Consider the following 144,179-nt stretch of genomic DNA (forward strand, 5'->3'; position numbering starts at 1 on the left):
GTATGTGTTACCCCCAACACCACTTTCCATCAATTTGTATAGCAGACCCTCATGCCAAATTGAGTCAAAGGCTTTTTTGAAATCAACAAAGCATGAGAAGACTTTGCCTTTGTTTTGTTTTGTTTGGTTGTCAATTAGGGTGTGCAGGGTGAATATATGGTCTGTTGTACGGTAATTTGGTAAAAAATACAATTTGACATTTGCTCAGTACATTGTTTTCATTGGGGAAATGTACGAGTCTGCTGTTAATGATAATGCAGAGGATTTTCTCAAGGTTGCTGTTGATGCATATCCCACGGTAGTTATTGGGGTCAAATTTGTCTCCACTTTTGAGGATTGGGGTATTCAGTCCTTGGTTCCAAATATTGGGGAAGATGCCAGAGCTAAGGATGATGTTAAAGAGTTTTAGTATAGCCAATTGGAATTTGTTGTCTGTATATTTGATCATTTCATTAAGGATATCAACAACACCACATTCCTTTTTGGGTTGCAGGGATTTTATTTTGTCCTGTAGCTCATTCAAGGTAATTGGAGAATCCAGTGGGTTCTGGTAGTCTTTAATAGTTGATTCTAAGATTTGTATTTGATCCTGTATATGTTTTTGCTCTTTATTCTTTGTTATAGCGGCAACAATATTGGAGAAGTGGTTTACCCATACATCTCCATTTTGGATAGATAATTCTTCATGTTGTTGTTTGTTTAGTGTTTTCCAATTTTCCCAGAAGTGGTTAGAGTCTATGGATTCTTCAATTAGATTGAGCTGATTTCTGACGTGCTGTTCCTTCTTTTTCCGTAGTGTATTTCTGTATTGTTTTAGTGATTCACCATAGTGAAGGCGTCGACTCAGGTTTTCCGGGTCTCTATGTTTTTGGTTGGACAGGTTTCTCAATTTATTTCTTAGATTTTTGCATTCTTCATTAAACCATTTGTCATTGTTGTTAATTTTCTTCGGTTTTCTATTTGAGATTTATAGATTTGATAGGGAAGCTGAGAGGTCAAATATACTGTTAAGATTTTCTACTGCCAAGTGTACACCTTCACTATTACAGTGGAATGAAATTGTCTAAAAGGGATTGAATTTGTTGTTGCCTAATTCTCTCTCTCTCTCTCTCTCTCTCTCTCTCTCACTCACTCACTCACTCACTCACACTCACTCACTCACTCACTCACTCACTCACTCACTCACTCACTCACTCAATTCAATTCAATTCGCTTTATTGGCATGACGTAACTATGTACATATTGCCAAAGCTTATTTTGGATATTTACTATATATATATATATATTAAAAAAAAGAGAATCAAAATGGTCAACGGGACAACCGGACAACCCTAAACCCCCTAGAAATAGCATTTGACCTTGTGTGGACCAACAAAATGTCCCCAGTTGGTCAATATTTTGTTTGTTTACTATTCTTGTAGGGACTTCTGGTCCCCACAAGAATAGTTAAACATGTCCACACACACACACACACACACACACACACACACACACACACACACACACACACACACACACACACACACACACACACACACACACACACACACACACACACACATGCAAAAAAACACACTGAGACACACACACAAACAGTAACAACAATAACCAAGGGTCAAAATAACCATACATTCACCAATAACAATAAGTATACAGTAGAGTACATGTGCAGGTTGATTGGTCTGTCAGACACTGTCCCTCATCTTATGGCAGGCAGCAATATAGTGCGCTGCCAACCCACAGCTCTCTGCGTCCTCCCCCAACAGGACGGGTAGCCTATCCTCATAAAAGAGGTCTTTGAAACCTTGAATAAGGGTTTCAAATTTGGGAAAATGACACTCTCTAATTGTTTTATATTTTTTACATTTTGTCAGGAAATGCAGCTCTGGCTCAGGTTCTGCTGTTGTGCAGTGGTTGCACAGCCTTTCCTCTACAAGGAGCCAGGTTTTCCTGTGCATACCCTTCTCAATGGCAACGCTGTGCTCACTGAGCCTGTACTTTGTCAAGGTTTTTCTAAGGTTTTGATCAGTAACCATGGTAAAATATTTAGCCACCGTGTACTGTCGATTTAGGGCCAGATAGCACTGCATTTTGCTTTGTGCTTGTGTTTGTGTTTCCCAAAAAAGCAATATAATTTTGTTTTGACTGTGTTGTAATTTGGTTGATCTTGATTGATTGGATGTTCTGGTCCTGAGGCTTCAGTGTGTTAGTAGAACAGGTTTGTGAACTCAGGACCAGCTGGATGAGGGGACTCTTTTCTTTGCTCAGCTCTTGGCATTGCAGGGCTTGGTAATGATATGGGAGGGGGGTCACTGTATTTTAGATGTTTCCAAAACCTAATTGCTCTTTTTTTAGTTTTTATTATTAGTGGATATTGGCCTAATTCTGCCCTGCATGCATTGTTTGTAGTTTTCCCCTGGACATGTAGGAGAATCGTACAGAACTCTGCATGCAGGATTTCAATGGGGTGTTTGTCCCATTTGATGAAATCTTGTTTTGCAAGCGGACCCCACACCTCGCTGCCATAAAGTGCAATTGGTTCAATGACATATTCAATTCGTTTTTAGCCAAATTTTAATAGGTATTTCAATTTGAATTAGCTTTTTAATGGCGTAGAATGCCCTGCGTGCTTTCTCTCTCAGCTCATTCACTGCCTCATTAAGGTGTCCAGTTGAGCTTATTTTTAAACCTACGTAATTGTAGTGTGTAATTGTAGTTTGTCTCTCTCTCTCTCACACACATACACACACACACACACACAATTCAGTCCCATTCAAAATCCTATTTTCCCTATCCCTAAGCCTAACCCCAACCTGTACTCTTGACCTAACCCTAACCTTAACCCAAAAACTTAACCCTAACCCTGGCTCCTAACCCTAACCCTTAAACTAACACTAGCTCCTAAACCTAATTCTACAACTAATCCTAACCTTAACCCTAAACCCCCTAGAAATAGCATTTGACCTTGTGTGGACCAACAAAATGTCCCCAGTTGGTCAATATTTTGTTGGTTTACTATTCTTGTAGGGACTTCTGGTCCCCACAAGAATAGTTAAACATGTCCACACACACGCGCACGCACGCACGCACACACGCACACACGCACACACACACACACACACACACACACACACACATATGCAAAAAAACACACTGAGACACACACACAAACACTCACAAACACAGCAAGCGCCGCTTCAGGCTGGACCCCTCTGGTCAGGGCGAGTGCCAAGCCTCAGCCTGAACACTGGAACACTGGGAGGCTTGTGCCTGCTTTTGAAGCCACTGGCTTTCTCTCGACCTTGTTTCAAAATACACTGCGGTTTCAAGGAACAGCACTCTCAGCAGTTGGGAGGCCAGCCATGGAAAATGTAGACACAACAAGAAGAAAGATGAGGAAAAAAGGGGCGGGGTAATTTATGTGCTCATTCACATTTGTGGCAGTGGGCATTTTCCTGATGCTTTTAACACACTTTAGGGAAGAGTTGTTAGGGGTTTGAAATCTAAAAGTGAAATTTCAACAACGTTGAAATGTCAGACAATGCAACTCTGTAACATGTTGCAAAACTCTGTCACATGTTGCCAGTGATTACTGTAAGAATGTCAAAATACCCACATCTTCAGCATAGGGATTCTCTGGAAGTAACTATCAGCTCAGGATTGTTGGCATTAAGTGCTACATTAACAGAATAAATACATCTTGTAATGAGAAAGTATCATAAAAAGTCATATTTGGAATAATTGACAGTCTAATATCAAATGCCATTGTCAATTCCCATGAGAACTCAGCCAAAGAACACAAGGCTAACCCTCTGTGGTGAGAGTGCTGAGCATGCAAAGCCTGGAGTGACACAGACAGCCTAGTGGGTCTGACATCTCACCTGACGTCTACGGTATAATAACACCTTGTCGCACTAATGGTTTGTGTAATGACTGCTTTACCCTGTAATCTCTCCCCGTTCTGTCTGTGGTAATGGCTGAAATATCAACCCAGGCTGTAATGATATCAGTGATGTAGCAAGGACCACTGTAGGGGTGAGATCAGCTGAGTGAGATAGATGAGGAGTCTGGACAGGCACTTTGTTCGATAGCTGGTATGAAGTGCTCTTAGAGAGATCGGTTGCTGGGTTTCTCTTGAGGCTACTCATTGATTGCGGAGTGGGAATCGACCTCGTTGGATGTTTAAAGGCAAGTGCCTGGAGATGGGTTAGTAAAAGACAGACAGACACGCACACATATTGAACAAGACTGACCACCTGCACTGACTCTCCGCACCTTAGCACACATGCACTCAGTCACTCAGTCACTCAGTCACTATACACACATTCATGCTACACACATCACAACTGCTGCTACCAAACTCTTATTTACTATTGCTAATACTGCCCAATTTAAACACTTGCCTCTCAGTCCCCCTTCCCCAAAACAGGGTAAATATTGGATTATAAATTGTACCTTCCTGTGTTATACTTATGCTTTAATTTTCATTCTATTCTACTGAGCCATTTACTTTGTGTTCATGTTCTTAACTTCTATTATTTCCTATTGAGGTTTCATTGTCGAGAAGGAACCTGCAAGTCAGCATTTCATTGGGCAGTGTATAGCATAGGTATCCTGTACATACAAATAATAAAACTTGAAACACACACATAAACACACACGTGACACAGCAAAGTCTGGGTCCTGTAACAGCCTCTGTTCAGTCTCTGTCAACGGACAATAACCTAATAAGCGTGGATAGGGGTGCTCTGGATCTCACTTTCCAAAATCGGTTTGTAGAGTAACAGCCATTTGAAAACATGCCATTTCCCACATTAAAACATCCAGGTGTGGTTGAAGAAGTAACTTAAAACAAGTACATCAAACACTCAACAGACTTTCATTTCCCTTTCATCATTTTATTTCCATGACTGGTAGATATCTCTGGCGCTACCTTAATGGTGTGTATTCTGTATTCAAGCCCCCATACTGAAAACCATCGGAGCAAAGCAGCAATTGTGCTTGATGATCATCTCCGGATGGTCCTTGTCTGTCTGTCTCCTCTGTAATCCCTGGTGTTTTATGCCCAACACAAAGATCTACTCTAACTCTGAACATAGAAAGATAAACAGTGATGAACTATAAAGATGGGTGAGGAGACCTGAAAGCTATAGCCAAAGAGATGAGCTATGCGATCATCATCCTCTTTCTTGTTTTGTGTGCATTATTATACATGGAATATACAGTGCCTTGCAAAAGTATTCACCCCCATTGGCATTTTTCCTATTTTGTTGCATTACAACCTGTAATTTAAATGGATTTTTATTTGGATTTCATGTAATGGACAAACACAAAATAGTCAAAATTGGTGAAGTGAAATGAAAAAAATTACTTGTTTCAAAATAATTTTTACAAAATTGTATTCATATGTATTCACCCCCTTTGCTATGAAGCCCCTAAATAAGATATGGTGCAACCAATTACCTTCAGAAGTCACATACTTAGTTAAATAAAGTCCACCTGTGTGCAATCTAAGTATCACATGATCTGTCACATGATCTCAGTATATATACACCTGTTCTGAAAGGCCCCAGAGTCTGCAAAACCACTAAGCAAGGGGCATCACCAAGCAAGCAGCACTATGGACACCAAGGAGCTCTCCAAACAGGTAATGGACAAAGTTGTGGAGAAGTACAAATCAGGGTTGGGTTATAAAAAAATATCGGAAACTTTGAACATCCCACGGAGCACCATTAAATCCATTATTAAAAAATTTAAAGAATATGGTACCACAACAAACCTGCCAAGAGAGGGCCACCCACTAAAACTCACGAAACAGGCAAGGAGGGCATTAATCAGAGAGGCAACAAAGAGATCAAAGATAACCCTGAAGGAGCTGCAAAGCAAACATGTTTGGTGTTCGCCAAAAGGCATGTGGGAGACTTAGCCATCAAGGAAAATGCTATGACTGGCGCAAACCCAACACCTCTCATCACCCCGAGAACACCATCCAACAGCATCATGCTGTGGGGATGTTTTTCATCGGAAGGGACTGGGAAACTGGTCAGAATTGAAGGCATGATGGATGGTGCTAAACACAGGGAAATTCTTGAAGGAAACCTGTTTCAGTCTTCCAGAGATTTGAGACCGGGACGGAGGTTCACCTTCCAGCAGGACAATGACCCTAAGCATACTGCCAAAGTAACACTTGAGTAGTTTAAGGGGAAACATTTAAATGTCTTGGTATGGACTAGTCAAAGCCCAGACCTCAATCCAAATGAGAATCTGTGGTATGACTTAAAGATTGCTGTACACCAGCAGAACCCATCCAACTTGAAGGAGCTGGAGCAGTTTTGCCTTGAAGAATGGGCAAAAATCCCAGTGGCTAGATGTGCCAAGCTTATAGAGACATACCCCAAGAGACTTGCAGCTGTAATTGCTGCAAAAGGTGGCTCTACAAAGTATTGACTTAGGGGGGATGAAAAGTTATGCACGCTCAAGTTTCCCGTTTTTTGTCTTATTTTTTGTTTGTTTCACAATAGAAAATATTTGCATCTTCAAAGTGGTAGACATGTTGTGAAATCAAATGATACAAATCCCTCAAAATCTATTTTAATCCCAGGGTGTAAGGCAACAAAATAGGAAAAATGCCAAGGGGGTGAATACTTTCACAAGCCACTCTACTGTATATTGTTTATATTTTTATTTTTATTTTTTATTTCACCTTTATTTAACCAGGTAGGCTAGTTGAGAACAAGTTCTCATTTGCAACTGCGACCTGGCCAAGATAAAGCATAGCAGTGTGAACAGACAACACAAAGTTACACATGGAGTAAGTAAACAATTAACAAGTCAATAACACAGTAGAAAAAAAAGGGGGAGTCTATATACATTGTGTGCAAAAGGTTATGAGGAGGTAGGCGAATAATTACAATTTTGCAGATTAATAACACTGGAGTGATAAATGATCAGATGGTCATGTACAGGTAGAGATATTGGTGTGCAAAAGAGCAGAAAAGTAAATAAATAAAAACAGTATGGGGATGAGGTAGGTAAAAATGGGTGGGCTATTTAACGATAGACTATGTACAGCTGCAGCGATCGGTTAACTGCTCAGATAGGTTGGTGAGGGAGATAAAAGTCTCCAACTTCAGCGATTTTTGCAATTCGTTCCAGTCACAGGCAGCAGAGAACTGGAACGAAAGGCGGCCAAATGAGGTGTTGGCTTTAGGGATGATCAGTGAGATACGTATACATTTTTACAAGTTTGGGTTCACATAAGGCAATTCATTTTTCTCTCGTAGACATTTATTTTAGATGTCTCATCAACAATGGCCTCTTACAGAACAATCAGGTGGTGTTGGTGTGCCCACCTCCATACACTGAGTGCACAAAGCATTAAGAACAAGCCCCCTAACCCTCCACCCCTTTTTGACCTCAGAACAGCCTCAATTTGTCAGGTCATGGACTCTACAAGGTGTGGAAAGCGTTCCACGGGATGCTGGCTCATGTTGACTCCAATGCTTCTAACAGTTGTGTCTGGATGTCTTTTGGGTGGTGGACCATTCTGGATACACACGGGAAACTGTTGAGCATGAGAAACCCAGCAGCAGTGCAGTTCCTGACACAAACCGATGCGCCTGGCACCTACTACCATACCCTGTTCAAAGGAACTTAAATATTTTGTCTTGCCCATTCACCCTTCTGAAGGGCATACAGTGCCTTGCGAAAGTATTCGGCCCCCTTGAACTTTGCGACCTTTTGCCACATTTCAGGCTTCAAACATAAAGATATAAAACTGTATTTTTTTGTGAAGAATCAACAACAAGTGGGACACAATCATGAAGTGGAACGACATTTATTGGATATTTCAAACTTTTTTAACAAATCAAAAACTGAAAAATTGGGCGTGCAAAATTATTCAGCCCCCTTAAGTTAATACTTTGTAGCGCCACCTTTTGCTGCGATTACAGCTGTAAGTCGCTTGGGGTATGTCTCTATCAGTTTTGCACATCGAGAGACTGAAATTTTTTCCCATTCCTCCTTGCAAAACAGCTCGAGCTCAGTGAGGTTGGATGGAGAGCATTTGTGAACAGCAGTTTTCAGGTCTTTCCACAGATTCTCGATTGGATTCAGGTCTGGACTTTGACTTGGCCATTCTAACACCTGGATATGTTTATTTTTGAACCATTCCATTGTAGATTTTGCTTTCTGTTTTGGATCATTGTCTTGTTGGAAGACAAATCTCCGTCCCAGTCTCAGGTCTTTTGCAGACTCCATCAGGTTTTCTTCCAGAATGGTCCTGTATTTGGCTCCATCCATCTTCCCATCAATTTTAACCATCTTCCCTGTCCCTGCTGAAGAAAAGCAGGCCCAAACCATGATGCTGCCACCACCATGTTTGACAGTGGGGATGGTGTGTTCAGCTGTGTTGCTTTTACGCCAAGCATAACGTTTTGCATTGTTGCCAAAAAGTTCAATTTTGGTTTCATCTGACCAGAGCACCTTCTTCCACATGTTTGGTGTGTCTCCCAGGTGGCTTGTGGCAAACTTTAAACAACACTTTTTATGGATATCTTTAAGAAATGGCTTTCTTGCCACTCTTCCATAAAGGCCAGATTTGTGCAATATACGACTGATTGTTGTCCTATGGACAGAGTCTCCCACCTCAGCTGTAGATCTCTGCAGTTCATCCAGAGTGATCATGGGCCTCTTGGCTGCATCTCTGATCAGTCTTCTCCTTGTATGAGCTGAAAGTTTAGAGGGACGGCCAGGTCTTGGTAGATTTGCAGTGGTCTGATACTCCTTCCATTTCAATATTATCGCTTGCACAGTGCTCCTTGGGATGTTTAAAGCTTGGGAAATCTTTTTGTATCCAAATCCGGCTTTAAACTTCTTCACAACAGTATCTCGGACCTGCCTGGTGTGTTCCTTGTTCTTCATGATGCTCTTTGCGCTTTTAACGGACCTCTGAGACTATCACAGTGCAGGTGCATTTATACGGAGACTTGATTACACACAGGTGGATTGTATTTATCATCATTAGTCATTTAGGTCAACATTGGATCATTCAGAGATCCTCACTGAACTTCTGGAGAGAGTTTGCTGCACTGAAAGTAAAGGGGCTGAATAATTTTGCACACCCAATTTTTCCGTTGTTGATTTGTTAAAAAAGTTTGAAATATCCAATAAATGTCGTTCCACTTCATGATTGTTTCCCACTTGTTGTTGATTCTTCACAAAAAAATACAGTTTTATATCTTTATGTTTGAAGCCTGAAATGTGGCAAAAGGTCGCAAAGTTCAAGGGGGCCGAATACTTTCGCAAGGCACTGTACATACAGTGGGGCAAAAAAGTATTTAGTCAGCCACCAATTGTGCAAGTTCTCCCACTTAAAAAGATGAGAGAGGCCTGTAATTTTCATCATAGGTACACTTCAACTATGACAGACAAAATGAGAAGAAAAAAAATCCAGAAAATCACATTGTAGGATTTTTTATGAATTTATTTGCAAATTATGGTGGAAAATAAGTATTTGGTCACCAACAAACAAGCAAGATTTCTGGCTCTCACAGACCTGTAACTTCTTCTTTAAGAGGCTCCTCTGTCCTCCACTCGTTACCTGTATTAATGGCACCTGTTTGAACTTGTTATCAGCATAAAAGACACCTGTCCACAACCTCAAACAGTCACACTCCAAACTCCACTATGGCCAAGACCAAAGAGCTGTCAAAGGACACCAGAAACAAAATTGTAGACCTGCACCAGGCTGGGAAGACTGAATCTGCAATAGGTAAGCAGCTTGGTTTGAAGAAATCAACTGTGGGAGCAATTATTAGGAAATGGAAGACATACAAGACCACTGATAATCTCCCTCGGTCTGGGGCTCCACGCAGGATCTCACCCCGTGGGGTCAAAATTATCACAAGAACGGTGGGCAAAAATCCCAGAACCACACGGGGGGACCTAGTGAATGACCTGCAGAGAGCTGGGACCAAAGTAACAAAGCCTACCATCAGCAACACACTACCCCGCCAGGGACTCAAATCCTGCAGTGCCAGACGTGTCCCCCTGCTTAAGCCAGTACATGTCCAGGCCTGTCTGAAGTTTGCTAGAGAGCATTTGGATGATCCAGAAGAAGATTGGGAGAATGTCATATGGTCAGACGAAACCAAAATATAACTTTTTGGTAAAAACTAAACTCGTCGTGTTTGGAGGATAAAGAATGCTGAGTTGCATCCAAAGAACACCATACCTACTGTGAAGCATGAGGGTGGAAACATCATGCTTTGGTGCTGTTTTTCTGCAAAGGGACCAGGACGACTGATCCGTGTAAAGGAAAGAATGAATGGGGCCATGTATCGTGAGATTTTGAGTGAAAACCTCCTTCCATCAGGAAGGGCATTGAAGATGAAACGTGGCTGGGTCTTTCAGCAAGACAATAATCCCAAACACACCGCCCGGGCAACGAAGGAGTGGCTTCGTAAGAAGCATTTCAAGGTCCTGGAGTGGCATCTCCAGATCTCAACCCCATAGAAAATCTTTGGAGGGAGTTGAAAGTCCGTGTTGACCAGCAACAGCCCCAAAACATCACTGCTCTAGAGGAGATCTGCATGGAGTAATGGGCCAAAATACCAGCAACAGTGTGTGAAAACCTTGTGAAGACTTACAGAAAACGTTTGACCTCTGTCATTGCCAACAAAGGGTATATAACAAAGTATTGAGATACACTTTTGTTATTGGCCATATACTTATTTTCCATTATTTTCCATTTTCCACCATAATTTGCAAATAAATTCATTAAAAATCCTACAATGTGATTTTCTGGAGAAAAAAAAATCTAATTTTGTCTGTCATAGTTGAAGTGTACCTATGATGAAAATTACAGGCCTCTCTCATATTTTTAAGTGGGAGAACTTGCACAATTGGTGGCTGACTAAGTACTTTTTGCCCCACTGTACACAATTAACGCCTCAATTGATTCAAGGCTTAAAAATTATTATTTAACCAATCTCCTCCCCTTCACTTACACTGACTGAAGTGGATCTAACAAGTGACATCAATAAGTAATCATAGCTTTCACCTGGATTCACCTGGTCAGTCTATGTCACATCTTAAATAATGTGTTGTACACTCAGTGTGTGTGACAACAAATACAAACTTGCTCCACTTTTTACTATTGATTTCTTCAATCCTCTTCAGGTCTGTGTAATACCTAAGGATCTGCATTCAACATGTTTTGTCTGTTCTGCCCATTCACACCTACACTTTCACACACCATTGAGATATGAGTGACAAGCCTATGACAAAACTGGAAAAAAAACTACTTTACAACTGTTCGTCTAAAATCAGATTCACACACAGCTATAATGTTGCCCAAAACTTTAAGGGAGAGACGGAGGAAACACAGAGAGCAGGGGGGAGACCGGAGAAGGAGTGAGGGAATGAGAAAAAGGGAGGGGGGGGTTGCTTCCTGTCGCCATTCCTCCCTGCCCACATAGACAGCCAGGGAATCTGGGCGGACTGCAGGCCACATGACATTACAGTCCCTCTGCTAAAGAGTGATGTGTTCCTCCTCTCTCCCTCCCTCTTCCTACCCTTCAAAGCTTCCACATGTCATCTCCCACCACAAAAACAGAGGTGGGAAGACTCTCTGGCGCTACTGCTGCCTCAGGGTGTCTGGCGCTAAAGCTGCCTGCAAATAAAGCAGGGAGAAGAGGAGGATGGGAGGGAGGGAGAGAGAGAGAGATGTGTTTTAAAGCGAGGTTCGTAAAGCCAAGGGCATCAAAGTGTGTGTGGATAGGAGCTGTTGTTAAGGTGAGCACAGAGAGGAGAGAGATGAGACCTGTCTGTTTTAAGCGACACCGCCCCAACTACACTCCATGTCTCCTGTTTCTCTCTCAAACAGACACGCAGAGGATAACTGAAGTCAGGCCATGAAGAAAGGTTTTTTTTTTTAAACACACACGCACATGCATGCACACACACACAATGGTAAAATGAAGAGGCTCTGGGACACTGTCTGTGTGGCTCTAGACCCCATCACAACCACAAAGACACAAGGATGATACCCATTGAGGTTGAGGAAATGGATCACACTGATCCTCTAATGTAAAATGCATGTGACATTAATCTCTTTCACGTTCCATATCTGCTCCAATTCAACAGCAATTTTCTCCAAGACACAGAACTTGTTGTGACTCTAAAAGCCTAGATGGCCATTCCTGGTGAGTGGATGAATCTGGGCCAACTGTTTGCTGCTCAAAGACCACTAACTTTGCAGATTGATTTAAGGCGTAATTATGCACTTGGCTTTTGAACTCCTGAGGGTTTCTGAAAGAATGAATGTGATTGGCTCAGAGACAAAGTAAGCCCATTTCGACCAAATGAAGCTGAGCCCATTGGCTGCCTGTGAGAGGAAGAAGCCACAAGAAATGTGGCAATAAGCACATCTCTGAGAGGTCCAATTATGGGCCCCGGAGACCAAGTGGTCTTACCAAGCTATTAAACCAAGAGACATACCACTTAATCAGGCCAAAATATATGTACACAGACGACTCAAACAAAGAGATGAGACGGGATTAGATGAGAGGAGATAAGATGAGATAACTAGGTTACAGCTGCTATTATTATATCGACCTGTTTGAACTATTTTGAATCTAGTTTCAAGCTTATGAGTAGAACTGTTTCATACCCTGAAACACTTCCCATCGATGTGAGCTCAAATAAATACAAGCCATTTCCAAGCAACTGTTTTGTGGGTTGTCCCAATGCCTCTTGAAAACTCTCACACACGTCATAGTGTTAGGTAGGCCTTTAGGCATACAGCGAGAGCTATAAGTAGGCCTGAAGCGTCTCCAAATATTTGGACAACTTCAAAGCCTATCGGTCTACACACTTAGAAGATGCTATCTAGAACCTAAAAGGGTTCTTTGGCTGTCCCCATGGGAGAACCCTTTGAAGAACCCTTTTTGGTTCCAGGCAGAACCATTTTGAGTTCCATGTAGAACCCTTTCCACAGAGGGTTCTACGTGGAACCCAAAATAATTCTACTTCCCTGGCTCCGACAGAGAGCTCAAAATCAGTCACTGAGGATACTGCTGTGTGTTTGTGTTTGTTGTGTTTGTATCGCTCCAGTGAGGCTGCATGCACCTGACATCACTACCAAACAGCATGTAAGATACGGCGTCCACAAGACCAGCTCCTGTCTGAGAGTGGTTGCCAGGGGTTACCTTCACCATGACGGCCGCTCTTTACAGATTGTTTGGTTTGGAAGCTGATTATTGTGTTAGTTGTGTCAAATAGGACCGTCAAGCATAACAAAACACCCGTAACTCCTCAAGAGAATGTCAAGGGAGCATAATAAGGCCTACAAAAGCATTTAACATGTTGAAGTATGGTAAGCTTATGGAAATGAAACTCTCTCTGGCAAATACAACAGCCATTCCAGAATGTTCTGCCAATGGCTCTGTATTCATTTCTGTAAGTTTCCCCTACAGACACTGATTTCAGGCCAGTTTTGCTCTTTCCTAGGGGCTTTGGGATGGGTAAACTGATCCTAGTTCTGTACCTAGAGCCACAGATTCCCAGAGTGGTTCATATCCCCAATGCCACATGGGAGCGGGAGCCCACACAAAGCCCCAGTTTGGCCCAGCCTGCAGTGTCAGACAGTGGGGCTTCACCCTGACACAGAGAGCCTCAAAGGCCAAATTTATGGCTCTCTAGAGAAACCACACAAAAGTACCACAGGGCACTAAACGAGAAAAACAACTGGAGGAACAAGAGAGCCGAGTGAGGCATTAAGGCCAACTCCAACAGTGAAAACTGATGATAATTTATAATCCGAAAGCAGACTTAGTCCAACGCCTACCATTGTGAAGGACGTTACTTTCTCTTGAAAATGTCCGTCTGTGTCGGATTGTTATATAACAAGAAAGCGATGAACGTGTGGTGATAACATCGGAGGTTCTGCACAACTTTCATTGATGGAACGGTAACTGCATCCAGAGGTCTAGGATAGACATCAAATCTATGTGGTGGTTTATACTAGAGAGTGATTTGTGTCATGATGAGGCAACAGTCATTACATGATCGGAAAAGCAAGATAACAGGTTGTTTGTCTTCTTGCAGTTAGATCATTATAGTATACATATTTGTTTGAAGTTGAGACCTGTTTCATAAAGTGTGCAATGTCTGTTTTGTAAAGCTCCGAAATAAGTGGAGCTGGAAATATGCTGACATTATGATGTCTCGGAGTTGGAGATCACCAAAAAGGGTCACAACCACAAACAAACAAAGGAGTTATATTTAAATACATGCCTCATTCTTACTCATCCCTCCTATTCAGTTTAATCACATACAGAAGATGTCATTGTTTTGTAGCCTGCTTTTGAATAATGTTGTGTTCAATTCTTTACAATGTATGACAATGAATGAAATAAAGCTACATAGACTAAGACCTATTCAAACAACTATAGTCCTGTCAAACAGGCTTGTTTTAGAAATATGAATTCAAATGTCAGGTCAATGGTATTTTATAGGTTTAGAATTTAGACAAGACTGCCCCCTTCTGGAGAACTGAATAAATGCAGTTATAGATCTAATTAATTTATACATTTATTTTTATTTAACCTTTATTTATTCATTCATGGAAAGACTGGCCAACAAACTAAACACATTCAAACTAGTGTTGTTGGTACATAAATTGTCTGTCACATTTGCGACGATTAAATAATACAATACTGCATTTAAAAAGAAACAAATAAAAACACTGCAAGATGTCATTAAGTACATGGTGCAAGTGATCAATGCGGTTTGAGATTCTATGCAGATTATTACAGCAATGGTGATGATTTCCACAGACCTGCGACGCTGAACATACGGGATTTATATGATTACATAAGAATACATTTATTGTTACTTGTTTTAAGGTTGTATAAATGCTGATACATTTTGTAAAATGTTTGTAAAATAGCTTTAGCATCAGGCTATTTTCTGTCTTACCAAAGTAATATTGAACTGTGTTCGGTTGACAACACAACCAGATATCAACATTTAAAGTAGATGTAGATCTGAGCCACTGGCTTAATCCTATTATTTTATTTCTTTACGTTTTATTTTGGGTTGAGATGGAGACCTGAATTGCAAAAGTGAAATTGATACTGTAGCTCTATCTGTTAGCTGTCATGGTACATTTTCTCCCACGTTGAGAATTGGGTATTTGCAATGCATTCATCATGCCAAGCTACAATTAAATAACTCCAAAGACTAAGGCTTGTTATAATGTTTTTAGAAATTGGTTTGACGCCTTGTCTTTGGAATATGAAATCACAGCTATGGGTAGGAAGGTGAGACAGAAAGTCAAGGTATTACAACCCAACACATGAGACTGTTTTTTTATCACTGTGGCCTATATTCGCTGATACAATGAGCTTGTCCTCCTATAGCTCCTGCCACCAGCCTCCACTGGTGCAACAGCGCCTCTTCGACCAAAGGAGGCTGAAGAAATTTGATTTGGCCCGTAAGACTCTCACAAACTTCTACAGATGCACCATCGAGAATATCATCAAGGAGCTCAGCCACCCGAGACACGGCCTGGTCACACTGCTACCATCTAAAAGGCGGAGACAGTACGACAATATCAAAGCTGGGACAAAGAGAGTGAAACAGCTTCTATCTCCAGGCCATCAGACTGTTAAACAGTCATCACTAGCCGACCACCACCAGGTTGCCCTGCACCTTAGAGACTGTTATAACCGGCTCCACTAACCGGGCCATCAGACTGTTAAACAGTCATCACTAGCCGACCACCACCAGGTTGCCCTGCACCTTAGAGACTGTTACTAACCGTCTACCACCAGATACTCTACCCTGCACCTTAGAGACTGTTACTAACCGGCTACCACCAGGTACTCTACCCTGCACCTTAGATACTGTTACTAACCGGCTACCACCAGGTACTCTACCCTGCACCGTAGAGACTGTTACTAACCGGCGACAACCAGGTACTCTACCATGCACCGTAGAGACTGTTACTAACCGGCTACCACCAGGCACTCTACACTTCACCTTAGAGACTGTTACTAACCGGCTACCACCAGGTACTCTACCCTGCATCTTAGAGACTGTTACTAACCGGCTACCACCAGGCACTCTACACTTCACATTAGAGACTGTTTCTAACCGGCTACCACCAGGTACTCTATCCTGCATCGTAGAGACTGTTACTAACCGGCTACCACCAGGTACTCTACCCTGCAACTTAGAGACTGTTACTAACCGGCTACCACCAGATACTCTCCCCTGCACCGTAGAGACTGTTACTAACCGGCTACCACCAGGTACTCTACCCTGCACCTTAGAGACTGTTACTAACCGGCTACCACCAGGTACTCTACTCTGCACCGTAGAGACTGTTACTAACTGGCTACCACCAGGTACTCTACCCTGCACCTTAGAGACTGTTACTAACCGGCTACCACCAGGTACTCTACCCTGCACCTCAGAGACTGTTACTAACCGGCTACCACCAGGTACTCTATCCTGCACCTTAGAGACTTTTACTATTCCGCTACCACCAGGTACTCTACCCTGCACCTTAAAGACTGTTACTAACCGGCTACCACCAGGTACTCTACCTTGCACCGTAGAGACTGTTACTAACCGGCTACCACCAGATACTCTACCCTGCACCTTTGAGACTGTTACTAACCGGCTACCACCAGGTACTCTACCCTGCACCGTAGAGACTGTTACTAACCGGCTACCACCGGGTACTCTACCCTGCACCTTAGAGACTGTTACTAACCAGTTTCCACCAGGTATTCTACCCTGCACCGTAGAGACTGTTACTAACTGGCTACCACCAGGTACTCTACCCTGCACCTTTGAGACTGTTACTAACCGGCTACCACCAGGTACTCTACCCTGCACCTTTGAGACTGTTACTAACCGGCTACGACCAGGTACTCTACCCTGCACCGTAGAGACTGTTACTAACCAGCTACCACCAGGTACTCTACCCTGCACCTTAGAGACTGTTACTAACCGGCTACCACCAGGTACTCTACCCTGCACCTTATAGACTGTTACTAACCGGCTACCACCAGGTACTCTACCCTGCACCTTAGAGACTGTTACTAACCGGCTACCACCAGGTACTCTACCCTGCACCTTAGAGACTGTTACTAACCGGCTTTCCACCAGGTACTCTACCCTGTACCTGAGAGACTGTTACTAACCGGCTACCACCAGGTACTCTACCCTGCAACTTAGAGACTGTTACTAACCGGCTACCACCAGATACTCTCCCCTGCACCGTAGAGACTGTTACTAACCGGCTACCACCAGGTACTCTACCCTGCACCTTAGAGACTGTTACTAACCGGCTACCACCAGGTACTCTACTCTGCACCGTAGAGACTGTTACTAACTGGCTACCACCAGGTACTCTACCCTGCACCTTAGAGACTGTTACTAACCGGCTACCACCAGGTACTCTACCCTGCACCTCAGAGACTGTTACTAACCGGCTACCACCAGGTACTCTATCCTGCACCTTAGAGACTTTTACTATTCCGCTACCACCAGGTACTCTACCCTGCACCTTAAAGACTGTTACTAACCGGCTACCACCAGGTACTCTACCTTGCACCGTAGAGACTGTTACTAACCGGCTACCACCAGATACTCTACCCTGCACCTTTGAGACTGTTACTAACCGGCTACCACCAGGTACTCTACCCTGCACCGTAGAGACTGTTACTAACCGGCTACCACCGGGTACTCTACCCTGCACCTTAGAGACTGTTACTAACCAGCTTCCACCAGGTATTCTACCCTGCACCGTAGAGACTGTTACTAACTGGCTACCACCAGGTACTCTACCCTGCACCTTTGAGACTGTTACTAACCGGCTACCACCAGGTACTCTACCCTGCACCTTTGAGACTGTTACTAACCGGCTACGACCAGGTACTCTACCCTGCACCGTAGAGACTGTTACTAACCAGCTACCACCAGGTACTCTACCCTGCACCTTAGAGACTGTTACTAACCGGCTACCACCAGGTACTCTACCCTGCACCTTATAGACTGTTACTAACCGGCTACCACCAGGTACTCTACCCTGCACCTTAGAGACTGTTACTAACCGGCTACCACCAGGTACTCTACCCTGCACCTTAGAGACTGTTACTAACCGGCTACCACCAGGTACTCTACCCTGCACCTTAGAGACTGTTACTAACCGGCTACCACCAGGTACTCTACCCTGCACCTTAGAGACTGTTACTAACCGGCTACCACCAGGTACTCTACCCTGCACCTTAGAGACTGTTACTAACCGGCTACCACCAGGTACTCTACCCTGCACCTTAGAGACTGTTACTAACCGGCTACCACCAGGTACTCTACCCTGCACCTTAGAGACTGTTACTAACCGGCTACCACCAGGTACTCTACCCTGCACCTTAGAGACTGTTACTAACCGGCTACCACCAGGTACTCTACCCTGCACCTTATAGACTGTTACTAACCGACTACCACCAGGTACTCTACCCTGCACCTTAGAGACTGTTACTAACCGGCTACCACCAGGTACTCTACCCTGCACCGTAGAGACTTCTGCACACTATAATAATGTTTACATACTGTTTTACCCACTTTACATGCATATACTGTATTCTAGTCAAGGCTTATCTTATATAACTACTGCTGTACACACATTTTCTATTCATATACTGTCCATACTGCCTATTTACACCATTCACATACATTGACTACACAAAACATAACAGTGAAAACCTCTCTGCATAAAAAATCTGTCACGATTCCCACAGCGATGCTGGCTCCTCTTCCTGTTCAGGCGGCGCTCAGCGTTCTTCGTTACCGGTCTACTTGCTGCCACCGATCCCCTTTTCCTTTTCTGTTAGTTTTGTCTTATTGGTTATATCTGTTTCTTGTTTGGGTTTTGGTTAGGGCTATTTAATCCGGTTATGCCCGCGGGCTTGTTCCTCTGTTAGTTTGTGGATGTGCGTTTGTATTTTATTTTCGGGTCGTTTTGTTTGGGTCGTTTTTAGGCTGGTCAGTTTTATGCGCCTAGATTTTTTGGCGTGGCCGTTTTGTACCGGAATAAATACGATTGTCCTAACCCTCTGCGTCTGACTCCAAACCCACTACTCCTAGAAGACCTGACAGAATCAAAAGGTGAAAGGCAGTGGGACGTTATATTATTTACTTTATTGTATCAATCAGATCAACAGTTTGTCGTGATGACTAAGATAGGCTTCGGGTCAAAATGTTGTGCAATAAAGGTGGTATGGAGTAATATACACTGAGTGTACAAAACATTAAGAACAAATATTGAGTTGAAAAAGAGGCATCAATAAAGGATCATAGCTTTCACCTGGATTCACTTGGTCAGTCTATGGAAGGAACGAACAGGTGTTCTTAATGTTTTGTATACGGAGTGTATATCTATAGTGCAGATTCAACTGGTGCTTTTGTGATCCAAGATCAGTTTGCCATTCTCAGCTCTAACTGTTAAGGTTGCGATTTAGGGGGAATAAACTAATCATATTTCTTTGCTTAGGGCCAATTTACAGTCCCAATGCAGTCTGGTATACAAATATGTATTGGTTTAGGGATCCTCTTAGTTTTGAGTCAGACTGGAAATCCCTCAGCGCTTCTGTATACAGCTCGCTACTAATTTAGCGCTACTAGAACAGGAACTTTATCCAAGACCTCTTGGATAATATCAGGCCTTCTGAACAGAAGGCTGGCTACCTTCCACAACAGCCAGTTTGACAGGTTTTAATCCTGTGTGGCATTTTAAAACGAAACATACTGGAGTGTTTCCTAGTTGAATAATGTTTAGATTTGCACCTGTTAACAACCTAACATTAAAAAGAAAAAAAGTTGTAGCCTACTCTTGAACTACACAAAAGCGGTTATGACGGCCAGGTATTGCATAGCCTCGCTACTGTATATCATACCGTTTTCAAATATTATACAGACACATTTCTCAAAGAAACCGTTCAAATCTCCTCTGGTCACCTCGTATTCCACTAAACCATCCCCACTTAGTTCCATGAATGGACTAATTTGTCCCTGTTAAAATGAATCCCAGATTATGTGCAGATAATCAAAGAGGAATAAATGCAGTGTGGTTTAGGGGACATTAAAGCAACTCTATCAGACAAAGTGACGACAGGAGGCCTGACTAAACTCGCAATATTTTACTATCTGTGGCCATCTGATAACACACAGCATCTGTAAGGCCTCTGCTTTAGTGAATGTATAGTGCGCCTTCTAGTGTCATCTAGATGTAAGTACAGGTTTAGTCGATCAGACCTTGGTCAACCAGCGTGCAGGGTGGGCAGAGTTTGCCCTTCTGGGACTATTCCATTGATTGGTTAAAATTAAATCCTCAAAGTAATCATTGAGTGTACAACCCCCACATCATTCAAATAAAACAAAGAGTTCAATTGAAGTCAGGAACGCACAAGTCGCATTACTGCAAAGTGGGCTTAAATTTGATGTTTGCCTACCTCCAGAGGACTCAGGAGGCCATTACCGGATAAAAATAAATGTTGCATGTCTTGTGAATGACGCAACCAATCAGGTACAAAACCAATCTTATTGGAAAGATAACTAATTCCATGAGAGCACAGACTGTTCCTCCCCGTACTTGGTCAGTGCATATTTTTTTAACCTTTATTTAACTAAGCAAGTCAGTTAAGAACAAATTCTTATTTTCAATGACGGCCTTGTTCAGGGGCAGAACGACAGATTTTTACCTTGTCAGCTCTGGGATTTGATCTCACAACCATTCAGTTACTGCCCCAATGCTCTAACCACTAGGCTACCTGCATATCAAAACAGGTACTGTAGAATACTCCCACATTTCAAGCATATAAAGCTTTTTTCTAGTCTTGGGCAAGTTGCAGACTACCAAGAAAGTAATCTAAGGCAAAAAATAACATTATTGCAGCTATGTAACTGGGTTCAAGAGGTTCAAAGGAAATACATTATACTTGAAATCAGGTAATTTCTCTATGGAGTAATCCTCAATAGCCCTGAACCCATCCGTATTCATTGACATGTTTTGCAGCTATGAATAGAGTGAGATTCCATTCTCCCATTGAATTTCTGTTGGACAGTTGTGTATTCAGGACATTTTGAACATGGTTCTTGTAGGGACATGACTGGACTCTGGACAAGCTGTGGCCATGCTCATAGAGTACTGCACAGTGGTGCACCTGTTGGAAAATGTCAGCCCTACTGCTTGATGAGATGACATGCAAACACTATGACACTGAGACAACGCAGCAAATGGCCAATTACCATGTTGACATTTTATTGACTTTCAAAAATTGTAATGATACAATGTCTTCAAAAGCATGGACAGAAGTGATGCAGTGATCCATGTCAAGACAAAAACAAGCCCAGTGGCAGGCTGTCCTCTTGGGCTTGGGTTGTTAAACTGACCCTGGTTTATGCTGTGTAACATGGAAAAAATATTGGCGTAGTCATTATAAGGAGCCCATTGTATGAAGCCATTTCACATGCAAATGAAGGACGTCTGATTCCTTTTGATTCACCACTCAACGTTAGCCGTCTTTTAGTCTGTGGGCACACGACACAAGGGCTGTTCTGGTGTAATTGCCTTTCGGCTCAAATTGCCATATGTTTATCTTACTTTGTGGAGCACCTGTGCAGAGTTCAAAGCATTTGATGTGTGTGTCACCCAGATTTCTAGAGGATGTCCTTAGAACACCCAATTGACAAGTAATTGCTCCTCGAATACGTTTTATGTCCAGATTATGCTGGAAAAAATATACTGCTCATAATAAAAGGTTATATGATTGAAGTAAAAAAGCAACCATTTTATAAAGACTAACCAAATATCATATAAAAGGCTCCATTACACCATAATTAACCTCTAGAGATAAATGGATGGCCTTTGCAAAACATTTAGTCACTTTGTGTCACTTATATATAAAAAATAAACACCTACATATACTGTTACTGTTTTTCACAATTCCTGACATTTAATCTGAGTAAAGGTTCCCTGTTTTAGGTCATTTAGGATCACCACTTTATTTAAAAAATGTGAAATGTCAGAATAATAGTAGAGAGAATGATTTACTTCATCTTTTATTTCATTTATCACATTCCCAGTGGGTCAGAAGTTAACATACACTCAATAAGTATTTGGTAACATTGCCTTTAAATTGTTTAAATTGGGTCGAACGTTTCGGGTAGCCTTCCACAAGCTTCCCACAATAAATTGGGTCAATTTTGTCCCCTTCCTCCTGACAGAGCTGGTGTAACTGAGTCAGGTTTGTAGGCCTCCTTGCTCGCACACGCTTTTTCAGTTCTGCCCACAAATGTTCTATAGGATTGAGGTCAGGACTTTGTGATGACCACTCAAATACCTTGACTTTGTTGTCCTTAAGCCATTTTGCCACAACTTTGTAAGTATGCTTGGGGTCATTGTCCATTTGGATAACCCATTTGCAACCAAGCTTTAACTTCCTGACTGTCTTGAGATGTTGCTTCAATATATCCACATAATTTTCCTTCCTCATGAAGCCATCTATTTTGTGAAGTGCACCAGTCCCTCCTGCAGCAAAGCACCCCCACAACATGATGCTGCCACCCCTGTGCTTCACGGTTGGGATGGTGTTCTTTGATTTGTAAGCCTCCCCCTTTTTCCTTCAAACATAACGATGGTCATTATGGCCAAATAGTTTCATCAGACCAGAGGACATTTCTCCAAAAAGTATTATCTTTGTCCACATGTGCAGTTGCAAACCGTAGTCGGGTGTTTTTATGGCGGTTTTGGAGCAGTGGCTAAATCCTTGCTGAGTGGCTTTTCAGGTTGTCGATATAGGACTCGTTTTACTGTGGACATAGATACTTTTGTACCTGTTTCCTCAGGCATCTTCGCAAGGTCCTTTGCTGTTCTGGGATTGATTTGCACTTTTCGCACCAAAGTACGTTCATCTCTATGGGACAGAACACGTCTCCTTCTTGAGTGGTATGACAGCTGCGTGGTCCCATGGTGTTTATACTTGTGTACTATTGTTTGTACAGATGAACGTGGTACCTTCAGGTGGATGAACCAGACTTGTGGAGGTTTTTTTTCTGAGGTCTCGGCTGATTTCTTTTGATTTTCCCATGATGTCAAGCAAAGAGGCACTGAGTTTGAAAGTAGGCCTTGAAATACATCCACAGGTACACTTCCAATTGACTCAAATGATGTCAATTAGCCTATCAGAAGCTTCTAAAGCCATGACATCATTTTCTGGAATTTTCCAAGCTGTTTAAAGGCACAGTCAACTTAGTGTATGTAAACTTCTGGCCCACTGGAATTGTAATACAGTGAAATAATCTGTCTGTAAACAATTGTTGGAAAAACCACTTGTGTCATGCACAAAGTAGATGTCCTAACCGAAAACTATAGTTTGTTAACAAAAAATTTGTGGAGCGGTTGAAAAACAAGTTTTAATGACTCCAACCTAAGTGTATGTAAACTTCTGACTACAACTGTACAATATGTATACAAAGTATTTGGACACCCCTTCAAATTAGTGGATTGGGCTATTTCAGCCACAGGTGTATAAAATTGAGCAAACAGCCATGGGTTCTCCATACAAACATTGGCAGTAGAATGGCCTTACTGAAGAGCTCAAGGACTTTCAACGTGGCACTGTCACAGGATGCTACCTTTCCAACAGGTCAGTTTGTTAAATTTCTGCCCTGCTAGAGCTGCCCCGGTCTACTGTAAGTGCTGTTATTGTGAAGTGGAAACGTCTAGGAGCAACAACGGCTCAGCTGCAAAGTGGTAGGCCACAACTCACAGAATGGGACCGCCGAGTGCTGAAGCGCATAGCGTGTAAAAATAGTCTGTCCTTGATTGCAACACTCACTACCGAGTTCCAAACTGCCTCTGGAAGCAACGTCAGCACAACAACTGTTCATTGGAAGTTTAATGAAATGGATTTCCATGGCCGAGAAGCCGCACTATGTGCAATGCCAAACGTTGGCTAGAGTGGTGTAAAGCTAGCCGCCATTGGTCTCTGGAGCAGTGGAAACGCATTCTCTGGAGTGATGAATCACGCTTCACCATCTGGCAGTCCGACAGACGAATCTGGGTTTGACGGATGCCAGGAGAACACTACCTGCCCCAATGCATAGCGTCAACCGTAAAGTTTGGTGTAGGAGAAATAATGGTCTGGGGCTGTTTTTCATGATTCGGGCTAGGCCCCTTAGTTCCAGTGAAGGGAAATCTTAACTCTTCAGCATACAGTGATATTCTAGACGATTTTGTGCTTTCAATTTTGTGGCAACAGTTTAGAGAAGTCCCTTTCCTATTTCAGCATGACAATGCTCGAGTGCATAAAGCGAGGTCCATACAGAAATGGTTTGCCCGAAATCACTGACCTCAACTCCACTGAACACCTTTGGGATGAATTGGAACGCCGACTGTGAGCCAGGCCTCGCAGCAATGTAACAAGATATAGTGGAAAGCCTTCCTAGAAGGGTGGAGGCAGTTATAGCAGCAAAGGTGGGACCAACTTTGTATTAATGCCCATGATTTTAGAATGAGATGTTCGACGAGCAGATGTCCACATGCCTCTGGTCATGTAGTGTATATATATATATATATATATATATATATATATATATATATATATATATATATATATATATATATATATACAGTGTATGTATATATATATATATATATATATATATATATATATATATATATATATATATATATATATATATACAGTAGGGAGAACAAGTATTTGATACACTGCCTATTTTGCAGGTTTTCCTACTTACAAAGCATGTAGAGGTCTGTAATTTTTATCATAGGTACACTTCAACTGTGAGAGACGGAATCTAAAACAAAAATCCAGAAAATCACATTGTATGATTTTTAAGTAATTAATTTGTATTGTATTGCATGACATAAGTATTTGATCACCTAACAACCAGTTAGAATTCCGGCTCTCACAGACCTGTTAGTTTTCCTTTAAGAAGCCCCCTGTTCTCCACTCATTACCTGTATTAACTGCACCTGTTTGAACTCGTTACCTGTATAAAAGACATCTGTCCACACACTCAATCAAACAGACTCCAACCTCTCCACAATGGCCAAGACCAGAGAGCTATGTAAGGGCATCAGGGCTAAAATTGTAGACCTGCACAAGGCTGGGATGGGCTACAGGACAATAGGCAAGCAGCTTGGTGAGAAGGCAACAACTGTTGGCGCAATTATTAGAAAATGGAAGATGTTCAAGATGACGGTCAATCATCCTCGGTCTGGGGCTCCATGCAAGATCTCACCTCGTGGAGCATCAATGATCATGAGGAAGGTGAGGGATCAGCCCAGAATTACACGGCAGGAGCTGGTCAATGACCTGAAGAGAGCTGGGACCACAGTCTCAAAGAAAACCATTAGTAACCCACTACGCCGTCATGGATTAAAATTCTGCAGCGCACGCAACGTCCCCCTGCTCAAGCCAGCGCATGTCCAGGCCCATCTGAAGTTTGCCAATGACCATCTGGATGATCCAGAGGAGGAATGGGAGAAAGTCATGTGGTCTGATGAGACAAAAATAGAGCTCTTTGGTCTAAACTCCACTCGCCGTGTTTGGAGGAAGAAGAAGGATGAGTACAACCCCAAGAACACCATCCCAACCGTGAAGCATGGAGGTGGAAACATCATTCTTTGGGGATGCTTTTCTGCAAAGGGGACAGGACGACTGCACCGTATTGAGGGGAGGATGGACGGGGACATGTATCGCGAGATCCTGGTCAACAACCTCCTTCCCTCAGTAAGAGCATTGAAGATGGGTCGTGGCTGGGTCTTCGGCATGACAACGACCCGAAACACACAGCCAGGGCAACTAAGGAGTGGCTCCGTAACAAGCATCTCAAGGTCCTGGAGTGGCCTAGCCAGTCTCCAGACCTGAACCCAATAGAAAATCTTTGGAGGGAGCTGAAAGTCCGTATTGCCCAGTGACAGCCCCGAAACCTGAAGGATCAGGAGAAGGTCTGTATGGAGGAGTGGGCCAAAATCCCTGCTGCAGTGTGTGCAAACCTGGTCAAGAACTACAGGAAACGTATGATCTCTGTAATTGCAAACAAAGGTTTCTGTACCAAATATTAAGTTCTGATTTTCTGATGTATCAAATACTTATGTCATGCAATAAAATGCAAATGAATTACTTAAAAATCATTCAATGTGATTTTCTGGATTTTTGTTTTAGATTCCGTCTCTCACAGTTGAAGTGTACCTATGATAAAAATGACAGACCTCTACATGCTTTGTAAGTAGGAAAACCTGGAAAATCAGCAGTGTATCAAATACTTGTTCTCCCCACTGTGTGTATATATATATATATATATATATATATATATATATATATATAAACCAAATCAGCTGTTGCAGCCCAGCATGACATTGTGGTTCGAGAGAATCTCTCTCAGCTGGGTATCACACTACCCTCAGTGCTGTTAGGAAATACCATCTGCTTGCTGTAGCCATATCTCTCAAGAAAAGCCTGAAGTACTCTAGGTCACTAAAATGTGGCTTATTATTGAAGAACCCATATGAGAGTGTCAGATGTTCTGGTGCTTTGTTCATCTGACTTCGGCCAACATGAGGCAATTTCACAGAGATGTATCCCCCCTATCACTCAGGATAGTATACCATGGTGCACACTGCTTTCTCAAGACAGACACAAAAATGAACGAGCCATGTAGCAAGTCCACTTAGTTTGTTTTTTACATGGTTTTTTGACCTTATGAGGTCTATATTGGGCTGTCCTCCTGTACAGACAGGCATGATTCACTAAGTCAATTGGTGAACAGGTAACCCCTGACTGCGGAATAGAAGGCATTATTTACAAGTCATTGTTCAAATACGTCAGGTGCCTGCTTTCATGCCCCCTCGCATCAAAGAGAAAGATCAAAAGGTCACAAATGAGGCTGCTTTTTTTCTGGCAAATATTGAGATCCGGTTATGACAAACATGGAAATAACAGAATCCATTTAAAAAATCAAATATTTAACTGAATTGCATACATACAGATCAGATAAGAGCGCTTTCAAGACAGTGCATTATAGGAAATATGAGGCAAATCAATTACACAATTTAAACACAGTTCCCAATACAATCAAACCCAAGGAAAATGAGTTGAGCACCAGGTATAACTTTTAAAACCATGGATAAGTAGTACAATTACATTTTCTGTAAATTAGATATTGAGCATTATGCATATCATCAGCCCAAGTGATCAAACTGGAGTAGAGCTTGTTGCATTTATCTCACCATTTTTTTTACACTCAATTATGTACATATAGGTTTGCAAAAATCTATTTCATGCAACTCTTTGCATGACGTAAAAAATGTGCCATATTTCGTAGATACTGCGTAATAATCGTATGAGCTTGAGGATTTGATGGCATTGAGGGGGAGGGGACATGAGGCTGTATGGGGTACTGTAGTATAAAATGCACATTATATTCAGTCAGTGGAGGATCAGTCAGAGAAGGAATAGACACAGCCCTCTATCCAGCTGAACAAATAGATATTTTCTGAGCTCACTCAACAGCAAAAGATTATTATTTAATTCAAATATATATTTCTGAAGTAAAATAGGCTTATTTGAATACAGCTTTGTCTGGTATCATTACACTCAATGGATATTTGGAAATTCCAGCTGGTAATAGTTACCCTGTATTCCCTGGTGTATACATGTCAGGGATTGTCTTTTAGTGTTGACAAGGAACACTGGGTATCCAAAGACTGGCAGGTAAGTGAGATTCATATAGTTGATCTATTCATGATTTGAACCAAACACGTTATCACATAGCAATAATTGTCACAATTGTGGAGAAAATAAATCAGGCAAATTAATCAACAACAACAAAATAATAATCTTGTCTTTAATCTTTTCCCCACGATGAGCCACTGGAGAAGAGGTTGGCCAGCCAAGTGGCTAGTCTGATTAAGAGATCTAAAGCCCATCAGTTCTACGGGCTCATGGGCAAACGCTCAGGTAACACTAACGTTCTTCCTGTGCAAATCTGTAAAAGGGATCTTATTACAGGATTAAGGTAGACTAGAATACACATTTTATGGTGTGTACTGTATTTATGTTCAGTATGTATTATATCTAATTAATAAGCAAAGCAAATCGCTTGTCTTTTTAAACTCAAATACATTTGAGTGCTTAACCGGTACCTTTTATTACAGATGATCAGCCGCAGCCTATTGGAGTGAATAGAAGACGTAAGTATAGAACACTGGAGTAATGACAAACCTTTTTTTGGAATATAGTGGTGGCCTAAACAGAACTCTGTGATCCACCGTTCACACACTATTAGATTATTCAGTGTCTAAATCCTGTCAGCAGACCAACAGTATGAGCAATTCTTCTGCATTACATGGATTTAAAACGGGTTTTAAATTGAACAATGCAACCTCCTTTTTAAATGAATCTTTCCTGATTTTGTCTTCAACAGGAAATAAAGGGGAGATGTTTGTTGGACTTATGGGAAGAAGAGCATCAAGTGGGGGTAAGACTAATTACACTCCATATAAAATCTCAAGGTCATTTTATTAAAAATACAAAAAAAGAATGACAAAAACACAGCACAGAGAAGTAACACCAAAAGGTTTAAACAATAAAACAGGTACCAACAATTCCAGTCTTGCGCCATGAACAAATTATTTTTTTGTTGCTGCAGAATCGTTCACAAGAATCATTCCAGATGCTACAAGCACTGCGATCGATATCGCCGAAGGATCACACACACAACCAGGTATTTCTTCTACATTGATGTTATGGTTAAAACCTGAGAGCACTTTGTAACATTGTAATGTAGTTTGCACAGTAAAACATTTGAAACTGTTAAATATACATGTAAAACCTGTATTTATGATGACTAAATGCAAACCAAACATTTTAACTGGTGTTCTGTACTATTTGTACTTCTTCACTTGGCAGATTCACAAGAGGCATGGGACCAACTCCTGTATGACTACAGCTAATAAAAAAGATTCAGATTTGAATGTTTACATGATCTATACAATGTTGATATCAACGCATTAAAAAAAAGAAACAACAGTATCTCATACTTTTAAGAAAAAATGCTATGTCTTTAAGGTATCCAAGTTCATGCCGATGATTATTGTGTATTCTATCCCCAAAAAAGCACTTGTCTCTGCAAACAACTGCCACTGTGTTGAATGGAATAAAAGGCCAGGAATGCTGCAGCAGGTCAGAAGTATGTGTTTTTTTATGAGGACAAAGAAGCAAAACATTCATTATGTGATCCACTAGAGTCTGAGCTTTCGGTACAAGGCTTCGACGAGGTGTAAATACATTCATAGCTTATCTTGATTTAGGTGGATCGTTTAAAACAAAAGTCGTCAACTAGAATTCTCCAACTTTCATTGTTTAACAATATTTAAGCCAAGAATTGATTGAATGGTGACATGGCGACAAATTTCTAAAATATAAATACGAGTCGAAATGTAAAACAGGGGACGAGAGTTCCTCCAGACAAGAAAACTCTAGTAAAGGGCAGCTATACAGGGTGGATGGAGGGATAGAAGAGAGAACAATGTGGCATTGATAGATGATAGGACTCCTATCCTGGCAGGAGCAGGAGTGGTAGAAGAAAGAAGAGTTTATTTTAGCCTATGTCCCTTTGGGCGGGGTCCATTTTAACGAACTGGGGTCAATGGTTTTGTTGTTGCTGCCTCTTTTGGTCTCCTTGGATTTCCACTCGTCGATCAGATCCTGTAAGGGGGAGTTCAATTCATAGAATTTATTGGCCTTTTACAGGAATTTGCATCAGATTCAAGAGCACTGAGTCAAAGGCAACATTAAGCCATCCACATTCCCAGACAACATGACATGGATGACAACCACATAAAACAGATAGGGTTATATACGCACAAGCTACAGTAAATACAGTGCCTTCGGAAAGTATTCAGACCCCTTCACTTTTCCCACATTTTGTTACGTTACAGCCTTCTTCTAAAATTGACAAATTGTTTTCTTCCCTCATCAATCGACACACAACACCCCATAATGACAAAGCAAAAACTGTTTTCATAAATGTTTTGCTAATTTATTTTTTTTTTAAATTAAAAAAATGAAATATCACATTTACAGAAGTATTCAGACCCTTTACTTACTTTGTTGAAGGACATTTGGCAGCGATTACAGCCTCGAGTCTTCTTGGATACGACACTACATGCTTGGCACACCTGATTTTGAGAGTTTCTCCCATTCTTCTCTGCAGATCCTCTCAAGCTCTGTCAGGTTGGATGGGGAGCGTTCCTGCAGCTATTTTCAGGTCTCTTCAGAGATGTTAGATTGGGTTCATGTCCAGGCTCTGGCTGGGCCACTCAAGGACATTCAGCCACTCCCGCGTTGTCTTGGCTGTGTGCTTAGGGTCGTTGTCCTGTTGGAAGGTGAACCTTCACCCCAGTCTGAAGTTCTGAGCGCTCTGGAGCAGGTTTTCATCAAGGATCTCTCTGTACTTTGCTTTGTTCATCTTCCCTTGATCCTGACTAGTCTCCCAGTCCCTGCTGCTGAAAAACATCCCCACAGCATGATGCTGTCACCACCCTGCTTCACCGTAGGGATGGTGCCAGATGTGACGCTTGGCATTCAGGCCAAAGAGTTCGATCTTGGTTTCATCAGACCAGAGAATCTTGTTTCTCATGGTCTAAAAGTCCTTTAGGTGCCTTTTTAGCAAACTCCAAGCGGGCTGTCATGTGCTTTTTACTGAGGAGTGGCTTCTGTCTGGCCACTCCCCCATAAAGCCCTGATTGGTGGAGTGCTGCACAGATGGTTGTCCTTCTGTAAGGTTCTCCACAGAGTGGCCATTGGGTTCTTGGTCACCTCCCTGACCAAGGCTATTCTACCCCGATTGCTCAGTTTGGCCTGGCAGCCTGCTCTAGGACAATTATTGGTGGTTCCAAACTTGTTCCATTTAATAACGATGGAGGCCAGTGTTCTTGGGAACCTTCAATGTTGCAGACATTTTTTGATACCCTTCCCCAAATCTGTGTCTCGACACAATCCAGTCTCAGAGCTCTACGGACAATTCCTTCAACCTCATGGCTTGGTTTTTGCTCTGACATGCACTGTCAACTGTGGGACCTTATATAGACAGGTGTGTGCCTTTCCAAATCATGTCCAATCAATTGAATTTCCCACAGGTGGACTCCAAGTTGAAGAAAAATCTCTGGGATGATCAATGGAAACAGGAAGCACCTAAGCTCAATTTTGAGTCTCAATACTTATGTAAATAAGTTATGTCTGTTTTTTTGTTTTTAACAAATTAGCAAACTTCTAAAACCTGTTGGGGTATTGTGTGTAGATTGCTAAGAAACGTGTTTTATTTAATCAATTTTAGAATAAGGCTGTAACGTAACAAAATGTGGAAAAAGTCAAGGGGTCTGAATACTTTCCGAAGGCACTGTACATGATATATACAGTGCAAAACCAAGGATTGCTCAAATGTCCAGAGGACTTCTCCTTCCCATGTTAAGTGTCTAGTCTAGTGCCTGTTGAATGGGAACAAAGGTGAGGACAGTTCACCTGAGACAGAACCACATTCAAACATTACACTGTTGATGTTATGTGCATTTTAGCTTTACTGTACTTTTTGCAACCATTTGTCGATAACGAAATGTGGAAATAGTTCAATAATATAACAAGAATATTCATGCCAAAACTTGGGGTAGATACAACATGACAAGACAAAAAATACAATACGCCAGGTCGCAGTTGTAAATGAGAACTTGTTCTCAACTGAAATAAAAAAATACAAGGGTTTGAGTGACAGGTCTAACTGGTGTCTCCAAATGGCCACACCTCTTCAAAGTGTGCACAGTCATTTCAATACACTTTCATTACTCAGGGGTAGAGCCTTTAAATAGTTCCCTTTTTTATCTCCTGGCTGTGCCTTTGGAGGAACTGAAGCAAGCACATTTGTGGTGGTCCCATTTAAAACATTTGTCAGTTGAAAGCTATACGTCCTTGTAAAGCGGAGACCCAATACGTAATTTATAGTTTGTTACTGTACAGCCACTGCGTTCCACTTTAAACACTTATCAGTGACCAAGTCACCCATTTTGAGTACAAAGGGTTAACCGATGTTGATATTGTCATGACACACATCTTCTTCATGAAGGGGACACATACAGTACCTGTCTCTTCAAGACGAGGTGCTTTCCCTTCCAGTACTTGAGCATCTGCAGGGACTGCAGGGTGCTGACAATGTCCACTGGGTTCACGGCTGTCTCCTGGCTGATCTCTGAACAAACAAACATAACACACAGCTCTTCACACACTCATTCAAAAAAAGAGAATCCTGCCAAGCGTGTACCATTTCATATGCTATTCCTAACCATTCAAATGCTTGGTAGAAAATCTGCTAACGTGTTCAAATGAAATTTAGGCTAACCTGAAGCCACATAATTAACAACATTAAATCAGCAACATTTACAGACAACATGACACAGATGACAACCACCACATAAAACAGATAAATGCTACATACGCACAAGTTACAGCAACTACTTGCTAAAAACTGTGCAAACTCAAGGGGGTTTGAGTTACTCTTGTCATTTTAGTGTTTTAAGTCTTTGGCTTGTAGTGTGATTTTGTTGTAGTCTTCCCAGGTTTAAAGTGCTTAGTGTATGTTGAGCAGTTGGATGCGCCTAGAGACACATGAGTTATGAGAGGAGAATTGCCCTATTTGGACAGGCCCAAACTATAATGTTTGTAACAGAAGAAATATAAGAAGGATATAGTAACATAGTAACAATTGAAAAGGAACACTTTGGAGGATGTATGTGTGCGAGTGTGTCTAAAGTGTGTGTGTGTGTGTGTGTGTAACCTGAACAAGCCACATCATTTGACGGCGTCATTTTGACACTAAACTAATTGTACATTCTTACCAAATCCTTTTAACACATTAAAGTGTGGCATTAAGCACACACCTTTTTTGTGTGAAAAATTCAGTTCTATGTAAAGTCCTCTCTATCACCTTTGATGGAGATTTCCTTGCCCTGGAAGTTGTACATGTAGCGCAGCAGCACCTCCTTCCAGTAGCTGCGGTAGCTGATGAGGCCCAAGTCCGAGAGGGGCCGCTCTGGGGAGCCCACCTTCTCCTCCACCTTGGACAGCAGGTAACCTATAGAAAGGGGATAGGGTAGGCAGGGTGGTCAGTAGCAGTTCAAATAAACAATGAGATTGCACTAAAATAGCATGAGACCCAGTGGAGAAAAGCAAAACCTCAAAATGAACTGTAGTTTTACTCTACTACAATAGCTACTAGAGCTGGGCGATACACCAAATGAATTTGATGAAATGTAATTTATGTTTTAGCCTGTATCGTAAGAATGTTCGAAACATTTTCATGAGCTTTTATGTCCACTTGTTCATGTTGTCTTTTTAGTCTGGTCTCTCTTGCTCCTTCTGGGCTTTGTGCACCTTGCCAATCACACACCAAGCCCCTGCCGCTGCCACTCACAGTAGAAACATCCACTCTTCCTCTCTGACAACAAGCAGTTTCAACTCACTATTTGCATTTGAGGTTTGGTCCAACATAATGGATCACATGGATCCCGAAACACATTGAGGCACACATTTACAGTAATAGAGGAGAACTTAACCTATCTAACTATAACTTTTTTTTGTCTCCAATCCCGTAATGTACGGAGAGCAGACCCTGCTAAAGCTTTGCTGTACCACGTACAGTCCGATAGAACCATTTTTGCCACATACTTGTGCCAACTGTCCCGTCTGTGTTTTATAAATGAGCATAAAAAGACCCATTTAAATAAGGAATTGGCAACTCGTTCTCATTCTGAGAAATAGGGTAGGGCACTTGATTTCAACATCTGAACTAAGTGGACAGGCTAGCCTGCTGTTAAAACAGTTGGAGACGGACAGGGTGTGTTCATAGCAGTTCAACTGTTCTACCATGTTAGCTAGCTAATAGATCCAAGTTGGCTAGACTTTAAATATAAAGATTCGCTGGCTATTCACTAGCATGTGGGCTCATGCTTGAGAGAGTGTTTATGAGACCTGTAATGCCCGCTAACATTTATATTTAAAATCTAGCCAACTTGGATGTATTAGATAACTAACAAGATAGACAGTTACGAACACACCCTGTCCGTCTTCAAAATGTTCTAAAATGCCTGCTACAAGAAGTTGGTCATTATTAGTGGGGAATTTGGGGGATGTACACTACCGTTCAAAAAAGTTTGGAGTCACTTAGAAATGTCCTTGTTTTCCATGAAAATATACATGAAATGAGTTGCAAAATGAATAGGAAATATAGTCAAGAAGTTGACAAGGCTATAAATAATGATTTTTAATTGAAATAATAATTGTGTCCTTCAAAAACTTTGCTTTCATCAAAGAATACTCCATTTGCAGCAAATACAGCCTTGCAGACCCTTGGCATTCTAGTTGTCAATTTGTTGAGGTTATCTGAAGAGATTTCACCCCATGCCTGAAGCACCTCCCACAAATTGGATTGGCTTGATGGGCACTTCTTACGTACCATACGGTCAAGCTGCTCCCACAACAGCTCAATAGGGTTGAGATCCGGTGACTGTGCTGGCCACTCCATTATAGACAGAATACCAGCTGACAGCTTCTTCCCTAAATAGTTATTGCATAGTTTGGAGCTGTGCTTTGGGTCATTGTCCTGTTGTAGGAGAAAATTGGCTCCAATTAAGCGCCATCCACAGGGTATGGCATGGCGTTGCAAAATGGAGTGATAACCTTCCTTCTTCAAGATCCCTTTTACCCTGTACAAATCTCCCACTTGACCACCACCAAAGCACCACCAGACCATCACATTGCCTCCACCATGCTTGACAGATGGCATCAAGCACTCCTCCAGCATCTTTTCATTTTTTCTGCGTCTCACGAATGTTCTTCTTTGTGATCCGAACACCTGAAATTTAGATTTGTCTGTCCATCACACTTTTTTCCAATCTTCCTCTGTCCAGTGTCTGTGTTCTTTTGCCCATTTTAAGCTTTTCTTTTTATTGGCCAGTGTGAGATATGGCTTTTTCTTTGCAACTCTGCTAGAAGGCCAGCATCCCGGAGTCACTTCTTCACTGTCGATGTTGAGACTGGTGTTTTGTAGGTACTATTTAATGAAGCTGCCAGTTGAGGACATGTGAGGCGTCGGTTTCTCAAACTAGACTCTCTAATGTACGTGTCCTCTTGCTCAGTTGTGCACCGGGGCCTCCCACTCCTCTTTCTATTCTGGTTAGAGCCAGTTTGCGCTGCTCTGTGAAGGGAGTAGTGCACAGCATTGTACGAGATCTTCAGTTTCTTGGTAATTTCTCGCATGGAATAGCCTTCATTTCTCAGAACAAGAATAGACTGACAAGTTTCAGAAGAAAGTGCTTTGTTATTGGCCATTTTGAGCCTGCAAGCAAACCCACAAATGCTGATGCTCCAGATACTCAACTAGTCTAAAGAAGGCCAGTTTTATTCCTTCTTTAATCAGAACAACAGTTTTTAGCTGTGCTAACATAATTGCAAAAGGGTTTTCTAATGATCAATTAGCCTTTTAAATTATAAACTTGGATTATCAAATACAAAAGTGCCATTGGAACACAGGAGTGATGGTTGCTGATAATGGGCCTCTGTACGCCTATGTAGATATTCCATAAAAAAATCTGCCGTTTCCAGCTACAATAGTCATTTACAACATTATATCTACACTGTATTTCTGATCAATTTGATGTCATTTTAACGGACAAAGAAATTTATTTTATTTCAAAAACAAGGACATTTCTAAGTGACCCCAAACTTTGAACGGTAGTGGTGTACATTTGTAAAAAAAAAAATATATATATATATATATTTTTAAATAGCATTTTCATAGACATACTTGAAAGCAGATAAGTAATTATTGCAAAAAAAGCAGGTTTAAGTATTTTGTTAAAATAACAATATTATTAGTGGGTCTTATGGGTTGTGGAAAGCTTATATTTAGCCAATGTATAATTTTTACAAGGCATGAATTCATTAGATTATTGCTGACTGATTGAAATGCAGTGTATTTGACCTTTAATTGTACAAAATTACATTGTTGTACATTATTATATATTTTTTGTTAGCTATATCATGAATCACCCTTAAGTTTGAAAAAAAAATAGATATCTGACTTTTAGGCCGTATTGCCCAGCCCTAATAGCCACGTAATGTAAATACAAAGAACTTGCTTTCAGGGCATATTAAAGCAGCTGAATTTTGTGTCAGCCCTTTCAGTGTTGAATGTGCATTCAAAATCACCAATACCGTTTGTTTTCATTCCTGGGGGCTTAATAAAATAATCTAGAAATTCCACCTGACTGTAGTTAATAAGAGAGAACAGAGGTAAAACAAATTGCCTATAGCGACTTACTGAAGTCAATCAGCATCTTCCCATAGCCCTGTCTCATGTACTGGGGCATGGTCAGGATGCAAGATACGTTGTAGTTGAGGAAAGAGTTCTTTTCCTGTAAGAACAGAGAATATGTGTATGAGTCTCATCTTTAAAACTAAAGTAATGACAGAGACTTCGTAATAAAAAAACAATAAAGCTCTAGCATAAACCGTATCAAAACGTCATGGGAGAAAGATTTATCAGGATCCCCATTAGCTAACGCTAATGGCAAAAACTAGTCTTACTGGGGCCCGACACATAACGTAAAAAAACATTACAGACAAAAGACTTTACAATTGACATACATTTAAAAACATGACCATGTAGTGTGTGTGTATCTATCAGTTCCACATACATGTCAGTACATACACACAACCAGTAGGTCACATTTCAGTACATTCACACAACAAGTAGGTCACATTTCAGTCCATACACACAACAAGTAAGTCACATGGGGGAGAGGCGTTGTGCAGTGAGGTGTTGCTTTATTTATGTTTTTAAACCAGGTTTGCTGTTCACTTGTGCTATATAAGATGGAAGGGACTTCCATGCACTCATGGCTCTGTATAATACTGTACATTTCCATGAACTTGTTCTGGACCAGGGGACTGTGAAAAGACCCCTGGTGGCATGTCTGGTGGGGTAAGTGTTTGTCAGTGCTGTGTGTAAGTTGACTATGCAAACAATTTGGAAGTTCCAACACAATGTTTCTTATTAAAAGAAAAACAAGAAGTGATGAGGTCAGTCTTTCCTCAACTCTTAGCCAAGAGAGACTGGCATGCATAGTATTCATATTAGCCCTCTGATTACAATGAAGAGCAAGACATGCCGCACTGTTCTGGGTCAGCTGCGGCTTAACTAGGTCTTTCTTTACAGCAGTTGACCATATGACTGGACAATAATCAAGATAAGATAAAACTAGAACCTGCAGGATTTGCTTTGTGGAGTGTGGTGTCAAAAAAGCAGAGCATCTATTTATTACAGACAGACCTCTCCCCCATCTTCACAACCATTGACTCTATATGTTTTCACTATGACAGTTTACAATCCAAGGAAACACCAAGTAATTTAGTCTCCTCAACTTGTTCAATAGTCAAATCAAATCAAATCAAATCAAAATCAAATTTTATTTGTCACATACACATGGTTAGCAGATGTTAATGCGAGTGTAGCGAAATGCTTGTGCTTCTAGTTCCGACAATGCAGTAATAACCAACAAGTAATCTAACTAACAATTCCAAAACTACTGTCTTGTACACAGTGTGAGGGGATAAAGAATATGTACATAAGGATATATGAATGAGTGATGGTACAGAGCAGCATAGGCAGATACAGTAGATGGTATCGAGTACAGTATATACATATGAGATGAGTATGTAAACAAAGTGGCATAGTTAAAGTGGCTAGTGATACATGTATTACATAAGGATACAGTCGATGATATAGAGTACAGTATATACGTATGCATATGAGATGAATAATGTAGGGTAAGTAACATTATATAAGGTAGCATTGTTTAAAGTGGCTAGTGATATATTTACATCATTTCCCATCAATTCCCATTATTAAAGTGGCTGGAGTTGAGTCAGTGTCAGTGTGTTGGCAGCAGCCACTCAATGTTAGTGGTGGCTGTTTAACAGTCTGATAGCCTTGAGATAGAAGCTGTTTTTCAGTCTCTCGGTCCCAGCTTTGATGCACCTGTACTGACCTCGCCTTCTGGATGATAGCGGGGTGAACAGGCAGTGGCTCGGGTGGTTGATGTCCTTGATGATCTTTATGGCCTTCCTGTGACATCGGGTGGTGTAGGTGTCCTGGAGGGCAGGTAGTTTGCCCCCGGTGATGCGTTGTGCAGACCTCACTACCCTCTGGAGAGCCTTACGGTTGAGGGCGGAGCAGTTGCCGTACCAGGCGGTGATACAGCCCGCCAGGATGCTCTCGATTGTGCATCTGTAGAAGTTTGTGAGTGCTTTTGGTGACAAGCCGAATTTCTTCAGCCTCCTGAGGTTGAAGAGGCGCTGCTGCGCCTTCTTCACAATGCTGTCTGTGTGAGTGGACCAATTCAGTTTATCTGTGATGTGTATGCCGAGGAACTTAAAACTTGCTACCCTCTCCACTGCTGTTCCATCGATGTGGATAGGGGGGTGTTCCCTCTGCTGCTTCCTGAAGTCCACAATCATCTCCTTAGTTTTGTTGACGTTGAGTGTGAGGTTATTTTCCTGACACCACACTCCGAGGGCCCTCACCTCCTCCCTGTAGGCCGTCTCGTCATTGTTGGTAATCAAGCCTACCACTGTTGTGTCGTCCGCAAACTTGATGATTGAGTTGGAGGCGTGCGTGGCCACGCAGTCGTGGGTGAACAGGGAGTACAGGAGAGGGCTCAGAACGCACCCTTGTGGGGCCCCAGTGTTGAGGATCAGCGGGGAGGAGATGTTGTTGCCTACCCTCACCACCTGGGGGCGGCCCGTCAGGAAGTCCAGTACCCAGTTGCACAGGGCGGGGTCGAGACCCAGGGTCTCGAGCTTGATGACGAGCTTGGAGGGTACTATGGTGTTGAATGCCGAGCTGTAGTCAATGAACAGCATTCTCACATAGGTATTCCTCTTGTCCAGATGGGTTAGGGCAGTGTGCAGTGTGGTTGAGATTGCATCGTCTGTGGACCTATTTGGGCGGTAAGCAAATTGGAGTGGGTCTAGGGTGTCAGGTAGGGTGGAGGTGATATGGTCCTTGACTAGTCTCTCAAAGCACTTCATGATGACGGAAGTGAGTGCTACGGGGCGGTAGTCGTTTAGCTCAGTTACCTTAGCTTTCTTGGGAACAGGAACAATGGTGGCCCTCTTGAAGCATGTGGGAACAGCAGACTGGTATAGGGATTGATTGAATATGTCCGTAAACACACCGGCCAGCTGGTCTGCGCATGCTCTGAGGGCGCGGCTGGGGATGCCGTCTGGGCCTGCAGCCTTGCGAGGGTTAACACGTTTAAATGTCTTACTCACCTCGGCTGCAGTGAAGGAGAGACCGCAAGTTTTCGTTGCAGGCCGTGTCAGTGGCACTGTATTGTCCTCAAAGCGGGCAAAAAAGTTATTTAGTCTGCCTGGGAGCAGGACATCCTGGTCCGTGACTGGGCTGGATTTCTTCCTGTAGTCCGTGATTGACTGTAGACCCTGCCACATGCCTCTTGTGTCTGAGCCGTTGAATTGAGATTCTACTTTGTCTCTGTACTGACGCTTAGCTTGTTTGATAGCCTTGCGGAGGGAATAGCTGCACTGTTTGTATTCGGTCATGTTACCAGACACCTTGCCCTGATTAAAAGCAGTGGTTCGCGCTTTCAGTTTCACACGAATGCTGCCATCAATCCACGGTTTCTGGTTAGGGAATGTTTTAATCGTTGGTATGGGAACGACATCTTCAACGCACGTTCTAATGAACTCGCACACCGAATCAGCGTATTCGTATTAGTCACACCATTAATTACTGGATTCAGGTGAGGTCTAGAACTTAGGGAATGATTTGTACCAAATACAATGATCTCAGTTTTAGAGATGTTACTGGTCACCCATTCCAAAACTGACTGCAACTCTTTGCTAAGGGTTTCAGTGACTTCATTAGCTGTGGTTGCTGATGCATATATGGTTGAATCATCAGCGTACATGGACACACATGCTTTGTTTAATGCCAGTGGCAGGTCATTGGTAAAACTAGAAAATAGTAGAGGGCCTAGAGAGCTGCCCTGCAGTACACCACACTTTACATGTTTGACATTTGTGAAGCTTCCATTAAAGAAAACCCTCTGAGTTCTATTAGATAGCTTGCCGTACCGTGCATTTAGAGCTGATGTTGAACAGCCATAAAACATAAGTTCTCAACACAGGTTATGGTCAATAATACCAAAGGCTGCACTGAAATCTAACAGTACAGCTCCCACAATCAATTTCTTTCAACCAATCATCAGTAATTTGTGTCAGTGTAGTACATGTTGAGTGCCCTTCTCTATAAGCATGCTGAAAGTCTGTTGTTAATTTATTTACAGAGAAATAGCATTGTATGTGGTCAAACACATTTTTTCCCAACAGTTTGCTAAGAGCTGGTAGCAAGCTAATAGATCTACTATTAGAACCAGTAAAGGCCGCTTTATCACTCTTGGGTAGCGGAATGCCTTAGGCTTCCCTCCAGACCTGAGGACAAATGCTTTCCTCTAGGCTCATATTAACGACATGACAGATAGTAGTGGCTATAGTCAGCCACCATCCTCAGTAGCTTTCCATCTAAGTTGTCAATGCCAGGAGGTTTGTCATTATTGATCGATAACAATAATTTTTCCACACTAACTTAAAATTAAAACTTACAATGCTTTTCTTTCATTATTATTTTTTTCAGCATGAATACGATGGCTCACTGTTTGTTATTGGCATTTCCTGGCGAAGTTTGCCCACTTTGCCAATGAAGTCATCATTACAATAATTGGCAACATCAAACAGTTTTGTGATGAATAAGCCATTTGATTCGATGAAAGATGGAGTTGAATGTCTTTCTGCCCATAATTTAATTTAAAGCACTGCAAAGTTTTTTTCCATCATTTTTTATAGCATTGATCTTGGCTTCATAATATAGTTCCTTCTTATTTTGTTGAGTTAAGTCACATCATTTTTCAATTTGCAATAAGTCAGCCAGTCAGATGTGCAGCCAGACTTATTAGCCACTCCTTTTGTCCCATCTCTTTCAACCATACAGTTTTAAAATTCTTCATCGATCCATGGGGTCTTAACAGTTCTAAAAGTACGTTTCTAAACAGGTGCATGTTCATCAATAATTTGACGTTTTTTAAATATTTCTTACATCATCCACATGAGTCACAGCAACATCTTTTGTATAATCTCTTATTCACTATTTTAGGCCCAACTTTTGGAAATGTGGCTATCCTGGATATAATCACTATACTGTGATCACTGCACCCAATGGGTAAAGATACAGCTTTAGAACAACGTTCTACTGGTAGGTTCATTAATAACTTGAACCAGATTACAGGCACTGGTTACAGTGAGAAGCTTCCTCTTGAGTGGACAGCTTGATGAAAACCAGTCAATATTCAGGCCCCCAAGAAAGTAGACCTCTCTGTTTACATCACATACACTATCAAGCATTTCACACACATTATTTAGATACTGACTGTGAGCACTTGTTGACCTATAGCAACACCCCAAAATAATAGGCTTCAGATGAGACAGGTGAACCTGCAACCACAACACTTCAATAACACTTGACGTGATCTTCTCTAAGCATTACAGGGATATGGCTCTGAATATATACAGGCAACCACTATCATTGTGGAAGGAGTACAGTGGATGGGTGCCTTGGTCTTATTTTAAATGTTATTTACCTTAGAGAAGTATCCTACAAGATGGCAGCCTGTGTTGTCTGCCTCGGTCATAACGTAGAACAGAAAGGGTTCCACGTCGTAGTACAGCGTCTTGTGATCCAGGAAGAGCTTGGCGAGTAGACACAGGTTCTGGCAGTAGATCTGGAAAAGGAAACCACACCTTTTAAATTCCCTAAGGGCCTTGCCAGTGATAATACAGCTTGTTTTATAGGACAGCCAGGCACCCCTGGGGTTAGGGACCATAGGCTGAAGAAGAGTGAGACGTTACTTTTTTTTTTTAAAACCATGATTATTTCCTTGCTCTTTAGACCAGTACACCTATTTTGAGGAAAAAAAACAGACAAAGTAAAGTATGAGTCCAGGGTTAGAGAAAATGTATAGGCCCCTCACCTTGTTCTTCTTGCCGTCCACTTCAAAGACAGAGATGGCTCCCTTCCTGTAGACCTCATCTCCGGGTGGATGCTTCCACACACACTTGGCCTAACAAACACACAGGGAGACAACACCATTGATTTGCTAATTCAAATCCAATTATCCACTGACCTAGTCTGATATTTACAGCCTTATAATCATTTAAATCAATGATGTACAGGAGTGATGTATACTGAACAAATATATAAACGCAACATGTAAATAAAGTGTTGGTCAAATGTTTCATGAGCTGAAATAAAATACTTTTAATACGCACAAAGCAGATTCCTCTAAAATGTTGTGCTCAAATTGGTTTACATCTCTGATTAAACAGCATGATCATTACACAGCTGCACCTTGTGCTGGGGACAATAATAGGCCAATAAAAGGCAGTATTCACATAACACAATGCCAAAGATGTCTCAAGTTTTGAGGGGTCGAGCTGTTGCCAGATAATTAAATGTTCATTTCTCTACCATAAGCCACCTCCAACGTCGTTTTAGAGAATTTGGGAGTACGTCCAACCGGCCTCGCCCCTGCAGACCACGTCTAACCACGCCAGCCCAGGACCTCCACATCTGGATTCTTCACCTGCAGGATCATCTGAGACCAGCCACCCGGACAGCTGATGAAACTGAGGAGTATTCCTGTCCGTAATAAAGCCCTTTTGTTGGGAAAAACTCATTCCGATTGGCTGGGCCTGGCTCCCTAGTGGGTGGGCCTATGCCCTCCCAGGCCCACCGATAGCTGCCCCCCTGCCCAGAAGTGTGAAATCCATAGATTTGGGCCTAATTTATTTATTTAAATTGACCGATATCCTTATATGAACTGTAACTCAGTAAAATAGTTCAATTGTTGCACGTTACGTTCATATTTTAGTTCAGTGTACATAGTAAAACGATGGGGGGAAATTATCCTATTTGACATGTAAACAACGCGAAAGCAACGCTACTGCCACCTTCTGGCCTGGAGTATATTAACCAGGCTGAACCCCGATGTTTAGCACTACAGTGCCTTCATAAAGTATTCACACCAATTCACTTTTTCCAGATTTTCTTGTGTTACAAAGTGGGATTCAAATTGATTTGTCATTTTTTTTGTCAACAATCTCCCCAAAATACTCTGCAATATCAAAGTGGAAGTCAAATTCTTATATTTGTAAAAAAAATGTATAATAAATAAAACATGAATATATCTTGATTAGATAAATAGTCAATAGAATCACCTTGGCAGCGATTACAGCTGTGAGTCTTTCTGGGTAAGTCTCTAAGAGCTTTCTGCACTTGGATTGTGAAACATTTGCCTATTATTCTTTTCAAAATTCTTTAAGCTCTGTCACATTGTTTGTTGATAATTCCTAGACAACCATTTTCTGGTCTTGCCATAGATTTTGAAGCAGATATAAGTCAAAATTGTAACTCGGCCACTTTACCTCAAACAGAACACTTTGTTTTCAGAACAAAAAGTTAATTGCTTGCCACATTTTTTGAAGTATTACTTTAGTGCCTTGTAGCAAACAGAACAGAAAGTTTTGACATATTTGTATTCTGTACAGGCTTCCTTCTTTTCACTGTCAATTGGGTTAGTATTGTGGAATAACTACAATGTTGTTGAGCCATCTTCAGTTTTCTCCTATCACAGCCATTAAACTCTGTTACCATTGGTAAAATCCCTGAGTGGTTTCCTTCCTCTCCGGTAACTGAGTTAGGAAGGACACCTGTATCTTTGTTGTGACTGGGTGTATTGATATACCATCTAAAGTGTAATTAATAACTTCACCATGTTTAAAGGGATATTAAATGTCTGATTTTTTTATTTATAGGTGCCCTTCTTTGCGAGGTATTGGAAAAACATCCCTGGTCTTTGTGAATCTGTGTTTGAAATTCAATGCTTGACTGAGGGACCTTACAGATTTATTGCACACAGATTGAGTCCATGCCACTTATTATGTGACTTAAACACATTTTTACTCTTGAACGTATTTAGGCTTGCTATAACAAATGGATTGAATACTTATTGAGAAGACATTTCAGCTTTTCATGTTTTACTAATTTGTAAAACTAAAAACATAATTCTACTTAGACATTATGGGTTATTGTGTGTAGGAAAGTGACCAAAAAAATCTTAATATAATCCATTTTAAATTCAGGCTATAACACTACATTTTGGGAAAAGTCAAGGGGTGTGAATACTTTCTGTATGTATTAGTGGGTCAGCTGTTTGATCTCCCACAATTTCCAATATCCCATTCGCAACCGCCCAACTATATGTGATAAAGTGAAAAGCTCAGGCCCGCAGCACCTGACCCTAACCCACAAATATAATGTGCTGTATAGTCAGAGATGCCAGAACAATTTATTGACAGGGGGTGCGGGATTATTATGATTATTAATTTGGATAGGCCTATGTTTCTGCTTATAATTTTCAACATTTTGGTAGGCTACTTGATAAACGTGTCTATAATTAGATACTTGCAGTGTCACTTGTCATTACTTGTTACCCTACATCAATGAAATGAATTATTAAATCTAGTTGACATCTGTAAAGTTCTCTTTTACGTCTGCTTCTCTCACGCAGCAAAGAGGTTTAGAGACCAGGGAGAGAATACAATAACCAAAAAATGGGGGAAAGATCAACCGTGCAAAATGTTCAAATGACATCAGCAGACATGCCAACCTTGAATATTTTTTATGAGTACCACTTCAGTGCCAGTGGCGGCACCACCGGACCCCACAACGGTGCTCTTGCGACACCCCCACTGGTCAAATCATAGGCAATGCACCCTTTTTAGCCTAATAATGATGTTGGCAGAAGACTGCCTCACTGTAAATGGACTATAGACTGTTATGGGTACTTGGTAATTAGCTGCTCTTCAGTAGCAAACTAGAAATATGTTTAGATGTAAAATCAGAGCTCTCCCTGGGATTTTCTGACAAGGTGGTGCTGATGTAGGCATAAGGTTGGGTAGGGCAGGAGGGGTCAGTCTACTTCCCCCTCAAGAAATTGGAGCATTTTGCATTTTTGAAAAGCCTGTAACTGCCATTTCCTGGAACCTAGAGCCTTAAATTCTATCATATTTAGCCAGCACAGAAGTTTTGTGTTTGATCCTAAATGATATTGAGGTGGTCTCAATGACACACCTGTAGTCTAGTGAAAATGTAAACTGACTTAATTATTTATTTTCAAATCAAAACAAAGTTTATTTGTCACGTGCGCTGAATACAACAGGTGTAGACCTTACAGTGAAATGCTTACTTACAGGCTCTAACCAATAGTGCGAAAAAGGTATATGTGTGTGTGTGTGTGTGTGTGTGTGTGTGTAAGTAAGTAAGTAAAGAAATAAAACAACAGTAAAAAGACATTTGAAAATAAGAGTTGCAAGGCTATATACAGACAACGGTTGGTCAGGATTATTGAGGTAGTATGTACATGTAGGTTTTGGGCTGTTGAGAAGCCTTTTTGTCCTAGACTTGGCACTCCGGTACCGCTTGCCATGCGATAGTAGAGAGAACAGTCTATGACTGGGGTGGCTGGGGTTTTTGACAATTTTAGGGCCTTCCTCTGACATCGCCTGGTGTAGAGGTCCTGGATGGCAGGCAGCTTTGCCCCAGTAATGTACTGGGCCGTACGCACTACCCTCTGAAGTGCCTTGCGGTCGGAGGCCGAGCAATTGCCGTACCATGCAGTGATGCAACCGGTCAGAATTTCAGGACCCATGCCAAATCTTTTTAGTTTCCTGAGGGGGAATAGGCTTTGTCGTGCCCTCTTCACGACTGTCTTGGTGTGTTTGGACCATTTTACTTTGTTGTTGATGTGGACACCAAGGAATTTGAAGCTCTCAACCTGCTCCACTATAGCCCCGTCGATGAGAATGGGGAAGTGCTCGGTGCTCCTTTTCCTGTATTCCACAATCATCTCCTTAGTCTCGGTTATGTTGAGGGATAGGTTGTTATTTTGGCACCACCCGGCCAGGTCTCTGACCTACTCCCTATAGGCTGTCTCGTCGTTGTCGGTGATCAGGCCTACCACTGTTGTGTCGTCTGCAAACTTAATGATGGTGTTGGAGTCAAGCCTGGCCTTGCAGTCGTGGGTGAACAGTGAGTACAGGAGGGGACTGAGCACACACCCCTGGGGAGCTCCAGTGTTAAGGATCAGCGTGGCAGATGTGTTGCTACCTTTGGAATAATTCAATTACTGGATGCAATGTAGTAGTCTAGCTTACTGTAGGCTATTTAGAATATTACGAAACAACTGAACTAGGCCTATATGAGCTTGTTCCAGATTTCCATTCCTGACCTAATCCATCAAGTTAGGTCTGACTACTAGGCTACCATTCATTCAACATGCCTTGTCATTGGTGAACTGGCTATTATCACATCATTGGCAATCTACTGTTGACCATACAGCTATATCAAGAGGACAGATCAAGAATTGGTTAATTAACATCGGCCTATTAATCTTTCACCGTCTAACATAACTTTCTGTGAAGGTCGTATTAGCTGAACAACTCTCTCGGCCTTTCCATCCAGGCAGAGGTGCACACTGAACTACCACAACACCGCACGTTTCCTTGCTTTTCAATGCGCTCGTGCCTACTATGGTGGCGGAGATCAAAGCATGTGTGGGCAAGAAAGTGCTTTCGCTTCGTTGACTAAACGCTGTAGCTAACTACCTTCTAAGTAATAACACCTTGGTTTAGGAGCTAACTCTGAAATAGTGGTTGTGCTTGACTAACACATTTTTATTTTATTTTAACCTTTAACTAGGCAAGTCAGTTTGAACAAATTCTTATTTTACAATGACGGCCTACACCGGCCGAAGCCTCCCCTAACACGGAACGACGCTGGGCCAATTGTGCGCCGGGTTGTGATACAGCCCAGGATCGAACTAGGGTCTGTAGCCATTCGGGAGCTGCGCCACTCGGGAGACTTACATTTTGGAAAATGGATTTCGCAAACAGTTCATTCTCCATGTTCACTACACTTTTTCCTCACACATCAGTGATATCAATGGTGGAGAGCTGCCATCTAGCTCGAGGGAGGAAAATAGTCAGAGGTGGCACCACATGTCCCAGAGTGATGTGGTGAAAAAAATATTCTGGGGCCTGTAGAATTTCCTGATCTGATAACCTACCCAGGTAAAACCCTGGAACTTAAACGGTATGATGTGATTAATCTGTTGTAAAAAGGTTGAAAATGGGCTATGATGGGACCAGAGTTTTTACTAATCAGGTCATATGGTTTTAAAAAACTCCTGGCCTTGTGGAGGATGGTGCCCAGGCCCGATTTTGGGAAACCCTGGGGTAGACTATACAGCAGCTGTTGTTAGTAGCCTACAGTTGATCAGTCTGAAAAATAGTCTTTGTTTTCATGCAATACAGCATGTCAGATCGCTAATGTTAAGGTGTATAAACTGCTACATTTATGAAAGAGTTTTTGCCTGTGTCTGTCGGGAATGATGTGTTATCAAGCTTGCTAAATAAATACCGGAGGAAAGTGGAGAGCACGCTTTGTACACGATCCGCGCGACCTGCGATTTCTGTGAATCTGATTGGTCAAGACACGCAGAGTGCAGTTACATGCACACAATAATCTTATTATTGTGGATAGTCAGATTAATATAATAGTTTGATTAAAACACTTACATACCTTGCAAGAACGATTTTCCTAAAAATCCTGTTTACATGGCAACATCTGAAATCAGGCTACCTGATGGCACTCTGAAAATCGCCAATCAAAATAAACATTTTAACACAAGAGTTTGGACATACCAACTTTATATGTGATAACGACTTCTAAGACGCATTCATTCAGTTGTTCCAAAATGGCTTTACTCGCACTAAAGAGGGAGGCTTGATCAGCTGGTGCTACTGTAGCACATGCACTGATCAAATACACCGCTGGACATCGGTTAAGGTGTTTACATGTCCTAATCATTCGAAAGACTGCTCAGAAAACCAGATGTTTTAATTGGCGTATGCCTCCTTCGATTTTGACCGTATGCTGATTAAGATAAGCAGAGTATTTCATTATTAGTGTGCATTTAAACATACTCAAAAAGCCTGCAGCAGGACTCTGATGTGAAGGACAGACATTGTGAGCGAGTTCACAAACCATGAGGCAAATTGGTTAAAAAAAACAAAAACACTTTGCCCCTATTTTTAACGCTTTCCATCAATATATTTTATTAAACTAGTGCTGCGGCAAATACTGCCTCGCCACATATATTCCATTGGCCCTGAAAATAGTACTACGAATACGGGGAGTGTCTGACTGAAGAGCTAGACATTTTACTCCTTGCCCAAGTCCTCCGATTAGCTCAGCACCAACTTCAGACACAATGTTCCGACGAGAAGCATATTTTTTGGGTCGTTTTTTTGTACCAGCATACTTTGACGTCAAATTACGTGCATGGTATGCAAAATGCGTGCAGGTTAGCAGGTCTGCATTAGTTTGACCAGTTTTAAGGGAATTAAAAGCAGTGAAATTCTGATAAGATTTTAGTTCGGGTTGGATGTATAATTTATGTGGTTGAAATACTAGCAGCTTTTATGATGCTGATAAAGATTGAACCTTTAGATTCATTCCCTAACAGCGCATTTATTCTCTCAAGATTCTGAAATAAATACATTATATTTCTCTACTCCTGTTCCCGAGTCAAAATTTACATTTGGTGTAACATTTTACTGCAAGAACGGCTTAATTCTTCAGGAGTTAATGTTATATTAGGCTATGTGAGCGGTTATAGACCTACAGTCAATGTCCAGATTTCAGTTACTATTCCATTTAACACATCTGAACAGTACAGTCACCTTGACCTGACACATTTGACATCCCCGTCTTACGGCTGTCCAATCTGTATAGCGCCTAGCAATCAACACACATAACATCTTGGATCGATGTTAACTTTTTCTGCCCAAGTTCCCAAAAGTATTTGGCAAATGGCGTTTATTTGGCACGCATACAGTTAAGCCTAAACTTTAGGGCATATGGACCAACTCCAGATAAAAATTACAAAAGAAAAAACAAAATGTAGCCTATAGATATGAATTGCACAAGAATTCTACATTTGGGATTTTTAATGCGTTGTTCTCTCTTTATTTAACCTACCCACCCACCTTTAATACACACAATATTTCATGACCCTAAACCCGCCCGGCACACGGATATAACTGCGGAGACTGCGAGTTATGAATCAACCCATGCATCACTAATGTGTATACAAAAAAAGCATTAACTGACATTCTGGGCAGAGGTGTACCGCAGCCGACAGTCTTGGTGATCTGTTCATGCCTTAAGGGTGTAGTTACACGTAGCAACTTGGACGCAGCTTTAGTTGCTTGCAACTATGTTGCAATAGGATTGATTCGTGCAACACCCCCTGCTACTGATAAGCAATTAATCTGCGACTTGGTTGCATCAGGTTGCAAACAATTCAACTTTGTGCAACTAGTTGCAAGAAACAGCCAATCAAAACAAATCATTTTGTCATATGATCCATTCCAAGGTTCGAACTATGTTGTCATGTCAACACAGCTGCCAGTGCTGCGGGAAGCAATACAGAAGAGACATTAAGCCCAACGGGAGCTGTATAAATAAATATTGTCATCATGGCTAGTAAAGATTTATGTACATGGTTTGGCAGTCAATAAACATAATTTCTTATGTTAACCCAGACCTCTCTCTGACCAGATTCAACTGAAATTGTCCAACATGAACTGCATTAGTTGGCATAGCTCGTTGCTAGCTTGGTTAGCTTGTAGCGGTGCTGAAACTGTGCTGGCAATTTTATTTTGGCTAGCTAGCTAAATTGTACAGCCAGCTTATCTAACTCGATCCTTATACAAAAACCAAACGGTTGGATAAACAAATAATTTGTGAATTCACAATGTAACGCAGCAGATGACATTGGGTAAGTTTAGAACTCCCAAACATATGACAAAAGCAGCTTAAATTTGATTGGCTGTTGCATGCTATTTCAATTGCATTTGAGTTGTTTTGTGCACCAGCAGGGCTTGAGAAGATGTCACTCGTAACCTGCAACTAAAATTGCGTGAAAGTTGCTTTGTGTAACACAAGCCTAAGAGGTGATAAGCCTGGCTCTTCCTTGTCTTACCATGTGTCGTCTCAGAATGGTCTGGCTCTTCATGTACTTGAGGCAGAACTCGCAGACGTAGAGGCGTCCCAGGCGGGCGTACTCCTCGGGGTAGGGCGAGTGGTACCAGGTGTCCAGCTCGTAGCGGCCGAACAGGATGGTCTTGATCATGTTGCTGCCCTCCGTGATCTGGCCCTGGATCCGCAGCCTCTCCTGTGGCGTTTTCAATAAGTGCGAAACAAGAGAGGTGAAATATGAAATTCTTCTAAACAACCAAGATGACCTTATCTACAATACAATCTATATCACTATTGGTTAATTATGAATGAAGGAGGTAGGTGCACCGAGGTTTTTCTCTTACCAGATCTTCAGATGCACGTGCCTGGGCTTTTCTGAAGAGCTCCAGGTCATATTCACTTGTGATGTTCTCCAGAAGAGGTTCTCTGGTGTTGCCGTGGCTCTGTCGATGCTCCTGTGGACGAGATGGAGAAATAAAACGGTTGGGTGATGGAGTGTTGATTGTGTCAATAAACCAAGTCTACATGGCAACATCACATCACCAAAATGTAAGATCTCCATAGCAAACATAATTGTCCCTTTAGTCATTTGAATATGTCTCACCATGTATTTCTCCTTCTGCTCCTTAGACAACCCAGAGTTCCTCCCTTTCCTCATCTCAGTCACCTGCTCTTTGTATCTCGTCTGTCTTGAAGTGGGCGTCTGGTGGACACAACAGAAATTCATTGCGATTTTTTTTCACTTCCAACATGATAAAATGTATCACCTTAAAAAGTTTTCAATATTAATTTTACCTGGTGTCGTGTGGCGTGTCTGTTGCTTTCCTCCTGCACCTTTGCCTCTTCTTCGTGTTTCTCACGAGTGGTTGCTTTCACCTGTCAATAAAAAGGAGGAATACATTTATTGGGGATTTGATTCTCTGTGGCTCTCATCATAGGAGACAATGAAGTTAATGTACCTCAAAAAACACATAACCAATGGAAAATATTGTTTTGACATACCTTGCATTCATCAGCAGAGAGGTTGTGGTAAAGTGGGCATCCTGATACCGCAAAATGCCGTTCATGTTTCCCTGTTAGATGTCCTGCGAGAAACAAGAGAGGAAGAAAAGCAATGAGTTTACAGAGAATACATTTAATTGACTAGAATCATAACAATAATCATAACAAGTCTTGTTGAGCATCCAGTAAACTAGCAGTGGCGCCACTAACCAAATGGTGACTTATCTTACCCAATGAGTTGCATCCCGGCGTGGGACACTTCATGTTAAAATTGTAGGTCTCGTGGCAGCGACGGCGCTTGGGCCGGTGGGAGAGGTCCTTGTCAGAGTCTCTGAGGGCAGGGTCTTTGGCCAGGCTCTCATCGTGGGAGGCATTGGGGCTGGAGATGTCCAGCTCAGACTCAGACGACGGGGCGTTGCCTGTAGGCGTCAACGGTGGAGACTCGTCTTGCTTCACATCAAGTGTGTCTACATGGGTAGGTGGGAGAAACGGCACAACATTTAGCTACAAGGCAATGTATAGGGTGTCCAATAAAAACATAAAATGATGGGACCAATGGGTAAAATTACATGTTAAATGTGTAGATACTCCTCTAAGAAAACCAACGCTCCATGTCTATCATAATCTGTTCAAAAGTTACTTTAGTTTTAACCCTTGTAGGATGGCCAAAATGTGGGTGAATAATTCAATGGAGGCCAGAGAAAAAAAGCAGTAAAAAATCTGGAAAATATCATTGCGCCAGTTAGACTGGATTCTTTGTGACAATTGTCATGCTGAACAGACCGCTCACGTCACATGCGTTGCAAAATAAATGTACACATACATGGTATTCAATCATTGCAGCCACACTGCTCACGCGCACCAACGAGCGTCTGCGTTGCCAAGCGCGAAAATAGAAGTTGGTTCTATTTGTGGCGCAGAACGCACTGCAAGTCCTGCCTCTCCCATCTCCTCATTGGCTTTTAGAAGCATATACCCACATGCCATCTCATTGGTTATACCCAGGTGTGTGATTGAAAGATGAACGGAGGTCGGTCGGTTGTGGTAATACACCTTATTATGAAAGTTAGATGCCAATTGCCATATAAAGTCCAAAGAAGAAAAAGCCTGGAAGGAGGACTAGAATGTTTATTTATTAATTTATTTCACCTTTATTTAACCAGGTAGGCAAGTTGAGAGCAAGTTCTCATTTACAATTGCGACCTGGCCAAGATAAAGCAAAGCAGTTCGACAAATACAACAACACAGAGTTACACATGGAGTAAAACAAACATACAGTCAATAATACAGTAGAAAATAAGTCTATATACAATGTGAGCAAGTGAGGTGAGATAAGGGAGGTAAAGGCAAAAAAGGCCATGGTGGCGTAGTAAATACAATATAGCGAGTAAAACACTGGAATGGTAGATGTGCAGTGGAAGAATGTGCAAAGTAGAGATAGAAATAATGGGGTGCAAAGGAGCTAAATAAATAAATACAGTAGGGAAAGAGGTAGATGTTTGGGCTAAATTACAGATGGGCTATGTACAGGTGCAGTAATCTGTGAGCTGCTCTGACAGCTAGTGCTTAAAGCTGGTAAGGGAGATAAGTGTTTCCAGTTTCAGAGATTTTTGTAGTTCGTTCCAGTCATTGGCAGCAGAGAAGTGGAAGGCGGGGCAGTCAAAGGAATAATTGGTTTTGGGGGTGACCAGAGAGATATACCTGCTGGAGCGCATGCTACAGGTGGGGACTTTACCTAGCAGGGTCTTGTAGATGACCTGGAGCCAGTGGGTTTGGCGACGAGTATGAAGCGAGGGCCAGCCAACGAGAGCATACAGGTCGCAGTGGTGGGCAGTATATGGGGCTTTGGGTGACAAAACGGATGGCACTGTGATAAACTGCATCCAATTTATTGAGTAGGGTATTGGAGGCTATTTTGTAAATGACATCTCCGAAGTCGAGGATTGGTAGGATGGTCAGTTTTACACAGGTATGTTTGGCAGCATGAGTGAAGGATGCTTTGTTGCGAAAGAGGAAGCCAATTCTAGATTTAACTTTGGATTGGAGATGTTTGATGTAAGTCTGGAAGGAGAGTTTACAGTCTAACCAGACACCTAGGTATTTGTAGTTGTCCACATATTCTAAGTCACAGCCGTCCAGAGTAGTGATGTTGGACAGGCGGGCAGGTGCAGGCAGCGATCGGTTGAAAAGCATGCTTTTAGTTTTACTTGTATTTAAGAGCAATTGGAGGACACAGAAGGAGAGTTGTATGGCATTGAAGCGCACCTGGAGGGTTAAAAACAGTGTCCAATGAAGGGCCAGAAATCATATCAAATCAAATTGTATTTGTCACATACACATGGTTAGATGTTAATGCGAGTGTAGCGAAATGCTTGTGCTTCTAGTTCCGACAATGCAGTAATAACCAACAAGTAATCTAACTAACAATTCCAAAACTACTGTCTTATGCACAGTGTAAGGGGATAAAGAATATGTACATAAGGATATATGAATGAGTGATGGTACAGTGCAGCATATATGAATGAGTGATGGTACAGAGCAGCATAGGCAAGATACAGTAGATGGTATCGAGTACAGTATATACATATGAGATGAGTATGTAAACAAAGTGGCATAGTTAAAGTGGCTAGTGATATATTTACATCATTTCCCATCAATTCCCATTATTAAAGTGGCTGGAGTTGAGTCAGTGTCAGTGTGTTGGCAGCAGCCACTCAATGTTAGTGGTGGCTGTTTAACAGTCTGATGGCCTTGAGATAGAAGCTGTTTTTCAGTCTCTCGGTCCCAGCTTTGATGCACCTGTACTGACCTCGCCTTCTGGATGATAGCGGGGTGAACAGGCAGTGGCTCGGGTGGTTGATGTCCTTGATGATCTTCATGGCCTTCCTGTAACATCGGGTGGTGTAGGTGTCCTGGAGGGCAGGTAGTTTGCCCCCGGTGATGCGTTGTGCAGACCTCACTACCCTCTGGAGAGCCTTACGGTTGAGGGCGGAGCAGTTGCCGTACCAGGCGGTGATACAGCCCGCCAGGATGCTCTCGATTGTGCATCTGTAGAAGTTTGTGAGTGCTTTTGGTGACAAGCCGAATTTCTTCAGCCTCCTGAGGTTGAAGAGGCGCTGCTCCGCCTTCTTCACAATGCTGTCTGTTTGAGTGGACCAATTCAGTTTGTCTGTAATGTGTATGCCGAGGAACTTAAAACTTGCTACCCTCTCCACTACTGTTCCATCGATGTGGATAGGGGGGTGTTCCCTCTGCTGTTTCCTGAAGTCCACAATCATCTCCTTAGTTTTGTTGACGTTGAGTGTGAGGTTATTTTCCTGACACCACACTCCGAGGGCCCTCACCTCCTCCCTGTAGGCCGTCTCGTCGTTGTTGGTAATCAAGCCTACCACTGTTGTGTCGTCCGCAAACTTGATGATTGAGTTGGAGGCGTGCGTGGCCACGCAGTCGTGGGTGAACAGGGAGTACAGGAGAGGGCTCAGAACGCACCCTTGTGGGGCCCCAGTGTTGAGGATCAGCGGGGAGGAGATGTTGTTGCCTACCCTCACCACCTGGGGGCGGCCCGTCAGGAAGTCCAGTACCCAGTTGCACAGGGCGGGGTCGAGACCCAGGGTCTCGAGCTTGATGACGAGCTTGGGGGGTACTATGGTGTTGAATGCCGAGCTGTAGTCGATGAACAGCATTCTCACATAGGTATTCCTCTTGTCCAGATGGGTTAGGGCAGTGTGCAGTGTGGTTGAGATTGCATCGTCTGTGGACCTATTTGGGCGGTAAGCAAATTGGAGTAGGTCTAGGGTGTCAGGTAGGGTGGAGGTGATATGGTCCTTGACTAGTCTCTCAAAGCACTTCATGATGACGGAAGTGAGTGCTACGGGGCGGTAGTCGTTTAGCTCAGTTACCTTAGCTTTCTTGGGAACAGGAACAATGGTGGCCCTCTTGAAGCATGTGGGAACAGCAGACTGGTATAGGGATTGATTGAATATGTCCGTAAACACACCGGCCAGCTGGTCTGCGCATGCTCTGAGGGCGCGGCTGGGGATGCCGTCTGGGCCTGCAGCCTTGCGAGGGTTAACACGTTTAAATGTCTTACTCACCTCGGCTGCAGTGAAGGAGAGACCGCATGTTTTCGTTGCAGGCCGTGTCAGTGGCACTGTATTGTCCTCAAAGCGGGCAAAAAAGTTATTTAGTCTGCCTGGGAGCAAGACATCCTGGTCCGTGGCTGGGCTGGATTTCTTCCTGTAGTCCGTAATTGACTGTAGACCCTGCCACATGCCTCTTGTGTCTGAGCCGTTGAATTGAGATTCTACTTTGTCTCTGTACTGACGCTTAGCTTGTTTGATAGCCTTGCGGAGGGAATAGCTGCACTGTTTGTATTCGGTCATGTTACCAGACACCTTGCCCTGATTAAAAGCAGTGGTTCGCGCTTTCAGTTTCACGCGAATGCTGCCATCAATCCACGGTTTCTGGTTAGGGAATGTTTTAATCGTTGCTATGGGAACGACATCTTCAACGCACGTTCTAATGAACTCGCACACCGAATCAGCGTATTCGTCAATATTGTTATCTGACGCAATACGAAACATATCCCAGTCCACGTGATGGAAGCAGTCTTGGAGTGTGGAGTCAGCTTGGTCGGACCAGCGTTGGACAGACCTCAGCGTGGGAGCCTCTTGTTTTAGTTTCTGTCTGTAGGCAGGGATCAACAAAATGGAGTCGACTTGGCCAGGTCAATGAATACGGCTGCACAGTATTGTTTCTTATCGATGGCAGTTAAGATATCGTTTAGGACCATGGGCGTGGCTGAGGTGCACCCATGACCAGCTCGGAAACCAGATTGCATAGCGGAGAAGGTATGGTGGGATTCAAAATGGTCGGTAATCTGTTTGTTGACTTGGCTTTCGAAGACCTTAGAAAGGCAGGGTAGGATAGATATAGGTCTGTAGCAGTTTGGGTCAAGAGTGTCCCCCCCTTTGAAGAGGGGGATGACCGCAGCTGCTTTCCAATCTATGGGAATCTCAGACAACACAAAAGAGAGGTTGAACAGGCTAGTAATAGAGGTGGCAACAATTTCGGAAGATAATTTTAGAAAGAAAGTGCCCAGATTGTCTAGCCCGGCTGATTTGTAGGGGTCCAGATTTTGCCGCTCTTTCAGAACATCAGCTGACTGTATTTGGGAGAGGGAGAAATGAGGAAGGCTTGGGCGAGTTTCTGTGCGGGGTGCAGTGCTGTTGACCGAGGTAGGGGTAGCCAGGTGGAAAGCATGGCCAGCCGTAGAAAAATGCTTCTTGAAATTCTCAATTATAGTGGATTTATCGGTGGTGACAGTGTTTCCTATCCTCAGTGCAGTGGGCAGCTGGGAGGAGGTGTTCTTGTTCTCCATGGACTTTACAGTGTCCCAGAACTTTTTTGAGTTTGTGTTGCAGGAAGCAAATTTCTGCTTGAAAAAGCTAGCCTTGGCATTTGTAACTGCCTGTGTATATTGGTTTCTAGCTTCCCTGAAAGGTTGCATATCACGGGGGCTGTTCGATGCTAATGCAGAACGCCATAGGATGTTTTTGTGTTGGTTAAGGGCAGTCAGGTCTGGAGAGAACCAAGGGTTATGTCTGTTCCTGGTTCTAAATTTCTTGAATGGGGCATTTTTATTTACGATGGTGAGGAAGGCATTTAAAAACAATAACCAGGCATCCTCTACTGACGGGATGAGATCAATGTCCTTCCAGGAAACCCCGGCCATGTCGATTAGAAAGGCCTGCTCGCTGAAGTGTTTCAGGGAGCGTTTGACAGTGATGAGTGGAGATCGTTTGACTGCTGACCCATTACGGATGCAGGCAATGAGGCAGTGATCGCTGAGATCTTGGTTGAAAACAGCAGAGGTGTATTTAGAGGGCAAGTTGGTTAGGATGATATCTATGAGGGTGCCCGTGTTTACTGCTTTGGGGTGGTACCTGGTAGGTTCATTGATAATTTGTCTTAGATTGAGGGCATCAAGCTTAGATTGTAGGATGGCTGGGGTGTTAAGCATGTTCCAGTTTAGGTCGCCTAGCACCACGAGCTCTGAAGATAGATGGGGGGCAATCAGTTCACATATGGTGTCCAGAGCACAGCTGGGGGCAGAGGGTGGTCTATAGCAGGCAGCAACAGTGAGAGACTTGTTTTTCGAGAGGTGGATTTTTAAAAGTAGAAGTTAAAATTGTTTGGGTACAGACCTGGATAGTTGGACAGAACTCTGCAGGCTATCTTTGCAGTAGATTGCAACACCGCCCCATTTGGCCATTCTATCTTGTCTGAAAATGTTGTAGTTAGGGATGAAAATGTCAGAATCTTTGGTGGTCTTCCTAAGCCAGGATTCAGACACGGCTAGAACATCCGGGTTGGCAGAGTGTGCTAAAGCAGTGAATAAAACAAACTTAGGGAGGAGGCTTCTAATGTTAACATGCATGAAACCAATGCTTTTACGGTTACAGAAGTCATCAAAAGAGAGCGCCTGGGGAATAGGAGTGGAGCTAGGCACTGCAGGGCCTGGATTCACCTCTACATCACCAGGGGAACAGCTATGAGAAGAAAAAGCTAAAAGCTATGAGAATTGGTTGTCTAGAACGTCTGGAACAGAGAGTAAAAGGAGGTTTCTGGGGGCGATAAAATAGCTTCACGGAATAATGTACAGACAAAGGTATGGTAGGATGTGAATACAGTGGAGGTAAACCTAGGTATTGAGTGATGATGAGATAGATTTTGTCTCTAGAAACATAATTGAAACCAGGTGATGTCATCGCATGTGTGGGTGGTGGAATTGAAAGGTTGGATAAGGTATAGTGAGCAGGGCTAGTGGCTCTACAGTGAAATAAGCCAATAAACACTAACCAGAACAGCAATGGACAAGGCATATTGACATTAATGAGAGGCATGCTTAGTCGAGTGATCATAAGGGTCCAGTTATTAGTGAGGTTGGTTGGGGTCAAATGACTAGAAACGATTCAGATGACCGTTTTATGTGTGGACTAATTGTCGGAGTAGAGGACCTTGTGCATTTCAGGCAAAATAACAACTCAATGTTTATATCCCAGGACAAATTAGCTATCAACAACAAGCTAGCTAGCTAAATTGCCATAAATATTTAATGCTTTTCGACCTGTCCCCAAATTAATATAGTTGGTTCAGAGTTCATTTTGATATTTCAACCTGCGTGTCCTGATCGCGTCTGGTGTGGGTGGACAAAATCAACATGCGGTGAGCGGTCTGGATGTAACGCTAACTGACAGGCTCACTGTTGAACTCGTCTTTCTTCTCAAATCCGAAGAACATAAAACAATATAGAGGTAAGTTAGATATTGATTTTGAGGCATGGCATGCTGTATGTTCATATTGTAGTATACGCTTTTAATATTAATGCGAAATTCCATTCACAAAAACAAGCGTATTTTTGTGAATTGTCAACGGAGCACTGAGCGTACCGCAAGCTTTTTATTTTCAAATCCTTTTACATTTAATCTAGCTCATATCATATTAATTTTGCGACCCGTGGATACAACTATGCAGACACCACCACAACATGTAAAATCCACAAAAGTCGATAGGAGAATGCGGTGGCACTCTGTCAACAGAGCTCGGTGCTTATTATCGGATGTGCTAGGTTACGAAATCTGTAGTTTTGTATATAATGTTAATGATGTGTTAGAGAAAGACCCCACTGAACAATTCAGAACATGAAGAATCATATTTTTCTTTCATCACCAAATCGCAATTTCTTCCACTCTGTGCGGAGTGGGTGTCAGAGTTTCTGTTAGCCGGTAATAACCAGGAGAAGAAGAAGAAAAAGTCCCATTGCGAAATAATACTTTTTAGCCTTGTCATTGATGGAAAGACCAGTCGATGTAATTTGACTGGTCATGCTTATCGGTCTAGGTGAATTTGCATAATTTTGTGGAATTAAATTGGCGAGTTTATACAGTATATTCAATATGTAGCCCATGTTATTTATTAGACTCGTACAGCATACAGATACAGAGCCTTTGAGAGGAAAATCTGTCAGACAGTGCAAGAGCTGTTGCTGCAGTACTCTGAAAAATGTGGGGTCAAATCATGACGTCAGCCATCTTCAGGTCAGAGAATCTGAGCTCTAGAAAGAGGCCAGAGTTCCCGAGTTGAATGACCGTTCAAAACTATTTTTCCCCCAGTCAGAGCTGTTTTTTCCCCCCAGTTGATGAACTACCATATTCTAAATATGATTTCTGTCATTCTGAGCACAGTGGGTGGACCCCCTAATCAGGTTACCCACCCAATGCATATGGGTCTGGTACATGTCTTCATTGTCCGGTAACTTTTTATTTTACCGGTCACATGTCCGGACAGACTCTTTCCTAACAGAAACCCTGGTGGGTGGACACCCTACAATGTAGGATACAATAATGGAATCTTTTAGCAATTTTTAGCCCCCACAAGGTCTCCTCGACAGGTGACTGTCTCACTGTTAGCTAGCCTAACTATTTCAATTGCAATGTAGGTTTTGATTCACAGCTAAAGCATCCATCCCATGGCTTTACCTTGTGAGCTTTGGCTGAGGCGCAGAGATGCTCTTGTGAGGCGTGTTCTCTTGGGTATGTTTCCATCACTCTCCGAGCTGTTCGTCTGTTCCCGCTCAGCAGAAGAGTCTGAATCTTCAGTCCCATCAGAGCCGCTCCCCACATGCACTCTCTGTGAGAAAATGAAATAAAGCAGGATTAGTAAGGTTAATGCTAGAACAGAAGATAGCTAGCCATTTACTTTCCATGGTGGCTCTAACGTTAGCTATACGTTAGCTTGCTAGAAGATACTCACCCTACCGTTAAGCTTGTTTACACTGAGCTGCCCTGAGGTCGGAACGCAACCGTGGATACATTAAGACATGGAGCCGGAAAGCGTACCTCGATGCAGGGATGGGATATGCCACTGTACTCCAAAATGTACCTTTATCCACACTGACAAGATTGAAATACTGCTAGTTTTCCTGGAAAACTACCCTTGCTGTCCTCATGCTAGCTAGCAGTAGCCACCACAGCCATTTTGGAATGGCAGTGTCAGCTCCTTTGTTGTTAAACGCAACGTGCCATTCTGTAATGGTTTCTGTGGCTACTGGTTGGGTGTTAGGGAACAAAATGAAACTGGGTGTTATATTTTGTAATACATGTTATATATAAGCTTATTAGGAACACATAATACTTTATTTCATGAGGATAGGATTCTTAACTTCTACACATTTTGTTCAATATCTCAAGATAGGGTGGTCATATTATTAACAAATTATTAAATTAAAATGCTCTATTATGCAAATTAGGCAGTACGGAATACATAATTACAGTCATTTAAGACCAATCATTTAAGCTAGGCTTGTCATATTATTAACAAATCTTCATTATTTATGCAAAACTGAGTTTGTAACCATTTGAAACATTTTATGAAACTAGAATACTACTTTATGCAAATTAGACACACACACACCATCCCCACCCACCCACCCACATCACCCCCCACCAACACAGCCTTACACAGACACACACTTCTCAGCAAGCCCACACACTCACACAGCAGCACCCCCACCAACAGACACTCACAGCCTAACACAGACGCCCACTTCTCACTAAGTCAGAACTGTAACACAGAAGGCTACCAGTCTATAAAATTGCTTACTTCTGGTAGGCCTAGACCTGAGTTGGGTTACATTGTAATGATATTTTCAGTCAAAAGATGTCCGATGACCCTGAAACACTCTTAGGACTTTCTCATACTCCTTGGCAATACAATATCACATCAATTTTACTCTGATAGATTGAGGAATACCCATCGCAAAGAGCAAATATGAACACACCGATTTCGAGGGTTTCACAAAAAAGGCTGTCCAACAGATTTTAACGTTCTTAGCATGGCGCTTGCTTTAAATTTAGGCTCATATCATGTTAATATCATAACGTAAAGTATTGGGATTTTAAGACATGGTTAACAACTGCCACGTTGTTTTCAAATGATTTATCATGTATTTTGACGACCACATTATTGACATTTAGTGAAAACAGATTTGTTTACTGCGTTTTTTTTGTATAATTATTGTATTACGTCCATTGTTTGTTGCTTCACCTTAGCCCAATATTGGACTAAAGGAGCCTAACATTACTCCTTAGTCCAAGGACCTGACATGTTCTGTTTAAAGGGTGAATTGGCTCTGGAAGTCAAAACAGGCAAATACTCCATCTAAACGGGAATCGATTCTCAATTGCAGTACGGTCCTAGAAACATAAATCCCAGCATTTAAAGTGATACGGCCTCTGCAGAAGTCAGGGCATTCATCCTTCTTGTGTTGTGAAGGAAGTCAAGGAAGTGAGTTTGTGTTTATACAGGACCCACCTACTGTAAACCAATCATGTCAATGAGGAGCTATATATGGAGCCCTCAACATTGTTACAACATTTGGGAGGCGCACAGCAATGCGGTATGGAGCTCAATTTGGCCTCTGCATGCCTACGGAGGCTGCGCAATTGAGTCACACCCTCCATACAGAACCTCCCCCACATTTTCGGATCAAGTACACATGGGCTTTTAATGTAAGCAAGATTGTGTTCCGACCTCAGTGCAGCTCAGTGTTAACAAGCGTAACGGTAGGGTCAGTATCTTCTGGCATTATCTAAATGAGCTAGAAGTAGAATTATTGCTACTTCATCAGTAGCTAATAAACAATTTGCCAACGTTAGATTATTTAACGTTAATGTATCAAATTCTAATAATTGAGATATACAGTTAAGTAGTTAGTAGCTACCCGCGCCACGATAAAATATGACCGTAAACACAGCCTAGCTAGCTTATAAGCGTAAAAAGAGGCCATCTTGGCTAGCTAACTAATGGTTATGCATTTTGTTTATATACAAGATAACGTTAGCTAACAACGTAAAATACTTTCAAATCGACACAATAGAAACGCGCCTTTCCGCAACGTTATGCTAGCATAGCTAACTGTTCTAGCTAGCTAAGTTACCGGTATTTGACTTGGTTAGCTTATCCAGCTAGCCATCTTCCGACATATATTTGCCTTACCTGTCTTCTACGGGGCATTTTTGCCTTGAGGAACTACGTATAATAGCTGCTGTGGTTGGACCTAGTTTAGATTCGATTTTTACTTTAAAAGTTTGTATGTACACACAATATTAGCTAGCTATGTCTCGCGCCACATCTTCTGGTTGGAACACCTCTTGTGTTTTTGTGTAATGTGGGACTGTCTCCACTGGGTGGCATGGGTGGCATGACACAGTACATGGTTCAAGCCAATGATCTACATAAAACCAAAAATCATTGGTCTAAACCCAAAACCTTTGAAAAATACAGTACAATTCTGTGTCTTTCTTTCCAATTTGTATGACTCTTTTACAGTTCTACTAGCTTACATACATTGATACGAGTTTGTAAAGCTATCTGTACTATGGGAGAACTATGTGTTGTCTGATACCAAAACCAAAGCAAATGTTATCCCACAGATTGGGGATAACAATATATTTATTAATATAATGTAACAATACAGTCTATATGGTAACAAGCCTATTTGTTCTTCTCAAGGTCACTGCTCATCAAAGGGTAAATACATACATTAGCTGCTACACCATCAAAGCCTAGCTTTGCATCTATTTGATATTTGTCTCTGGACCATTGTTTGTGGTAACAAAGTAGTTAGTATCACTGCAAAACAGAAACTTCCTTTATCATCTTAAGACACTGTTTGTGTTATTCAATCAAACAGTAAGTACCATGGCAGTCGGAAGTCGGAAGTTTACATACACTTAGGTTGGAGTCATTAAAACTCGTTTTTCAACCACTCCACAAATTTCTTGTTAACAAACTATAGTTTCGGCAAGTCGGTTAGGACATCTACTTTGTGCATGACACAAGTAATTTTCCCAACAATTGTTTACAGACAGATTATTTCACTTAATTTGAGTCAATTGGAGGTGTACCTGTGGATGTATTTCAAGGCCTACCTTCAAATTTAGTGCCTCTTTGCTTGACATCAGGGTAAAAATCTAAAGAAATCAGCCAAGACCTCTACAAGTCTGGTTCATCCTTGGGAGCAATTTCCAAACGCCTGAAGGTACCACGTTCATCTGTACAAACAATAGTATGCAAGTATAAACACCATGGGACCACGCAGCCGCCATACCGCTCAGGAAGGAGACTCGTTCTGTCTCCTAGAGATGAACGTACTTTGGTGCAAAAAGTGCAAATCAATCCCAGAACAACAGCAAAGGACCCTGTGAAGATGATGGAGGAAACAGGTACAAAAGTATCTATATCCTCAGTAAAAAGAGTCCCTATATCGACATAACCTTAATAGCCGCTCAGCAAGGAAGAAGCCACAGCTCCAAAACCGCATAAAAAAAGCCAGACTACGGTTTGCAACTGCACATGGGGACTTACTTTTTGGAGAAATGTCCTCTGGCCATATTGACCATCCTTATGTTTGGAGGGAAAAGGGTGAGGCTTGCAAGCCGAAAAACACCATCCCAACCGTGAAGCACGGGGGTGGCAGCATCATGTTGTGGTGGTGCTTTGCTGCAGGAAGGACTTGTGTACTTCACAAAATAGATGACATCATGAGGGAGGAGAATTATGTCCAAATGGACAATGACCCAAAGCATACTTCCAAAGTTGTGGCAAAATGGCTAGAGCGAAGGTATTGGAGTGGCCATCACAAAGCCCTGACCTCAATCCTATAGAAAAGTTGTGTGCAAGCAAGAAGGCCTACATACCTGACTTAGTTGCACCAGCTCTGTCAGGAGGAATGGGCCAAAATTCACCCAACTTATTGTGGGAAGCTTGTGGAAGGCTACCTGAAATGTTTGACCCAAGTTAAACAATTTAAAGGCAATGCTACCAAATACTAAGTGAGTGTATGTTAACTTCTGACCCAGTGGGAATGTGATGAAAGAAATAAAAGCTGAAATAAATAATTATCTCTACTATTATTCTGACATTTCACATTCTTAAAATAAAGTGGTGATCCTATCTGACCTAAAACAGGGAATTTGTACTCGGATTAAATGTCAGGAATTGTGAAAAACTGAGTTTAAATGTATTTGGCAAGGCGTATGTAAACTTCTGACTTCAACTGTATATTCAGCAGTAACCTTGGTAAAGCAAGAGAGAGAAAAATCCTAGTGCTGTGCCACATTTCCTCGAGTACAGATGATGAACAATAGCATGTTAAAGAAATCACTTGAATTCCCTCCATCTAATTTATCTCTCATGCATTCTTAATTTTCTATTTTTCTATTGCTGAACAGTGCACACACATCCTTTCTTTAGAATAAAAACACACAGGACAATGTGTAGGACAACGCTGTACCTAAAACAAAAAAAGTTGGCCTGGATGCTGCTGATAGCATGAACAATGCCAACGCATTGGGCTAACCTCCAAAGAATGTGAAGAAACTAACATTTGGAGAAGGTAAACAGCCTTTATTAAATGACATACATAGCATAGGGCCCTAGCCTAGGCCTATCGGGCAGACAGACATAGACTTTAAAGAATTTGAAGGGGTAAACAAGGGTTGAAAAAGTACTCAGTTGTCATACTTGAATAAAAGGAAAGATACTTTAGAAGATACCAGTCTCTTTAGCTATCATTCCACTCATTGTCCTTGCCAAATTATATGGAGTACAGGAAGTGAAATTTTAGCTAAAGAGACTGGTACCAAGGCTAGTAAAATACTACTTGAGTAAAAGTCTAAAAGTATCTGGTTTTAAAGGTAGTGGTGGATAAAGTACTAAATTGTCATACTTGAGTAAATGTAAAAAGTACAAGTAAATGCTATACATCAATTTCCTTATATTAAGCAAACCAGATGGCATGATTTTCTGTTTTTAACGGACAGCCAGGGGGCACACTCCAACACTTAATTTACAAGCACAGTATTTGTATTTAGTGAGACCGCCAGATCAGAGGCAGTATTATATTGCAGTATTATATTATAACGCATTATATTGATAGGTGTGTGAATTGGACCATATTTCTCTCCTGCCTGTGCATTCAAAATATAACAAATACTTTTGGGTGTCAGGGAAAATCTATATTTTCTTTAGGAATGTAGTGGAATGTTCAGATACCCCAAAAAACTACTACTAGTACTTCAAAGTGGTTTTACACCACTGGGGGTAAGAGTATGCTAGAGCAGAAAGCTGTCATATATTGAAAGTGAAAATACCAGTGCATATGTGTGGTTCTGGAAGACTTCTGCAAACAGACTATTTATCCAACAAAACCTCACTGAACAGGAATGAGAAGCATTTTATAGGGCACTATTGGTCCAGTAGATGGTCAGTCACATCTAGTTGCTTGAAAGCACAGATATCTTTGCTGCAACAAGTCTGCAAGATCTACAAGTACAGTAGATCCAGACATATCCCATGACGGAATGAAATTATTCCTGTTGAGGTGTCGAAAGATGGCGGAAGCGGATGAAGAAGTGGATTCTGAATCAAGGAGAATTGGTGGTAGAATCAAGGAAAATTGGTGGTAGAATCAAGGATAATTAGTGGTAGAATCAAGGGGAATTGGTGGTAGAATCAAGGGGAATTGGTGGTAGAATCAAGGATAATTGGTGGTAGAATCAAGGAGAATTGGTGGTAGAATCAAGGAGATTTGGTGGTAGAATCAAGGAGAATTGGTGGTAGAATCAAGGAGAATTGGTGGTAGAATCAAGGAGAATGTTAGAATCAAGGAGAATTGGTGGTAGAATCAAGGAGAATTGGTGGTAGAATCAAGGAGAATTGGTGGTAGAATCAAGGAGAATTGGTAGTAGAATCAAGGAGAATTGGTGGTAGAATCAAGGAGAATTGGTGGTAGAATCAAGGAGAATTGGTGGTAGAATCAAGGGGAATCGGTGGTAGAATCAAGGAGAATTGGTGGTAGAATCAAGGAGAATTGGTGGTAGAATCAAGGGGAATTGGTGGTAGAATCAAGGAGAATTGGTGGTAGAATCAAGGAGAATTGGTGGTAGAATCAAGGAGAATTGGTGGTAGAATCAAGGGGAATTGGAAAATTGTCAAAAATAATAGAAAATGGAGCAAAGTAGTATACAGTGATGAGAATGTCACTTGGTATCTTGTAGGAGTAAGGTTTGTTAATGAGAAGCAGCTGATCGAATTACCAATCTTGAGGAATCCATTTGAGATCAGAAGAAATGTGTGTTGCGTCTCACCCGATTTGATAAGTTTGAAGTGTCGTGTGTGTCTCTTCGGAACAGGGCACCCCTCAAGGGGGTTATATCTGGCGTCTCGTGGGAAGTTGATGTTGAATAGATGAATCATGTGGTGAATGAAGAAAAAGTGAAGAGTATCAGTTCTTTAGTTGTTTTTATATGGAGTCTCTCCCTACTCATGTGCAGTTATGGTATATTAACTACAGAGTCAGGGTATTTATCCAAAGACCAATGCAGTGTGATCATTGTAAAGCATTTGGTCGTGTTTCAAGTGTTTGCAGAAGGGAGAAGTCGAGATGTCCAAGTTGTGGAAAAGATCATATCATGTGTTATAAAAGTGATGAAAATGTGACATGTTGCAATTGTGGTGGGAACCATGAAGCTACGTCTTTCAAATGCCCCACAAGGATGAAAGAGAATGAGGAGTCCAAAGTCAGGGCTGTCCAGAGCATTTCATATGCAGCAACTGTTAAAAGGGTTGAGGGTTTGAATCATGCACCTGAAAAGCCCATGGTGGTGGACAGGCCTTCACTGCAGGCTGCAGGGGTTGCCTTTCACCAGCAGGATCCTGATATTTTAAAGGTTAAGAAGGTGGATTTTGTGGTCTTTATAGCTATGGGGATTAATGGCACTGCCAAGGTGGAGAGAAGGTCCAGGAAGATAGAAATTGTGGATGCGGCGGAGAGGTTCCTGGGGCTGAAAGATTCCTCGGTGAAGGATTTACATGGAATATTGTCACAAGGAGTACCACTCTCTCAAGTCCTAGAGCCTGAGAAAGAAGATATGAAGATTTGAAAGAATGAATAAATTGGAGTTTTGTTTTGTTAATGTACTATTTTTATTTGGCTGGATTAAGTTGGTTTCGCTATTACGTATGAATTTTCTTTCTATCTTGTTTTGGTTTCCATTTGATGGCGGCAATACACATTTTGGGGTTGTAGTCCTCCATAAAACCCACAGAAGAAAAAAAAAAGAATATCCCGTGATGCATCTCATTGAGTTGAACCTGAATCTGAGTTAACGTTGGTTGAAGATCGAAGACACGTCCGAGCCGACTGTTCTTTCCGTGTCAGACTCGGGAATGTACGTGTGAAAGAAATGACAGCATGAGACAATGTTGCTGTCCATGTAGGAGTCAAACAAGAACAACAAAGCGGTGGGGGAAAAAGTATTGTATCGCTTCTTTTCTTTTCAAACATAGCTAACTAACGACGCCGGTAGCCCAACTCAATCACACGGTATGTAGCTATCTTAGATACGCGATGTTACTTATGTTTTTATCTATATTTCTTGGCAAATATACATCGTTTTGTTTGTATGTATGTATATATATTTAGCTTTTTACTGACATATCTTTAAGACGACAATTCCGGGCGTTCTCAAGCTGACTTGGAGACGTAAACATTGGGCATTGAGTTTTAGGAATAAGAAAGTAGTGTTGTTTTTGTGCACTACTGTAGTTAACGTAGCTAGATGGACACAGCAAGGGATCCAATGATCAAGCCACAGCTTTTGACGCGCACACACACGGTAATGGTCTCATGAGTACGAGTACTACTGGACGTTCCGTTTTCCAGTTCTTTCAGGAAGTGAACCGGTGTCATTTTTGCTCTGTGGCTACATATTTTGCCATCAACAAAAACATCAGCAGACCGTCTGATTTAATGTCTAGGCCTAAACTCTGAAGTGTCCACTTACTGATAGGCTACTTCAGTTTAAACCGAAAATGCAGATGTATTATTTTTAATGTCAACGAATGTCACAGCCCTTTAGTCTGCGTTTGATTACTTTAAATACAGTGCGTTCAGAAAGTGTTCAGACCCATTAACTTTTACCACATTTTGTTACATTACAGCCTTATTCTAAAAAAAAGATTGTTTTCCCTCAATCTACAGTACCCCATAATGACAAAGCAAAAACAGGTTTAGAGTTTGGTGAATGTATAAAATATATTTACATAAGTATTCAGACCCTTTGCTATGAAATTGAGCTCAGGTGCATCCTGTTTCCATTGAACATCCTTGATGTTTCTACAACTTGATTGGAGTCCACCTGTGGTAAATTCAATTGATTGAACATGATTTGGAACACACTGTCTATATATAAGGTCCCACAGTTGACAGTGCATGTCAGAGCAAAACCAAGCCATTTTTTATTTTACCTTTATTTAACTAGGCAAGTCAGTTAAGAACAAATTCTTATTTTCAATGACGGCCTAGGAACAGTGGGTTAACTGCCTGTTCAGGGGCAGAACGACAGATTTGTACCTTGTCAGCTCAGGGGTTTGAACTTGCAACCTTCTGGTTACTAGTCCAATGCTCTAACCACTAGGCTACGGCAGGGTATACGCTCCGAGACAGGATTGTGTCAAGGAAGGGTACCAAAAACAATTATGCAGCTTTGAAGGTCCCCAAGAACACACTGGCCTCCATCATTCTTAAATGGGAGAAGTTTGGAACCACCGATACTCTTCGTAGAGTTGGCCACCCAGCCAAACTGAGCATTCAGGGGAGAAGGGCCTTGGTCAGGGGGTGACCAAGAACTCGATGGTCACTGACAGAGCTCCAGAGTTCCTCTGTGGAGATGGAAGAACCTTCCAGAAGGACAACCATCTCTGCAGCACTCCACCAATCAGGCCTTTATGGTAGAGTGGCCAGACGGAAGCCACTCCTCAGTAAAATGCACATGACAGCCCGCTCGGAGTTTGCCAAAAGGCACCTAAAAGACTGACCATGATAAACAATATTCTCTGGTCTGATGAAACCAATATTGAACTCTTTGGCCTGAATGCTAAGTGTTACATCTGGAGGAAACCAGGCACTGCTCATCACCTGGCCAATACCATCCCTACGGTGAAGCATGGTGGTGGCAGCATCATGCTGTTGGGATGTTTTTCAGCGGCAGGGACTGAGACTAGTCAGGATTGAGGGAAACTGAACTGAGAAAAGTACAGAGATCCTTGATGAAAACCCGCTCCAGAGCGCTCAGGACCTTAGACTGGATCAAAGGTTCACCTTCCAACAGGACAATGACCACACAGCCAAGAAACCCCAGATGTGGCTTCGGGACAAGTCTCATTGTCCTTCAGTGGCCCAGCCAGAGCCTTTACTTGAATCTGATCTAATATCTCTAGAGACCTGAAAATAGCTATGCAGCGACACTCCCCATCCAACCTGACAGAGCTTGAGAGGATCTGCAGAGAAGAATGGGAGAAATTCTCCAAATACAGGTGCCAAGCTTGTAGTTCCATATCCAGAAGTCTCGAGGCTACCAAAGGTGCTTCAACAACGTACTGAGTAAAGGGTCTGAATACTTATGTAAATGTGATATTGTATTTTTATTTTATTTTGCAAAAAAGTCTAAAACACTTTCTGAAAGCACTATGTCAAGTGTCACCTACATTGCGAAGAAAGGGGGCTGGGAATTGCAGAACTGACTGATGTATTTTTCAGTGAGTTATTCTTGGTTCAGCTTGTTTTTGCCAGTATAACCACAGGGGATATCTTATGTGTATGTCACAGCGAGATGTGAGAGAAACACATCCCTGGAGGCACGATGCTAGCCACACAGACCCCAGATACGGGGCCAGAGACAGAAGACGTCAAGCAGGTAGGCTCAACCTCCTTTACTGTAAATGGCCTGCCTAATCCAATAATCCACTTAACACTGAAAAGTTGATCAGATATCTTTCACAGATAGGGCCTACTTTGTTAGTGTTTGAGTAACACATGGCTGCATTACGCATTGATTCAGATTTTTCACTTTGAAATGTATGCCAAACAAAACCTGTTGATTTTCAAAGTTTCTTTGAAGAATTTACACAGAACACTTTACAAATACACATTTACTGGAAGAACTGCAGATGCGAAGTTTGGTAACAGAATTATAGTAAAATCTTCCTCAGTTGAATTTTTTTTTTATTTGACCACATTTTCCCAAAACTGTCATATCTGCTCTGAATCAAGATTCAAAGATATCTGCAGAAAGAATTGGGTGTCAGCTATGACATGACACCTTGAAAAAAAAAAATGCATATATTTTGGTTATTGAACTACAGTAGGTGAAGTGGATTTACATTCGGTAATGGAATTATGGTAACATAATTACATCACAGGTCCTTGATCTGTGCTATACAGAAATGCATAATTATGGCTATATCATTCTCTTCATGGTCATGTAACCCTGAATAGGCACACAAAGGGCAAAATGTGCAGTGGACCTGTCCTTCTGCAAAGTTGGGTATTATTATATACACAGGCTATTATTGTAATGAGCTCCGCCCCCAAACAAACACATTTTGTTAGTCTGGACCAAATCTGAAACACCCTAAATTTCACACGCTTGGACAGCATGGTAGAGTACATTACAGTGCATTATACTGTGCGCTACTGTAATGTGTACTATACTCCACTGTACAGACTTGCAGTGTTTCCTCTTGCAAAATGTCTAACAGTGGGACTGAGAAGCTCAGTTCTGGTGTCTTTTTAAAAGGACATTCTACTCCAAAATGAGTGTAGCCTGTGCATGGTCCAAATTATACCAAACAAAAATAATCGCAACATGCCACACTTTCAAAGATTTTACTGAGTTACAGTTCATATAATGAAAAGGGTCAATTGAAATAAATTCAATAGACACTAATCTATGGATTTCACATGACTTGGGAATACAGATAGGCATCTGTTGGTCACAGATGCCATAAGAAAAGGTAGGGACGTGGATCAGAAGACCAGTTTGTGTGTGGTGTGGCCACCATTTGCCTCATGCAGCCTGACACATCTTCGTATAGAGTTGATCAGGCTGTTGATTGTGGCCTGTGGAATGTTAGCCTACTTAGTGCTGTGGCGTTCATGAAATTTTGTTAGCCGGTGATTGTCAAGCAAATAACTGCCGGTCTCACAGTAAGTGACCGTTAATTAACAAACACATTTAGCTACTCCTGAGCTGTGTTTGAATACCCATGCTAACTTACTATATACTTTTAGATTATTTTAGTATACTGTAAACGAAGGGTATCCTTTCAGTTGAGTTTACTAGCGCTTTGCCTACAGTGCCTTGCGAAAGTATTCGGCCCCCTTGAACTTTGCAACCTTTTGCCACATTTCAGGCTTCAAACATAAAGATATAAAACTGTATTTTTTTGTGAAGAATCAACAACAAGTGGGACACAATCATGAAGTGGAACGACATTTATTGGATATTTCAAACTTTTTTAACAAATCAAAAACTGAAACATTGGGCGTGCAAAATTATTCAGCCCCCTTAAGTTAATACTTTGTAGCGCCACCTTTTGCTGCGATTACAGCTGTAAGTCGCATGGGGTATGTCTCTATCAGTTTTGCACATCGAGAGACTGACATTTTTTCCCATTCCTCCTTGCAAAACAGCTCGAGCTCAGTGAGGTTGGATGGAGAGCATTTGTGAACAGCAGTTTTCAGTTCTTTCCACAGATTCTCGATTGGATTCAGGTCTGGACTTTGACTTGGCCATTCTAACACCTGGATATGTTTATTTTTGATTCCATTGTAGATTTTGCTTTATGTTTTGGATCATTGTCTTGTTGGAAGACAAATCTCCGTCCCAGTCTCAGGTCTTTTGCAGACTCCATCAGGTTTTCTTCCAGAATGGTCCTGTATTTGGCTCCATCCATCTTCCCATCAATTTTAACCATCTTCCCTGTCCCTGCTGAAGAAAAGCAGGCCCAAACCATGATGCTGCCACCACCATGTTTGACAGTGGGCATGGTGTGTTCAGGGTGATGAGCTGTGTTGCTTTTACGCCAAACATAACGTTTTGCATTGTTGCCAAAAAGTTCAATTTTGGTTTCATCTGACCAGAGCACCTTCTTCCACATGTTTGGTGTGTCTCCCAGGTGGCTTGTGGCAAACTTTAAACGACACGTTTTATGGATATCTTTAAGAAATGGCTTTCTTCTTGCCACTCTTCCATAAAGGCCAGATTTGTGCAATATACGACTGATTGTTGTCCTATGGACAGAGTCTCCCACCTCAGCTGTAGATCTCTGCAGTTCATCCAGAGTGATCATGGGCCTCTTGGCTGCATCTCTGATCAGTCTTCTCCTTGTATGAGCTGAAAGTTTAGAGGGACGGCCAGGTCTTGGTAGATTTGCAGTGGTCTGATACTCCTTCCATTTCAATATTATCGCTTGCACAGTGCTCCTTGGGATGTTTAAAGCTTGGGAAATCATTTTGTATCCAAATCCGGCTTTAAACTTCTTCACAACAGTATCTCGGACCTGCCTGGTGTGTTCCTTGTTCTTCATGATGCTCTCTGCGCTTTTAACGGACCACAGTGCAGGTGCATTTATACGGAGACTTGATTACACACAGGTGGATTGTATTTATCATCATTAGTCATTTAGATCAACATTGGATCATTCAGAGATCCTCACTGAACTTCTGGAGAGAGTTTGCTGCACTGAAAGTAAAGGGGCTGAATAATTTTGCACACCCAATTTTTCAGTTTTTGATTTGTTAAAAAAGTTTGAAATATCCAATAAATGTCGTTCCACTTCATGATTGTGTCCCACTTGTTGTTGATTCTTCACAAAAAAATACAGTTTTATATCTTTATGTTTGAAGCCTGAAATGTGGCAAAAGGTCGCAAAGTTCAAGGGGGCCGAATACTTTCGCCAGGCACTGTATATACTGGAAGTTGATGCTGTTGCTATGCAACCTCTTGCTAGCTTGTTGGCACAACAAATGACTAGCTAGACATTTTATGTTTTTGGGTGTGTTCGTAAATTCAATCTAGAGTGCACTCTGGGCGTTCGTAAATCGAGTGTTTCGCTCTCGGAATGTTCAGAGCGCCCACACTGGACGCTCTGGCTGAGGTTTAGGGTTGTCCGAGCGTTCTGACCTCAAAACGGCAGTCAAGCTCCTAAGCTAACGTTGGCTAGCTTACTAGTTCCAGACACAAATGAGCGCACCCCTCACTCTGACCATTTTACTCGCCTAGCAGAGCTGTTTTTATGTTATCCACAGCGTTGGTAACTGCTGCTGGCAACAATTTAATTACGCTTTTTTTCCCCCAACGTTTATTGACGTCGGCTATATTCAACCATTGAGCATTCGTAAACTCAAGTTATTCTGCGCTCTGGCACACTCAGACGAGAGTACTCTGAAATCAGAGTAGATTACCAGAATTAACCATGTCCATTGAGAGCATACGACTGACTATACCACTTAGCTAAGAATGACGTGAATTATCAAGTCAATAAACATTGTAGTTAGCATATAAACTCAGCAAAAAAAGAAACGTCCCTTTTTCAGGACCCTGTCTTTCAAAGATAATTAGTAAAAATCCAAATAACTTTACAGATCTTAATTGTAAAGGGTTTAAACACTGTTTCCCATGCTTGTTCAATGAACCATAAACAAATAATGAACATGCACCTGTGGAACGGTAGTTAAGACACTAACTGCAATTAAGGTCACAGTTATGAAAACTAAAGAGGCCTTTCTACTGACTCTGATAAACACCAAAAGAAAGATGCCCAGGGTCCCTGCTCATCTGTGTGAATGTGCCTTAGGCATGCTTCAAGGAGGCATGAGGACTGCAGATGTGGCTAGTGCAATAAATTGCAATGTCTGTACTGTGAGACGCCTAAGACAGCGCTACAGGGAGACAGGAAGGATAGCTGATTGTCTTCGCAGTGGCAAACCACGTGTAACAACACCTGCACAGGATGTGTACATCTGAACATCACACCTGCGGGACAGGTACGGGATGGCGGCAACAACAACTGCCCGAGTTATACCAGGAAAGCAAAATCCCTCCATCAGCGCTGAGAGAGGCTGGACTGAGGGCTTGTAGGCCTGTTGTAAGGCAGGTCCTCACAAGACATCACCGGCAACAACGTCGCCTATGGGCACAAACCCATGGTCGCTGGACCAGACAGGACTGGGAAAAAAGTGCTTCATTGACAAGCTGTGGATTTGTCTCACCAGGGGTGATGGTCGGATTTGCGTTTATTGTCGAAGGAACGAGTGTTACACCGAGGTCTGTACTCTGGAGCGGGATCGTTTTGGAGGTGGAGTGTCCGTCATGGTCTGGGGTGGTGTGTCACAGCATCATCTGACTGAGCTTGTTGTCATTGCAGGCAATCTCAACACTGTGCGTTACAGGGAAGACATCCTCCTCCCTCATGTGGTACCCTTCCTGCAGGCTCATCCTGACATGACCCTTCAGCATGACAATGCCACCAGCCATACTGCTTGTTCTGTGCGTGATTTCCTGCAAGACAGGAATGTCAGTGTTTTGCGATGGCCAGCGAAGAGCCCGGATCTCAATTTCCTTGAGCACGTCTGGGACCTGTTGGAACAGATTGTGAGGGCTAGGGCCATTCCCCCCCCCAGAAATGTCCGGGAACTTGCAGGTGCCTTGGTGTGGTAAGTACTGCAGTACACAGCAAGAACTGGCAAATCTGGTGCAGTCCATGAGGAGGAGATGCACTGCAGTACTTAATGCAGCTGGTGGCCACACCAGATACTGACTTACTTTTGATTTTGACCCCCGCCCCTTTGTTCAGGGACACATTATTCAATTTCTGTTAGTCACATGTCTGTGGAACTTGTTCAGCTTATATCTCAGTTGTTGAATCTTATGTTCGTACAAATATTTACACATTTGCTGAAAATAAACACAGTTGACAGTGCGAGGAGTTTAGTTAATATACTGCCTGACAAGTTCAGTGTATTAGTAGCCAACTAACGTTAGGTAGCTAGCAAACATACTGGTACATACTGCTGTAATGATATGCAGTTCGTAAGGAGAGAAAACAAATTGTCAGCCAACATAACGTAACTCATTTGAATTCACTATAATACATTGCTCAACATTTTCTTAATTTTTGCCATGTATAGTTAAAGCAATGAATTTGTATCTGCTCTCGTTAGACTTCAGCTGCATATTTTCTTGAAATCTGACAATGTTTTGAAACCCTACCCATTTTCTGAACAATTGTATTATGGGCCCTAAAAGCACGGAAATAGTGTCCACTGCTTATATACTTTAGATTTAGGTGAATTTAGTACGACATCCGGGAACTTTTGGCGTACTAACTATATCATACTATGACCAATAAGCATACTCCATTTACGTTGCAAATAGTGCGGTTATTATGAGTTTTCGAATACAGCTCTGGCTTCCACCCGTAGTCTACAAGCCACTGATGCAGACCTTTGGAACATCTACAAGTCTAATAAATCCATGTAATATATTCTACACCTTCACAATGAATCCATTATTTATTTTAGAAGGGTCTAAAGAAACCTGATATGAAGAAAATGTACAGTACCAGTCAAGTTTGGACACACCTACTCATTCCAGTTTTTTTTTAATTTGTACTATTTTCTACATTGTAGAATGATAGTGAAGACAACATATGCAATAACACACATGGAATCATGTACTAACCAGAAAAGTGTTTTATATAAAAATATTTTATATTTGAGATTCAAAGTAGCCACCTGCCTTGGTTACAGCAGACCAAACCATGTGCTTGTGCCACCAACTGAAAAAGGTGATAGCACCAATGCCACCAGTGGAAAAAGTTAGTGTTGGCAGACATTTAGGAGCACAATATTTGAGGTAATAAGCAGTTTTCTTTTAATATTACAATCGTGATTAATGAATCTGCGCTCAGATGGCACTCAGAGGCTGTGGTACAGTAAAGTAATCATTGCAACAATTATCACCTGGCTGAATGATTTGTATTTTTATTCCTAGGCGCAGGTCGCACAGCAAAATAATATGGTGCATATGTGAGTAAAATGGTCACACCTGTATGTTAAAGGGAAACTCCACCCAAAACTATTTGTTTTATTGGTCCGTTGTTATAGTCCCAAAAATGTTTGCTTGTCACCCATCAAGTTTTCAAGATGTAGAACTTTCAAAGTACAGCTGGTATGAAGCATTTTGCATCATATATGATGCTGCGTTTATCATTTAATGCCCATAAACTATATTGCTCCCTACCACCTTTATTGCACAACTTTTTGACCCAAGGCCGTCGGTCGATCCTTGTCATCGTGACAAAATGTTTGATCTGATTGATGCCATAATGGAAGCAATGTAATGTCCCACTGCCTTTCACCTTTTTGAGTATTCAGGCAGAGGTTATGTAATGTACCTATGACTACATTGATTTCCACATAAATAGGCTGACATTTAAAATGAGAATGATTGTAGTTGCCTTAGTGAAAGGGAAGCTGAAAGGAAGTAAACGGAGTACTATATATATCCATTTTGATTTAACCCATCTCGCCATTTTTTTTTAGTGGATCAAAGAGAAGTTGGCGTGGTCACTCAAGGCTCTGCAGAAGCGCTACGTGATGACCGATGCCGTGGTAACCAGCGAGGATGGCGACGCCAACCTGCTGTGCTCTTCTCTGGAGGCCGTCTTTATCCACGGCATCAAGAGCAAATATGTCCGCTCCAAGTCCGGAGGACATGGCAGGAAAGGGGGGTCCCGGGGACCCCTCCCCCAACCTGTGTTCTGGAGCCTTCTCAAGACGGTCACTCACCGGTGGGTGGAAGCCTGGAGCTGTACACTAGGAATTACACTTTCTCCTACAGATAACCCTACAAACCTCTCTAATGCAGTGTCTCTACCCTCAATCACTTTAGTGAGATAGCATTTGAGTATGAAAGTCTTTCTGTAGGTGCGATCAGTCTGTCTGTGACAGTTGCTGTAAGCATGACAAGTTGAAGTTGAGATAATGGGATGTTTATATCCTCTGATGCAATAAGTGCGTACAACAAATCACATTTACACAGGGTGTCAGTGCGTTGTTAAAGTCATAAATTCATTGATCTAATTTAAAGGCCTTAATGAGTCTAAACTGAATTTAAGAAAGGTTTTCAACGTTCTTAAACATGTGATGGACATGACTACAGTGTTTCCGTTATATTGTGCTGCTACTTGATTGTCACAACCACAGCAAAAAAAATACAAAAATGTAACATCAATGAATTATTGATAATAATGAATTACCTTGGCTCGTTGCTGCACTCGCATAACAGGTGGTCAGCTTGCCACGCAGTCTCCTCGTGGAGTGCAATGTAATCGGCCATAATCGCCGTCCAAAAATGCTGATCACCGATTGTTATGGAAACTTGAAATCCGTCCTAATTAATCGGGCATGCCGATTAATCGGTCGACTTCTAATTTCTATGGGCTTAATATGCAGACCTGAACTTTGTTTCCTGCCTTTCTGCTTTGGGACAACGACTTCCATTGTTAGGGCGGAGACATGAGCCTCTCGTCGTTATATTCAGCTCTCTGGTATAGACCACTTGCAAATTGGAAAGAAAGTACGAAAGAAAGTGGTCGAATGCTGGCTTCCCCTAAAGTAAATTGATGTTTTGCCAAAACTACTGTCTAAACAAAAATTATTGAAAAGACTTCACCAGAGAGCATGAATTAGCCACAGAGGATCATTAGCTTACAAAACAAAAATAAATGGATTGTTTTAAATCACAAGCGCTTAGGCTTATGCCTATTTGGGAAGCCTGCAATTTCAGCAGTGTGTGGCAATAAGCCTAGCTTATTTATTGAGTTGTGGCTGTCAGTGAAAAGCATCTGAAATATATGTTTTAAGATAATGCATCTTGAATATAATTTGAAATGGTTGACACAAGAAGGGGAAGGTTGTCCGGCTAAGATATGGCGCGGCTCTCCAGAATGCGTACACTCGTCTCTCCAGAATGCGTACACTCGTCTCTCCAGAATGCGTACACGAGGCTCTCCAGAATGCGTACACGAGGCTCTCCAGAATGCGTACACTCGTCTCTCCAGAATGCGTACACGAGGCTCTCCAGAATGCGTACACGAGGCTCTTCAGAATGCGTACACTCTGCTCTCTAGAATGCGCTCCGTTGTCTCCCGCTAATTCTTGCACATTAGTTTAATTTTGTAAATTGTTTGCCCTTTTTTATTTCTAGAAATTCCCCATTACGTATGTCACCATTAAGCCTTGTAAATGTACTGTTTATCTCTGTCATTTGGTTACATGAATTTCTGTTAATGCATGTATTAGTCATTTCCTGTTCTCATTCTCGGAGTGGAGGCGTTGTTTCACAACCTGCTACACTTGGCTTAGAACACCCTAAAAAAATGCTTTATACACATAGGTCCCATGATTGGACGGGCTGTTGCCAGAGGAGAGAGCACGGTAGCCTATACAATCTGAAAGACAACACTACATTTCTGACCCCGACATTGCCCTCTTACCGAAACAATTTTGCTTACATCGCTGATTAGGCTACACAACGTTCCTGCAAATGTTTTTGTTCTAAAACCATTATTTGGTTAATGTGCATTAACCTGATTTCTGCAATGAAAGTGCAGTGCCTTCCGAAAGTATTCATACCCCTTGACTTTTTCCACATTGTGTTACAGCCTGAATTTAAAATGGATTACATTTAGACTTTTTTGGTTACTGGCCCACACATAATACCCCATAATGTTAAAGTGGAATTATGTTTTTTGAAAGTTTTCCAAATTAATTAATTAAATTAAAAGCTGAAATGTCTTGAGTCAATAAGTATTCAACTCCTTTGTTACGGCAAGACTAGGAGTAAAAATGTGCTTAATAAGTTTCATGGACTCACTCTGTTTGCAATAATAGTGTTTAACATGATTTTTCTGAATGACTTCCTTATCTCTGTACCCCACACATACAATTATCTCTAAGGCCACTTAGTCAAGCAGCAAATTTCAAACACAGATTCAACCACAAAGACGGGGAAAGTTTTCCAGTGCCTCGCAAAGGGCACCTATTGGTAGATGGGTAAAAATGAAAAAGCAGACATTGAATATCCCTTTGAGCATTATGAAGGTATTAATGACACTTTAGATGGTATATCAATAAACCCAGTCACTACAAAGATACAGGCGTCCTTCCTAACTCAGTTGTTGGATAGGAAGTATACTAAACAAAAATATTAACGCAACAATGGTTTTACTGAGTTACAATTCATCTAAGGAAATCAGTCGATTTTAATTAAATTCATTAGACCCTAATCTATAGATTTTGCATGATTGGGCAGGGGTGCAGCCATGGCTGGGCCTGGGAGGGCACAGGCTTACCCACTAGGGAGCCAGGCCCAGCCAATCAGGATGAGGTTTTTTTTTCCCCACAAAAAGGCTTTATTACAGACAAATACTCCTGTTTCATCAGCTGTCCAGACGGCTGGTCTCATACGATCCTGCAGGTGAATAAGCTTAAGTGGTGTGGTTGTGAGGCCGGTTGGACATACTACCAAATTCTCTAAAACGATGTTGGAGGCTGCTTATGGTAGCGAAATTAACATAAAATTCTCTGGCAACAGCTCTGGTTGATAATACTACAGTCAGCATGACAATTACACGCTCCCTCAACTTGAGACACCTGTGGCATTTTGTGACAAAACTGCTAATTTTAGATTGGCCTTTTACTGTCCCCAGCACAAGGTGGACCTGTGTAATGATAATGCTGTTTAATCAGATTCTTGATATGCCACACCGGTCAGATGGATGGATTATCTTGGCAAAGGGCAAATGCTCACTAACAGGGATGTAAACACATTTGTGCACTTAATTTGAGGGAAATAAGAGTTTTGTGCGCATGGAAAATTTCTGGGATTTTTTTTATTTCAGCTCATGAAAAATGAGACAAATTATACATGTTGCATTTATTTTTGTTCATTGTAGTTACTCCACAATACTAACCTAAATGACAGAGCAAAATAAGCCAGTACAGAATAAAAATATTCTAAAACAACATGCATCCTGTTTGTAATAAGACACTAAAGCGAAAACTGCAGAGAAGTTAACTTTATGTCCTGAATACAAAGCGTTATGTTTGGGCAAATCCAACAACCCATCACTGAGTACCACTCTTCATATTTTCAAGCATGGTGGTGGCTGCATCATGTTATGGATATGCTTGTCATCCGAATAGCGCTAAGCAAAGGCAAAATCCTAGAGGAAAACCTGCTTCAGTCTGCTTTCCAACAGACACTGGGAGACAAATTCACCTTTCAGCAGGACAATAACCTAAAACGAGGCCAAATATACACTGAGTTGCACCCCCTTTTGCCCTCCGAAGAGCCTCAATTAGTTGGGGCAGGGACTCAAGGTGTTGAAAGCATGCCACAGGGATGCTAGCTAATGTTGACTTCAATGCCTCCCATAAATGTTGGTTGGATGTCTTTTGAGTGTTGGACCATTCTTGAGCATGGAAAACCCAGTAGTGTTGCAGTTCTTGACACATTCAAACAGATGTGCCTGGTAGCTCCTACCATACATACCCTGTTCAAAGGCGCTTAAATCTATTATCTTGCCCAGTCACCCTCTGAATGTCACACAGTGTGTCTCGAGGCCCCCCCCCCCCCCCCCCCCCCCCCTTCAGCTACACTGATTTTTGAAGTGGATTTAACTGGTGACATCAATAAGGGATCATAGCTTTCATCTGGTAAGTTTGTGTCATGGAACAAGCAGCTGTTCCTAATGTTTTGTACACTGGTTGCTTACCAAGAAGACCGTGAATGTTCTTGTGGGGTCTAGTTACAGTTTTGATTTAAATCACCTTGAAAATCAATGGCAAGACTTGAAAATTACTGTCTAGCAATTATCAACAACCAGCTTGACAGAGTTGTACATAATAATGTGCAGATATTGTACAATCCAAGGGTGCGAAGCTCTTAGTCTTACCCAGAAAGACTCACAGCTGTAAGAACACCTTTGGTAGCAATATCATGTAATTACTCCGGGTGTTTTAAATACTTGGCACTACAGGTCCCAGAGTGTTGTGGCAAGAAAATAAAATCTGGTGCCTGTAGTTTTTCTTGATCTGGTAACCTAATAAAGTAAACTCTGCCTTATACGGTATGACATGATCTGTTTTTAAAATGGTTGAATATGGGTTATGATGAGACCTGGATTTTTTTTATCTAATCCGGTCACATGGTTTAGAGAAAAAAAAAACTCCTGGCCTTGGGGAGGATGAGAACCCTGTCGAACTGCAGGAACCTTGTACTTGTTCATATTAATTATATTTTAGAGAAGGACTGGGGTGTTTCCTATGCACAGAGAATGCAACATGATTGGACAATAAAACTCATAGGGGAGAGCTTGCTTTATGCAGGTTTGCGTCGTGTAGTCCTGCCCTATGCAACTGTAGGCCTAATTAAACATTAACTCACAGTCCATGTCAGCTATTGAGTTTATTGATTCATTCTAGTTAATCATTTTGGATTGAAAAAGTCTAGGTCGCCAAGTCAGCCCACATTTGAATATAAACCAAATTTGATCCCATTGTGTCAGGGCTGCAGAGTCTCTGGCCTCGTTCAAGGCTCAGCTAAAGACTGAGCTGTTCAGAAAAGCTTTCAAGGACCAATGTTAATTCTGTTCTCCTGTCCACCGGGTCTGAAGACACCAGTATATGGCTTTGATTGTCTGCTTTCAATGTTCCGTGTTAGGGTTGTTTTTATTATTCCATATTTTCTTCAGCGCCTTTAGCTGTGAGAAAAGCGCTTTACAAGTTACGTGTTATTATTCACATTTTCTCTAACAAATGGGCTAGAGGGTCAGGGCGCATAGTAGGCTAGACTGCAGCTGCTGCTGTTAGTAGTCTACAGTTGATCAGACTGAAATATATTCTTGTTTCCATGCCATACAGAATGTCAGATCACTAATGTTTAGGTGTATATAGGCTGCTACATTTATTTAAGAGTTTTTGCTTGTGTCTGTGTTATCACGCTTGCTAAATAAATACCGGAGGAAAGGAGAAAGCGCGCCTTGAGCTTCGCGTGTTGTGCCCCACATGCGACTTTCCGTGACTGACTGGTCAAGACACGCAGAAGAGCCAGCAGCAGCTCTGGGATGTCAAGGATTGTGCGCAAGTTGACAAATCATTAGGCAAATCGGTCCAAAAAAAAACAGCACCTCCACTTTTTTTTTTAAAGCTTTGTGTCGATATATGTTATTAGGCTAAACAATATCAAGTGGTGTAGCGCTGACACATCTGATTTGAAAAGTGCTGTTCAGCCATCTAGCCACCCACTATGCTACAACATCCGTTGGGCTACAGGAGAATTTACATTGCTAAAATGGTACACCTTGATAATATGAGCCAGCCCTAAGAAAATAATTCTAATAATAATTCTTGCCCACATGGGCTCCTTTCTGGAGAGGAATATTAGCAGGTGTGTGTGTGGCATGCAGACCTTAATTGCATTAAAAATGTCTTAGTCTTTAAATGAAACTTCATGGACCCTGCATATACCCTGTTTTTAGTGGTTAAGCAGAATGACAATTAGTAAAGGTTTAAGATCAGATGGTGTAGCTTGCTGTAGATGTGTATTGTTGTAGTATGTTTACTGTACATAAATCAATTCTCTGTAATGTCTCCTCCTGGCCCCCTCAGTGACGTGATCACGGAGCTGGAGAAGCTGAGCTTTGTGGGTACGGAGGTGGGTCGCTGCCGGGCTTGGCTGCGGCTGGCCCTCAACCACGGCCTGATGGAGTGCTACTTGGCCTCCCTGTTCCGTGAGGGCTCCAACCTGCAGGCCTACTACCAGCCCTCCGCCCTGCTCCTGGACCCTGAGGAGCGTGAGGTGCTGCTCAGTTATATCCAGGGCCTGGCCTCCCTGGTTTTCAACCTTTCGTACAAGTCAGCCGTGCTCAATGAGTGGACCACCACCCCACTGGCTCTGGCCGGCCTCTGCCCCACCACCCAGGCCGACGCTGTCGACCTTCCCAGTCTCACCAAACACAAGGATTCTTGGGATACGGTGTCACTGTCGTCCGGCGGGTCGGATACGGTCGAAGTGCAGCATGTGGGGGCAGGGGTGCTAGGGAGGGTGATTGGTGGAGTCTCAGGGGGTAGGACCCCTCTGAATTCTTCTAATTTGAGCCTGGACACCACAGGGTCATCTCAGCTCTCCTCCAGTCTAAGCTCAGACCCCAAGAGCCCAGACAAGGATCCCTGGCCATGTGAACTGGAGATCTCTGCCGGACTGGAGAACGATGTCAATGCCAAGAGGCCTCTTAAAGAGTAAGTCGTGAGTGTGGGTCAGTGTGCCTGTCTGAAGAATTAAGGCCCTTTGAATCACAGCCATGGTGTTAATCTCCAAACCATTAAGACATTTAGCAGATGTTTTTATCCAAAAAAGGTGATGTAAGCAACATGCTTCAATTAATGATGTGTACAGAAATGAGTTAAATACTTAGATAACATGTTGTCCCTTGTTTCATTTGGGGATTTCTGTTGACCTCTGACATTTCCTACTTTCTGTAACTGCAGTGATCTGGCAGACTTCAGGGAGAGTGCCAACTTCAGTCAGGACTCCATGCACAAGGATTTGTACGTTTCCACTCCGGGTGCAGACCACCTCTCAGAGAATACGGCCTCCAGCGGCTCAGACGGCGAGGCCCAGGGGCCATTCATACCCCTCGCTGGCTCCTCTAACCCTGCTTCAGTGGGGTCAGACCAGGAGGAGCCGTCCACTAAGACCCATGTCCCTTCCGAAGTGTACTCGCACACTGAAGTGCCCTCCAGTCACAGTGACTGTGTGGAGAGAACAGCGATAACTCCTCACCTGCCTGTCACAGAGACGCCACAGGAGAAAAAGACAGAAGATTCCGCTAAGAGCACCTTGGCGCCTTCAGCCCACACAAACCTATGCCTTACTACCAGTGTGCATAGCAGGAGGATGTCTACAGACTCAATCACGGTAATTTGAATCTCTTGGTTTTTTTTTTTCTCTCGGTCTCCCTCTCATTCCCTTCATCAGACTCAGTCTGACTCACTCGTCGTGTGGTTGACCTGACCTTAAGTTCTTTGAGTTCTCCTTGACCTTTTGCAGTGATATTGTGCAAAGTTTTTGTGCAATTATAAATAATTTGTGGATTTATATGGTTATAAGCTGAAACAACAATTCAATTTCAGAATTTTCTCAATTAGCCACCAATCATCACTAAGTAAAACCCGTCTTCCCTTTCTCAGCATTCCCACTCCTGGATCTCTGAGGATGACATCTATAAGCCACACCTTGAGGAACTGGCTGACCCCGATGAGTCATTACTAGGGTCTGGCCCAGCTTGTGTGAATGGATTGACCTCTCCACCTCCAGAGCCTGAGACTCCCCAGTCTCCCCCCAGCGTGGTTCACCGCAGGCAGATAGGTAAGCTCCCAAAACCAGGAGCACCACCACTTCTATCACTTCTTGAACACAACACCTTGTGATGCAGTCTGTTGTAACCAGTGCTCAACCACCACCATAAGAGTGGCCTTCGTCATGAGGTGACATGCCAAAGTATTGCTCCTAGTTTTCATCCATTGTTCTGGTTTTTGTCACACTTTTAGTTTTAAGAGAAGCAAGATGAAACAAATAATTTTGTTCAATGATGAGGAGTCATTGGAAAGTCCACAACTGACAGTATGAACTTTTTAATGCCTCTATCAGTAATGTAAATTAATTCTGTCTTACCGTCTTGGTATGTGCTTCCTCATTTTTGATTACAACTTCAGATAATTATAAATAGGTTATCTTGCTGGTACTTCCTCCTTATGATACAGTATGTGTAGCCCTTTACACTCCTACCCATATACAGGGTTGAAAATGGCAGATTTGGACTCTGATTATGTACTTATTTTGTATATAGTGTTTCTGCCACCGTCTCTTATTGTTACTCTTTTATAAATATTTTCTTAACTGCATTGTTGGTTAATTAAGGGCTTGTAAGTAAGCATTTCACGGTAAGGAGTATTTGTTGTATTTGGCGCATGTAACAAATCAGATTTGATAAGTGCCTAAATTGGAACGCAGTGTCTGTACAGTAACATGCTATATACAATGTCAGCGCTCAGGTTCTCCGCTTCAGATCTGCATGGCTTTTGACTGACAGCCGTTCTAAATTTGAGCACCGTGCGTGACAAGAAGTTGCCCCTTCCCTCCTGCTAATTGGGCAACTTCGGCAGATGTTTTGTTGGGAAATGAGGGAAATGCTGTAAACTATGAGGACTCGATGTATTTTGAACGATAATAAATACCCCTTTGATGTCATACAAGCCAGCCAAACACCTGTGAGTTCAAATGTGCGCTTCACATTTACATATCATTAAACTCATGTAATATGCAGTGTAAAGGTATATAGAAGGAGCCTGTCTTTGTTGTATTGTGAAGAGAATTTGCAGCGGACTTACACATCTGAATGCAGATGCATTCTATGCTCACAAATTACAATTTGCTTCTTGGAATTGCATTGTGAAAGCCTAACACTGTAAAATCGTATTTTAGAATCAGCCAGTCATGTTGGCAATAGAACAAGCTTTCAAATTCCCATATACTCCAAACTGCTACCTTGGTTATGCATATGCTGTCAATATTTATTCTGGAAGAAACCATATAGTATATAGTATAGAGCTACGGGTTACACTTATGTGTTGAATATCATTTTTGCACTGCGGTTTCATGTTACAATAAAACCTGTTATACTTGAGTGTCATTAGCAAAGTTTTATCTGGACAGAAATAAGGCCTCACTCTAGAGATCTGTTGTGCAGTTCTTCAATGGCGCTCCTGACTTCACTCACTCTTTCATTCCCTCCCTTTTCTCTTTCACTCTTCCTCTCTCCTTCAGGCCTGTCCAACCCTTTCCGTGGGCTGCTGAAGCTGGGCCATTTGGAGCGGCGGGGGGCTGTGGGCTTGTGGCGGGACTACTACTGCGAGCTCTCGCCCTTCGAGTTCCGCCTCTACCTGAACGCAGAGGAGCGCACCTGCTGTGACAACTGCTCCCTGCTGCGTTGCGAAGACGCCCGCGTCACCTCGGCCGAGGGCCGCTTCGACCTGGCCTTCCCAGGGAAGAGGCTCCACCTGCGGGCAGCCAACCACGACGAGGCAGAGGACTGGGTGGACCGCATCGCAGAGGCCGTCAGCAAGTGCCGCCCGTTGCACCTCCTTGACAACCATTCAGAGGTGCTGCAGCCCACTGACAGCTTTGTCATCCTGGAAGAGCCCCCAAAATCTTCCCCTTCGTCCCCCTCCGTACCCACCAGCTCTGAGCAAGGGGGTACTGTGGTTGAGCAGGAGCAGCAGCCGCCACTTGAGCTAGACTGGACGCGTCCCACAGACCCTGAGTCAGACGCCATTAAGGAGGCGGTGCTGTACCTATCCCAGGACGCAGAGGCTCGCAACTGGACTCCTCTGGTCTTCTCCCTCTCCTTGGAGACTCTCAACGGCTTCCGGGTACAGGATGGGCGAAAGGTGCTGTGCTGCTCCCACCCTATCGAGGGGATACGGGACGTGGTCCCAGATGTTTCTCTGGGGGGACCGGCTTTCTTTAGGGTCGTAACGACCGGAGATACGCTCAAGCTGAGGGCCAAGAGCCCTGAGGAGGCGCGTGCCTGGAGGGGCCTCATCAGGGGAGCCCTGGACTCCTACCTGGAGAGTGGAGAGAACGGGGAGCCTAATAGCCCCGGGTTAGCCACTGGGGCAGGGGGAAACATCCACAGACTGGTGCAGCATAGACTGAAGGGGGGCGGGGTGCTGCTGGCCCATCTATATACAGTGCCCACGGAGAAGGGCCTGGACCTTCAGGGCTTCAAGTGTGCAGGTAGCTCTACAGCTCAACCTAATAACAGGAAACTCTTTTGTTAACATTAAGTTTCCCTTACCATGCCGTTACTGGGAGAGACCGAGTATGTATTACCGCCTTCTCTGCAGGTTGTCCAAAGCTGGTGGGGGTCTCCCGGGGAAAAGCCAGACTGTGCGAGTTCTCAGGGAAGTACTATTGCGATGCTTGTCACCAGGGTGACGTCATCGCCATACCCTCCCGCATGGTGCATAACTGGGACCTCACGCCTCGCGAGGTGAGTCTCTCACGGGGTCTATGGACCAAACACACACATCCTTGGTAAAGCTTATTCTTTAGGGTTTGTATAGTCATAAAAATCCAGTCCCCATTCCAGTTCATCCCAAAGGTGTTCAATGGGGTTGAGGTCAGGGCTCTGTGCAGGCTAGTCAAGTTCTTCCACACTGATCTCGACAAACCATTTCTGTATGGACCTCGCTTTGTGCACGTTTCATGCTGAAACAGGAAAGCGCCTTCCCCAAACTGTTGCCACAAAGTTGGAAGCACAGAATCATCTAGAATGTCATTGTATGCTGTAGTGTTAAGATTTCCCTACAATGGAACTAAGGGGCCTAGCCCGAACCATGAAAAACAGCGCCAGACCATTATTCCTTCTCTACCAAACTTTACAGTTGGCACTATGCATTGGGGCAGGTAGCGTTCTGGAATCCGCTAAACCCAGATTCGTCTGTCAGATGATGACGCGTAATTCATCACTCCAGAGAACGCGTTTCCACTGCGCCAGAGTCCAATGGCGGCGAGCTTTACAACACTTCAGCCGATGCTTGGCAATGCGCATTGTGATCTTAGGCTTTTGTGTGGCTGCTTGGCCCATTTCATGAAGCTCCAGACTAACTGTTATTGTGCTGACGTTGCTACCAGAGGCCGTTTGGAACTCTGTAGTGAGTGTTGCAACCGAGGACAAACTATTTTTACGCGCTTCAGCACTCGCGGTGCAGTTCTGTGAGCTTGTGTTGCCTATCACTTTGCGGCTGTGCCGTTGTTGCTCCTAGACATTTCCATTTTACAATAACAGAACTTACAGCAGCTCTAGCAGGGCATACATTTGACAAACTGACTTGTTGGAAAGGTGGCATCCTATGACGGTGCCAAGTTGAAAGTCACTGATCTAAAGTAAGGCCATTCTACTGCCAATGTTTGTCAATGGAGTTTGCAGGGCTGTGTGCTCAATTTTATACACCTGTCAGCAATGAGTGTGGCTGAAATAGCCGAATCCACTCATTTGAAGGCATGTCCACATACACAAAAGTATCTTATACCCTGTAGTTAACTGGTAAGCTATTATTAGCTTGTAGTAATGTTTTCGGCATGTCATCATGTCCCAAAAAAACTTTCCACCGAACCCACGAATAAGGCCATACAAAGTTGATTTTAAAAATTGTACCCTTCATTGAAAAGATTGTTGTTGATGCAACAAACTAAACAATCTTGTTGAATCGTGAAAATAATCTAAATAATACATTTGTGAAGAGTGAACAATTTAATTTTAGGAAAAATATTAATGTTGCCTTTCTTTTGGATTATGTGGTTTCAAAACATGTTTTGTAGATGCAGTACATTCGGAAAGTATTCAGACCCCTTGACTTTTTCCACATTTTGTTACATTACAGCCTTCTAAAAAATTTTTTTTTTTAAATCCCTCATCAATCTACACACAATAGCCCATTATGACAAAGCAAAAACAGGTTTTTAGAAACTTTATTTTTAATACATTTGCTATCACATTTACATCATTATTCAGACCCTTTACTCAGTACTTTGTTGAAGCACCTTTGGCAGCGATTACAGCCTTGAGTCTTCTTGAGTATGACGCTACAAGCCTGGAACACCTGTATTTGGTGAGTTTCTCCCATTATTCTCTGCAGCTCCTCTCAAGCTCTGTCAGGTTGGATGGGGAGCGTCACTGTACAGCTATTTTCAGGTCTCTCCAGTCCGGGCTCTGGCTAAGCCACTCGAGGACATTGAGACTTGTCCCAATGCCACTCCCGCGTTGTCTTGGCTGTGTGCTTAGGGTTGTTGTCCTTTTGGAAGGTGATCCTTCGCCCGTGTCTGAGGTCCTGAGCGCTCTGGAGCAGGTTTTCATCAAGGATCTCTCTGTACTTTGCGCTGTTCATGTTTCCTTTGATCCTGACTAGTCTCCCAGTCCCTGCTGCTGAAAAACATCCCCACAGCATGATGCTGTCACCACCCTGCTTCACCGTAGGGATGGTGCCAGGTTTCCTCCAGATGCGACGCTTGGCATTCAGGCCAAAGCGTTCAATCTTGGTTTCATCAGACCAGAGAATCTTGTTTCTCATGGTCTGAGAGTCTTTAGGTGCCTTTTGGCAAACTCCAAGCGGGCTGTCGTGCGTTTTATTGAGTAGTGGCTTCTGTCTGACCACTCTACCATAAAGGCCTGATTGGTGGAGTGCTGCAGAGATGGTTGTCCTTCTGGAAGGTTCTCCCATCTCCACAGAGGAGCTCTGTCAAAGTGACCATCGGGTTCTTGGTCACCTACCTGACCAAGGCCCTTTTCCTCCGATTACACACTTTGGCTGGGCGGCCAGCTCTAGGAAGTGTCTTGGTGGTTCCGAACTTGTTCCATTTAAGAATGATCGAGGCCACTGTGTTCTTGGGGACCTTCAATGCTGCAGACATTTTTTTGTATCCTTCCCCAGATCTGTGCCTCTACACAATCCTGTCACTGAGCTCTAAGGACAAATTCCTTTGACCTCGTGGCTTGGTTTTTGCTCTGACATGCACGGTCAACTTTGGGACCTTTATATAAGTGTGTGCCTTTCCAAATCATGTCCAATCAATTGAATTTACCACAGGTGGAATCCAATCAAGTTGTAGAAACATCTCAAGAATGATCAATGGAAACAGGATGCACCTGAGCTCAATTTAGATTCTCATATTTTTTTTATTTAACCAGAAAATATATATTTATTTAATTTCACCTTTATTTACCAGGTAGGCTAGTTAAGAACAAGTTCTCATTTGCAACTGCGACCTGGGAGGATAAAGCAAAGCAGTTCGACACATACAACAACAGAGTTACACATGGAATAAACAAACATACAGTCAATAATACAGTAGAAAAATCTATATACAGCATGTGCAAATGAGGTAGGATAAGAGAGGTAAGGCAATAAATAGGCCACGGTGGCAAAGTAATTACAATATAGCAATTAAACACTGGAATGGTAGGATGTGCAGAGGATGAATGTGCAAGTTGAGATACTGGGGTGCAAAGGAGCAAGATAAATAAATACAGTATGGGGATGGGCTATTTACAGATGAGCTATTTACAGGTGCCGTGATCTGGGAGCTGCTTTGACTGCTGGTGCTTAAAGCTAGTGAGGTAGGTAAGAGTATCCAGCTTCAGAGATTTTTGCAGTTCGTTCCAGTCATTGGCAGCAGAGAACTGGAAGGAGTGGTGACCAAAGGAAGAATTGGCTTCGGGGGTGACCAGTGAGATATACCTGCTGGAGCTTGTGCTACGGATGGATGCTGCTATGGTGACCAGTGAGCTGAGATAAGTCAGGGCTTTACCTAGCAGAGACTTGTAGACGACCTGGAGCCAGTGGGTTTGGCGACGAGTATGAAGCGAGGGCCAGCCAACGAGAGCTTACAGGTCGCAGTGGTGGGTAGTCTATGGGGCTTTGGTGACGAAACGGATGGCTCTGTGATAGACTGCATCCAATTTGTTGAGTAGTGTTGGAGGCTATTTTGTAAATGACATCGTCGAGGATCGGTAGGATGGTCAGTTTTACGAGGGTATGTTTGTTTGGCAGCATGAGTGAAGGATGCTTTGTTGTGAAATAGGAAGCCGATTTTAGAGTGGAGATGTTTAATTTGAGTGGAAGAGTTTACAGTCTAACCAGACACCTAGAATATGTGGACAACTACAAATACCTAAGTCAGAACCGTCCAGAGTTGTGATGCTGGACGGGCGGGCAGGTGCGGGCAGCGATTGGTTGAAGAGCATGTATTTAGTTTTACTTGTATTTAAGAGCAGTTGGAGGTCACGGAAGGAGAGTTGTATGGCATTGAAGCTCATCTGGAGGTTAGTTAACAGTGTCCAATGAGGGGCCAGAGGTATACATAATGGTGTCGTCTGCGTAGAGATGGATCAAAGAATCACCGGCAGCGAGAGCGACATCATTGATGTATACAGAGAAGAGAGTCGGCCCGAGAATTGAACCCTGTGGCACCCCCATAGACTGCCAGAGGTCCGGACAACAGGCCCTCCGATTTCACTCTATCGGAGAAGTAGTTGGTGAACCAAGCGAGGCAATCATTTGAGAAACCAAGGCTGTTGAGTCTGCCAATAAGAATGTTGTGATTGACATAGTCGAAAGCCTTTGCCAGGTCGATGAATATGGCTGCACAGTTATGTCTCTTATCGATGGCGGTTATATCGTTTAGGACCTTGAGTGTGGCTGAGGTGCACCCATGACCAGCTCTGAAACCAGATTTCATAGCGGAGAAGGTACGGTGAGATTCGAAATGGTCGGTAATCTGTTTGTTAACTTGGCTTTCAAATACCTTAGAAAGGCAGGGTAGAATAGATTGGTCTGTAGCAGTTTGGGTCTAGAGTGTCTCCCCCTTTGAAGAGGGGGATGACCGCGGCAGCTTTCTAATCTATGCGAATCTCAGACGATACGAAGGAGAGGTTGAACAGGCTAGTAATAGGGGTTGCAACAATTTCGGCTGATCATTTTTAGAAAGAGGGTCCAGATTGTCTAGCCCGGGCTGATTTGTAGGGGTCCAGATTTTGCCGCTCTATCAGAACATCAGCAATCTGGATTTGGATGAAGGAGAAATGGGGGAGGCTTGGGCAAGCTGCTGTGGTGGGTGCAGAGCTGTTGACCGGGGTAGGGGTAGCCAGGTGGAAAGCATGGCCAGCCGTAGAAAAATGCTTATTGAAATTCTCAATTATTGTGGATTTATCGGTAGTGACAGTGTTTCCTAGCCTCAGTGCAGTGGGCAGCTGGGAGGAGGTGCTCTTATTATGGACTTTACAGTGTCCCAGAACTTTTTTGAGTTTGTGCTACAGGATTCAAATTTCTGTTAGGAAAGCTAAGGCTAGATTTTTCAAACTGCCTGTGTATATTGGTTCCTAACTTCCCTGAAAAGTTGCATATCACGGGGGCTAATCGATGCTAATGCCGAACGGCCACAGGATGATTTTGTGCTGGTCAAGGGCAGCCAGGTCTGTAGTGAACCAAGGGCTATATCTATTCTTGGTTCTAAATTTTTTGAACGGAGCATGCCTATTTTAAGATGGTGAGGAAGGCACTTTTAAAGAATATCCCGTCAGTAGAGGATGCCTGGTTGAGGTCAATGTCATTCCAGGATACCCTGGCCAGGTCGATTAGAAAGACCTGTTCGCTGAAGTGTTTTAGGGAGCGTTTGACAGTGATGAGGGGTGGTCGTTTGATCGCAGACCCATTACGGATGCAGGCAGTGATCGCTGAGATCTTGGTTGAAAACAGCAGAAGTGTATTTGGAGGGCGAGTTAGTTAGGATGATATCTATGAGGGTGCCCGTGTTTATGGATTTGGGGTTGCACCTGGTAGGTTCATAGATAATTTGTGTGAGATTGAGGGCATCAAGCTTAGATTGTAGGATGGCTGGGGTGTTAAGCATGTCACAGTTTAGGTCACCTAGCAGCACGAGCTCAGAAGATAGATGGGGGGCAATCAATTCACATATGGTGTACAGGGCACAGCTGGGGGCAGAGGGTGGTCTATAGCAAGCGGCAACGGTGAGAGACTTGTTTCTGGAAAGGTGTACTTTTAGAAGTAGAAGCTCAAATTGTTTGGGTACAAACCTGGATAGCCTGCAGGGTTCGGTCTTACTATCTCTGCAGTAGATTTCAACACTGCCCCCTTTGGCAGTTCTATCTTGGCGGAAAATGTTTTAGTTAGGGATGGAAATGTCAGGTTTTTGGTGGTTTTCCTAAGCCAGGATTCAGACACGGCTATGACATCCGGGTTGGCAGAATGTGCTAAAGCAGTGAATAAAGCAAACTTAGGGAGTAGGCTTCTAATGTTAACATGCATGAAACCAAGGCTTTTACGGTTACAGAAGTCAACAAATGAGAGCACCTGAGGAGTGGAGCTAGGCACTGCAGGTCCTGGATTAACCTCTACATCACCAGAGGAGAAGTAGGATAAGGGTACGGCTAAAGGCTATAAGAACTGACCGTCTAGCACGTTCGGAACAGAGTAAAAGGAGCAGGTTTCATAGACGCTATAGCATAGATTCAAGGCATAATGTACAGACAAAGGTATGGCAGGATGTGAGTACATTGGAGGTAAACCTAGGCATTGCGTAGTGATACGAGAGCTATAGTCTCTAGAGACGTTTAAACCAGGTGATGTCATCACATATGTGTGAGGTGGAACAACATGGTTGGTTAAGGCATCTTGAGCTGGGCTAGAGGCTCTACAGTGAAATAAGATAGTAATCACTAACCAGGACAGTAATGGACAAGGCATATTGATATTAGGGGGAGGCATGCGTAGCCAAGTGATCGTATGGGTCCAGTGAGTGGTTGGGCTGGCTGGGGACACGGAGATTCAGACAGTTAGCAGGGCTAGCAGTTAGCAGGCCGGGGATAGCAAGCTAGCATAAGGGCCTTAGAGGGATGTTGCGATGGGGGAAAGTGTTTTGTCTCCTCGTGCGTTGACGTCAATTGACCAATCGTGGAATTAGTAGGGTTCAAAGTAGCAGAGGGGTCCAAGTCCAATTGGCAAAATGGATATAGTGGTCCAAGAAACTGGACGATGGATTAGCTAACAGACCAATATCCTCTAGATAGCTAGCAGGCCGCGGTTAGCAGAATGGGCCTTCAGGCAGATAATGTCGGTATTCCAGTCATGAACGATCGGCAGGGTTCCGTGCCCCGTACCGGCAGTAGAAGGGGTCCGGATATTGTAGCCGAGGAGTGGGCTTCAGGAGCAGCCCAGGAGCCCTAGCCGGGAGAGAGGCTAGTTGGTGCTAGCTCCGGGACGGAAACGTTAGCCAGGAGTAGTCAACCCGGGTTGCGGTTAGCTAGCTGTGATGATCCAGATGAAAAGGTTCAGAGTTTGCGGTAGGAATAAATAGAAATACTTTAGGGAAAAAAACAGATCAAAACCACATTGGGTGAGTCAGGTTGCAGGAGAGTATTTTGAAGTTGATGTTTAGGAAACATATTAAAAAGAATGCGAAGAAAAATATATACATGGGACAAGACAAAGACGCCTGACTGCTACGCCATCTTGGATTGATATCAATAGCAAAGGGTCTGAATGCTCATGTAAATAAGGTAAATCTGTTTTCACCTTGTCATTATGGGGTATTGTGTGTAGATTGAGAAATTTTTTTTAAATTTATTTATACCATTTTAGAATAAGGCTGTAACGTAACAAAATGTGGGAAAAGTCAAGGTGTCTGAATACTTTCTGAAGGCACTGCTTTTCCAGTTGATTTGGCCATCCAATGTATGGAACATTGCAACTCAATAGATGCTAGTCAAACTGCAAAGTAAACACTTCTAAGGTAGCTAAGATAAATATGACTGAAGAGAATTTGTGGGCTTGCTACTGCTGAATAAAAAGATTTGTAGCCTACCATAGCCATATGATCATTAATATATTGAATGGCGGCAGGGTAGCCTAGTGGTTAGAGCGTTGGATTAGTAACCGGAATTTTACCTTTAAAGGTAAATTAGCAAATTATTTAAAGGCATCAAATGTATTTGGTTGCAATGTTTTACATCAAAGGGTGGTCAACCATCCTCCAGGAGAGCTAATGGGGGAGTGTGGGCTTTTGTTCCTGTCCCCCACTAACAAACCACATTTGAGAAATGAGCTGCTCAACCAGACCTTGATAAACCAACTCTGTGTTTTGAACAGGGTTTGATCAAAAGCCTGCACACCCTGTAGCTCTCCAATCTGAGGGTTGACCATGTGTTTTATACAGTTGCCTAACAGGTATTTCACTTATGTCAGAGGGTTAAGTGCCTTGCACAACGACAGGAGATGGTACATGGGATCAGAGCACTGGCTTCCAGTGTTGATACCACGTTACGCTTAATTTCTTTTCGCGTACATGGAGACACCGCCAATTGTTGGTCATGGAAATTTGTTGAAATTCATGAAATTGCCTGTCAAAATGTATATAATCCTTGTTCTTATTTGCACACATCTATGGAAAAATAACTATTTTTGTAATTCTTCTTTTTGCTTTGACATTGAACTAATCTTGTTCTCCTTTGATCAATATTGTTTGTGTTCGTTGTTAAACTGCTCTTGTGTGTCCTTTGCCCTGGTTGTGTACATGTAGGTCTCCAGACAGGCCCTCGAACTGCTGGCTCAGGTTGAACATGAGCCCCTGCTCAACCTTCACCTTTTGAACCCTAACCTGTGGGAGCATGTTGAGGCCATGGCCCAGGCACACAGTCTCAGACAGAGGCTGCAGCTGGTAGGAAAGTACCTGCTCACCTGCCACAGTGGGCCATGCAAGAATATTCAGACCAGGTGTGTGTGTGTGTGTGTGTGTGTGGGGTGCGCGTGTGTGAGCGACTTTTGTTTGGATGTTCTTGTATTGCAGAACTGGGTCAAATGCAAGTTTATCAAAGTGAGCTGGATCATATTGATCCTGCATTCTGAGAAATCCAGTCATCCCTGGTCATTATTTTATGTGATCTAGACTTGGGCCAAAAGGCAATGCATTGATTATTTACACATAGGCTTTTATTGACTTTGTATAACTATTGTGTTATTTTTCTCAAGACTGGGCCTAAGGACATACCTGTTAGAATCAAGCCATCTCTACAGTGTCATGGACTTACAACAGGTATCTACTATATACAGTCATTACTTACCTGTTAGTCATTTCACTCTTTCAATTAAATAATACACATTCTTAACCTGCAAGACCACACCACCAGAAACCAAGTAGATGTAGTTAATAAGCTTAAATTGTATTTTTTTTCCATGTGTGTTTAGATAGCGGAGGGAACATATGTGGCCTACTTGAATATGTTGATCCTGTTTGCCTCCAACCACGTTGAACAATGTGACCTTTGCACCCAGAGGGGCTACATCTGCCAGATCTGTCATGCCAGTGACATCATCTTCCCCTTCCAGTTCGACACCACTGTCAGGTAGGGCCCTGGTCCCTTATCACTTCAATACATTGGGATGTGTTCACTCGGTGATCAGTTCACCCCGCTCTTTCTCTCCACACACTCACTCTCTCTGTCTCCCACTCAGGTGTAAAGAGTGTAAGGCAATGTTTCACGCATCCTGCAAGGCCGAGTCGTCCTCCTGTCCACGATGCCTGCGTCTTCAGAGGTACCTCGAGAGTGATCTGCAGGACTGCTCTGTTTGATCCAGTGGCCTTCCTGTAGCTGCAGAGACCTATGAAACGACAAGTGCAGACATTCATGTCCTGCTTCTAGTTTCTGTGCAATTAGGAAGTGTGACTGTATGTACCGACCACAGACCAAACATGACCAACCGAACTGGATAGTGTAAAAAGCCAGGAGCTACACAACTTGCACTAATATAGAAAGGTTTCTGCTATTGAATTAATGTGATTGACAAGGTGAAGCCCACTGATATGTTCTTACCCCTCTGAACTCTCTCTGTCTTGAGTGTCCAAGCCACAGAATCAAATATGAAGGATGATGCAAAGAATCTACTTTATGCAAAAAAAATAAAAAATAAAATGTATACATTGATGTCATTGGTTGGAGGTGTTATTTCATGTTTACAGGAAACACTTGCTGTATATTTCTGTACATTTATTTTTTTATTTCACCTTTATTTAACCAGGTAGGCTGGTTGAGAACAATTTCTCATTTACAACTGCGACCTCATTTACAACTGCGACCTGGCCAAGATAAAGCAAAGCAGTGCGACACAAACAACAACACAGTTACACATGGAATAAACAAGCGTGCAGTCAATAACACAATAGAAAAAAATCACGTCTATATACAGTGTGTGCAAATGGCGTGAGAAGGTAAGGCAATAAATAGGCCATAGTAGCAAAGTAATTACAATTTAGCAAATTAACACTGGAGTGATAGATGGGGAGGTGCAAGTAGAAATACTGGTGTGCAAAAGAGCAGAAAAGTAAATTAAAAACAATATGGGGATGAGGTAGATGGATTGGGTGGGCTATTTACAGATGGGCTATGTATAGCTGTAGCGATCGGTTAGCTGCTCAGATAGCTGATGTTTAGAGTTAGTGAGGGAAATATGTCTCCAGCTTCAGCGATTTTTGCAATTCGTTCCAGTCATTGGCAGCAGAGAACTGTAAGGAACGGCGGCCAAAGGAGGTGTTGGCTTTGGGGATGACCAGTGATAAATACCTGCTGGAGGTGTTGTTATCGTGACCAGTGAGCTAAAGTGGAGCTTTACCTCGCAAAAGACTTCTAGATGACCTGGGGCCAGTGGGTCTGGCGACGAATATGTTACGAGGGCCAGCTGACTAGAGCATACAGGTCGCAGTGGTGGATGGTATAAGGGGCTTTGGAGACAAAACGGATGGCACTGTGATAGACTGCATCCAGTTTGCTGAGTAGAGTGTTGGAAGCTATTTTGTAAATGACATCGCCGAAGTCCAGGATCGGTAGGATAGTCAGTTATACGAGGGTATGTTTGGTGGCGTGGGTGAAGGAGGCTTTGTTGCGAAATAGGAAGCCAATTCTAGATTCAATTTTGGATTAATATGGGTCTGGAAGGAGAATTTACAGTCTAGCCAGACACCTAGGTATTCGTAGTTGTCCACATATTCTAAGTCAGAACCGTCCAGAGTAGTGATGCTAGTCGGGCGGGCGGGTGCGGGCAGTGAACGGTTGAAAAGCATGCGTTTGGTTTTATTAGCATTTAAGAGCATTGGAGGCCACGGAAGGAGTGTTGTATGGCATTGAAGCTCATTTGGAGGTTAACACAGTGTCCAAAGAGGGGCCAGATGTATACAGAATGGTGTTGTCTGCGTAGAGGTGGATCAGAGAATCACCAGCAGCAAGAGCGACATCGTTGATATGTACAGCGAAAAGAGTCGACCTGAGAATTTAACCCTGTGGTACCCCCCATAGACTGCCAGAGGTCCGGACAACAGGTCCTCCGATTTGACACAATGAACTTTGTCTGAGAAGTAGTTGGTGAACCAGGTGAGGCAGTCATTTGAGAAACCAAGGCTGTTGAGTATGCTGGTGATTGACAGAGTCAAAAGCCTTGGCCAGGTCGATGAAGATGGCTGCACAGTACTGTCTTTTATCGATGGCGGTTATGATATCGTTTAGTACCTTGAGCATGGCTGAGGTGCACCTATGATCAGCTCGAAAACCGGATTCAGATTGTCTAGCCCAGCTGATTTGTAGGGGTCCAGGTTTTGCAGCTCTTTCAGAACATCTGCTATCTGGATTTGGGTGAAGGAGAAGCTGGGGAGGCTTGGGAAAGTAGCTGCGGGGGGTACAGAGCTGTTGGCCGGGGTTGGGGTAGCCAGGAGGAAAGCATGGCCAGCTGTAGAGAAATACTTATTGAAATGTTCTATTATCGTGGATTTATCGGTGTGACAGTGTTTCCTAGCCTCTGTGCAGTGGGCAGCTGGGAGGAGGTGCTCTTATTCTCCAAGAATGTTAGTGTCCCACAACTTTTTGGAGTTAGAGCTACAGGATGCAAATTTCTGTTTGAAAAAGCTAGCCTTTGCTTTCCTGATTGACTGCGTGTATTGGTTCCTAACTTCCCTGAAAAGTTGCATTATCGCAGGGACTATTCGATGCTAGTGCAGTCCGCCACGTTCTGGGAAGCTCAAGGAATAAGTCACTTGTCTCACATAAAATAAATATTCACTTGTTTCACAAGAGGGGATAAATATATACGCCTGCAAAAAAAACTGCACTTGCAAAACTCGGACATCGTGCCTTCATTTTTATTTTACTTTTACACTCAACATCATGTTCCATTGATTGTATTATTGTGTAGCATGCAACATCACTGAAATTGTACCACAAAACGTAAATGAGGAAATGGGACATTTTAAATATTGTAGTGTCAAAGCATAGATTGTAATTTGAGTGTTATTTGCCAAATGTCAACATTTGTGACTACTTGGATCTTGATACAAGTCCGTTCATTCACAAGGGGAGTTTCTTATTGAATGTCTTGCTGTTATCATCTGATAAATTCTGACCACATAAACCAGCATTACTAAATTATAACAGCTAGTCATTGATTCTGACTTAGGTTAGGTTAGGATTGATGCTCCACTTTACCCTGAAACTATAGTCATTCTGCTGCAAAATATTAGTCTGGTTCCAGGCTAACGTTGAAAGGAAGCATGTCATCTTAGATATGCTCTCCCCACCCATTCCGGTATTCTACCAGTATGAGCAGCTATTTGAGATAACAGAATGTTGACTAGCATAAAGGAGAATATGCTTAAATCACAGTTGCCAAGCAACAAAATAACAGCTTTGTAGTGTGATTTAAAGAAAGATGTTCCTGCTTTGTTTCTGAATATTCTAAATGATTGTTCATACTTGCACCTTAACACATTGATATGACTGTTTTTTCCTGTAGTGATGTTCATTCAATAGTTTCAGACAGTTTTCATCCCAGAGAAATCATGATTCATTCAAAGGGCCTAGTTATATAAAAAATCAAGTATATGGCCTTTTAAAATAATTATTTAATGCATAATTTGTCGAGGGAATGCTTTTACCATTTAAACATTGTGGAAAGATGTCATTCTTAAAATTTTAACTTTAGGAAATGGATAGCTTTCCTTCAGATATTTAATGCAGAGATCATGTAAAATGACATACTGAAAGCAGAGTCGTGGAATTATTTTAGATTATGCCACTGGGCTCCAATGGTTACTCGAGGTGCCAGAATATTACATCAGCTGTCTCTTTTACCCATGCTTTTATGACTATGGTCATTTTCTAAATGCACATACTAGATGAACATAAGAATATTGATGCCTTAATATTATCGTTCTCTTTGTAGTTCCGTTGCATCATTGCACATTTTCCAAAATAGTTTGTGTATAAAGTCTGTGCACTATTGTACTACCAAGTGTATTATTTTTTTTTGCACTTTCATTGCTTTCATCAGATTGAAATATTGTCCAGCACACTAATATCAAATACATGTTTAACTAACCCAAGATAGTTCACCTGTGTCGTTTTCAATGGGAGCAAATGAAGTATTCCGGGCAGAAAAAGCAAAGAGGTGGCAGAGCCAAGCACGAGCTAGCGGTGTTCTATTGGCACGTTGTAGCGTGTATTTGCATATTTCCGTTCGGGAACGCCTTCACTGTGAAGTGCGCGCGTACATTAACCCAATTCTGCCTTGTAAACAAACAAATTGACATTTTGGAAAACGGTCAAGTCTACAAAATGTTATGCACTCTGTTCGTTACAGATTATAGTTTTGGGAACAGACAACTGTATTGAGATAGCTTTTCTCATAGAGAAATTGTTTTAAATAATTTCTATTCGATCAAAGAAGTCTCACATAGAAAATTATCAATAAAAAAATGTGCTGACCAAATTTGAAACTCGTATTAACCTCCATACTTCGTGGTCTTATTTTCGCAGACAGATTTTGGGTGGAGTAAAGCATCTCGCTTCGCTTCCTTTCTGTCAAGATACATTTCTAAACCCACCGTCCTTAGGAAAAAAAGATTGCAGTCAGAGTGCAGTACATTGCAGTTAGAATGCAGTATAACTGTAGTGTGCTGCAAATACTGCGTCCAAAATGACCGACTTTTTACTACAGTCATTTTGCCATGTAACAGCAGTTGTGCAATTATAACGTCCAAATTACCACAGTCGACTGCAGTTCCTGCACTTTTTACTGTAGTAATGAAAAACATGTAAGGGCCTCCAGTCCAGCAGGTGTCGATAAAGTCTGAAATACGCCGTGCAGAACCAACAACATCGTAGTGAGTGTGTCATTGCCGATCTTTCGGTTTACAGTACACTCAGTTTGTAATGATAATTATATTTCTAGCAACTCGAAATTTAGAAAATACAGCCTTTAAGTGTGTTTCTGAGCGAGCGACTAACAGCGGTCGCTGTGGAGATACACGCTGTGGTTGAAAAAACGATAGCCGAGTATCAGGCAGATGTTTCCCTTTCTTAGGGGGAGATCCGGCGTTTACGGATGCTGCTGAAATTGCAAAGAGCAGGTGAGTCAATTTTGCTGAAGGTAGCTAGCTAATTTAAGTAGATTATTCAAACGCTAAACGAATAGTAATAGGGATACATATCTTGCTAAAATACATAACATACACCATGCATTTAGGTTTTCAATAGGCCTAGCCGATCTGTTTGGCAAATCCTTTCTCCTTCCCTCCGTCCAGACCCCCAGCTTCTCACTCTGCCCGCCGTGGATATTCGCCCTGCGCTGCTGGTGCATGAGCAGATGTGTCTGGGCCAGAAGGACCCAGAGCCCTTACAGAATACAGGGGGAAAAGAGCTCAGTCAGGACAATGAGCAGTTTCAAGAACTGCAGACTGACATCAAAGAGTTTGTCATATTCAATCATCTGTGAGAAAATTGACTATGACCAGGAGGACCCCACTCAGCCTTCACATCTTTACCAAGCCCCAATTGAGGAAAATGTAGAGATGGATACACTACACAGCGACTCGTATGAACAGATTGATACAGGGTCTGATGGAGAGGGCAATGTAGAATCAGAACCAACAACCAGAAACTACTGTTTTGCAGCTCTGGATGTAAGCTGTGAAAGGATGGAGAATGGAGGAGAAAGATCCCATCAGAAGTCAACTGGTCAAGGTCATTCGGGTCCACGTTGTAAGGTGTGTGGGAAAATGGGTTCTTTGATGATGAAGCGTGCAAACATACTGGGGATGAAGAACCTCTTTGTGGTGTGTGTGGAGAAAGATTTGAGTCCACAGATAGTGTGATCGATCACCTCCAAACTCACAACGGAGCATAGTTTTGCCATGTTTGTTGTAAAAGTTGCAGCAAGAGTACTAAAATGAAGAGGCATATGAGGACTCACACAGGAGAAACCGTATCGGTGTGGCAAAGTTTTTCAATCAGACCTGAAATCTGCAGATGCACAGGAGGAGCCACACAGGGGATAAATCATATCAATGCTCAGTCTGTGACAGCTGTTTCATCACTATTCGTTTGTGTTTCTTACATCTGCAAACAGCTAGTTTGTCTTTTCTTATTAACAAGTTGGGCCTAAATGTTGTTAGCCGCTAATCGCTAGCTAGCTAGCAAATAAATGTACTGAGTCAGAGAGAACGTAATTAGGTATAAAACCTGATAATACCTGTGATGCTGTAGACCTAAATCAGCATGTTGTTTGTGCAACAGTGTCTTCTAAATCGAAGAGGAATACAAGAAGCATGAATATGTAAGCAACATGATGTAGCTAAGAGAACATTCAATATATCTAAAGATTATAGTGTCTCCCTGGAAACACTTATCAACACTTTGTTTCCTACCCTGTCACAATAAGTCCTCCCTGGCATTTTCATTCGTTGTCATGTCAAACAACACTGTATTCAAAATGCCCTCTTATATTCTAACTATGGATTTAGAATAATCATTCTATTTCCATGATTCCAACAGTACTCCTAAGTACCACAGCATCTTCCTGATACAACTTAAGGCAAACATTAGTTGTATTATGTGTTCCGTGAAGTGCCAAATGCTATACTGTCATTACTAAAGGTGTAGTTTGAAAATAACTAGCCAGCCAGCAAGTAATTTGTTTTGTTTTATTTAGCCTGTGTTCTGTAGAAGTTATTGTTTCAGATCTTTCTCCACACACACAAATGTGTTCTTCATTCCTGTATGTGTTTGCACATGGTTAATTAAAGAAACCATTTTCTTCCTCAGTGAACTCCTTGATTGCATTTAGGGTGAATTTGGAGTCGGATCTTGCAATTATCCTCCTCTTTTCAGAAGTCAGTATGAACTGGTGAGTGCTACTTTACTCGGGAAATGAATGCTGATATTGCCATTAGTGTGTGAAATGTTGTCTCTAAGTTTCTGTTTCCCATTGAAATGAAAGTCTTTCTCTAATTACTTATTGAAAGGTTAGCATGAGTGACGACGATGAGGCATACGAGAGACGATTCCTTTTCAATCAAATAACTGTCCTGGAGAAAGAAAACAGAAGGCTGAAGAAGGAGAAGGACCAGTATCAGCCAAAACAGGTAACTTTGTAAAAGTGTTCAGATTTTTCTGGGGTTGTTTTCATCACATCTCTTAAGTCTTATGAATGTTGACTATTATTTTGTAGGTTCTACATTTCAGACTGACATTGGAGGAGGGATAATGGTTTCAGAGGTAGCGCTCCGCTACATTGATCATTCACACCACTGTAAGCTTACCAATGGCCTTCTGACGCTGTTGTTCTCAAACGAGGAGCTGGCAGAGAGCAGCCTCAGTGGAAAGAGGTGTAAATGCTCACAAGAATGATAATGTCAAGAAGGGCCTGGACATCAGACGCCTTGAGCCCATTGTTGGTAAGACTTAATTAGTCTATCAAAAGTCTCTTATATTTGGCAAGACTTAATTTTGACAATGGGTTGAATGATTAGTGCTGATTATTGTCTGTCTTTTGTGCTTCTGTTTTTTTCTGTTTGTACCAGGATGTCATGGAGAAATGTGGTGTCGGAAAAAAAGATGTATTCACAATTATCGGCGCTAAACTCAATTATGAAGACAAGCTGTCAAAAGGACTTATTTCAAGGAGGAGGAGGAAGTAGATATCATTGAACTACTGCCCATCATATATATACAGTGCCTTGCGAAAGTATTCGGCCCCCTTGAACTTTGCGACCTTTTGCCACATTTCAGGCTTCAAACATAAAGATATAAAACTGTATTTTTTTGTGAAGAATCAACAACAAGTGGGACACAATCATGAAGTGGAACGACATTTATTGGATATTTCAAACTTTTTTAACAAATCAAAAATTTAAAAATTGGGCGTGCAAAATTATTCAGCCCCTTTACTTTCAGTGCAGCAAACTCTCTCCAGAAGTTCAGTGAGGATCTCTGAATGATCCAATGTTGACCTAAATGACTAATGATGATAAATACAATCCACCTGTGTGTAATCAAGTCTCCGTATAAATGCACCTGCACTGTGATAGTCTCAGAGGTCCGTTAAAAGCGCAGAGAGCATCATGAAGAACAAGGAACACACCAGGCAGGTCCGAGATACTGTTGTGAAGAAGTTTAAAGCCGGATTTGGATACAAAAAGATTTCCCAAGCTTTAAACATCCCAAGGAGCACTGTGCAAGCGATAATATTGAAATGGAAGGAGTATCAGACCACTGCAAATCTACCAAGACCTGGCCGTCCCTCTAAACTTTCAGCTCATACAAGGAGAAGACTGATCAGAGATGCAGCCAAGAGGCCCATGATCACTCTGGATGAACTGCAGAGATCTACAGCTGAGGTGGGAGACTCTGTCCATAGGACAACAATCAGTCGTATATTGCACAAATCTGGCCTTTATGGAAGAGTGGCAAGAAAGCCATTTCTTAAAGATATCCATAAAAAGTTGCCACCAGCCACCTGGGAGACACACCAAACATGTGGAAGAAGGTGCTCTGGTCAGATTAAACCAAAATTGAACTTTTTGGCAACAATGCAAAACGTTATGTTTGGCGTAAAAGCAACACAGCTCATCACCCTGAACACACCATCCCCACTGTCAAACATGGTGGTGGCAGCATCATGGTTTGGGCCTGCTTTTCTTCAGCAGGGACAGGGAAGATGGTTAAAATTGATGGGAAGATGGATGGAGCCAAATACAGGACCATTCTGGAAGAAAACCTGATGGAGTCTGCAAAAGATCTGAGACTGGGACGGAGATTTGTCTTCCAACAAGACAATGATCCAAAACATAAAGCAAAATCTACAATGGAATGGTTCAAAAATAAACATATCCAGGTGTTAGAATGGCCAAGTCAAAGTCCAGACCTGAATCCAATCGAGAATCTGTGGAAAGAACTGAAAACTGCTGTTCACAAATGCTCTCCATCCAACCTCACTGAGCTCGAGCTGTTTTGCAAGGAGGAATGGGAAAAAATTTCAGTCTCTCGATGTGCAAAACTGATAGAGACATACCCCAAGCGACTTACAGCTGTAATCGCAGCAAAAGGTGGCGCTACAAAGTATTAACTTAAGGGGGCTGAATAATTTTGCACGCCCAATTTTTCAGTTTTTGATTTGTTAAAAAAGTTTGAAATATCCAATAAATGTCGTTCCACTTCATGATTGTGTCCCACTTGTTGTTGATTCTTCACAAAAAAATACAGTTTTATATCTTTATGTTTGAAGCCTGAAATGTGGCAAAAGGTCGCAAAGTTCAAGGGGGCCGAATACTTTCGCAAGGCACTGTATGTATGTATGTACAGTGGGGCAAAAAAGTATTTAGTCAGCCACCACTTGTGCAAGTTCTCCCACTTAATAAGATGAGAGAGGCCTGTAATTTTCATCATAGGTACACTTCAACTATGACAGACAAAATTAGAAAAAAAATCCAGAAAATCACATTGTAGGATTTTTTATGAATTTATTTGCAAATTATGGTGGAAAATAAGTATTTGGTCAATAACAAAAATGTATCTCAATAATTTGTTATATACCCTTTGTTGGCAATGACAGAGGTCAAACGTTTTCTGTAAGTCTTCACAAGGTTTTCACACACTGTTGCTGGTATTTTGGCCCATTCCTCCATGCAGATCTCCTCTAGAGCAGTGATGTTTTGGGGCTGTTGCTGGACAACACGGACTTTCGGGGCCTCAACTTACTGTTGAGAGTTCAAATAGTAGAATACACAAGGTGTAAGTTTGAAATTTGGTTGTGCATCAGAAGATTTTCTTTTGTTTTGTCAGTCACTCAATTAGCCGTGTCAGCTAACAAATTTTAGATTAGATAAATCACTAGATTAATTTACCTAACTTGTACCGGCTACTCAGGGCACATGCCCAGGGGCCCTAACCTCCAGGGGGCCCCCATTGATTTTGTTAAGGGTCAGACACTGAGAAATCTGACTGTCAACTGTTCACTTTTGTTGTTAACATAGAACAGGTTTGCCCCCCAATTTGCTTCGTTTAAACACTCCAGGCCACAAGGTGGCAGTCGGTGGTGGAAAAAGTACCCAATTGTCATACTTGAGTAAAAGTAAATATACCTTATTGGAAAATGACTGAAGTGAAAGCTACCCAGTAAAATTGTACTTGAGTAAAAGTCTAAAAGTATTTGGTTTAAAATATACTTCAGTATCAAAAGTACATGTAATTACTAAAATATATTTAAGTATCAAAAGTAAAAGTATAAATAATTTTAAATTCATTATATTCATTATATTAAATTCATTATATTAAGCAAACATTTTCATTTTTTTTTATTTTTACGGATAGCCAGAGGCACACTCCAACATTCCGACATAATTTACAAACGAAGCATGTGTGTTTAGCGAGTCCACCAGATCAGAGGCAGTAGGGATGACCAGTGATCTTCTCTTGATAAGAGGGTGAATTGGACAATTTTCCTGTCCTGCTAAGCATTCAAAATGTAATGAGTACTTTTGGGTGATAAGGTAAATGTATGGAGTAAAAAATATAATATTTTCTTAAGGAAAGTAGTGAAGTAAAAGTAGTCAAAAATATAAAAAGTAAAGTACAGATACCCCCAAAAACGACTTAAGTAGTACTTTAAAGTATTTTTACTTAAGTACTTTACACCACTGGTGGCAGTAGCTTGTTTGTCTTGTGCCTGCTGTAGCTAATGTAAGCTAACTAGTAAGCTGTGCTAATGTTGTTTTAAGCTAGCTAGATTTTGTAGTGAACCTTTGTTGACACTAACCAGATGGCCCACAACTAAATAACTAGCATAGCTAGCAACATAATATTTAAATAACAATGGATTTGTTTTTGTATGAAACAGCTGCCTGTTAGCTGTCAAGAGTCTGTGGAGTAACTGGCTAGCTATGTTGTGCTAGCAAGCAAACTGGCACTGGCATTGTGGGAGAGTGAATTAAATGATTTCTTCATCATTTTGCTAGTTATGTAGCTTGGGAAAGCATTTAGTGTTGTGTGCATTGTGCTGGACTTACCACCCCATTAGTTTCATATGAAGTGTGTGTGACTGCCTGGCTCAGTTGGCAAGCTGAAGTTAACTATACTGAATGACTGTGCAAAGTTGCTGGATATTGGCAGGAGCTGGAACACGCTGTCATACACGTTGATCCAGAGCATCCCAAACATTCTCAATGGGTGACATGTCTGGTGAGCATGCAGGCCATGGAAGAACTGGGACATTTTCTGTTTCCAGGAATTGTGTAAAGATCCTTGCGACATGGGGCCGTGCATTATCATGCTGGAACATGAGGTGATGTTGGTGGATGAATGGCATGACAATGGGCCTCAGGATCTCATCACGGTATTTCTGTGCACTCAAATTGCCATCGATAAAATGCAATTGTGTTTTTTTGTCCATAGCTAATCCCTGCCCATATCATAACCCCACTGCCACCATAGGGCACTCTGTTCACAACGTTGACATCCTCAAACCGCTCACCCACACAAAGCCATACACATGGTCTGCGGTTGTTAGGCCGGCTGGACGTACTGCCAAATTCTATAAAATGACATTGGAGGCGGCTTATGGTAGCGATATTAACATGCAATAGCTCTGGTGGACATTCCTGCAAATAGCGTGTTAATTGCACGCTCCGTCAAAACATAGACATCTGTGGCATTGTGTTGTGTGACAACACAGAACATTTTAAAGTGGCATTTTATTGTCCCCAGCACAAGGTGCACCGGTGTAATAAGCATGCTATTTAATCAGCGTCTTGATATGCCACAGCTGTCAGGTGGATAGATTATTTTGGCAAAGGAGAAATGTTCACTAACAGGGATGTAAATAAATGTGTGCACAGAATTTGAGAGAAATAGGATTTTTATGCATGTGGAACATATCTGGGATCTTTTATTTCAGCTTATGAAACATGGTACGAACATGTTACATGTTGCGTTTTATATTTTTGTTCAGTGTAGTTAGCAAACTAATGAGAAAAATAGTTCTTAAAGCACAAAACTCGTCAGCTAGATGTGAAGACTTGCTCTAGAACATTTTTTTATGATGCAGATTTAATGTTTTAGATAGCTAGAACAAATCTGATGAAAATTGTAAAAATGTATGAAAATATGTTTTTTGGTCTTAATTTAAGGTTAGGTTTAGGCATATGGTTAGCAGTGTGGTTGGGTTTAAATCAGATTTTAAGAAGATAAATTGTAGAAATATGCGTGTTTTTGGACATAATTATGACCATGGAGCTGTGCTAACTTGTGACAGACGAAAAGTTCCCTCTTATCCTTTGTATTGTCACTTCTGTCGTACTCCCCCACATGGAGGTTCGTGCTCTCTGATTGGCTCAAAATCAAGTTCTCAGCCACTGACGAGCATTGCGATTCTACAAGTAGAAACGTCAGGTTTGTCGGTACCAGGTCTGTACACAGCAGAGATGTTTGTTCTAGAAAGAGAAGGAACGGCCTCCCAATGTGCTAAGTACCTATCAGCAGTCAGATTTCTTTATGTGTCTGTACCATTAGTCACTCTCACTCAGGTATAATTATTAACATGCAGGAAATTTGCTTTAAAACAACAAATTATCTCTGCCTCCTAGAAAAAATGTAGGACTGCAGAAAACGGCAAACATTTCTCTCTGTAGAATTGCAGAACATGTATTCAAAACGTACATTGCTTTCAAGAGGGGGGCCACTAAAAAACATCTAGTTTTTGTGCGACTTAATTCGTAGGAAAATACATTTTTGGGGGGCTAGAGCCAACAGGTGTTGGGCCGACAATCTCCCCCCTACCAGAGTCATATACTCTCCATAGAACAAACTTCACGGCAACCAAAATTAATAATTAATGGTATGTGTGTAATATTAAACATAGAGGAGGGAGTAAAATGTTGGCAAGCAATAAACATTTCAGAACAACTATGGCTGAATTATTATCCTTACACTTTCAAAAATACTAGGTGGATAAGACATGGGCGAGATGACGAATTTTGGCAAAGAGATTTATTTATAGACTAATACAAAAATCAGTAGCGGATTTAGGTACGGGCGACATGGGCAGCCGCCCAAGGCGGCATCTTGCCCCCGGGTGCGGGCGTGCGCTGAAGAGGGGGTTCTCCCAGGGCGCCATACAAGCCTGATCCGCCACATACACTTGAAACAAATAGCCAAACCGAAAATTGCAGACAAAAATGCTTTCTGCTACTAAGATCAGTGAAATGTAGGCTAAACTGACAACGGAGTGAAGAGCAGAAATCTCAACGAGCAAGTTAGTTGCTACAATGAAGAACGCGAAGGGGGGGGGGGGGGGGGGGGGCACAACACCGGCCCTGAATCTCAATTGGTTTTGCCTTGGGACTAGTGATGGGTCTTTCGCGAACGTGTCGGCCCTAAAAGCCGGCTCTTGTAGGTGAACGTTGGGAGTCGGCTTGCATATCAGAAGAGACAAATATTTTTATATATATATATTTTTTAATTAAGATATGAATAATCAAAAGATTTAAATGAATAGAATTAACTAATTAAAAGAACGAAAAAATAAATAAAATAATATACTGTAGGCCTAACTGCTCAGGCGCACACATTATTTCTGACTGTCTGCTCAGAATAACAGCCTCACCTGTTGTTCCTGTCAGTCAGATACGAGATACGAGGTGTCAACCAAAGATGCGTGAGGGAGGACCGAGCCAACTCACTCACAGTCACACACTTAGCAACTGAGGAGAGAGAGGAAGGACAGCTATGAAAACAACAACTGGAAAATGAGTCGGAAGCACAGTAGCATTTGGATGCATTTTAATAATGTTGACAATGCTAGATTACAGTGTATAATTTGCCAAAACAAAATATCATATAAAGCCGGTTCTACACACAACCTACACCGGCATATGCGAACTGTGCACCCAACTGTGAAGCTAGCTGTAGCGGAGCTTCGAGAAACTAGCGGGCCTGCTAGTGATAGTGGTGAAGCCAGCACCTCCACACGTGGAGATGTATCCACTCAGTCAAGTAGGTCTGCTAGTGATAGTGGTGGAGCCAGCACCTCCACACGTAGAGATTTATCCACTCAGTCAAGTAGGCCTGCTAGTGGTAGTGGTGGAGCCAGCACCTCCACACATGGAGATGTATCCACTCAGTCAAGTAGGCCTGCTAGTGATAGTGGTGGAGATGTATCCACTCAGTCAAGTAGGCCTGCTAGTGATAGTGGTGGAGCCAGCACCTCCACACGTGGAGATGTATCCACTCAGTCAAGTAGGCCTGCTAGTGATAGTGGTGGAGCCAGCACCTCCACACATGGAGATATATCCACTCAGTCAAGTAGGCCTGCTAGTGATAGTGGTGGAGCCAGCACCTCCACACGTGGAGATGTATCCACTCAGTCAAGTAGGCCTACTCCGTGACCCACAGCAACGCAGTCTTCTATGGACCAGTTTGTGCCAAAGTCTATGTCTGTAGCAAAACAAGGCCAAATGAATATTGCATCGGCTGAAATGATTGCCACTGATTTCCAGCCATGTTTGATCGTGGAGGACAGAGGTTTTAGAAATTAGAGCACAGGCTTCAGTGCGGGAAAGAGTCCAAAAAGCTACTGTAGTTTGCCTTACCACTGACTGTTGGACATCAAGGGTAACCACTTCTTACATGTCAGTTACATGTCACTTCATTGAAGATTTTTCGATGTCTAGCTGTCTTCTGGACTGCTTTGAGTTCAGCGACAGACACACCTCAGAGAACTTGGCAGAGGAACTGTTGAGAGTGGCCAGAGAATGGCAAGTAGATGGAAAAGTGGTCTGTTGTGTAAGCGACAATGCAGCTAACATAACCAAAGCCATGAACATTTTTAAATGGACCCATCATCCATGTCTTGCCCACACACTCAACCTGATTGTAAGAGATGCTCTGAAGGTGATGAAGCCCACTGTGGACAAAGTGAAATCAGCTGTGGAATACTTCCACAGGAGCGCAGTAAGTCCTGAAAAACTAAAGTCTACACAACGCCAGATGGGGATGCCTGAGCTGAGGCTTAAACAAGACTGCACTACAAGGTGGAATTCAACATTTTATATGTTGAAGCGGTTTCTTGAGTCAAACGATGCCGTCATCTCTACCCTGGCCATTGTCAATGCACCTGTTGATGCTCTGACTCAAGAGGAATGGGAGGTGGTGGAGGAGATGTGCAGAGTCCTGGAGCCCTTTGAGCAGATCACTGTGGAGATCAGTGGAGAGAGGTACAGTAAGCAGTTATTACTACATTATTTAATCCAGTATTATAATCCCGTGTAAGAGTCTGCAGTGAATCACAGCTAGCCGCCAGAGAGAAGCAAATGTGACAGAGTTGATGGAAACCCTATGTTCATCTATGAACAGAAAGTTCCACAGAATGGAATATAATCAGGTGCTATCAGAAACCGCTACACTTGACCCCAGGTTTAAGAAGTTAGCCTTCAGTGATGCCACTGTGATTGATGAGGCTCTTCAAAGAATAACAGCAGCAGGGAGGGACAGCCCCAACAGTCAGCTGGCTCAGGCACCAGGGCAACAGGAAGAAGAGGGATCTGATGGAGCAGAAGCACCAGCAGTAGTGTCAGAAACGTCTACTGTTTGACGAGAGAGCAACTGGGGATGCAGCACGAAGGAATCCCTCAGCAGATGCCATAATGGAGGTCTGATCCTATGAGAAGGAGCCCCTCCTCCAAAGATCTGCAGATCCTCTGAGCTGGTGGAAGAACAAGGCCTCTGTCTACCCACGGCTTTCTAAAGTCATGACAGGGAGACTCTGCATAGTGGCCACATCCGTTCCTTCTGAGAGGGTCTTCTTGAAAACGGGACAAATACTCATTGAGAGAAGAAACCGCATCAGCCCCTCGAAAGTGAGGGAGCTTGCATTTCTGAATGCAAATCTCTCATAAAAGCAAAATATGGTCAGCATTGCTGTGGGCTGCTTGTTATAACATGGCAATAAAGAAGAGAGACAAAAGAGGGACCAGTTTAATGTTTTAAGTGGGATGCTGCAGTATTGCAGATTGTTATTTATTTTTCTTTGACATGGTGCTACAATTATGTTGTTCAGATTGTATTCATTTTGAATTGTTATATTTATATGCACTTTGTTTACATACATTAAAAAAGTTATACTTTAAATGCACATGTGTAATAGCATCCTTCTTTCTTACATTTATTTCCATTTGTGGGATGCTGCAGATTTGCAAAATGTTATTTATTTTTCTTTGATATGGTGCAATATTCTATTTTGTTGTTCAGATTGTAACTGTTTGACTTGAAAAAATACTTAAACATATATTTTTTTAAAGACCCGTTTGAGAGCCACTCTTTTTGGATGAGCTGAGCCGAAAAAAAACGGTTCACTGAAAAGAGCAGGAATACCCATCACTACTTGGGACCCAGACATTTTGGAAATGACACCACGTGGAATACTATCATATGTCTTTCTTTCACAATGTAAGGAAGCCCCGAAGTAAAGCAGGGCATCAAAAAATTAGTTGATACTCATAACGTTCCTCTCCACGGAAATCTTTAGTAAAAGGCGAAAGATTTATGCGATCTGAAGAGAAACCAGAGTGTACTACCTTAAGAAAAAGTCAAACTGGACAGGGATTCACGGACATGACATTCCCTATAGCGATACTATTAATATCGGCACCCCGAAACAAATCTCGTGCCCTGTTCAACGTGTCCAGTCATAACCATGCATTGCACAGTATTAGGATAGTATAAATATATTCCTGTTTTAACATATGATAGTAAAGAAATTACATTATTTTACGTGTGGTGCATGATAGGTAACGTCATACGCACGAATAATTTGCACTAGCGAATCTTGTCGGTAGGTGGCACTCTTGTGCTTATTTCGTCTTGGATTACATTAGAGCGTGTCCGAGGTTCTGGAATCAACCATGAATAATCATTAAAAGACAGCTTCAGTTCCAAAGACAAAAATGGCAATGTACAAAATTACAGAAATAAACAACAGTTTCTTCTCATCTCATACAAAGAATAATTATTCCTATGAGAATAAAAATGCAAGATGCAACAATGAGCAAGGGTACAACAGTATTCTATAACAAAACTTCAAATACAGGTTTAAGGACAAGAAAGTCAACATATTGGAGTGGCCATCACAAAGCCCTGACCTCAATCCTATAGAAAATGTGTGGGCAGAACTGAAAAAGCGTGTGCGAACAGGGAGGTCTTACAAAGTTACACCAGCACTGTCAGGTGGAATGGGCCAAAATTCACCCAACTTATTGTGGGAAGCTTGTGGAAGGCTACACCAAACGTTTGACCCATGTTAAACAATTTAAAGGCAATGCTACCAAATACGAATTGAGTGTATATAAACTTCTGACCCACTGGGAATGTGATGAATTAAATAAAAACTGAAATAAATCATTCTCTCTACTATTATTCTGACATTTCACATTCTTAAAATAAAGTGATGATCCTAACTGCCTAAGACAGGGAATTTCTATTAGGATTAAATGTCAGGAACTGTGAAAAACTGAGTTTAAATGTATTTGGCTAAGGTGTATGTAAACTTCCGACTTCAACTGTATGAGGATATCTTTCACTACCCGAGGCTTGATAACAAAAGGACCAGAGGGTTCAGAAAGGCAGCCTTCAGGTATGTGTGGGAACTTTTCCTAGCAAACTGTAGTGGAAGGTTCATCCCTAGCGACTGCGGCACAGTGGATGAGCAGGATGTGCCGTTCCGGGGCAGAAGCAGGTTCACACAGTACATGCCCAGCAAGCCTATCAAATATGACATAAAGATCTTCTGGCTATGTGATGCAAGAGTCCCCTATGCCATTGATGACATAGTCTACACAGGCAGACAGCCATGAGAGGAGGTTCAGAAGAACCTTGGAGAGAGTGTTGTCTGAAAGTTGTGCAGTGAAATTAGATGAAAATATAATTTTAAAATACACGCTAGAAAACATTTTTTAAAGTCAGAGAGGTATTGCAATAATACTTAGAGAGCATACTTCACCTGTTTATCAATATTGTAAGACATTGTATTATTACAAAAAATGCTAGAATAAAAATTCCAAATTTATAATTTTGTAATTAAAGTAAATTGACCATTTGTTTGTTTTGAATCACAGGTTGCAACATCACAATGGACAACTTCTTTACTAGTGTCTTTTTGACAGAGTACCTCTTTGAAAATAACTTGACAATTGTGGGGACTCTTCGCCAAAAAAAGCTGGACATACCACCAATTATGATGCCATCCAAGTTCAGAAAGGTGCATAGCTCTGAGTTTGGTTTCAATGCCAATTTGGCCATGGTGAGTTATGTGCCAAAGCAGCGACAGGCTGTTGTCCTCCTGAGCACCCTGCATGACGACAAAGTGGCGGATGAGGCCAGTGCGAAGAAGAAGCCAGAGATGATCCAATACTATTACTGCACAAAAGGAGTAGTGGACATTATGGATCAGATGGTGCGTAATTACACATGCAAACGCCAGACAAGGAGGTAGCCAATGGTGCTGCGGTACAAGCTGCTGGATGTTGCCAACCCCAACTTCATGGGAGGTGTGAACAGCATCCGACGGCTGTTCATCAAGGAGCTGGTCAAAGAGCTTGTGATCCCACACATGCAGAGGCACATGGAAGCCTGTTGCAACCTACCAAAGGTCATCACTGAGGCAATGGAAACATGTGGAGTGATGAAAGAGAGCCATGCCCTCACCACTCAGAGCAGCCAGGGCCAGAAGAGGTGCCAGTTCTTCCCAAGCATTCACAATTGTTGTCGTTTATATTGATGAACTTTGGATTTTTAAGTAAATGTTTTGAAATATTACAAAACATGTTTAGTGGATTTATTTTGTTCTTCACACAAAAAGTTTGAATGTGAAATTTTGACTGTAAGAAAAATATGCAAATATTTTCAAAAGCCCTTATGAATTTTCATGTCATCATTGAAATGTGTATCAACCTTTTGAAGAGCTACTAAAAACATTTAAAACAATAAAATTATTACTGAAAGATCCAAATCATCACTAAATATATTTATGTTCCTCAAAATTGATAATATTTTAGACCCATATAAAGAAAACACAGATATTACATTGCTGTGTCATTTTGACCTGGCATATTGGGGCGTCATGTTTACTATGCCCCATGGCATAGTGGTTAGAGCGTTGGTGGACTAGTAACCGGAAGGTTGCAAGTTCAAATCCCCGAGCTGACAAGGTACAAATCTGTCCTTCTGCCCCTAAACAGGCAGTTAATCCACTGTTCATAGGCCTTCATTGAAAATAAGAATTTGTTCTTGCCTAGTTAAATAAAGGTTAAAAAAAAATGTGTAGAATTGCAGGAAATTAACTTTAAAACGTAAATTTTTCTTTTTTAGGGCCACCAAATACGCAAGAGCCGTTCCTGAAATCTCAACTGGTTTTGCCTTGGAACCCAAATTGGGCCAGGTTGTCTCAGTCGACAGTTAAGAACAACTGAAATAGATGACACATATAGACATTTTGAAAACAGCAACCTGAAATACATATATACACACACAAAACGTCACGGTTTTCTTTCACAATGAAAGGAAGCCCCGCAGTAAAGCAGGGCATCAAAAAATTAGTTGATACTCATAATGTTCCTCTCCACGGAAATCTTTAGTAAAAGGCGAAAGATTTATGCGATCTGAAGAGAAACCAGAGTGCACTGCCTTTAAAAAGTAAAATTGGTAAGGGATTCAAGGACATGACATTCCCTATAGCGTTAAAACGAATCTCGGCACCCAGAACCACATTTCGTGCCCTGTTCAATGTGTCCAGCCATAGGAATGCATCGCAGAATATTAAAATAGTACAAATATATTCCTTTTTTAAAATATTACAGTTCAAATCGAAAATTATTTAATTATTTCACGATTAAGATGCATGATGGGTAACTTCTTACGCATGCGCAGTTGACTAGCGAATCTTGTTGGTAGGTGGCACTCTTGTGCTGATTTCGCCTTACGTTAAGCTTGTCAGAGGTTCTGGAATCAACCATGAATAATAATTTAAAAACAGCTTCAGTTCGAAAGAGAAAAATGGCAATGTAAAAAGTTAAAGAAATAAACAACAACAGGTTCTTCTGCAAAGAATAATAATCCCCATGAGAACTTGGAAAGTTTCGAATAATACATTTAGTTTCAAATACGTTTTATTAGAGCAGAGGTATGAATGTATACAAATGTACATTTTGATGTATGCGCTATTTACAAAAATTACAACAGACAACAGTTTGACACATTTAAACTAAATGTATACATCAAAAACTGTATTAAAAGTAAAAGAGAATGAAAATTAAAAAATAAAACAGATTTGAGACAAGGCGACAAAAATATAAAAAAATATCCTGGTTACCCCCATTCACAGTTAAGTACCCCGGATAGCCACCCATCCACACCCCGCTTCTTCCCATCCAAGAACTGAAGCATGCTGACGCTTTAACCCTGTTTCTATCCCACCCCTCGACTCCCGCATGGCCTTACCCACACCTACTGTAGAACGCCCCCCAGACTCCCCAGCCTAATAACTTTTAGTAGTGATTAAAACATCTATCGAGTTTACATAGACCAAAAAAAAACGTTCTGGTCCCGTTTTGTACACGTAGTCATATAAACAGACCTGGTGTGACCCTAACTAGCACTCCGAAAGCCGAGGACCGAAGAGGCGTTCAAAGGCACTGATGTGGTTGAAGCGTTTGTCATTTATCCTGTTTGCCATTCCCATGCAAATAATGTACTAAAAACAATGAATTCACATGACGAATATAAGACGTAGTAGGGCTATCTATATCCCGATGTCAAATCTCACTAGGCCACTCCAGTGTAGAGAAAGACACCTGTCACCTGTAGTAAAAGAAATAAACAACAGGTTCTTCTGCAAAGAATAATAATCCCCATGAGAACTTGGAAAGTTTCGAATAATACATTTAGTTTCAAATACGTTTTATTAGAGCAGAGGTATAAATGTATACAAATGTACATTTTGATGTATGCGCTATTTACAAAAATTACAACAGACAACAGTTTGACACATTTAAACTAAATGTATACATCAAAAACTGTATTAAAAGTAAAAGAGAATGAAAATTAAAAAATAAAACAGATTTGAGACAAGGCGACAAAAATATAAAAAAATATCCTGAAGCATGCTGACGCCTTAACCCTGTTTCTATCCCACCCCTCGACTCCCGCATGGCCTTACCCACACCTACTGTAGAACGCCCCCCAGACTCCCCAGCCTAATAACTTTTAGTAGTGATTAAAACATCTATCGAGTTTACATAGACAAAAAAAAAACGTTCTGGTCCCGTTTTGTACACGTAGTCATATAAACAGACCTGGTGTGACCCTAACTAGCACTCCGAAAGCCGAGGACCGAAGAGGCGTTCAAAGGCACTGATGTGGTTGAAGCGTTTGTCATTTATCCTGTTTGCCATTCCCATGCAAATAATGTACTAAAAACAATGAATTCACATGACAAATATAATACGTAGTAGGGCTATCTATATCCCGATGTCAAATCTCACTAGGCCACTCCAGTGTAGAGAAAGACACCTGTCACCTGTAGTAAAACATTTTGCTCAAGAAAAAGGTAGCCTACTACGGCTGCGTTTAGACAGGCAGCCCAATTCACCTCAGATCTTTTTTTTTAGAGCTGATCTGATTGGTAAAAAGACTAATAAGTGAATAAAGGTCAGAATTGGGCTGCCTGCCTTAACACAGCCTCACTGACCTTTATTTCCACTTTTTGTTCCAATATGAACACTTTTGATATGTCAGCAGTGTTAAGATGGCGCCGAAGAGGATGGCTGACGTTTACATGCCCCTAACCAATTGTGCTATTTTGTTAGTTTTGTTGCGTTGTTTGTCATTTATTTATTCACTTATTTTGTATATAATGTTGCGGATACCGTCTCTTATGACCAAAAATTACTTCTGGACATCAGAACTGGGATTACTCACCACGAACTGGAAGAGGCTTTTTCCTTTAACGAGTCCGACGAGAAAGATATACTGCTCTCCCGGGAACAGGCCTAGAGCCTGTCATTTGCGTGAAGAAAAGACAGAGGAAAAGCGGACGCTAATCGGGCTGCCTTTTGAGAATCCATAGGCGAGCAAGTAAACTCCCACTGCCATCAATTCTACTTGCTAACATGCAATCATTGGAAAATCAAATTGATGATCTGCGATGTGCAACCAGAGTAAAAAAACTCTACACACAGAGATGAATACAAAACTCTCCCCTGCCCTCCATTTGGCTAATCTGACCATAAATCTATCCTCCTGATTCCTGCTTACAAGAAAAAACTAAAGCAGTAAGTACCAGTGACTTGATCAATATGGAAGTGGTCAGATGACGCGGATGCTACGCTACAGAACTGTTTTGCTAGCACAGACTGGAATATGTTCTGAGATTCATCCAGTGGCATTGAGGAGTATACCACCTCAGTCATCGGCTTCATCAATAAGTGCATCGACGACGTCGTCCCCACAGTGGCCGTTCGTACATTCTCAACCAGAAGCCATGGATTACAGGCAACATCCACATCGAGCTAAAGGCTAGAGCTTCCGCTTTCAAGGAGCGGTACACTAATCCAGAAGCCTATAAGAAATATTGTTATGTCCTCAGACGAACCATCAGACAAGCAAAGCGTCAATACAGGATTAAGATTCAATCCTCCTACACCGGTTCTGACTCTCGTCGGATGTGGCAGGGTTTGACAACTATTACGGACTACAAAGCAAAACACAGATGCGAGTTGCCAAGTGACGTGAGCCTACCACATGAGCAAAATGCCTTTTATGCTCGCTTCGAGGCAAGCAACACTGAAGCATGCAAAAGAGCACCAGCTGTTCTGGATGACTGTGTCATAACACTCTAGGTAGCTGATGCGAGCAAGACCTTTAAACACGTCAACATTCACAAAGCCGGGGGCCAGATGGATTACCAGGTCGTGTACTCAAAGCATGCGCGGATCAACTGGCAAGTGTCTTCACTGACATTTTAAACCTTTCCCTGACTGAATCTGTAATACCTACATGTTTCAAGCAGACCACCATAACCTGCCTAAATGATTACCGCCCCGTAACACTCACGTCGGTAGCTATGAAGTGCTTTGAAAGGCAGGTCATAGCTCACATCAACAGCATCCTGCCAGATACCCTAGACCCACTCCAATTCGCATACCACCCCAACAGATACACAGATGAATCAATCGCACACCTATGTGAGAATGCTGTTCATTGACTACAGCTCAGCGTTCAACACCATAGTGCCAACAAAGCTCATCACTAAGCTAAGGACCCTGGGACTAAACATTTCCCTCTGTAACTGGATCCTGGACTTCCTGACGGGCCGCCCCCAGGTGGTAAGGGTAGGCAACAGCACATCTGGCACGCTGTTCCTCAACATTGGGGGCCCTCAGGGGTGCATTCTTAGTCCCCTCATGTACTCCCTGTTCACAACACCAACACCATCATTACGTTTGCTGACAACACAACAGTGGCATGCCTGATCACCGACAACGATGAGACAGCCTATAGGGAGGAGGTCAGAGACCTGGCAGTGTGGTGGCAGGACAACAACCTCTCCCTCAATGTGAGCAAGACAAAGGAGCTGAGTTTGGACTACAGGAAAAGACGGGCTGAACAGGCCCGTTAACATCAACGGGTCTGTAGTGGAGCAGGTCGAGAGTTTTAAGTTCCTTGGTGTCCACATCACCAACAAACTAACATGGTCCAAACACATCAAGACAGTTGAGAAGAGGGCACGACAAAAAATGTTCCCCCTCAGGAGACTGAAAGATTTGGCATGGGTCCCCAGATCCTCAAAACGTTCTACAGCTGCACCATCGAGAGCATCCTGACCAGGCCCGACCCTGCTTAGCTTCCGAGATCAGGCGTACTCAGGCCGGTGTGGCCGTAAGCGAGAAACTATCTCTTGGTGCACTATATAAAGTCAAAGTGAGTCTGATTAACAGCTGTTGCATTTTCACCATTTAGATAAGCATCTTTGTGTCACTCAAAAAGTGGAAGAAATTACATTTACTGTAGCCATAATTTGTAGCACAGATTGTTGGATGAAATACAAACTAACCTTGCTTACTTATTTCAAATCGAGGGCACATATTTCAGCCTTGTGGGAAAAAAAACGGACAAAGAGTTGAAATTCCACAAGGCAGTGACAAAAAGCTTACAGCACCTGATATTCCCAGGCAGTCTCCCATCCAAGTACTACCCAGGCCCGAACCTGCTTAGCTTCCGAGATCGGACGAGATCAGGAGCACTCAGGCCGGTGTGGCCGTAAGCGAAAGGCAATCTCAAAAAGTGGAAGAAATTGCATATACTGTAGCCATAATTTGTAGCACAGATTGTTGGATGAAATACAAACTAACCTTGCTTACTTATTTCAAAGCGAGGGCACATATTTCAGCCTTGTGGGAAAAAACGGACAAAGAGTTGAAATTCCACAAGGCAGTGACAAAAATCTTACAGCACCTGGTATTCCCAGGCGGTCTCCCATCCAAGTACTAACCAGGCCCGACCCTGCTTAGCTTCCGAGATCGGACGAGATCAGGCGTACTCAGGCCGGTGTGGCCGTAAGCGAAAGGTAATCTCAAAAAGTGGAAGAAATTGCATATACTGTAGCCATAATTTGTAGCACAGATTGTTGGATGAAATACAAACTAACCTTGCTTACTTATTTCAAAGCGAGGGCACATATCTCAGCCTTGTGGGAAAAGACGGACAAAGAGTTGAAATTCCACAGGGCAGTGACAAAAAGCTTACAGCACCTGCATACACTGTAGTCATAATTTGTCAAAATGGCAGGTTATGTATATCAAAACACTTTTAGGCTGAATTGAATCACTTCCGGCTGCTCCAGGAAGCTTAGAATCGACACAGTTAGACCTCATAGTGGCCTGATGGATTGTCATCGAAGACAGGTTCATAAGGCAATATTAACCCACATAGGGTCTAGGTTGAATTTAGGGGGGCAGGAAATGTATTCCTATAAGGAGAGATGTCATTGTAATCTGTGAGACCAAAAAAAACTGATTTACTGTTAAGGGTTAGTGCCACACGGTCATGGTTAGGCTTGCACAGATCGGGAGGACCTCAGGAATGTACCCAAGGTCGAATTGTGCTTCTCACCCTAACGGTTCTCTGTCACCCAAAAGCAAATGACATTTAGGGCCAGGCTTAATTTTGGGCCTACTTTTTCTCATGGTCGCTGTGCTAAGACCGAGCGAGCTACGGTCAAGCGGGGCATATTTGAACCAATTTTCTACCACAAGTGTGTGTGTGTGTGTGAGAGAGCTTTTCTTTGACATCTGTTGGGAAAAATTACTGATTTACAGTTCATGAGGGTTGCTTAATCACACATGTGAAGTTTTAAAAAGATCTGACCTTTTTAACCCTTTGAAACAGCACCTATGACACCATTTTAAGGCACTTCCGGTTGGCACAGGACGCTGAACTTGAACACATATCCTCATTGGGGTAGGCTCTTACGGAATCCTGAGTTTTAAGTCTTTATGTTTAGAATTGACTGATCTACACAGGGTTGAATGCAGTGATTTTCAAAATGGCAGGTTATGTATATCAAAACACTTTTTGGGTGAATTTAATCACTTCCAGTTGCTTCAGGAAGCTTAGAATCAACACAGGTAGACCTCATAGTGGCCTGATGGATTGTCATTGAAGACAGGTTCATAAGGCAATATTAACCCACATAGGCTCTAGGTTAAATTTAGGGTTGCAGGCAATGTATTCCTAATGGGAGAGATGTCATTGTAATCTGTGAGACCAAAAAACCCTGATTTACTGTTAAGGGTTAGTGCCACACGGTCAAGGTTAGGCTTGCACAGATCGGGACGACCTCAGGAATGTACCTGAAGTCGAATTATGCTTCTCACCCTAACGGTTCTCTCACTGTCATCCAAAAGCAAATGACATTTAGGGCCAGGCTTAATTTTGGGCCTACTTTTTTCACGGTCGCTGCACTCAGAGCGAGCTACGGTCAAGCGGGGCATCTCGTTGTACTCGGCACGGCCTTGAGAATATGGAAATGCCATTGCAGGCTCTGTGTGTCTTTAAGCACCACACTTTGTCACTCCATCCTTGCTGAGTGTGTGGGAGCAAATAGAACACATAGACAAACGCATAAGATGTATAGGACAGCTGGACACACTAAAACTAGAGGAGACACACAGTCTATTGATCCGAGATAAAGACACACATTGAGCTAAGTGCAGGGACAAAGCAAGCCTATAGCATAGAGCACATATGTCAGAGTCAAGGCCCGCGGGCCACATCCGGCCCGCAAGAAGATTTTTTACGGCCCCTGGGATGATCTTGATTTATTATTAGAACCGGCCCGCAGCAAGCCGGCAGCCCGCAGATCTTTTACACGCACCAATACTACATTTCCCACAATGCAAAGGTGACGCACCGAGCAGTAGGCTGCTTCATTTCAATATTTATTGGCACAGCAGTCGTCAGCATCACAGTAAAATTAACTTTCAGATACCCATCAAAAATGGCAAAACGGAAGGTGGATACTGAGAACCGGGGGTTTCAAACAAGGTGGGAGTCGGAGTATATGTTCACGAAGGTAGCTGGAAAACCTGTGTGTCTTCTGTGTGGAGAAAGTGTGGCGGTACTGAAAGAGTATAATCTGAGACGACATTATGAAACGAAACACACGGACAAAAACAAGAATATGGACATGGAACAAAGGCTACAAAAGGCAGAGGAATTAAAACGAGGCCTCAAATCTCGACAGGCTCTGTTCAAAAAAGCCAAATCACAAGGCCAGGCTGCTGTCAAGGCCAGTTTTATTTTGGCAGAAGAGATCGCTAAATCAGCCCGGCCATTTACGGAGGGGGATTTCATCAAAAACTGCATGATTAAAGTTTGTGACGAAGTTTGCCCAGAAAAAAGGCAACTCTTTTTAAATGTGAGTCTGAGCAGAAACACCATTGCCGAGAGAGTAGACCAGTTGTCCATCAATCTAAAAGAGCAGCTTGTGAAAAAGGGAAAAGATTTTATTGCATATTCCTTGGCTGTGGATGAGAGCACCGACATTTCTGACATTGCCCAGTTGTCAATTTTCATCCGCGGAGTGGACTCCAACCTAAGCGTGACAGAGGAGTTTTTGGCTTTACGTCCTATGCATGGCACAACTACGGGGCATGATTTGTATGAAGAGGTGTCAAGATGTGTAAATGAGATGGAGCTGCCTTGGGAAAAACTCGTGGGTTTGACAACCGACGGAGCACCTGCGATGTGTGGACACAGGAGCGGACTGGTGGCGAAGATACGGGAAAAGATGCAAGAGGAAAACGCGACAGGTGAGCTGACAGCTTATCATTGTATCATACACCAGGAAGCGTTGTGCGGTAAAGCCTTGAAAATGGAGCATGTAATGAGCATCATCACGCGCACAGTTAACTTTATCAGAGCCAAAGGTTTGAATCACCGCCAGTTCAAGGCATTTCTGACGGAGTTAGAAACGGAGCATGGTGATTTGCCTTATCACACAGAGGTGCGATGGCTAAGCCAGGGAAAGGTGCTTCAAAGATGTTTCGAGCTTCGTGAGGAGATTTGTCTGTTCTTGGACAGCAAAGGGAAAGACACAACACAACTCCGAGACGAAATGTTTCTGTGTGAAATGGCTTTTCTGTGTGACATTACGAGTCATCTGAATGCAATAAACTTGCAGCTGCAGGGTCGGGATCGTGTCATCTCTGATATGTACAGTACAGTGAAGGCATTTAAAACCAAACTGACTCTGTGGGAGACGCAGATGCGGAAAGAAAATTTGAGCCACTTTCCCAGCTGCCAGACCATGAAAGAGAAGCTCTCTACCAGTGCGTTCCCGAGCACACAGTTGGCTGATAAAATAGGTATGCTTGCCGCTGACTTTCGACGCCGATTTGCTGACTTTGAAGCACAAAAAAGCAGGTTGGAACTGCTCGGTAACCCATTTGCTGTTGACGTGGAAAGCTCACCACCAAACCTCCAAATGGAGTTGATTGACCTCCAATGCAATGATGCACTGAGGGCAAAATATGCGGCAGTGGGTGCTGCGGAGTTCGCCCGTTTCCTCCCCGGCACAATGCCCCAGCTGCGCATCCAGGCTGCTCAAACATTGTCTATGTTTGGCAGCACATACCTGTGTGAACAACTGTTTTCTTTGATGAACCTGAACAAAACATCACACAGAAGTCGACTTACTGCTGAACACCTCCACTCAATTCTGAGGATTTCTTCAGCTCAGAGCCTTACCCCGAACATTGATGAACTTGTGGAAAAGATGGGACACCACCAAGTATCACCCTCAACCTCAAACAAGTGAACATTACTGTGCAATCACATATTTAGAGTTTTTACTCAGTTCAAGTTTAAAAGTTAAAATGTAATATTTGTTTTCACTGCATGTTACTTCTCCTTAAACAAAGTGTTGTTTTTGATTAATAGATTTTTGCACTTTATTTTTTTGTATTTCAATCCAATTATATTTTAAAAATATTTCAGTTGAGTGGATGATAGAAAATTGCTATTATTGTTTTTTCTTTGAAGTAAATTTAGCCCACTTTTGCTAAAATAGAAAATATAGTCTACTGATGGTGCCTTGAATACCGGTTTCTTTCATTTAATGTTCATGTTATGGGGATATTTATATAAAGGAAATTTGTCTTTTGTGTCTGTTGAAAATTAAAGATTACTGACAGAGCCATAAGAAAATATTGCTTTATTTATCTGATCATATTGTAATATATTTGTTAGGTTTTCAGTAGGTTCAATTAGGTTCACTAGACTATATGCGTCATTTAAAAATTTTTCAATGAACATTCGAACAGTCCGGCCCTCGTCTTGTAGCTGATTTTTTTATTTGGCCCTCCGTCCATTTGACTTTGACACCCCTGGCATAGAGGAATGTGTAGTATTTTTAGTATAGCTGAGCACGCTAAAATCAGAGGAGACACTTAGTCTCCTGATCCCAGATAACACACATACAAAGGAACGCATTAAGCTGAGTGAAGGGACAAAGCAGGGGTCTTGTCATCATTAGGATCTAATGGAAAGCAGATGTGGGCGTTGTTGGGCTGAACAAGCAGGATGCACGGATTGGAATGTAACTTAATGTGCTTGTAGGATGGGCTTATGTGTGTGTATAAAGTCAGAGCGAGTGCTCTGAAAAAAGTGTGTGTTCCGCAGAGCACTCCGGCTTGCTATAGTCTTGTATTAAAAGTCTATAATTGAATTCAAAGTTCTTGATTATGTCATATTTGAACCGATTTTCTACCACAAGTGTGTGTGTGTGCGTGCGAGAGGTTTGTCTTTGACATCTGTTGGGAAAAATGACTTATTTACAGTTCAAGAGGGTTGTTTAATCACACATACAAAGTTTTAAAAAGATCTGACCTATTTTTTTTTTCTTTCTAATTTTTAAAATATTTTATTTTTGCATTTTCCAATTAAGAACATTCAAAACAAAAGTGAAAAGATATTAGACACCGATAGGACAAAGTGACAGTAACAGACGAGCGTAACAAAAATAAATAATAATAATAATATAAACAAACAATAAGAAAATAAAAATAATAAAATAACGAGACATTGGATCACCTGCCGTAGGCTACATATTATACATTACGTGTGAAACATTATGTGAGGATTATATATAGATTCAATCAATGAGATGTGGGGGAGATTCTCCATATAGTCAATAAAAGGTTGCCAAATTCTGTAAAATGTCTTTAACCTGTTGGATCTCTAGGGGCGCTATTTCATTTTTGGATAAAAAACGTTCCCGTTTTAAGCGCGATATTTTGTCACGAAAAGATGCTCGACTATGCATATTCTTGACCGTTTTGGAAAGAAAACACTCTGAAGTTTCAGAATCTGCAAAGATTTTGTCTGTAAGTGCCCCAGAACTCATTCTACAGGCGAAACCAAGATGATGCATCACCCAGGAATTAGCAGAATTTCTGAAGCTCTGTTTTCCATTGTCTCCTTATATGGCTGTGATTGCGCAAGGAACTCCCCATACCGGATCCGGTATCAGGAATACAGACTCAAGCTCATTACCATAACGCAACGTTAACTATTCATGAAAATCGCAAATGAAATGAAATAAATATGCCATCTCGCAAGCTTAGCCTTTTGTAAACAAAACTGTCATCTCAGATTTTCAAAATATGCTTCTCAACCATAGGAAAACAATAATTTGTGTAACAGTAGCTAGCAAACAAAGGATTTAGCGTTAGCATTAGCGTTAGCATCCAGCACGCAACATTTCAACAAAAACATAAAAGCCTTCAAATAAAATCATTTACCTTTGAAGAACTTCTGATGTTTTCAATGAGGATACTCTCAGTTGGATAGCAGATGCTCAGTTTTTCCAAAAAGATTCTTTGTGTATTAGAAATAGCTCCGTTTTATACATCACATTTGGCTACCAAAAAAAAACCGAAAATTCAGTCCTCAAAACGCGAACTTTTTTCCAAATTAACTCCATAATATCGACTGAAAACATGGCAAACGCTGTTTAGAATCAATCATCAAGGTGTTTTTCACATATCTCTTCATTGATACATCGTTCTTGGACACATGCTTTCTCCCCTGAATCAAATGGTAAAGTGGAAGCAGCTGGCAATTGCGCACCGAATTCGACGCAGGACACCAGGCGGACACTTGGAAAATGTAGTCTCTTATGGTCAATCTTCCAATGATATGCCTACAAATACGTCACAATGCTGCTAAGACCTTGGGCGAACGACAGAAAGTGTAGGCTCATTCCTTGCGCAATCACAGCCATATAAGGAGACAATGGAAAACAGAGCTTCAGAAATTCTGCTAATTCCTGGGTGATGCATCATCTTGGTTTCGCCTGTAGAATGAGTTCTGGGGCACTTACAGACAAAATCTTTGCAGATTCTGAAACTTCAGAGTGTTTTCTTTCCAAAACGGTCAAGAATATGCATAGTCGAGCATCTTTTCGTGACAAAATATCGCGCTTAAAACGGGAACGTTTTTTATCCAAAAATGAAATAGCGCCCCCAGAGATCCAACAGGTTAACTTATTCCTCAAGCAGTAAGTGATTTTCTCAAAAGGGATACAACTATTAACTTCCGATAGCCACATTGCAACTGGCAGGGAGGAATCCAATTTCCATTTCAAGGCAATACATTTCTTGGCGATCGCTAGCAATATTTCTGTTAGCTTTATAGTATGGCTTTGCCTAAGATTGGTGTTAGTAAAGTTACCCAGTAGACAGACCTCCGGGTCTAAAGGGAATGCAACCCCGTGAATTGAGGATATGGTATCGCATACCCCCTGACAGAAACCGTGTAGTTTTGAACAAGTGGAATGGAGGAATGTTCCTTCATCTGAGCCACATCTAAAACATAGGGAGGAGATATCTGGGTTGAACTTGTGCAGGAAATTAAGGAAATTAAACTGGATCAGTCTGTATCTGGAGTTCAATGTGGATGTAACACCATCCCTGCATAGGTCACTCCATAGATCCTCATCAAGATCAATACCCAGATTTTTTCCCCATCTAAGTCGGGGTTTATCTAGCCCAGGCAGTGTTAGTCCTGACATAAGAGCATCGTATACACGGGAAATGGTCTTGAACAGTGGTTGGTCTGCGTGGCAGAGTTGTTCAATAGGTGACATCTTAGGTAGGTTCCATTGTCCCTTGAGAGTCACCCTAATAAATTTTCGTAGTTGTAGGTAGCTTAAGAAGTCCCTGTTAGGCAAGTGGTATTTCTGTTTCAGCTGATCAAAAGACATAAGAACTCCCTCCTCGTAACAATGTTCCAGAAGAGTGATCCCCTTATCAGACCATGGTCTAAAGTTACTTTTCTGGAAAAACATAGGGATCAATCTATTGTTCCATAAAGGGGTTTTAGGGGAAAGGAATCCCCCTCGTCCGAACAGCTCATGCAGTTTACACCATGCCAGGACAGAATGTATGATTAAAGGGTTGTCTGTGATGGTTTTTATAGATTTTCTGTCCCATTTGTAAAACAAATCTGCCCCAGTGTCATCATTTACCTCAAGCTTTTCAATGTTCAACCATGAGGGAGAGGGACCATTGTCAAACCTCTGAGCCAGAAACCTAGACTGTGCAGCCCAGTAGTACATTCTAAAATTGGGGAGGTTTAAGTCCCCTTGACTGTAATCAAGGGTCAGTTTATCCAGGCCAACCCTAGGGGTTTTGCCGTGCCAGATAAACCGTCTGGTCAGCTTGTCGAGAGAGGAAAAAAATGCTGCGGGAACAGGGATAGGGAGAGATTGAAACAGATATAGAAATCTGGGCAGGACATTCATTTTAATTACATTGATTCTACCCAGTAGAGTGAGAGGTAAGTCCATCCATTTACAAAGGTCAACCTCCACCTTTTGCAACAAACTGGCCAGATTAAGTTTATAGAGGTTGTTCAGATTACCATCCATCATTATGCCCAAATATGTGAAGCCCATAGGCGACCATCTAAAAGGAAACTTGTGCTTCATGGTATGATGGTCAAAGACAGACAACGGTAAGATTTCGCTTTTATCAAAATTGACCTTATATCCAGAGAAAGAACTAACACACTGTAGTAGGATCTGCAAGTGAGAGAGGGAGTGTTCTGGGTTTGTTAGAAATAAGATAAGGTCGTCCGCAAAGAGTGATAATTTATGGGTATGGGGGCCCACCTCAAAGCCATGTATGTCAGGGCACGTTCTAATAGCCTCAGCCAACGGTTCGATGGCGAGGGCAAAGAGGTGTGGGCTAATTGGGCAACCTTGTCTGTTCCCCCTATAAAGAGGGAAAGAGGAGGAAGTAATCCCATTGGTAGCAATCCTAGCTTTAGGAGATTTGTAGAGTGATTTTATCAAATTTACACACACGGTACCTAAACCGAACTTTTCCAAGACGTGAAAGAGGTATGGCCATTCAACCCTATCAAAGGCCTTTTCAGCGTCGAGGGAGACTGCGACACTAGGTATTTTGTTTTTGTTAGCAAGGTGAATTATATCAAAAGAACCTTTTGAGATTATTGGAGGACAATCTATTAATTATGAAGCCAGTCTGATCTGGGTTGACCAACAGGGGAAGACATGACTCCAGTCTCTTAGATAGCATCTTGGTGACCAGTTTACAATCTGTGTTAAGGAGAGAGATTGGTCTATAGGAGGCGCACTTTAGCGGATTTTTCCCTTTCTTGTGGATTACAGTAATCACTGCTTGAGAGAAGGACTCTGGAAAGCAGTTGTCTTCTCTGGCTTTTTTAAGTACCTCCATAAGGTAGGGGACCAACAGCTCCCTAAATTCTTTATCGAACTCTGGAGGGAAGCCATCCTCCCCAGAAGATTTATTAGAAGGTAAGGATTTAATGGCCTCCAACAATTCAGGAACTGAGACGTGTTCACTCAGGCGCTCACTGTCATCCCCTGACAGGCATGGGAGGTTGAGAGAGGAGAGAAAGGAGTCGATCTCTGAAAGATCATCGCTTGATTGGGAAGTGTAGAGGTCTTCATAGTATTTCTTAAAAGTATTAGTAAGAGTTTCTATGGCATTAATTGTCCTCTTACTTTCCTCTGCTTTCAGTTGCCATGCCAATACTTTGTGAGCTTTCTCTCCAAGCTCGTAATAACGCTGTTTTGATTTAGTGATGGCCCTCTCAGCTTGATATGTGTTCAGAATATTATATTTAAGTTTTTTATTTACCAAAAGCCTGTATAGATCTTTAGCCGGGCCTCTTTGGTAGGTTCTCTCTAGCTCAGAGATTTCAGATTCAAGGGCACTCAGTTCCGCACCGTGTTTTTTCTTCAGCCCTTTAGTATAGGAAATAATCTGTCCCCTCAGATAGGCCTTCAATGTGTCCCAAATAATGAAGCTGTCAGGAGCAGAGGGTTTGTTTGTCAAAGTAAAAATATTGATCTGCTCTTTGATGAATGCACAAAATTCAGGTTGCTTTAGGAGTGTAGAATTTAGTCTCCATCTATATGCTCCGTTTACCTTGGTAGGAATGGAGATTGATAATACCAGAGGAGAATGGTCACTAAGCAATCTGGGTAGATACTCGACATCTAACACTCTATGAAACAGTTGTGTCGAAAGTTAAAAGTTATCTATGCGTGTGTGTGTGTGTTGTGTGGGTGTGAATAAAAAGAGTAGTCCCTATCCTGTGGGTGCAACTGTCTCCAGATGTCTAGTAAATTGAGATCTTTCATGAATGACATGGTGAGCTTGCCGGCTTTGGTAAGAACTGAGGGTTTATCAGAAGACCTATCAAGAACTGTATCTAAGCAAAAATTAAAATCTCCTCCAACCAGTAGCCATCCTGGTGGTGCTTGAGCAACCTGAAGGAAGATATTCTGAATAAACATATGGTCATCGAAGTTAGGAGCATAAATATTCAATAGGGTCCAAGACTCTGAAAACATATGCCCCTGCACCAAAACAAACCTGCCAGAGGGATCAGAGATGGTGTTGTTGACGCAGAAGGGGATGTGTCTACTTATCAAAATTGCAGTTCCTCTTGCTTTGGAGTTAAAAGAGGATGCAAAAACTTGTCCTACCCATTCCCTCTTCAATTTCTTGTGTTCACTGGCTGTAAGATGTGTTTCTTGTAAAAACACAATGTCAGCCTTTAATTTCTTAAGGTATGTATAGACTCTTTTCCTTTTAAAATCGGGCTGTTAAGACCTTTTACATTGAATGTGACATTTTAATGGATTAAGCATAGGTTGGGTTTCAAATATGTAACTGAATAGAAATCTATCATATGCAGATAATTAGGAAATGTTTCAACTTTGGTTTGAGCACAAAAGTGACCTGTGTGTCTCTTTAGGAGGGAAACAATAAACATAGAAAAAAGGAAGAAAAAAATAATAAAAATCCCACCCACCCCGATTGTCAGACTAAAACAACAATCCCAACAACCAAACATGAATACACTTGTAGAGATACGTTGCTGCTCGCTTTCCATCTTGCTCTTACTAGCTAAAACTTGGCGTAAACTAAAACCTGCGAGCTCTCTAAGTTGAAAACAAATGTTGTGAATAGATATTTATGGCTGAATATTTACTGCCCACGGTAAGGGATGCTTGAGTCTCTTTTCGAAAGATTAACATAAATGAGGGGGAAAGCAGTGGGCCTAAGCCCACTTATTGCTTCGCCCAGTAGATATGGACTAAACCAAAATATACTCTCCTGTAAATGTAATAGAACTCACCCAGGGAAGATACGGTTAGTTGAAAATGTACAAATCAATTATAGTGACCGGGAGATACCAGCAGTTCAATCCGGATAAGAGAAAATAAACAAACTGCATTTTATCCCCCAGAGAGACCGTCCTGGCTCAGACGTTGCTCAGTTCTTTGAGAAAAGTGTGCACTTCTCCCGGTGTGTTGAAGGCTTCGGCCTTTGTACTGAACTTTCATCCGCGCAGGGTGGATGAGGTAGCCGGTGATGTTCTTCTCCTTCAGTGCTTTGGCGGCAGGTCTGAACTGCTTGCGACGTCTGGCGAGATCCGCGCTCATATCTGGGAAAAGGCTGACCCTCTTTCCATCGATGGTGATGTCCCCTTTGGCTCTTGCGAGTTGCAGTATCTTCTCTCGGTCTTGGAAACGGAGGAACCTGATCAGGACGGCTCGTGGGGGCTCATCTGCGCTGATGTTCTGTGGGCGCGTTCGATTTCCAGCGGCTTGGTGAAGTTGATTATGCCTAGGACCTCCGGGATCCATTGAGTGAAGAAACGGACCGGGTCACGGCCCTCGCTGTCCTCTTTCAATCCTACCACACGGATATTACTACGTCTACTCTGGTTCTCCATCTGATCTACCTTGTTTTTGAGGTGGGCATTGTCCTTTTGCAGTTGTATCAAGACCTGGTCATGTCTAGCAATGGTATCTTCAAATGTGCTAATGCGCAACTCTGCCTCAGTCGTTCTCAAAAGGAGATCATTCATGGAGGATTTCAGGTCGTCAATGGAAGAATGGAGTTCAGCCGATTTCTTATCAATTTTTAGAGAAAGACCTCTGTTACCATCCTGAATTTCCCGGAGGAGAGTAGCCAGCATGTCGGCAGGCTCGCAAAAGGCTGCTGAGAGCAACAGTCTGGAACTGTCGCCTGAGTTATGAGGGCTAATGCTAATCTTGCTAGCTGTAGCGTTATCGTTATCTTGGGAATCAACAACGTTTTGGTCGTCCTTCTTGCCTCTCGGTCGGAGGTCCATGGCTCTTTGGGAAGGTACTTCTATTTTGAAAACTCCCATGTTCCATAGCCTCCCTTTGCTCCATTTAAAGGGATATCAATCAGATTCCTTTTCCTATCGCTTCCTCAGGGTGTCAACAGTCTTCAGACATAGTTTCAGGCTTTTATTTTGAAAAAAGAGCCAGAAAGATAACATTGCGGCAAGTGGTCACATGAGTTTTGCTCGTGCAACAGAGTTTGGACAGCTATTGCTTTTCCCTCTCCTACTGTGAAAGACATTTGTGGTTGATATATTATCGATTATATATTTTAAAAACAACCTGAGGATTGATTATAAAAAACGTTTGACATGTTTCTGTGGACATTATGGAAACTATTTGGAATTTGTGTGCGTTGTCGTGACCGCTCTTTCCTGTGGATTTCTGAACATAACGCGCCAAACAAAGGAGGTATTTTGGATATAAAAATAACCGAGCTACTTGATGCTAAGTGTACTTAATGTTTTGTCGAGCGATCGATAAACTTACACAAACGCTTGGATTGCTTTCGCATAATGTCCTGACCTTAGTATTCTTTGTTTTCTTTATTATTTTGGTTAGGTCAGGGTGTGACATGGGTGATATGTGTGTTTTACTTATTCTAGGGTGTTTGTAGATTTATGGGGTTGTTTTCATCTAGGTGTTTATGTCGGTCTATGGTTGCCTAGATTGGTTCTCAATTAGAGGCAGGTGTTTATCGTTGTCTCTGATTGGGAACCATATTTAGGCAGCCATCTTCTTTGGGTATTTCGTGGGTTATTGTCCATGTTATGTTGCACGTTAGCACATTGGTTATAGAGCGGTCGTCTTATTTGTTTTGTTGTTTAAGTGTTCTTTATTTAATAAAGAAGAATGTATTCTAACCACGCTGCGCTTTGGTCTACTCCATACGACGATCGTGAAACATAATTTCAAAATTAGGTGGTGGATTAACAAAAGGTGGATTAACAAAAGGCCAAGCTGTGTTATCCTATATTGCACTTGTGATTTCATGAATATAAATATTTTTAGTAATATTTATTGAATGTAGCACTATGCTATTCAGCGGTTGTTGATGACACTTATACCGTTAACGGGATTGCAGCCATAACAAGTTAATCCCTTCTCTTAACATGTATGGCCCCAAAACATAATCAAGCAGCTGACCAATTACGCAAGACTTTAGTTAGAAGTTAACTGAGATTAATCAACAACTGGATACATTACTTTATTTCTAAAGTGAAACTATCCTCCGCATTAGAGTATCTCTACAACTACAAGTTTAACCAGTATTTCAGTTGTTTTACCATCCCATGAAGAAGTGTGGCAGGCCTGTGAGGAAGGATCCTACAGCCATGAGGAAACAGCCCATAGCAATGAGCCTGGGCCGGTGCAGCTTCGCCCCAAAATGGCTGACCACAGCCAGGAACAGCAGGTTACCTGCAAGAAACCACAACACTACAGTAGTCAGGAATCACAAATTATAAACATTTTTTTTTCTACTAAAAATGGCATATCAGTTTGGATACTAGACTGCAACAACACAGCATCAAATAAAACAATGTTAGGGGTTTGACAGTAGAGTCATGGACAAAAGCCAGTCAATCAATTAATAGGAACAACTATAAAACTGGACAGTATTGAGCAGACTGAGCCACAAAAAAAATCAATCATACTGTAGTCTGTATCTGGTTTTTACTACATGAATTCTCAAGAAACTCAATGTTATTGTTGATACCCATCTCAAAGCTGCCGTCTATGAGTCCGATGAGAGAGCTTGACAGGTCAAGGCATCTCTCTGAGTGATGGCACTCTTCATGTAGGTCCCTGACAGAGCTTTGGCGAAGGAGGCGAACGACAGGGCCACGATAAACTGCTGACAAACACAAGAGAGAGAACATAAGTGTGTGTTTGTCCGTGTGTATGTGCATGCGTGGATGCGTGTGCAGACAGAGTACATGTGTAGCTGAGGTGGCCTGCAATAGTAAAAAGAACGGACACAAGTTTAGAAATGTTTTTTTTCTCTTGTTCAATTGTCTATTTTCTTGTTAGTACTTTGAAAATATTCACATCAAACAATTACAACATAAATGCACTTTACCTAAAGCAGAATAAAAAAATGTTCCACAAATAACCCTGTCTTAAGTGTACAGTTTCACATGAAAACCAATGTATTTCACATTCATAGACTATGTGACTCGTAAATGTTTTTTTTTTACCTCAGCTAGCATCAAGCTAACATATACTCTCACTCAATGTAAATCACCTTCTCTCACTCAGTTCGACACAAGGCCAAAACAAAACCTTTCCTAACGTGATAATATCTGGACAACGTTGTTAAATAGCATGTTATTACACATTGTGTATATATCTGAATGTTTGAAGTGGTGCTGTTACATACCTGTAATAGTAAAAAGAACAGACAGTTTACCTCTAAAGTTCTGGTCCTTATTCTGCAGAATAGTGAGCGCTTGACCAGAACTTGCTGTGTCTCCTGCTACAACAGTGCAACAGCGCAATCTATTGGCCTGATGGACTGCTGACGCTAAAGTATGTAGAAAATACCATTTGATACATTAAGACAAATATATAAACAATTAGGGGGGATAAATAATAAATGTGTGTCTGTTTTTAGTGACTTTGTTTTCAACCCATTACACATGCACAATCATACATGTGCATTTAAAGCATTATTAAGAACCTTGAGTGTGGAACTGCAGGGCGTTTAGGCAAAAAAACACATGAATTTCACATGTGAACACGGGAAGTGTTCCAAAAACATGTTTTAATGTAATCATATGTGAAGATAATGTGATAACATGTAAAGCAAATGTGATTACATTAAACTACACGTGAAAATGTGATCACGTTGTGTTCCAAAACATGTTTTCACATGATTTCACATAAAATGTAAGTTGAAATCATGTGATTTTCTGTAAGGGCAGGAATATAACATGCATTTTGATGTTTGAGTTTAAAACTTATTTTACTACATTTAACAATGTCATTATAATTTGCGAAATGCCGTGTATTTCAATCATTCAGACTTGGCAAAAATGCTAGTGCTAGAGATGTTGTAGCTAGCTTGCTAGCTAACATTAACTTTAGTAACTGTTGCTAAGCGATCGACTTTTACTTAGCTAGTATTAGCTATCTTGCTACATTTTATGTCCTTAACAATTATTTATTTTATATTCCAATGTTCCTCATTTTAGAAACAACTGTCCTGGATGAGGTCCAGTTGGATGTGCCATTGGATGATGTGCCAGATGTTCCACAGCTGCCAGTCCTCCTTGATGTCCAGAATGCTGCTATCATCCATTTCCGGAAAGTTTGGGGTTTTATGTTTGAAAAATATCCCTGATATTCAAGTTGTGTCTCTTTGACATGAAACAAATCTCTTGTCTGCTTTCTGCTTTAGGAGATCACTGGCAATTGGCAGTTGATTCTGATTAGGTTCAGCACCCTGTACTGTGGACCTGTTGTGATCAGGGTAAGAAACCCCCCCCACACAGTCACATCACTGTTATAATGTTTACTGTTTCCAACATGAATGTATTGTAATGTGCAGAACAAGTGGTCATAATGCTGTTATCCCCCATTGACTCTAATGGTTGACATGCTCCATTCCCTCCCTTTCACAGCCTCTACCTTACCACCAAGAGAGTGGAGGACATCGCCCTGAGGCTCGTCTCCCTGCGCCAGGCCTTCACTGTGAGTGGACCCACTTTTCTTTTTCTCTCTGTGACTTCTTGTTCTGTCTCCTAGAGGAAGATGTCTCACCCTAACTCTTCCCTCTTTCCTAGACCCTGCTTGGTTCCACCCTGAGCAGGAACCATCTGTTTGTGGCGGGAAAGGTCCTCCTGGGCGCTCTGGTTCAGGCCAACCACATGGTAACTCACTAACTCATTATTTTTCAAGGGAAAGAGAGCTTCCCTGGGGGGAAATGTGTTTTGTTCACTAAGATGCTATTTTCTTTGTCATAGGACGAGGCCAAGTTCATCCACACCTATAACGACTTTGTGGACTACCTGAGTGACCCCTCCAAGCGGAATTACATTGAGAGGGAGCTGGCTGAGGCAAAAGTGAGTTCATTAACTCTTTCAAGTCTCACTGAGTTCTTCCACGTGCATGTCTTTTATACATCACAGTAGCTGATCTCTATGAAATCATTCTTATTTTCTCCAAACGTGTTTTCTTGTCCTAGATCCATCATGTGAACATGATAGATGTCCTCTTTGAGCTGGTACTGTTTGGGATGATGACAGCTCAGAAGTCCCTGATGGTGGTAAGTAGCATCCCACTGGTACATGTTTTGATCTCTCTCTATTAGCAGTTTCACTTAAATTCCTCTTCTCTTCTCTTCTCTCCTCCTTTGTTTCCTTTAGCACCCTGGTGGGATCGTGGAGCGTCTGTACGCTCTCCTGTCCTTCCTGCCCACTGCTGCCAACATGGAGCCAGAGGCTGACAGATACCTGCTGCTGCTCAATGTAAGAGTCAAGAGGTTACTTCCTGTTTACTTCCATATTCATGGTTAACCAGGTCCCAATGCCATTTTAGGGGGAGTATTTCTAATTGTCTTTCTCCTCTTGATAAGCTAATAACTCAGAGCCATTTTCTATGTGTTGTGTGGTGTTCTCTTCAGGGCGGACTGATGGCTCTGCTAGATTACATGTTTGGCCAGCAGCTGGCCTGGTACTTTAACCCGGAGTCTCTGGTCACTGAGCTCTCCAGCCTCCTGGAGTACCACTTGGAGAACCTCATGGCCAGCATGTAGTCCTACTGCAGGGACCATACTCCTTTCTCCTTCTCTCTCCTCCATACTCCTTTCTCCTTCTCTCTCTCTCTCTTGAAGGAATTGAGGACTTGAAGTGCTTTGTTGAACCCTGATTAGTTAACACCCATTAATTTAAATGTATTCTCTTGTTCTCTCTCCCCACAGGATTCGTGTGACACTTTGCCACCCAACAGGGATCTAGACACCAATGCACTACATTACTTTGCACTGAATTTGACATTTTAAAATAAAATAAGTTGTAGTTCAAAAACATTTGTTTCCGTCTTTTCATCTATTTGATTTTATGACTATTTCCTCTTCCTAGAGGTATAATGCTAATATTAGAATATTACATGAACAATGATGCTTTATTATCTGCATATGGAAATAAAAAACAACATTTAGTTGATTTACAGATACTACAGGCCCACACTTTATATGGTTTTGTACTGTGGTTTGTGATACTGTACTATTTAAAAACATGTAGGACTACATACACTGAGTGCACAATACATTAGGAACATCTTCCTAATATTGAGTTGCACACCCTTTTCCCCTCAGAACAGCCTCATTTCGTCTGGGCATGGACTCTACAAGCTGCCCTAAGCGTTCCACAAGGATGCTGGCCCATGTGTCAAGTTGGCTGGACGTCCTTTGGGTGGTGGACCATTCTTGATTCATTCTTGAAAACAGCAGTGTTGCAGTTCTTGACACACTTTTCCCGGTGGGCCTGGCACCTACTAACATACCCCGTTCAAAGACAGTTAAATCTTTTCTCTTGCCGAATCACCCTCTGAATGACACACACAATCCATGTCTCAATTCTCTCAAGGTTTTAAAATCTTTATTTAACTCCCCTTCATCTACTCTGACTGAAGTGGATTCAACAAGTGACATCAATAAGGGGTCATAGCTTTCATTTGGTCAGTCTCAAGGAAAGAGCAGGTACAGTAAAGTATACCACTAGAGGGGATAATTGCTTCAGTCTTGAATGTTACTTCTCACTATCCCTACTCTACATTAACAGTTACCGGAGTCTACAATGGCAATCGTAGTTTTTTATATTTGCCATTAATGTCTGAACCATTTACCATCTTTCCCACTGAAACCAGTAATGTTAACATTCATGTGAGAGAGGGTGTAGTAGTGCATACTGACCACTAGTTGGATCAGTGTGGGTGGTGGAGTTCGTGCAGGAACAGAGGGTAGATGCATTCTCCATCACAGAAGGCAGAGTAACCCGTAGGAGCCAATACCCAGTCCTAATGGAGAGAAATACCATAGAAATCAAATGACAAGATTAGATGAATGACTAGAATAGACTCTTTCTATGAGAAATACATGAAAGAATAGAAAGAACATACTCTACAATGCACATCCTACACAAATGCCTTGCTTCCCTAAAAATACTGTCTGTTACAGCAAATAAGGTGGTACAATGTTAGCACATGATTATCTATTCAGTACAATGAGTAGTTAGAGAGAATCTCACAGATAATTCATGTCTCTTACAAGCCTGACGCCCACTTGACATGGCTGTGATCTGAAAGGGACCAAAAAATATGTTATGAACCAGGAAAGACTAATGTACACTATGGATGCATTGGATTTCAAATGAAATGTAAACGCAACTTAAGTAATTTTGTAATTGGGATGACCTATCCCTTTAAACTGTGTATAAAAAAAAACCTTGGATCATTGTTACTCTAACTTCCGCAACGCATATAAGGCCCTGCCCTGCCCTCCTTTCGGAAAAGCTGACCACGACTCCATTTTGTTGATCCCTGCCTACAGACAGAAACTAAAACAAGAGGCTCCCACGCTGAGGTCTGTCCAACGCTGGTCCGACCAAGCTGACTCCACACTCCAAGACTGCTTCCATCACGTGGACTGGGACATGTTTCGTATTGCGTCAGATAACAATATTGACGAATACGCTGATTCGGTGTGCGAGTTCATTAGAACGTGCGTTGAAGATGTCGTTCCCATAGCAACGATTAAAACATTCCCTAACCAGAAACCGTGGATTGATGGCAGCATTCGCGTGAAACTGAAAGCGCGAACCACTGCTTTTAATCAGGGCAAGGTGTCTGGTAACATGACCGAATACAAACAGTGCAGCTATTCCCTCCGCAAGGCTATCAAACAAGCTAAGCGTCAGTACAGAGACAAAGTAGAATCTCAATTCAACGGCTCAGACACAAGAGGCATGTGGCAGGGTCTACAGTCAATCACGGACTACAGGAAGAAATCCAGCCCAGTCACGGACCAGGATGTCTTGCTCCCAGGCAGACTAAATAACTTTTTTGCCCGCTTTGAGGACAATACAGTGCCACTGACACGGCCTGCAACGAAAACATGCGGTCTCTGCTTCACTGCAGCCGAGGTGAGTAAGACATTTAAACGTGTTAACCCTCGCAAGGCTGCAGGCCCAGACGGCATCTTTGAGAGACTAGTCAAGGACCATATCACCTCCACCCTACCCGACACCCTAGACCCACTCCAATTTGCTTACCGCCCAAATAGGTCCACAGACGATGCAATCTCAACCACACTGCACACTGCCCTAACCCATCTGGACAAGAGGAATACCTATGTGAGAATGCTGTTCATTGACTACAGCTCGGCATTCAACACCATAGTACCCTCCAAGCTCGTCATCAAGCTCGAGACCCTGGGTCTCGACCCCGCCCTGTGCAACTGGGTACTGGACTTCCTGACGGGCCGCCCCCAGGTGGTGAGGGTAGGAAACAACATCTCCACCCCGCTGATCCTCAACACTGGGGCCCCACAAGGGTGCGTTCTGAGCCCTCTCCTGTACTCCCTGTTCACCCACGACTGCGTGGCCACGCACGCCTCCAACTCAATCATCAAGTTTGCGGACGACACAACAGTGGTAGGCTTGATTACCAACAACGACGAGACGGCCTACAGGGAGGAGGTGAGGGCCCTCGGAGTGTGGTGTCAAGAAAATAACCTCACACTCAACAAAACTAAGGAGATGATTGTGGACTTCAGGAAACAGCAGAGGGAACACCCCCCTATCCACATCGATGGAACAGTAGTGGAGAGGGTAGCAAGTTTTAAGTTCCTCGGCATACACATCACAGACAAACTGAATTGGTCCACTCACACAGACAGCATCGTGAAGAAGGCGCAGCAGCGCCTCTTCAACCTCAGGAGGCTGAAGAAATTCGGTTTGTCACCAAAAGCACTCACAAACTTCTACAGATGCACAATCGAGAGCATCCTGGCGGGCTGTATCACCGCCTGGTACGGCAACTGCTCCGCCCACAACCGTAAGGCTCTCCAGAGGGTAGTGAGGTCTGCACAACGCATAACCGGGAGCAAACTACCTGCCCTCCAGGACACCTACACCACCCGATGTTACAGGAAGGCCATAAAGATCATCAAGGACATCAACCACCCGAGCCACTGCCTGTTCACCCCGCTATATCCAGAAGGCGAGGTCAGTACAGGTGCAAGCTGGGACCGAGAGACTGAAAAACAGCTTCTATCTCAAGGCCATCAGACTGTTAAACAGCCACCACTAACATTGAGTGGCTGCTGCCAACACACTGACACTGACTCAACTCCAGCCACTTTAATAATGGGAATTGATGGGAAATGTAAATATATCACTAGCCACTTTAAACAATGCTACCTTATATAATGTTACTTACCCTACATTATTCATCTCATATGCATACGTATATACTGTACTCTATATCATCGACTGCATCCTTATGTAATACATGTATCACTAGCCACTAACTATGCCACTTTGTTTACATACTCACCTCATGTATATACTGTACTCGATACCATCTACTGTATCCTGCCTATGCTGCTCTGTACCATCACTCATTCATATATCCTTATGTACATATTCTTTATCCCCTTATACACAGTGTAAGACAGTAGTTTTGGAATTGTTAGTTAGATTACTTGTTGGTTATTACTGCATTGTCGGAACTAGAAGCACAAGCATTTCACTACACTCGCATTAACATCTGCTAACCATGTGTATGTGACAAATAAAATTTGATTTGATTTAAAACAAGTTTAACTACAAGACGAAAAACCAGTGTTGTCCTCTTACCTTGCATGTATACTGGGCAAGGGCAGGTCGTATTTGGGCTTCTTCTTATGGGGGTTGGGTTTCAGGGCGCCTGGGGGGGGCGACAGGGGGCCTGGCTGGCCCTGAAGAAGTTGGTCAGATGAGTACTTGAAGGCTTTTATCTATATTTTGGAATATTGGATGTTGATTTCGGGAGGCTTCGATCATGGAAAAGGGACCAGACCACTTTTTTTGTTAGTTAACCTAAACGAATCACGACCCTCTATAGAATAACAACAGTAACAACAGTTGACTGCTATTTAAGTAATAATTTGACTGTCAAATCCATGTATTGGTGTGTGGCCATTGACTTTTAATGGAGAGACCGCCCCAAATTTTCTGTGCCATTTCATTAACTCCGTGTTCTAAGTTCTGCGCATCCCAGCGCTTGGAAAATTCAAACCCTAAGATATTGATCTTGAAAGAGTTGCGAAACGAGCTGCAGTGAAGTCAGGCGCAGGAGAGCAGAACTGGGTAATAACCGGAGCAGTTTAAAGGAAACCAAATTTAATATGGACACGGATGCAATTCCTACAGCTTCCACAAGATGTCGCCAAAAACGTCATTTTCATTGACAAAAATCCTTTGAGACATTACCAATAGAGCCGTCATTCCATCCAGCCTACAACAATCGATTTTGGAAGATTGAAAAATGGACATTGTTTTCTTGAGTAGCTGCTATTGAATACAGATCGCCCAGTGATCAAATTTGATCGCTTATTAACGTTTACAAATACCTAAAGTTGGGTTACAAAAGTAGGTTGAAGTGTTTTGTCAAAGAATATAGGCAACTTATATAATTTTTAAAAATGACGTTGCGTGTTGGAAGAGAGCTTTTTTCCTGAAGCAGACAGGCTATACAAATGGATATTTTGGGCATTCATGGACGGATTTAAAATCGTGAAAAAGACCAATTTGTGATGTTTATGGGACATATAGGAGTGCCAACAAAGAATATCAAAGGTAATGAATGTTTTATATTTTATTTCTGCATTTTTGTGTAGCGTCGGCTACACTAATTATTTGGTTTACGTCACCTTCAGGCATTTTGGGGTGTTGCATGCTATCAGATAATAGCTTCTCATGCTTTCGCCGAAAAGCATTTTAAAAATCTGACTTGTTGGCTAGATTCACAACGAGTGTAGCTTTAATTCAATCCCCTGCATGTGTATTTTAATGAACGTTTGAGTTTTAACGAGTACATTTAGCATTTAGCGTAGCGCATTTGCATTTCCAGGTGCCTACTTGAGACGTCTGCGTCTCAAGTAGGATCAAGAAGTTAATGGAGGAAAAAACCAACAGCACCCAGAACAACAAAATGTGGGTTGAAATAACCCGTCGCAAACCAGTCTGAAGTACACATACACTTTACAACAAACAATTCCACACACAGACATGGGGGGAACCAAGGGTTATATACACAAGCAATGAGGAAATGTTAACCAGGTGTGTGGGAAAACAAGACAAAACAAATGGAAAATGAAAGATGGATCGGCGATGGCTAGAAGACCGGTGACGTCGACCACCGAACGCAGCCCGAACAAGGAGAGGAACCGACTTCGGCGGAAGTCGTGACAGATCTGTTTAAAACAATCAATCTTGTCATCGTGATCTGAGGTTAACATTGTGTAATTCCAGCATTTCACTTACTTGTAAATAAAAATAGTCAAGCATGATCACATTTATTGTAAAATAAATACGGCAGCAGCTGTATTTCTGCTGTTTTGTTTCATAGCTGGTAAATTAAATCGCAAAGTCAAAGAACTACAAATTCTATATAGCCTATCCCACCTTGTGCTGCAACACTGTCTGGCTGGGGGTTGTGCGCACATGAAAATCTGAGTGAAAGACACATTTTTAAAAGCGCACAGGAATAAAATACTTGAAACTAAAGACTACTGGAGGGAGACTTTGTCCTTGTGTTTCTTGGCTATTTACATTGTTTTGTTCACAAGCTGTTGTTTTTTAATGTTTGAGTTTCAACTGCTAGGGAAGAGAAGACAAAGCTGCTACTAGTCAGACTGAATCTCACAGGTAGTGTTTGGGAGTAGACTTCAAAATAATAGAGTAGTCCACTCCTGGTGTCGACTACAAATTTTGGGTGTCAAGCTTGGCGGAATGGACTCCGACTCCTAAGATTCAGTGTTTTCTGCAACGGAGGAAACTATTTTCCATGCTTTACTTCAACAGCACAAACTCTCGCATCTTTCACAGAAAATAAACACAGAGTTAGCAAGAGATAGGTGGGGCAAAGCCAGGCACGGAGTTAGCGATGGAGAGAGAGAGAGACAGGAGGGACCAAAGCCAGCCATAAGTAGGTACGGAGTTAGCGATGGGAGAGACAGGAGGGACCAAAGCCAGCCATAGGTAGGCACGGAGTTAGCGATGGAGAGAGAGAGAGATGGGAGGGGCAAAGCCAGGCATAGGAAGGCATGTTGGCCACCAGGCAGACAGTCAGAAACGTGCATCAGTAATCAAAAGATTTAGGCTATAGGTGTAATATTCATATGTGTAAACATACTGAATTGTAATTGGATGCATTTTACCGCCATATCATGCTGTGCTATGATTGGTTAAGACCACCCAAATGGTTAGGTCATGGGCAGATTGATCCTGGTAGGCGATACGTGAACATGCCAGTTATAGCTAGCTAATAAAGA

General features: G+C 42.2%; 3 protein-coding genes and 4 non-coding genes across 10 annotated transcripts; 2 read left to right on the forward strand and 5 right to left on the reverse strand.

The window, feature by feature from the left end:
• Positions 1–27,566: 27,566 nt before the first annotated feature.
• Positions 27,567–29,127, forward strand: LOC139376444 (protachykinin-1-like). Of its 2 annotated transcripts, XM_071119055.1 has the most exons (6): positions 27,567–27,818; positions 27,974–28,064; positions 28,262–28,297; positions 28,531–28,584; positions 28,756–28,830; positions 29,016–29,127. In XM_071119055.1, the coding sequence occupies exons 1-6, from the start codon at positions 27,705–27,707 to the stop codon at positions 29,057–29,059; spliced, it is 414 nt and encodes a 137-aa protein (XP_070975156.1). In that variant the 5' UTR covers positions 27,567–27,704; the 3' UTR covers positions 29,060–29,127. The 2 variants fall into 2 exon arrangements, with proteins under 2 accessions (XP_070975156.1, XP_070975157.1); XM_071119056.1 differs by lacking the exon at positions 29,016–29,127 and having other exon boundaries at positions 28,756–28,880.
• LOC139376443 (histone acetyltransferase KAT7-like) lies at positions 28,607–62,647 on the reverse strand. The gene is made up of 14 exons (XM_071119054.1): positions 62,452–62,647; positions 59,934–60,084; positions 51,624–51,860; positions 51,394–51,476; positions 51,187–51,267; positions 50,996–51,094; positions 50,736–50,846; positions 50,396–50,587; positions 42,260–42,349; positions 41,870–42,010; positions 36,475–36,568; positions 33,082–33,228; positions 32,240–32,346; positions 28,607–29,813 (listed from the first exon to the last, which is right to left on the reverse strand). The coding sequence occupies exons 1-14, from the start codon at positions 62,467–62,469 to the stop codon at positions 29,712–29,714; spliced, it is 1,653 nt and encodes a 550-aa protein (XP_070975155.1). The 5' UTR covers positions 62,470–62,647; the 3' UTR covers positions 28,607–29,711.
• A 4,955-nt stretch (positions 62,648–67,602) lies between these two features.
• Positions 67,603–96,992, forward strand: LOC139376445 (putative pleckstrin homology domain-containing family M member 1P). 3 transcript variants are annotated; one of them, XM_071119057.1, is made up of 12 exons: positions 67,603–67,773; positions 70,127–70,214; positions 76,907–77,154; positions 83,039–83,668; positions 83,918–84,347; positions 84,620–84,797; positions 86,256–87,227; positions 87,338–87,483; positions 95,586–95,779; positions 96,035–96,098; positions 96,251–96,408; positions 96,518–96,992. In XM_071119057.1, exons 2-12 carry the CDS (start codon positions 70,161–70,163, stop codon positions 96,633–96,635), a joined length of 3,192 nt encoding a protein of 1,063 aa, XP_070975158.1. In that variant the 5' UTR covers positions 67,603–67,773; positions 70,127–70,160; the 3' UTR covers positions 96,636–96,992. The 3 variants fall into 3 exon arrangements, with proteins under 3 accessions (XP_070975158.1, XP_070975159.1, XP_070975160.1); XM_071119058.1 differs by having other exon boundaries at positions 67,622–67,761; XM_071119059.1 differs by lacking the exon at positions 76,907–77,154 and having other exon boundaries at positions 67,681–67,773.
• A 15,836-nt stretch (positions 96,993–112,828) lies between these two features.
• On the reverse strand, positions 112,829–112,944 carry LOC139377744 (U5 spliceosomal RNA). The gene has a single exon (XR_011628219.1). It is a non-coding gene; the product is annotated as a U5 spliceosomal RNA (small nuclear RNA).
• A 2,987-nt stretch (positions 112,945–115,931) lies between these two features.
• On the reverse strand, positions 115,932–116,047 carry LOC139377742 (U5 spliceosomal RNA). Its single transcript, XR_011628217.1, has one exon. It is a non-coding gene; the product is annotated as a U5 spliceosomal RNA (small nuclear RNA).
• Positions 116,048–120,571: 4,524 nt separating this feature from the next.
• Positions 120,572–120,690, reverse strand: LOC139377619 (5S ribosomal RNA). The gene has a single exon (XR_011628117.1). It is a non-coding gene; the product is annotated as a 5S ribosomal RNA (ribosomal RNA).
• Positions 120,691–120,867: 177 nt separating this feature from the next.
• LOC139377680 (5S ribosomal RNA) lies at positions 120,868–120,986 on the reverse strand. Its single transcript, XR_011628174.1, has one exon. It is a non-coding gene; the product is annotated as a 5S ribosomal RNA (ribosomal RNA).
• Between the last annotated feature and the right edge of the window lie 23,193 nt (positions 120,987–144,179).

Source organism: Oncorhynchus clarkii, chromosome 20 (genome assembly GCF_045791955.1).
Source record: "Oncorhynchus clarkii lewisi isolate Uvic-CL-2024 chromosome 20, UVic_Ocla_1.0, whole genome shotgun sequence".
NCBI lineage: Eukaryota > Metazoa > Chordata > Actinopteri > Salmoniformes > Salmonidae > Oncorhynchus > Oncorhynchus clarkii.

Bases quoted from the DNA above. Each gene is read 5' to 3' on its own strand.
- LOC139376444 (XM_071119056.1), top strand. From the start codon at position 27,705: ATGGATATTTGGAAATTCCAGCTGGTAATAGTTACCCTGTATTCCCTG. The intron at 28,065-28,261 runs GTAACACTAACG...CTTTTATTACAG, and splicing joins GCTCATGGGCAAACGCTCAG to ATGATCAGCCGCAGCCTATT. The intron at 28,298-28,530 runs GTAAGTATAGAA...TGTCTTCAACAG, and splicing joins TATTGGAGTGAATAGAAGAC to GAAATAAAGGGGAGATGTTT.
- LOC139376445 (XM_071119057.1), top strand. From the start codon at position 70,161: ATGCTAGCCACACAGACCCCAGATACGGGGCCAGAGACAGAAGACGTC. The intron at 87,484-95,585 runs GTGAGTCTCTCA...GTGTACATGTAG, and splicing joins GGGACCTCACGCCTCGCGAG to GTCTCCAGACAGGCCCTCGA. The intron at 96,409-96,517 runs GTAGGGCCCTGG...TCTCCCACTCAG, and splicing joins CAGTTCGACACCACTGTCAG to GTGTAAAGAGTGTAAGGCAA.
- LOC139376443 (XM_071119054.1), bottom strand. The intron at 50,588-50,735 runs GTAAGAGAAAAA...AAAACGCCACAG, and splicing joins CACGTGCATCTGAAGATCTG to GAGAGGCTGCGGATCCAGGG. The intron at 42,350-50,395 runs GTAAGACAAGGA...TGTGTTTGTTAG, and splicing joins CCATTCTGAGACGACACATG to GCCAAGTGTGTGTGGAAGCA.